The following is a 144,179-nucleotide window of genomic DNA, read 5'->3' on the forward strand; positions in this document are numbered from 1 at the left end:
GCCAACCACGACCCTACCACCAAAATTACCCCTGCACTCCATATAGCCCTCCACGACATTATTACTCACTGCCAGATCCCCATTTTTCCGTTCATCATGCACAAACCTATACCCACTCTCCAGCACACGCACAATGGCGTGCACCGGCTCCCCAAAATACATACCCACCTCCACCAAACATATATCCACTTCCGAGGGCCTATAGAAATCCTCCAGGGTCAGGTTTCCGGGGGAATCAAGCTTTTAAGAATGAGAGGAAGCAGAAATATACTCCGCTGGGAGAATCCTATACTACCGTGTTCCACAAATTGAGGCAGTTAGGCCTATTGAATCCTATTGAGCCCAAATTACCAAATCCCCTTCCTGAAAATCTTGACCCTTTAGCAAGTTGTGAATATTGTTCAGGGGCTCCCGGACACGATACCGAGAGATGTTGGAAGTTGAAGAATGTCGTACAAGAACTAATCAACACAAATAGGATCGAGGTTCAGGTTCCAGAGCCGCCAAACATTAATGACGATCCGTGCCGGTGAAAATAAATGAAAAATTGGACGGTCAACAATTGGACGGCTACTCCTCGTCCTATCCGAAGGGAGTCTTGGTAGTGGGCTCTGATTTTTCTTTCTTGTTTTGGATTATTGCAGAGTTGTAATCCAGTTTTGTTTTAGTGTGAAACTCTGTTATCCCGTATTTCTATAAAGCGAAAGCTTTTCTCTTCTTATTTTGTTTTAAGTCTGTTTTCTTCCTTTTCTCTTTCTAAACAAAGCTCTTTATACTGATTCCAATGATGTGGCATGCATAACGGATCTTCAACTTAGTCTAAAAATCAATCTGATTCCGAACTGATTATACAAAAGGTCAATCACGATGACGAATCGGGATACGATGATAATAAAGCCTTCAAAGAGACAAACAGAGAGTTAAGCTAGTTGGAAGAAAAATCCAAGCCCAACTTAAATAACGCATAAGATATCAATTTAGGGGATGCAGACGATATCAGGAAATTTGAAGAGGGACAGCAAGTGTTGAAACGGATCCTCCCACATCAGGCCAAAGCAAAAATGGCAAATTTGTCCCGAATTGGCAGTGGCCATCTATTGTGATCAAGATGTTATCCAGTTGCGCTTTATGTCAGACAAATGTCGAGGGAAGATGCATCGACATTGCTATTAATTGTTGTTTGTTTGTTTATACTTGGCATTCATCGGAGAATGAAATGACGGAGGCAATTTTTTCTTCTATCCAAACATTTTAACCTTTGCTTCCCCTTTTGAGCCTTATCTATTCTTTCATACCCCTCTTTTGGAATCAGTAATGAAAATAAGAAAAAAAAGAGAGAGAAGAAAAATATAATAAAAACAAAAGAAAAAAAGAAAGAAAAAAAAAGAGAAAAAAGAAAAAAAGGAGTTGTGAACTACGTTTGACCTGATTCTTCAAAGAAGGATACGTAGGCGCCTCACGGATCGGTCATAGTGTAACCAAAAAATAAGAATCCCCAAGCAAGAAATTGGGGCAGAAGTTATGTTTGTAATGTTGGGAAAGAAGTTCGATTCCAAGAGTTGTAATGGTTTTTACCCATCAGAATTATTTTGAACCCTTTTTGATGCCCTCTTTTTCTTTTAGCCATAAACAAAAAAAAAACCATGTTGATGTCCAAAAAAGACCTCCCGATCAGAATCCGAGGAAAGCCAAGTTAAGCAAATAAAAGCAGAGAAAGTCGGCAACGAATTGATAACCTAAAGAATCCCCAGCAAAGAGTCATATCGGCACCATAAGGCGACGAGAATTGAGAGAAATGAGAGAGTCTCATCAGTGAAAACCCCTCGAAGGGCACTATGAGGCGACAAGGATATAAAGGGGGCTAGCAAGATAAGATTGGCAAAAAATGGGCCGCATCCGGCGAAAGTTGGGCTTCTGCACATCCCCAGCAAAGAGTCATGTCGGTAACACTCCAATCTCCAGCTTAGAAAATAAAATGAGAAGAGTCTTATCGGTGAAAACCTTCACAGGCACCATAAGGCGACGAGAATTGAGAGAAATGAGAGAGCCTCATCAGTGAAAACCCCTCGAAGGGCACTATGAGGCGACAAGGATATAAAGGGGGCTAGCAAGATAAGATCCGCATCCGGCGAAAGTTGGGCTTCTGCACATCCCCAGCAAAGTAAGGCCGTCAGAAAAATTGATCGATATGAATAGACTGAGTTGGTTAATCCAGAAATGCATGACATGATCATTGGGATTGATTGTACCATTCGGATAAGTTCTTTTTTTTTTTCTCTCTTTCCACAACATTTGTTCAGAAAGACTTTTTCTTTCATCTTTTTAAAGTCATCACTTTTTATTTTGGGTTTATAGTGTTTTTCTCTAGTAGTTTGTTTTTAGAAGGATTTTGTTTTTAGAGTTTACTACTAATTGCCAAAATGCTGCGAAGCAAAAGGCGAATATGACATGCCAAAGATAATACAATGAAACGGAAAAGACATTTGTTGCAAGACCGAATGATGAGTTGGCCTAAATGTCAAGGGGGTATAGTGAAAAAGGGGTCGAGGTGCAAGAGCATCCTTGGCCGATCATCGACCAAAATCCAAAAAGGTCGGACAATGTGGAGCAAGGAAAGAAGAGGAAAACCACCCCCAACGGGAATGTGTTCACCAGCAGGGACATGATCCCCAACAGTAATATCATCCCCAATAAATAGTATCATCCCCAGCAAGTTCTGATAGTGTAATGGAACACCGAAAAAAAAAGAAAAAAAAGAAAAAAAAAGGGAAAGCAACCATGTTTTTTTCTTTTAAAACTAACAAAATCTTTCTTTGATTTGAAGCAGGGAAAAGAAATGTTACAGATGGCGGAAGAACATGCCATAAAGAAGATCATCAAACCGGGGCAGAAAATTTTCTCATCGCGAAAATTTTCTCAAAAAACAGGCGCCCATCTGAATAACGAGAGAAATACTTTTTTGTCTGTTCATTTCAGGCACCCACCTGTATAACAAGGGAATACATTCCATGCCTTTACCGATAGGAGATACACTTCCTAGGTCTAGTTTTGCCAATAGGAGACGCACTTCCTAAGTTTTAACCGTAGGAGATGCATTTCCTCCTAAGTTTAGTTTTACCTATAGGAGACGCATTTCCTCCTAAGTTTACTTTTACCCATAGGAGACGCATTTCCTTCTAAGTCTAGTTTTACCCGTAGGAGATGCATTTCCTCCTAAGTTTAGTTTTACCCATAGGAGACGCATTTCCTCCTAAGTTTACTTTTACCCATAGGAGACGCATTTCCTCCTAAGTCTAGTTTTACCCGTAGGAGATGCATTTCCTCCTAAGTTTAGTTTTACCTATAGGAAACGCATTTCCTCCTAAGTTTACTTTTACCCATAGGAGACGCATTTCCTCCTAAGTTTAGTTTTACCCATAGGAGACGCATTTCCTCCTAAGTTTAGTTTTACCCAATCCTAAGTTGTTGTTGAAATCAGGAGCCCGCCTGAAGAGAGGAATGGCGTTTATTTTAAAAGTTGAAGTTGGGAGCCCGCCCAGATAACAGAGGCATACATTTCAGTCTTTTCATTTCAGGTGTTGAAATTGGGAGCCCGCCCATAATAACAGAGGAATACATTCAGTCTTTTCATTTCAGGTGTTGAAATTGGGAGCCCGCCCAGATAACAGAGGCATACATTTCAGTCTTTATATTTCCAGAGTTGAAGTTGGGAGCCCGCCCATAATAACAGAGGAATACATTTCAGTCTTTACTTTCAAGCGTTGAAGTTGGGAGCCCGCCCAGATAACAGAGGCATACATTTCAGTCTTTATATTTCCAGAGTTGAAGTTGGGAGCCCGCCCAGATAACAGAGGCATACATTTCAGTCTTTATATTTCCAGAGTTGAAGTTGGGAGCCCGCCCATAATAACAGAGGAATACATTCAGTCTTTACTTTTCAAGCGTTGAAGTTGGGAGCCCGCCCATAATAACAGAGGAATACATTCAGCCTTTATTTTCAAGAGTTGAAGTTGGGAGCCCGCCCATAATAACAGAGGAATACATTTAGTCTTTATATTTCCAGAGTTGAAGTTGGGAGCCCGCCCATAATAACAGAGGAATACATTCAGTCTTTATATTTCAAGCGTTGAAATTGGGAGCCCGCCCATAATAACAGAGGAATACATTCAGTCTTTACTTTTCAAGTGTTGAAGTTGGGAGCCCGCCCAGATAACAGAGGCATACATTCAGTCTTTACATTTCAAGCGTTGAAGTTGGGAGCCCGCCCATAATAACAGAGGAATACATTCAGTCTTTATATCTCCAGAGTTGAAGTTGGGAGCCCGCCCAGATAACAGAGGCATACATTTCAGCCTTTTCATTTCAAGCGTTGAAGTTGGGAGCCCGCCCAGATAATAGAGGCATACATTTCAGTCTTTATATTTCGAGCGTTGAAGTTGGGAGCCCGCCCAGATAACAGAGGAATACATTCAGCATTAATTTTCAAGTATTGAAGTTGGGAGCCCGCCCATACAACAGAGGCATAGGTTACAAGATCAAGTCAGAGGACAATAAAACAGAGGGTTACAACAGGAATCCCCAACAGGAAACAATAAAAAATCCCAGCACCGGGAAGCAAAAGGTTGCAACAAGAGGTCCCAGCACATACTCAAGAGCATGGGTCAAAAGGAAGAAAAGCATCGGAAGAAAAGCACCGGAGGAAACACAAGCCGACGAGAAAGCCAGGCAACAAGAACAAATTTCAGTCTAGCCTAGCTTCTTGTTTTTATTTTAAGTACGGTGTAATAAGGAGATCGGTAAGCAGTGATAACAACATGCAACAGCAGTAACATTGCAATCCCACGGTAGTCCCAGCTACCAAAATTTCCCGAACTACATTAACCTGATTCCCCTTTAGCCAGGGATATGTAGGAAACCTTTGAAGCAAAGGTTCGGTTAAATCTTTTTCAAAAAATGCTTCACCCGGAGTACTCGGATGGGCAAAAATCGCTCGCTTTATCTTTGCACGAAAACCCTTCGTGTCTCCGGGCAAAGAGGGGCAGCTGTAAGCACGTGATTTTTGCCCTATATGAGAAATACTCCCAAAAAATGCAAAATAAAATGATTTTCCTTGGTGTGCAATTTTGAGTATTTTGTGACATTTTTGGATTATTATTTGTATTTGTCTGTGTTTGTTTATTTGCTAAATTAATAAAAAATACAAAAATATATCGCATTGGCATGTAGGATTTAATTCTATAATTGTTAGTAATTAAATTAGTTTTATCAAAATTAAAAAATTTACAAAAAATATGCATCTTTTGCATTTTTAGCATTTAATGTCCAAATGAACAATTTTATGCTTAATTATTACTTAATTGTGCGTTAATTGTTATTGGTAGTTAATTTGCGCTTTTATAACTTAATTTAGTTCTTAATAATAATTTAAGTATTCTTATAATTTAGTTTTAGAAAATAAAAGAAGAAAAGATAACAAAAATACAAATAAAAATCGGATTGGGCCACTTCTTCAATTTTCAACCCTAGGCCCAAACAATTGTCCACGACCCAGTCCACTTCACACGGGTCGACCCGGTCCGCCCCATTAACCCATTAACCCAAAACCCACTTTTCATTTTTGTCCTAACACAAAACAAAACAAAACACAAACAAAAAACCCTAAAAACCTAAACTAAACTATCCGCCCCCCACCCTCTCTTCTTCTTCTCCAAGATACCAAACACACCAAGCATCCATGGCAGCACTTCCGTCTCCTCCGGCTCACAACCACCACCATCGTCCAGCCCCGTCACTACTGCCCCATCTTCTTCGCGACGTCCTTCACCTCCGGCGACCATGGTTGCCCGTTCCGTGCTTTGCTTTCGTCGGAATACCCTCTTCTGTTTCACGTCCAAACATACGCCATTGTTACTGCGCTGCTTTCTGCTTCATCGTCCCTCTGTCCCAGCCACCAGCCTCGTCGTCCCGTCGTCACTGCCCAAACGATCCTCCATTAAATCCGACGAACGCTGCTGCTTAGCCTTCGTCGTCACTGTCACACCTCCTTTTTCCGCACCCGCAGGGGCGCAGGGGAGTTTTTTCCAATTAAAGGACAATCGAAACGGGATTCGTTTATTTATTTCAGAGTCGCCACTTGGGAGGTTTAGGGTGTCCCAAGTCACCAATTTTAATCCCGAATCGAGGAAAATAATGACTCTATATTACAGTCTGCGTACCAGAAATCCGGATAAGGAATTCTGTTAACCCGGGAGAAGGTGTTAGGCATTCCCGAGTTCCGTGGTTCTAGCACGGTCGCTCAACTGTTATATTTGGCTTATTTATCTGATTTTAAATACAATATGAACTTATGTGCAAATTTTAACTGTTAACCGCTTTATTATTATTGTTTTTACAAGAATGTGAACATCGCTTAAAACACGTCTTTGGACTGCGTCACATGAAATGCACCCACAATCCGGAACGCATTTTATTTGATGTTTTGAGATTTGGATTTGGGTCGCATGAAATGCACACCCGAGTTTAAGAAAGTAAATTATTAAACGCGCGCCTAAAGAGACTATCGCGTTATTATTTTGCGGAGGCCGTGAAATTCGCTAAACGACCCTCCCGAATTCTAAGTAATTTTAAACAAGTATTTACTGAGGGCCCCGCAATTTGTGTTTTTTATTCGGCGAGGCTCATCTCATTCTTATTTTTTAAAAGGAATTTGCAACGTCATGGAAATGCATCTCGTACCACGTCACAGTCAATGTACCCGTGATTAAAGACACATTTCGATTTCGTTGAGATTTGGATTTGGGTCACATAAATGTGCACCCGAAGTTTAGGGAGTTAACATTATTAAAGGCGCGCCTAAAGCAACTAGCGCATTATTATTTTTTGGTAGGGCCGCGAAATTTGCTAAACGGCCCGTCCCAGAATCTAAGTATTTAATACACATATTTTGTGAAGGCTTCGCAAGGTGTACATTTTTATTTGGCGAAGCTAGTCTCGTTTTTTTTATTTATTTATTTATTATTATTTTTTTATTTATTTATTATTTTTTAAAAGGATGCCATTTTTACGCCTTTAACAATACTAAACCTTACGGCTTCTTTACAACTACAATCTCATAACTTGTCAAAAAATTAATAAACTGAGTTTAGCGTATGAGTGCTTCGGGAGTAGTAACAACAAGTACTAATGTTAATTTTGTCCGAACGAACTAAGCAAAGGACCACGAACAAATTAACGTCAAACTCGTGTCATAGAACAACTAGCCTAACTTAACTAAATGACATCAAATAAACAAGAATAACATAACATGAAAATGAACCAAAATGCATACGGTAAAACATAAGCAGAAAATTATCATATCAATTGATATATTGCAACTTCAAACATTGAACGTAAAATTTCTTTAAACCAATACATCGAGGCTTACTAACCTGCATAAACAGAAACGCGTAGAGCCATGGACCGAACCCCTACAACGACCTCAATGAACAAACTCGACGCGCCGGACCTCGACGAACAAAACAACCTCACCGGACTGAAGCAACGGCTGAGCTACTCAGCAACGCAGCGACGCAGCAATAGCTGCTGTATTTTTTCGACGCAACAACTGTTGCGTGAAGCTGCGACAAAGGGGTCGTTGGAGGTGATGAAAGGAGCAGCTATGGAGGGTCGTTCGTGTAGTGACGACGCAGCAGCAACTGGGCGTCGTCAGTGGTGGCGTTCGGACGTAAGGTCAAAGAGCTGGGGTCCGACGTGAGAGAGGGTGGTATTTGGACTGTGTCGCTGGTGGTTTTGGGTTAGGTTTGAGGGTGGTTTTCGGATATGGTGTTTGGACAGTGACGACGTTGTTGCTGCTCGTCGGGCTGGGTTATGGATGGAGGTTTGACGGACTGGTTTTTGAGACGACGAGGGAGATGGTGTCGTCGGAGCCGGTGGTCGTTTGGACGTGGTTTTGCTGGTTTTCGTTGTGAGGGTGACGGAGGGAATGGTGGTTTGTTGATGGGCAGCTGGGAGGTTGACGTCGTCTGGTTATTGATGATGGTGGAAGGGGCTAGGAGGAGGAGCAATGGTGGTCTGTCGATGGTGGTGATGGAGGAGGAGGGTGGTCCGTTGCTGGGGGAGTAGGGAAATGGAGGGGAAGGTGACGGGGTCTCCTCTCTCTTTGTAGGGTTTTTCTTCTTTTTCTTCTTTATGAAGAAGAAGATGATGAACAGTCCCCTTTCAAAATTCCAAAAGTCCCCCTTAAAAATGTGTTTGTCCGTGTTTTTGTAATACAATGCCCATGAAAATGAGCCCCACGCGTGGTGGGGTTCCCCACGTGTCCTGGACACGGTTTATTATGGGCTAGGTCCGAAAATTAGGCCTAAAACCGGGTAGTTTAAACCCGAATATTATTCTTTTGCCCGGACCCGAGAAATAGGAACACGTTGCTTAACTAGTCCTATGTAAGCAAAATAACTACCAAAAATAAGACTAGTATTTAAACAAAACTATATCTTTTTTAAATATTTTTCAAGGTTTAAAATAGCTACAAAATATTAATGAAACTATTTTTTTTGTAATTTTCATTTTAAATATTAAGATAAAATATGAGGTAATATTTTTTGTATTTTTCAAAGTTAAAATGACTATAGGATATTAATAAAACTACTTTTTTTTGTAATTTTCGTTCTTTAATAAAGGCAAAAATATGAAGTAATATTTTTGTATTTTTTCAAAATTATAATGACTGCAAACATTAATAGAACTATATTTTTTTTGTAATTTTCGAATTTATATAAAGTACCAAAATAAAGTACAATTTTTGTATTTTTCAAGTTTATGAGAGATACATAAACTAAAATTTATATATATATTTTTGAAATTTTCTTTTGCAACGAAATAAAGTAAAAATAGTTAAAATAGCTATATTGGACCCAATTTCACATATTCATGCTAAAAATGTGAAAATTCTCGGGGAGGGTCAAAAATCACGTGCTTACAGCTGCCCCTCTTTGACTGGAAACACGAAGAGTTTTCCGACAAAGAACGACTAGACGTGTTTTTGACCCGACCATTACTTGGACGGACTACACTTAAGGAAAGGGAGGGAATGTGACCGAGCCCTGGTATCTGAGCTGCCTACATATCCTTGGTTATACAGGAATCAGGCCACGTGTAGTTCGGGAATGAGAGAGATAGTGAAGTGTACCGAGGTGGAGAGCCGATCGAGGTGCCGTTCCGTCGAGGTTCCGGTCCGCGATCCTGTCATTACAACAAAAATGAAAACTGAAAAAGACTAACTAAGCCTATCAGCTACTAGTTACAAGGATTCCTATCTCTTAAGTCTCCTGAAACTTGGTCTTGAGTCTTGAATGGTGCTTCATACAGACTTTGGATCTGAACCTTGATACTTGCTAGTTGTAGGTGCTAGTTCTTGAGCAGACCACATTTGTTCTCCACTTCCGTAATTTGGGTTCTTTTTCTTTTTTTCTTTTTTTCTCTTTTTTTCTTGTTTTTTTTTGTTTTTTGGTGACCAGCTTCTGTTGATCATCCCAGACTGTGGACTTGCATTCTTGGGGCGAGCTTCTTGTTGCTTCTGTCTTGGATTGAGTGCTGGGGATTTTTGTTGTAACCTTCTGCTTTCCAGTGGGTCACTGCTTGATCTTGAAAAATGTTTCCCCGTTCTACAAGCGGACTCCTGACTTCTTCTATCTTCGACACGCAACAACCTCCGTTCTACAGGCGGGTCCCTGACAATCAAAACAAACAAAACAAACAAAATTTCCTAACCCAGTTTGTACTGGGAAGATTTGTGAGTCGTTAGCAAGATCGTAACTCACTTGCACTACTGATGCAATGATGAGAGTAAACTAAAGACTAGGCTAGGATGTGCATCTCCTATGAGTAAAACCAAAACTCTTGCTAGCAAATGTGTCTGCTAAAATAAAAACCTCAATGACTCAAACTAGAAAGTGTGTCTTCTATGGTTGAATCGGAATGAGCTAAACTAGGAAGTGCGTCTCCTAAGGGTGAAAACTTCAGTGACTAGAACTAGGAAGTGTGTCCCTATGAATAAAATCTCGATTAGGAAGTGCGTCTCCTACGGGTAAACTTCAAAAAAACTGGACTAGGAATTGTGTCTCCTATGGTCGAACTTAAAATGAATCAAACTAGGAAGTGCATCTCCTAGGGGTGAAATATTTTTAGGAAGTGCGTCTCCTATTGGTGAAACTGAACTTAGGAAGTGCGTCTCCTATGGTAAAACTGGACTTAGGAAGTGTGTCTCCTATCGGTGAAATATTTTTTAGGAAGTGCGTCTCCTATTGGTGAAACTGAACTTAGGAAGTGCGTCTCCTACTGGTGAAACTTATCTTAGGAAGTGCGTCTCCTATCGGTGAAATATTTTTAGGAAGTGCGTCTCCTATTGGTGAAATCAACTTAGGAAGTGCGTCTCCTACTGGTAAAACTTGTCTTAGGAAGTGCGTCTCCTACTGGTGAACTATTCTTAGGAAGTGCGTCTCCTACTGGTAAAACTTGCCTGGGAAGTGCGTCTCCTATTGGGTGCAATAAACTTAGGAAGTGCGTCTCCTACTGGTGAAACTTTTTAGGAAGTGCGTCTCCTACTGGTACAATGGATTTAGGAAGTGCGTCTCCTACTGGTGAAACTTGCTTAGGAAGTGCGTCTCCTACTGGTGAAACTTGCTTAGGAAGTGCGTCTCCTACTGGTGAAATATTTTTAGGAAGGTGCGTCTCCTATTGGTGAAACTGAACTTAGGAAGTGCGTCTCCTATGGTAAAACTGAACTTAGGAAGTGCGTCTCCTATCGGTGAAATATTTTTAGGAAGTGCGTCTCCTATTGGTGAAACTGAGCTTAGGAAGTGCGTCTCCTACTGGTGAAACTTATCTTAGGAAGTGCATCTCCTACTGATAAAACTTGCTTTAGGAAGTGCGTCTCCTATGGTGAAACTGAACTTTAGGAAGTGCGTCTCCTATGGTGAAACATATCTTAGGAAGTGCGTCTCCTATGGGTGAAATGAACTTAGGAAGTGCGTCTCCTATGGTGAAACTGAACTTTAGGAAGTGCGTCTCCTATGGTGAAACTGACTTAGGAAGTGCGTCTCCTATGGGTGAAATGAACTTAGGAAGTGCGTCTCCTATGGTGAAACTGACTTAGGAAGTGCGTCTCCTATTGATGAAACTTGCTTAGGAAGTGCGTCTCCTATTGGTGAAACTTGCTTTAGGAAGTGCGTCTCCTATGGTGAAACTGACTTAGGAAGTGCGTCTCCTATTGATGAAACTTGCTTAGGAAGTGCGTCTCCTATTGGTGAAACTTGCTTTAGGAAGTGCGTCTCCTATGGTGAAACTTGAACTTTAGGAAGTGCGTCTCCTATGGTGAAACTGACTTAGGAAGTGCGTCTCCTATTGATGAAACTTGCTTAGGAAGTGCGTCTCCTATTGGGTGAAATAAACTTAGGAAGTGCGTCTCCTACTGGTGAAACTTTTTAGGAAGTGCGTCTCCTACTGGTACAATGGATTTAGGAAGTGCGTCTCCTACTGGCGAAACTTGCTTAGGAAGTGCGTCTCCTATGGTGAAACTTGCTTTAGGAAGTGCGTCTCCTATGGTGAAACTTATCTTAGGAAGTGCGTCTCCTACTGATAAAACTTGCTTAGGAAGTGCGTCTCCTATTGGGTGCAATAAACTTAGGAAATGTGTCTCCTATGGGTACAATAAACTTAGGAAGTGCGTCTCCCATGGTAAAACTGAACTTAGGAGGAAATGCATCTCCTATGGGTGAAACTGAAACAAACCTAGGAGGAAATGCGTCTCCTATGGGTGAAACTAAACAAACCTAGGAGGAAATGCATCTCCTATGGGTAAAACTAAAACTTAGGAGGAAATGCATCTCCTATGGGTAAAGACGTGGAATGTATGCCTCTATTATCTGGGCGGGCTCCCAATTTCAACACTTGAAATAAAAGACTGAATGTATGCCTCTGTTATCTGGGCGGGCTCCCAATTTCAACACTTAAAATAAAAGACTGAAATGTATTCCTCTCGTTATTCAGGTGGGCGCCTGGTTGTAAAGATATGAAAAATGATATGCCCGCGTTATACTGGTGGGTGACCTAGAACAAAAAAAATAAAAAGACAGAAAAGTATTCCCGCATTATACTGGTGGGTGACCTAGAACAAAAAATAAAAAGACAGAAATGTATTCCTCTCGTTATTCAGGTGGGCGCCTGTTGGTAAAGATATGAAAAATGATATGCCCGCGTTATACTGGTGGGTGACCTAGAACAAAAATGAAAAGACAGAAAAGTATTCCCGCATTATACTGGTGGGTGACCTAGAACAAAAAATAAAAAGACAGAAATGTATTCCTCTCGTTATTCAGGTGGGCGCCTGTCTTTAACAATAACTTTGAAAATAAGATCCTATTTGAGGGCGGATGAACCCGACATGTCCTATTTGAGGGCGGATGAACCCAACATATCCTATTTGAGGGCGGATGAACCCAACATATCCTATTTGAGGGCGGATGAACCCAACATATCCTATTTGAGGGCGGATGAACCCGACATATCCTATTTGAGGGCGGATGAACCCGACATATCCTATTTGAGGGCGGATGAACCCATCATATCCTATTTGAGGGCGGATGAACCCAACAGATCCTATTTGAGGGCGGATGAACCTGAAATATCCTATTCGAGGGCGGATGAACCCAACAGATCCTATTTGAGGGCGGATTAACCCAACAGATCCTATTTGAGGGCGGATGAACCCAACATATCCTATTTGAGGGCGGATGGACCCAACAGATCCTTAAGACTTGAAAATGTCTTGCCTCGAATACTTGCTGGGGATTGGGATGAATTTTCCTTTTCTACCTTCCCCATTTTTATTATTATTCTTTTTTTTTATTACCTTTTTGTTTTTGTTTGTTTTTGCATAGCTTCTTCCTTCAAAGACTACCTCCCTTGATTTACTTACCCGTTGGGGGGTAAAATGTTATCAGCTGGGGGTACCTGACTTCCAGAAAATTTTCTAAATGGAAGGAAAATTTTCTGCCCCAGTTTGATAATATCCCTTGTGGCACGCAGTTCTGGCATCAATGCCATTTCCTTTACCTGTTTCAAATCAAACAAAATTGTTAGTTTAAAACATGGTGGTTGGTTGTGATACTCCTACTGGGATGACTTTCCCTTTCTCCTTCCTTGCTCTGCGTTCAACAACTTGTTGGGGATGATTTTATTTGCTGGGTACAATCCCTTTCTGCTGGGGATATCCCTCTTCTTTTGTGGCATAGCTCGGAAACTGGCATTTCCCCGACCTTTTAGTCTAGTATGGATTTCGCCAAATCATGCTCACTGCTTTCCTTGCTTTGTCCATGGGCCTTGGCCTTGAGGTTTATAACTTTTGATAAAGGCAACGGTATCCCTCTTCACTGCTTTACTAGTCAGATCTCATTTTGGAAAGCTGATGGCCTATTTGAAGTCATTTCGTACTTGTTCTGACCAGACAGACTTTATTGGGGATTTTTCTATGAAAGGAAAAAGATAAACATGACTTTTTAACAAAAGAAACTATAAATAAAAACCCTATCAAATGCAGACACCGACTCTAATGGACATGACATGCGTATGTGGCCTATCCTCTACCGTCAATCATCTTTTAAGATCTTCAATTGGCGATTCCCCCTCTGACTCTCAATCTTATTCGACTTGTAGTGCCCGAAGGGTTTTCACTATCAAGTCTCTCTCATTTTTGGGTTCTTCTCTCAGCTTTCATCGCCTTATGGTGCCTGTGAAGGTTTTCACCGATAAGACTCTCTCATTTGTATCACTTTCCAGCTGGGGATTTGGAGTGTCGCCGGTATGACTCTTTCTGCTGGAGATTAGAGTCCCTTTTGCTGTGGAACAGAATGTTATGCTCGCCGGCAAGACTCTTCATTAGTCTGACTTGACATCTTTTGAAGACTGATCGGAAGGTCTTTCTTTGGACCGTAATGTGGGTTTTGGATAGGGCTAGAAAGAAAGGGTATTAAAGGCTCAAAAGTGCATCGATTCTGGGTTATTAATTACAACTTTCGGAACCAGATTTATTTACAACGAACGCAACCTCTGCCCCAGTTTCTTGCTTGGGGATATCTTAATTGATTTTTTTTTCATTTGTCAAAACTATGACCGAGCCGTGAAGCACCTACGTATCCTCTTTGAGGAATCAGGTCAAACGTAGTTCCCAATTCCTCTTTTTCATTTGATTTTCTTTTTTTTCTCTGTTATCAATTTTCTTTTCTTTTCTTTTCTTTTCTTTTTTTTTTCTCTTTTTTTCGTTGTTGTTTTCTTTCTTTCTCTCTTTTTTTCGTTGTTACTGATTCCGAACGAGGGGTATGAAAGAAAAATAAATAAGGCTCAAAAGGGGTAACAAAGGATAAAGTGTTTAGGTAGCAGAACAAAATGCCTTCGTCATTCCAGTCTTCAAAATATGCCAAGTGCAAACAACACGATTTAAATTTGTAGTCTCTTCTGATGGTGCTGGACTTGACAATTATATTCAACATTTGTTTGTTCATTTGTCACTTCTAACGCACCGTTGGGCGACACTCTAACTCTCATTGTCTTGAACAACCCTCATGCCAGCTTGGCGAATCTTGCTTTTAACGGTTTTCTTTGTGCTTAACTTGCCCCTAGTTCCACATGACTCGGGCTCTGAATAATCTCAAACCGTTCTTATTTTCTTTAAATGGTCTGATCGCCTTTACAGGGTTTTATGATTAACTTTAAAGACTAGGCCCAAAGTGTGTGCGCATGTCATGTCACTAGAATCGGTGCTGAATAAAAATGACATAAGGACTAAACAAAAGATGACTGGATATAATATAAGACTGAATTTTTTGCATTGGATTGAACAAATGGAAAAACAAAGCAAACCGGAATAAAATCCTAAACAACTTGGACAAAACTTAAACAAACCGCTATGACAAAACGGAAAGATAAGCGGAAAGATATTGACACAAAACAAATCCGAATTACAATCCTAATAATCCGAACAACGGAAATGACAACAAAATAGACCATCAAAGATCCTCTCCGGTTGACCCAAAATGGAGTGTCTTTCCAACTATCCAAGCACGGCATCTCCGGCTGACCCAAAATGGAGTATCTTCCAACTGCAAAGCATGACATTTTAGCCATTGAGCTCTATATCAACATTGCCAAGACCATCCCCAACTTCAGTATTATCAACATCAATCAACAAGTTCTCAAGATGATTCGCCTGCTCCCTGTCACTGTCGTCGATCACAATTGCCCCTTCCTGAATCATTCTTTCGATTTCCTTTTTCAAAGAACGACAGTCTTCAATGCTATGTCCTTGGACATTAGAGTGGTACATGCATCGTACAGCAGGATTGAACCCTTTTGCATATGGATCTGGAGTATAGCCAAGGAGCGGCTCAATCAGTCCTGAAAGCTTTAGCTTTTCAAACAAACTTGCGTAGGACTCCCCAATTGGCGTGAAATTGTTTCCTTGCCTTTGTTTTCCCCCATGCCCCTGTTTTCTAGGGTCGTTGGGTGCTTGGAAACGATGTGAAGGCAAGAATGCATTATGTGGTGTTGGCTCTCGCCAGCGGGGGTGACCTGATGGTTGACCCTGCGACCGGACCTTGTTCGAAGGATAATACTGAGGCGGATTATGTGGAGCTCGGGGGCAGGCTTGGGCATGATGGTCTGAAAAGAGTGGCTCTGATGGTGGGTAGTAGGGTTGTGGAAGGTTGTATGGAGTGTGTGGATAATTTGTATGACTGGGCCTGGGCTGGTAGTGAGGGGAAGGACCTCTGAATTTGGACCCAGTACCTGCTTCGACTGATGCGACCTCGAGCACACCTCCCGCGCCGCTCTGAATAGCTTGGGTCGTTGCCTTGAGCGCTGAGTAATTTAGGATTTTGTTAGACCTTAGGCCCTCCTCTATCATGACCCCTATCTTTACCACTTCATTGAAGGATTTCCCAACCGTTGTCACCAAGTGACCAAAGTAAGTTGGATCAAGTGTTTGCAAGAAGTAGTCCACCATTTCTCCCTCTTTCATGGGAGGATCAACTCTGGCCGCTTGTTCTCTCCAGCGGAAACCAAACTCACGAAAACTTTCCCCAGGCTTCTTTCCAGTCCTCAGCAATGTGAGACGGTCAGGGACTATCTCGAGATTGTACTGGAAATGACCTGCGAAAGCCTGCGCCAGATCATCCCAAGTATACCACCTACTGGAATCCTGCCTGGTATACCATTCTAGTGCAGATCCGCTCAGACTCTGGCCGAAATAAGCTATTAGCAGCTCATCCTTGCCGCCTGCCCCTCTCATTTTGCTACAGAATCCCCGCAAATGTGCCATGGGATCACCGTGCCCTTCATATAAATCAAACTTAGGCATCTTGAACCCAGCCGGGAGTTGGACATCGGGGAAAGGGCATAGATCTTTGTAGGCCATGCTGACCTTGATGCCCAATCCGTGCAGGTTCCTGAAGGACTGCTCCAGGCTTTTGAATTTCCTCAATACTTCATTTTGTTCTGGGGCTTTAACCGGCTTTTCAATTTCTGCCGGTGCTTCCAAATGTGGATTGTAGGCATGTGGTTCGGGGGCATGGGATGTAGGCTCAGGGGGATAGTATTGCGTATCGGGAGCCTGAAGCAATGGCTCGCTGTTTGATCTTTGCAGGGTGGCTGATATGGGTCACATAAAAGTGGGAACATTTGGTATTGGGAGAGGTTGATGGGGCGGTGGAGCTTGGGAATCATGGGGGCTTCTCTCCTGATGATAACGGTGATTCGGGAGGCTTGTTGAAGGGCCGGAGTGAGGGTATTCCGGCATGTGCCCCAACGGTTCAGGGCTCTTTTGTGATTTGGCTAGAGCTAGCTGCATTGCATTCATCTCTAATCCCATCCTTCCTATCTTTTCCATTGCTTCCTTTAACAACTGGCTCACCGGCCTTTCTTCCTCGGTACTATTCTCTGAAGTAGCCATGCTTGTTGTTATCGGTCCTTTGGATATAGTTTGGTAAGGGTGTGTTGCCAGAATTCTTTAACAACTAACTGTTTGAGATTCGGAAAACAACAAACTTGTTAGCGTTTAGAGTTTAACAGATTTGACAACAACACATTGAGGATGCAATGCCCCTAGGCAATTAACCGTTTCTAACATGCTTTGCTTTAAACAACATGCGTCACCCCGACTTGCTTATTTGCCCCTTTGAAGCACTTTGGGAACCCCTGTATTTATTTTGTATTTCCTTTTTCTTTCGATCATTTTTTCCTTTTCTCTTTTTCGATTTTTTCATTTTTCCTTTTTTTTTTTGATTTTTCCATTTTCTTTTTGTTGTGGTCGAATCTTATGGAGATTGCCTACGTATCATGACCCCGCATGAATCAGACCTTGCGTAGTTCGGCCCAATAAGATAAACAACAGTAAACATTTTTCAATTTTCATATTAAAACAAACTGGGTTTCAAAGGTTTGAAGATGACCTACAAACTTGAAAATCAAACAACCCGCATGTTCTAATCAAAAGATTGGTAGACTTAAAAACAAAATTCCAGCTCCCTTTCTCTGTTCGACAAATGCAACCAAATGGTTATTTTTTGCAAATGTGGCCCCTTCCAATTTTCACATGAATTTTGAGGCCGGGGAGGATTATTTTGACACTTTAAAACTTGTCCATTCTTTTACGAAAATAACCTTTCGACAACTGAAAGATACTCTAAGGCTATTTCGGCAAGAACGGTTTAAGACGCGGCCGAAGCTGGCTCGGCTTATTATGACAAAAGACGGTATTCACATGACCGCTGACTCTTTGATTTTTTTTTCTTTTAAAAATTACAATAAAAGACTTGGCGTTGTAAACACGGCCATTCAGCGCCTCGGGGACGAAGATTTATAAGGCTGTGTGGGTCCATATCTCAAAATGACCCAAAGGTGGCTGTTTATGCAAAGTCAGCCTTCCGGCGTCCCTTTCGGGAACATTCGGCTATGTCTTGATAAAACAGCGTCACCTGACTCCTTTATGACAAAATTAAAATTTGACATATATTTTTTATTTATTTGTTTTTTGTTTTTTTGGCTTTTTAGCAAAGGTGGGTTGGACATCACCCGACTTATTTATGACAAGATTAAATTTTTTGATTTTTGGCTATTTTAGCAAAAGGTGGGGTTGGACCCGATGAGGGTTGCCTACGTATCTCACATCCGGTGAGAATCAAACTCGCGTAGTTCGGGCGAATAAACTATTTTTGAGAGGACCCTTTTCCATTTTCTATATTTTTTTTTGTTTTTATTATTTTTCCCACAACAATCAAATAGACTATTATTTTTCATTCATAACAAACAAAAAAATTAACGAAAAACATAAAACATTCCTTTTTTTTTTTTTTGAGAAGGTGGGGTTGGACCCGATGAGGGTTGCCTACGTATCTCACATCCGGTGAGAATCAAACCCGCGTAGTTCGGGTAGTCAAGAATAAGTAGATGAACTAATTTTTTCTGAATTCGTGAAAGAACTACTTTAAAAGAAGCAAGGAAATATTATGTTTTGATTGATTTTCTTTTTAAAAGAAAGACTAATATTTTTTGGAATTTTCGTTTTTTTTTTATTCTAAAGAAAAGAAGAAAATATTTTTCGGAATTTTACCTTTAATATAAGAAATGCTTCTAAAATGTTTTTTTTTTGAATTTTGAATTCTCTTTTCAATTTTTGAAAGAAGAATCAAAATATTTTCGGATTTGTTCTTTTTTTTTATATTATATATATTTTTTTATTTTTATTTTATTTTTTTAAAGAAACAACTAGAAAGACTTTCTAAAGAAGTTAATAATGGAAAATATTTTTGGATTATTTGGATTCTAAAAACTCTTGGTAAGACAAATGTTCTTGCAACAGATAAAGATATATATACATATAAAGAAAAACTTTTTGGATTTTATATATATATATATATATATATATATATATTTGCAACAAATAATAAAACTACTTTCAACGCCCAACTCTTTTTATTATTTTTATTTTGACATTTTCATAAACAGATAAATAAATAAAATCCCATTTTAAAACAAAACCTTTTTTTTTTATTTTCATTTTTATGGCAAAACAAACTATTTTCTTTTCTATATTTTTTTAAAAACAAGACAGAACAATGATGATTTTTTTTTTCCTTTGCTTTTAATATAACAAACTAACAAGACATTTTTTCATTTTCAAAATTTCGGCAGAGTTTCGACTCTACTCGGACTCCTATGCTGTTATTTTTTTCTTTTTTCACGATTTTCTTATATGTGGAAAATGATGACAACATACAAAATCTTTTTGAATTTTCATGCTTTGTTTTTATTTGTATTTTTATTTCTTTATATTTATTGTTTCTTTCAAAAATGTGGCATGGGAGACATAATGATTTCCAAGACTTCTTGGATTCCGCAAATGCTCCCCATGCGCTTTTCCCAACATATGAAGCGTGAGGGACATATGATAATTCCAAGACTTCTTGGATTCCACAAATGTTCCCTATGTGCTTTCCCAAAAAGCAAGCGTGGGGGACATAGGGAATTCCAAGGCTTCTTGGATTCCACAAGTGTTCCCCATGCTTTGATTAAAATAACATCATGTTGGAAATGACCAAATGACCCATACGCCTTTGACTAAATACAACATGTAGCACGTAGGATGCCGAAAGATTGTCTATTATTTTCAGGTTGCTTGTCCTAGACGGACTCAACCCCTATGTTGAGTCCCCTAAGTCAAATGCACATGATGCAAATAAACGTTCCTACTAGGGATCCGGCATGTGGCTTTGTTATACTAGGTTCAAAAACCTGGGTCGGTGTTCTAGACAGTGTACCCGAGCGGACAACTCGAGCTGAGGAAGGAGCTCCTTTCCGGGAACCAAAAGGCCAGCCGGCTTAGAAACTTTCCGAGCCTCTTTTATTTAGGGTATGACACTAACAGAATAGGGAGTCTCAACCAGTAAGCACATCCCCGGAGGTAAGAAGAGAAAGGTTTCGGCACAGTTTATATACAGTTCAAATAATATCAAAGCGGTAAAAGCAGCATTTAGCACATTAGGCTCAAAACATGTAATAATCAGATAATAAATAAAGCCAAATAATAACAATTATTCTAAGCTCGAATTCTTAACCCTGAACCAGTGGTTCTGGGTGTAAAATCCCCAGCAGAGTCGCCAGAGCCGTCACACCTCCTTTTTCCGCACCCGAGGGGGCGCATGGGAGTTTTTTCCAATTAAAGGACAATCGAAACGGGATTCGTTTATTTATTTCAGAGTCGCCACTTGGGAGGTTTAGGGTGTCCCAAGTCACCAATTTTAATCCCGAATCGAGGAAAATAATGACTCTATATTACAGTCTGCGTACCAGAAATCCGGATAAGGAATTCTGTTAACCCGGGAGAAGGTGTTAGGCATTCCCGAGTTCCGTGGTTCTAGCACGGTCGCTCAACTGTTATATTTGGCTTATTTATCTGATTTTAAATACAATATGAACTTATGTGCAAATTTTAACTGTTAACCGCTTTATTATTATTGTTTTTACAAGAATGTGAACATCGCTTAAAACACGTCTTTGGACTGCGTCACATGAAATGCACCCACAATCTGGAACGCATTTTATTTGATGTTTTGAGATTTGGATTTGGGTCGCATGAAATGCACACCCGAGTTTAAGAAAGTAAATTATTAAACGCGCGCCTAAAGAGACTATCGCGTTATTATTTTGCGGAGGCCGTGAAATTCGCTAAACGACCCTCCCGAATTCTAAGTAATTTTAAACAAGTATTTACTGAGGGCCCCGCAATTTGTGTTTTTTATTCGGCGAGGCTCATCTCATTCTTATTTTTTAAAAGGAATTTGCAACGTCATGGAAATGCATCTCGTACCACGTCACAGTCAATGTACCCGTGATTAAAGACACATTTCGATTTCGTTGAGATTTGGATTTGGGTCACATAAATGTGCACCCGAGTTTAGGGAGTTAACATTATTAAAGGCGCGCCTAAAGCAACTAGCGCATTATTATTTTTTGGTAGGGCCGCGAAATTTGCTAAACGGCCCGTCCCAGAATCTAAGTATTTAATACACATATTTTGTGAAGGCTTCGCAAGGTGTACATTTTTATTTGGCGAAGCTAGTCTCGTTTTATTTATTTATTATTATTTTTTATTTATTTATTATTTTTTAAAAGGATGCCATTTTTACGCCTTTAACAATACTAAACCTTACGGCTTCTTTACAACTACAATCGCATAACTTATCAAAAAATTAATAAACTGAGTTTAGCGTATGAGTGCTTCGGGAGTAGTAACAACAAGTACTAATGTTAATTTTGTCCGAACGAACTAAGCAAAGGACCACGAACAGATTAACGTCAAACTCGTGTCATAGAACAACTAGCCTAACTTAACTAAATGACATCAAATAAACAAGAATAACATAACATGAAAATGAACCAAAATGCATACGGTAAAACATAAGCAGAAAATTATCATATCAATTGATATATTGCAACTTCAAACATTGAACGTAAAATTTCTTTAAACCAATACATCGAGGCTTACTAACCTGCATAAACAAAAACGCGTAGAGCCATGGACCGAACCCCTACAGCGACTTCAACGAACAAACTCGACGCGCCGGACCTCGACGAACAAAACAACCTCACCGGACTGAAGCAACGGCTGAGCTACTCAGCAACGCAACGACGCAGCAACAACTGCTGTATTTTTTCGACGCAACAACTGTTGCGTGAAGCTGCGACAAAGGGGTCGTTGGAGGTGATGAAAGGAGCAGATATGGAGGGTCGTTCGTGTAGTGACGACGCAGCAGCAACTGGTCGTCGTCAGTGGTGGCGTTCGGACGTAAGGTCAAAGAGCTGGGGTCCGACGTGAGAGAGGGTGGTATTTGGACTGTGTCGCTGGTGGTTTTGGGTTAGGTTTGAGGGTGGTTTTCGGATATGGTGTTTGGACAGTGACGACGTTGTTGCTGCTCGTCGGGCTGGGTTATGGATGGAGGTTTGACGGACTGGTTTTTGAGACGACGAGGGAGATGGTATCGTCGGAGCCGGTGGTCGTTTGGACGTGGTTTTGCTGGTTTTCGTTGTGAGGGTGATGGAGGGAATGGTGGTTTGTTGATGGGCAGCTGGGAGGTTGACGTCGTCTGGTTATTGATGATGGTGGAGGGGCTAGGAGGAGGAGCAATGGTGGTCTGTCGATGGTGGTGATGGAGGAGGAGGGTGGTCCGTTGCTGGGGGAGTAGGGAAATGGAGGGGAAGGTGACGGGGTCTCCTCTCTCTTTGTAGGGTTTTTCTTCTTCTTCTTCTTTATGAAGAAGAAGATGATGAACAGTCCCCTTTCAAAATTCCAAAAGTCCCCCTTAAAAATGTGTTTGTCCGTGTTTTTGTAATACAATGCCCATGAAAATGAGCCCCACGCGTGGTGGGGTTCGAGGCATATGTCCCCCACGCGTGGTGGGATTCCCCACGTGTCCTGGACACGGTTTATTATGGGCTAGGTCCGAAAATTAGGCCTAAAACCGGGTAGTTTAAACCCGAATATTATTCTTTTGCCCGGACCCGAGAAATAGGAACACGTTGCTTAACTAGTCCTATGTAAGCAAAATAACTACCAAAAATAAGACTAGTATTTAAACAAAACTATATCTTTTAAAATATTTTTCAAGGTTTAAAATAGCTACAAAATATTAATGAAACTATTTTTTTTGTAATTTTCGTTTTAAATATTAAGATAAAATATGAGGTAATATTTTTTGTATTTTTCAAAGTTAAAATGACTATAGGATATTAATAAAACTACTTTTTTTTGTAATTTTCGTTCTTTAATAAAGGTAAAAATATGAAGTAATATTTTTGTATTTTTTCAAAATTATAATGACTGCAACATTAATAGAACTATATTTTTTTTGTAATTTTCGAATTTATATAAAGTACCAAAATAAAGTACAATTTTTGTATTTTTCAAGTTTATGAGAGATACATAAACTAAAATTTATATATATATTTTTGAAATTTTCTTTTGCAACGAAATAAAGTAAAAATAGTTAAAATAGCTATATTGGACCCAATTTCACATATTCATGCTAAAAATGTGAAAATTCTCGGGGAGGGTCAAAAATCACGTGCTTACAGTCACTGCCCGACGTCCAGTCCCCCCCAGCTGCTGCTTCTTCACCTCCAAACAGACCTCGTCGACCATTGTTGCTGCGTCGATTGCCTCCCCGTCATCACCACCGTTACGCCCAGTCGTTTCCATGGCCAAGCTCGTCAACCAGTCATTTTGGCTGTGTTGTTGCTGCCTCAACGAACAGCTGCTTCTCTCTCTAAGTTGCTGCCTCACTTTCACCATCTTCGTCGTCCGCTTCAAGCTCGCGCTGCTGCTTCATCGTCCACCATTTCGTTCAGTTGAGTTGCTGCCACCATTTCGTTCAGTTGAGTTTTAGTCGAGGTCGTCGAGCGTAGTTTTGAGTTCGCCAAGTTTACAAGGAAGTCGAGTTCGTCGTTGAGTTCGTCGTTGAGTCCGGGCAGATTTATTCCCATCTAAGGTTCGTCGAAACAGTTCATACAATCGAATCCGTCGTTTTTCATCTCCGGTTAGTAGTTTTTTTTGAGTTTTATTTTGTCCGCATTTTGTTTTGATATTTTCGAATCTAAAATCGGCAAATGTGTGTTTTGTTCATGTCTATGTTTAGATATTTGATTTTTTTTGGTTTTGTTCATGTTCATGTGTTGTTTGTTAAATTAATTTTTCAGATTTCAAGTGAAAGATTAATTAGTTATTTTTCATGTTTATTTCATGTTTGTATTGTTGTTTAAGTGAATATTTGTTAGTTTAATGTTTGTTAGATCCAAATTGAAATTTAATTGGTTATTTCTTCAATTTGTTTCATGTGTTATGTATTTTCCAGAAAATATTAATGTTGTTTGAATCGTTAGAATCCGTCATGTTTGTTGCTTAAAGATAGATTAAATTCATGTTCGTCTTGGTTTGAAGTTCATGTTTAAATCCAGTGATTTAATGTGAGTTTATGTTTGTCTTTGATTTGTTAGTTTAATTTGAATCATGCATATTGTTGTTTGTATTATTGTCTCTTTGTTCATCCATTAATGGTCTAAATTAACCAGGATTGGTTCCCGATATGGTTGATTTATTTCCATTAATTTGGAGTTTGTGTTGTTCATCATGTTCATGTAAATTGTTGTTGAAGATTGTTGAGAAATTGGTCATCTTGACTATATTTTGGTTGAGTTATGATTAATTGATTGTTTAGAGCAGAAGGGTAATTTGGTAAATTGCATTGCATTCGGGGGTAGATTTGTAATTGCAATAAGATCGGAGGGGTAGTTTGGTAATTGAACATTATTTTGATTCTTTATGTTAAGCATGTGAGAAAAATATAATGGGGTGGGGGTTTTTGATGTACTTGTTTAATATAATGGGGAACAAGACAAAACATAATGGGGAGGAATCTTGTACTTTTTTAATATAGGCATGGGGGACATATGGTAATGGGTTGGGAATGTGGTATTTATTTAATGTAGGCATGGGGGACAAAGTTTAAAATAAAGAAAACATTATGTAGTGGGACAAAGCATGCCATTGGGGGAATAATTTTGGGGTTGGGAATTGAAGACTTGTCTTGCTATATATAGAGGACTATTCTTGACATTAAGAGGAGAACTTGAACATGGAGAGGATTTTTAGAGAGAAGAAAAAAAGGTTGAACATTATTGAGAGATTATTGTTGAGAGACTTTTACACTTGAGAGTTGACATACTTTTATACTGGAGAGAGTTTGTGATAGTAAAAGAGAAAGACAATTTGAACTTTCACTCGAACAATTCTGTTTGCTTTTCTTCGAGTGTTATTCAAAAATCCGAAGCTGCTGCATCTCGTATCTTTTCTCTCTTCTGCTTTGACTGCGATTGTACTTTTGCACTGCTGAGTTTTCAATCTGTTACTGGGTCATTCTACTGGTTGTTACTGGTTTCGCGGTGTTGCTGAACCTGTTGTTGCTGTGTTATTACTGCTGCTGACTCCTACTTCTTTTGTTCTTGTACTGCTGTTTCCAGGTACACATTTGTACACTCTTGGTTCGAAGCAAAAATGAAATATTAATCAGGCTCTTGTTCCTGTTGAATTCTTTTGTTTGGATTTGTGTTTGAATATTAGTTTCCCTCTCCTGGTGTAAAAATGTAGTTGATTGATTAAATGAGCAATGCTGTCGCATATGTATAATTTCTTCATATAATAAATATTAGTTAATCAAAGAGTAGTTAATCTGTTTTGATATTATGGTATGTCCATCTCGCATTCTAGTATTATTGAATAATAGAATATAGAATGAAAGCAGTTTTTCTTTGTACCAACTCGATCGCAATTTTCCATTCGCATTAGCCGTGAACTAATAAATAAGTTACGTTTTTCAGCGTGTAAATAATTAAGAAATTTTCCTTTATTTTAGAGACGAACTTAATAGAGAAATATAGTCATTGTAGGTTTATCCTTAAGAATAAAATGAGGCGAGCCTCGCCAAATAAAAATGCAAATCGCGGGGCCCTCAATAATTAGTCATAATAATTACTTAGAACTCGGGATCGGCCGCTTAGCGAACTTCACGGCCTTTTCTCAAAATAACCCTGCGCTAGTCGCTTTAGGCGCGTATTTAATAATGTTATCTCCTTAAACTCGGGTGCACATTTATGTGACCCAAATCCAAATCTCAACGAAATCGAAATGTGTCTCTAATCACGGGTACATTGATTGTGACGTGGTCTGAGATGTATTTCCATGACATTGCAAATTCTTTTTAATAATGAATGAGACGAGCCTCGACAAACAAAAAATGCACAAGCTGCGGGGCCCTCTAAATGTATATATTAAAATACTTAGAATTCGAGGACAGGCCGTTTAGCGAATTTTACGGCCTTCCCCAAAATAACAAGACGCTAGTTGCTTTAGGCGCGCCTTTAATAATTTATTTTCCTTAACTCGGGTGCACATTTATGTGACCCAAATCCAAATCTCAACCGAGTCGAGATATGCCAAACAACTACGGGTGCATTGATGTAACGTGGTTCGAGATATGTTTCCACGACGTTGCAATTCTCGTAAAATAATAACAATAAGTAAGAAAGCGGTAAAAAGATAAAATTTTGCACATAAGTTCATATTTGTATAAAATCAGATAATCAAGCCGAATATAACAGTTGAGCGACCGTGCTAGAACCACGGAACTCGGGAATGCCTAACACCTTCTCCCGGGTTAACAGAATTCCTTATCCGGATTTCTGGTACGCAGACTGTAATATGGAGTCATTCTTTTCCTCGATTCGGGATTAAAATTGGTGACTTGGGACACCCTAAATCTCCCAAGTGGCGACTCTGAAATAAACAAATAAATCCCCTTTCGATTGTCCTTTAATTGGAAAAACTCTCTTGTCCCCTCGCGGGGCGGAAAAAGGAGGTGTGACAGGTAAAATACCCGGCATATCCGAAGGGAATACCTCAGGAAACTTACGAACAATGGGCACAGAGTCAATAGAAGGAACCTCAGCACTAGAATTACGAACATATGCCAAATAGGCCAAACACCCCTTCTCGACCATACGTCGATCCTTCACATAAGAAATAACACTACAGGTAGAATGACCAGGAGTCCCTCTCCACTCTAAATGAGGTAAACCCAGTAAGGCTAAGGTCATAGTCTTGGCATGACAGTCCAAGATAGCGTGGTAAGTTGATAACCAGTCATCCCTAATATGATATCAAAATCGACCATGTCCAAAAGAAGCAAATCTACACGAGTCTCAAGACCTCCAATCACAACTATACAAGAATGATGGACTCGATCTACCACAATAGAGTCACCCACCTATGTAGACACATAAATAGGAACACTCAAAGAATTACTAGGCATGACCAGATGCAGTGCAAAATAAGATGACACATACGAGTATGTAGACCCTGAATCAAATAACACTGAAGCATCTCTATCACAAACCAGAACCGTACCTGTAATAACTACATTAGAATCCACAGCCTCGGGCCTAGCTGGAAGATCATAACATCGGGGTTGGGCCCCACCACCCTGAACTACATCTCTGGGATGGCCTGCTGTTGACTGGCCTCCACCTCTAGCGGTCTGAGCTCCACCTCTAATACCTTTAGCTCCACCTCCAGCACCTCTACCATACGAATCCCTACCTCCAGATGAGGTACCACTGAATCGGCCTGAATGATGAAGCCTCTTGTCAGACCCCTAACCACCTCCATGCGATAGAACCATCTTAACTCTTCAGGCCACATTGGCCGCCTCCTGGAAGGAAATCTCACTCCCTGTCTCCCTAGCCATCTGAAGACGAATCGGCTGAATAAGTCCATCAATGAACCTCCCCACCCTCTCTCTCTTGGTGGGAAGTATGACAAGAACATGACGAGCTAGGTCGATAAATCTGGTCTCGTACTGGGTAACAATCATTGAACCCTGCTGGAGACGCTCAAACTGCCTCCGATAGGCCTCTCTCTGAGTGATGGGGAGAAACTTATCCAAAAATAGTTGAGTAAACTTCTCCCAAGTCAAAGCTGGCGATCCGGCTGGTCTAGCCAAACAGAAATCCCTCCACCAAGTCTTGGCGGATCCAGACAAGCGAAAAATGGCAAAATCGACCCCATTGGTCTAAACTATCCCCATGTTCCTGAGAACCTCATAACAACTGTCTAGATAATCCTAGGGATCCTCAGTAGATGTACCACTGAAAGTAGTAGTAAAGAGCTTGGTGAACCTATCCAGCCTCTAGAAAGCATCGACAAACATAGCTGCTCCATCATCGGTCTGAGCTACCATACCCGATTGAACTGATCCAACTGGATGAACCGCTGGAGTCTAAATCTGGGGAGCTACCTACTCCGGAGTGCGAGTAGCAGGAGTCTGGGCTCCTCCTCCAGCCTGAGAGCCGGCTAGTGATACAGGGAGCAAGCCTGCCCGGGTGACACTCTCCATAAGGCCCACTAGACAGACCAGAGCATCCTGGAGTACGGGGGTAGTAATAAACCCCTATGGGACCTGAGCTGGGCCCACTGGAACTGCCGGGGGCCGGAACCTCATCATCAAAGTCAACTTGAGGATACGCCGTTGGTGCTGCTGCTCTGGGCTGAGCTCTGCCCCTACCTCGGCCTCTAGCACGGCCTCGGCCTCGCACTTTGCCCCTCGTGGGAGCTGCTGCTGAGGGCTCAGGCTGCTGGTCAGTGAATGAAGAAGCGCGTGTTCTCGCCATCCGCGAAAGAACAGAGTAGATATTCAATTAGCTTTGAGAAACCAAATCGCACGACAGGAAATAATAAATGTGAGGTTTTTCCTAACTCTGTAGCCTCTGGGGATAAATACAGATGTCTTTGTATCGATACATCAAACTCTATTAAGCTTGTCTGTGAAATGTGAGACCCATGTAACCTAGAGCTCTGATACCAATTTGTCACAACCCGGATTTTCCAACCTCGGGAGCCGTGATGATGCCTATTAATGTGAGCTAGGCAAGCCAATCCTTTTAAACTAATTACTTCATTATCCAATTAATTCTTTTTAATAGATATAAAACGATAACGTATAAACAACGGAATATTTAATTAAGTGGAAGAAAAACAATAAAATCTCTGAATCTGTAGCTATTACAACCACTTAAGCCTTAATCACCCAAAACCTAATGTCACGGTGTCACAGACGGTCTAAGACTGCTAAATACAAGGTCCGAGAATGAAAGACACGTTGTTTCTGAAGCAAAAAGATAAAACAGGAAACAAAAGATAGAGGAGACGTTAGGGCATGCGGATGCCTGCGGGTCTACCTTGAATCTCCGCGTGGACTGAAGGTAGCCTCCAACTACGGTCCAAGAGCTACTTCGGGATCTGCACATAGTGCAGAGTGTAGTATCAGCACAACCGACCCCATGTGCTGGTAAGTGTCTAGCCTAACCTCGGCGAAGTAGTGACGAGGCTAGGACCAAACCACCAAATAAACCTGTGCAGTTATATAATATACAGCGGAAAGTAAAGCAGGAATACACAAGTAAAGATGGGAAGGAGAAACATGCTTCGGGGAATAACAAGTAAAAACAGAATATCAAGAGAATAAAGGAATCAAAATCCAACCACTAACAAGAATAAGGAAAACAAAGGCAGATTTCACTTTCTTTTTACATCTTGTTGCAAGCGTGCAACTCGATCCCATTCCCTGTATCTCGTGGCAGGCATGCCACCCGCTCCCATTTCATGTACCTCGTGGCAGGATTGTCACCCGCTCCCATTTCATTTATCTCGTGGTAGGCGTACCACCCGCTCCCATTTTATTATATCTTGTGGTAGGCATACCATCCGCTCCCATTTCATTATATCACATGGTAGGCGTACCACCCGCTCCCATTTCATTATATCTTGTGGTAGGCGTACCACCCGCTCCCAGTTACAATCCAACAGTAATCACAAGGAATCCCGTCAAAGGAATAAAAGCAATATAACAACCTCCCGACAAGAGAACAATGATATTTCAACAACATCCCGGCAAGGGAACAATAATATCAAAACAAACATCCCGACAAGGGAACAATACTATCAAAACAAATATCCCGGCAAGGGATCATTAATATCAAACAAACATCCCGGCAAGGGAAAAATGGTGATAATAACATATGAAGTGCAATAAACCACAATAGAGTCATAATAATTATAATACAAGACTCACGGGCATGCTTGACACCAACGTATAGATACTAGTCACCATGTCTATACGTCGTATTCCACAATTAACATGTAGCAAATAAGACATAACTCCTAATCCCTCAAGCTAAGGTTAGACCAAACACTTACCTCGATGCCACGAACACAATTCACGATTCAACTATAGCTTTACCCCTTGATTCCACCACCAATTCGCTCGTATCTAGTCAAAAGTTACTTAATTACATCAATAAACGCTAAATGAATCAACCCCAATGCATGAAAATGAGTTTCCTAAAGTTTTACCCAAAAAGTCAAAAATCGCCCCCGGGCCCACATGGTCAAAACCCAAGGTTCGAACCAAAACCCGATTACCTATTCCTCACGAACCCAAAATATAATTTGTTTTGAAATCGGACCTCAAATCGAGGTCTAAATCCCTAATTTTTGAAAAACCTAGGTTCTATCCAAAACACCCAATTTCCCCCATGAAAATCATTAATTTTAAGTTGAAATCATTTTAAAAGATGTTAATAATTGAAGAAAATGAGTTAAAAACGACTTACAATTGATTTGGAGAAGAAGAAACTTTTGAAAAATCGTCCTAGGGTGTTTATGTTTTGAGAGGATATGAAAAATGAGTTTAAATCGGTTAAGTATAAAAGTTGCAGGTCGCAGTTATGGAAAATGCGAACAGGGGTTCGCAATTGCGAATCCCGACCTCTGCTATGTTGGGAAATGCGAAACAGGGCTCGCATTTGCGAAACCTTCAGGAAAATAGAACCTTCGCATTTGTGAACAGCATGTCGCATTTGCGACTTGGGAATTGCGAAGAATGGGTCGCATTTGCGACCCGAGGCTGAACAGGGATTTTCGCATTTGCGAAAGAATACTTGCATTTGCGAGCAAGACAGGCCTGGGCTGTTTTCGCATTTACGATCCAGCCTTCGCATTTGCAAGCCAGGCTTCACAAATGCGAAGCCTGCAGGCCTGGGCACACCAGCTAAAATTCTACAATTTTTTAAGTTCAAAATGCACCCCGTGGCCTATCCAAAACTCACCCGAACCCTCGGGGCTCCAAGCCAAATATACACACAACCTTAAAAATATCTGACGGGCTTATTCGTGTACTCATATCACCAAAATAACATCAGAAACCTCGAATTAAATCTCAATATCAATGAAATTTCTCAAAACTTCTTTAAACACCAAACTTTCCAATTAAGGTCCGAATCACGTCAAACGGACTCCGTTTCTTACCAAACTTCACAGAATTATCTTAAATCATATATAAGACCTGTACCGGGTGCCTGAACCAAAATATGGGCCTGATACCAACATGTTCTAATCAAAATTCATTTCCAAATCCTTTAAACAATTTCAGAAAACAATTTTCTTTAAAAATTCATTTCTCGGGTTTGGGATCTCGGAATTCGATTCCGGGTATACGCCCAGGTCCCATATTTTCTTACAGACTCTCCGGGACCGTCAAATCACGGGTCCGGGTCCGTTTACCCAAAACGTTGACCGAAGTTAAATTAATTCATTTTATAGTCAAAATTTATCATTTTTTCACAGATTTTCACATATAGGCTTTCCGGCTACGCGCCCGAACTGCGCACGCAAATCGAGATAATGCTAAAAGAGGTTTTTAAAGCCTCAAAACGCAGAATTCCTTTTAAAAACAAGTGATGACCTCTTGGGTCATATTGAACTTCAAATTAAATGTAGAAGCGTTGATTTCAATATGTGACATTCATAGTTTCATATTTAAACAAAACTCAATATCCAAATACTCTTTTTAAATTTCAACTTCAACTATTTTATTTTTTCAACTTCAACGAAAAGTAATCAAACACCTATGAATCAAACTAAATATTAATTTCCATCAATCTTTATTTTTTTTATTTTTTTCAAAGCCAAGTTAAAGTTCAAACCCAATTTTAATAGATCAAAATGGGCTGCCCAGCCTAGCTCAGCCCAACCCATCCCTATATATATATATATATATATAATATGTATATATTTAATATGTGTATAATCATATATAATTAAATATATACTCTAGGTATATGACTAGAAAAAATAAATAATGAATATGACTGGCTACTTGTGTAAAGATTTCAAGTTTAAAACGCTACCGGGCCTACGCCGGTTAAGGACTAGACCATCTATCCATGAGCTACTCTCCTAAAGGTTTGATGTTAGGGATTTTTACACAAATATCCAGTCATATTTATTAGTATTTACTTTTTCTAGCCAGTGTACATGAATTATATATTGATTATATATAATTATACACATAATATACCTGAATTATTTATATGCTATACATTCATCGACTATTTCAAACTTAACGGTTGGGTGAATGACTATTTAGGTTAATTCTTCTCGATATTATCTCACTGGTTAATGGGCCAGTTGAATGACCCACTTATCTTAGTAAAAATAGCACGGTATAGCCAGTTTTTGGACTGGTCATTCAAAAATAACCAGCGTTTACGAAGTCAAGGAAAAATAGCCATTATTTTGCTGCAACAGAGACCGGTCCAGCATAATATACTGGAGTTCGATGCATCTGTGTATGAACTCCAGCATATTATGTTGGACCGGTATACTTTGCTGACTCCAGTATAATATACTGGAGACTGGAGCACCGGTGCACCAATCTCCAGTATATTATACTGGACAATTATACTTGTTGGAACTCTAGTATATTATGCTGGAGTTCTAGTGTACTTATGCTGGAACTCCATCATATTATGTTGGAGTTCCAGCATACTTATCCTGGAACTCCAGTATAATATATTGGCATATTTTTCGGGTTTTGAACAGTATTTTCGCTCAGATTTATCTTTACTGAAAAATGGCTAAATTTCGATTACTTTTAAAACTAGGCTATTTTTGAACGACCAATTTTAAATCTGACTATTTTTTAATTTCTCCCCTTATCTTATGACATATAATGGGCCCAATAAGATTAAGCGAAGGTTGAGAAGAAGGAGTAAAGTATACAAATAGTCCTCAAAGTGGATGACCTTGAATTGTTTGTCCCCGATTGATCCACGGGTAGAACTTTAAGTTTAATAAGTGTTACCACGCTTGTTCATGAGCAATACTTTTAATATTTGACCCTGAACTTCTGCCGATGAGGCAAGTGGCGGTGAAAAATTAAAAATCGGGAAATAGTTTTTTTTACACATTTTCCAATGTTTGTCACATGTTTTTGTGAACATGTCACGTGCAATTATAATGAAAATTTGTACTTTAAATCCACGTTAGAAGAATAAACAATTAAGTATTAAGAATTAAGTTCATTACTTAAGTTGCTTCTCTTCGAGTCATTTCCTCAAATTTTGGATATCGCTCTCAGCTTAGTCAGCAAGGTTATAATCATGTGCTAGGTGCATTTCTAAAAACATAGTTATATGCTTGTTAAAAAGCTAAAGACTTACGACTTATTTGATGTTTGTTTTGATTGTTACTTAAATTTTATTATATTGTATCGTTAAATTCGTTGTTACGTAAATACGAAATATGTCATTTTATGTAACGATTAATTTAGTGTGATTGCATCGTTACCTTACAATCTTTTTCTCTCATCTCAACCTTTTATTATCATTAAATAATTTTATTTTGTCATTTAAAATATATTTTATATAATAGTTTTACCCTATATTATATTTTTTCTTTATAATATTGCAAATTTATTCTTTATATTGTCCGTTGTGTGATATCATAAAACGACAGCAAACGATACAATCTATTCAAACATTGTATTAGTCAAACGATACAGTACAATACAATACGATATGATACAATACATTATGAAATGATATGTAACAACCATCCAAACAAGTTGTTAAGCTTTAATTTTAATTTCTTGATTGCATGATATATTAATTTTTTAAAGAAAAAAGGGAAAGAGGAAATGAAAAAGATAAGCATCTTGGTTTAAAATAAGGTGCTATCAAAGCGTTTTAATGGATTCAATCAGAACTGTAAATTAAAACCAAACTAGGATCCTAACATGAGAAAACATACTTACATTTAAAAGGAAACTATGTACAATTTCCTATATAAACTTTATGTTTTTTGTTTATCAAATTTTTTTAGTCCCATATTCAAATTGCAATAGGGTACGGATTGGTTCATCTTATATACTAACTAAAATCATTTGAGTACAAGATTGGAATCAAGTCAAGTTATTTTTTTTAGTTGGAGCAAACGAGAAGCGCAATTTACTCCTACTATATTATGTTTTTCGATGTTTCTCACAGACGCTTAGGGGAGTTCAAACCGAATTGGAAAATCGCACAAACCGAAAAGTCAAATCAAATCGTTAAAAAACCCGATTAGGTTTGGTATTTAGTAAAAAAAATCGAATCAACCCAACATATAAATATAGAATTTATATATATATATATATATATATTTTTAAGATTTTATATAGAATTTTCTTTACAAAATATCTAGAAATATTTAGGATTCTCTCATGGGATGTAATATTTAATAGAACTATAAAGTGAATCCATTTTTATTTTACGTTAAATAATGAGTTGTATCATCACTTTGTTATCAAATGTTATAGAAATGCGTCAATCTCTTTTTCATATTGATCATATGTCGAAATTTATTAAATTCTTATAACTTTTTCGAATTTGAAATGGTAGTTCGATAATTTTAAAGTTAAATAGAACATATCATTAGGTTTCATATTGATTTTATGCTTAATTTATTAAATTCGATTAAAAAGCGTACATCAACAAAAAATTATTGTTAGACGATTAAGAAAATAACTATAATGTATTAGTACAAAAATTCTCCCATAAGAATATTTTAATAGATCATATGTTTGTCAGTTTTTTCAATTTTTACTGAACATATATAAACTTATCAAAATTTTATCTATAACTTTAATAAATTAAGTAAGATTGAAATAATATTCATGTAACAAAAAACCGACAAAACCGAACCAATCTAAACCGATATAGTTGATTTGGTTCGATTTTGATAAAAAACAAACTAACCCGGTCCATGTACACCCTTATGATACACTTATGATAAATTACATTTGCTTCTAATTAAACTTCTACGAAACTTATATCCAAGTTGTAGATTAAGTAATCATAAGGTGTTATATTCATTTATTACAAGATGGCAATCACATGCAAAGAAAAACCATTTGAATATAAAAAGTACATGAGAAGTCTATAAATTACACCATTTGGCATCAAAACTTTCCCAAACCCTAAATTATTGTTCCTAATTAGCATGGCTTTGCTTAAGATGGGTTTTGTTTTCACTGTTCTTCTCATGGCAGCTACGAGTTAATATCTATCTTACATTAAATCTAGATTATGATTCTATCATATTACATATGTATGCATGTCTTTTCATGCATGATAATTTGAATGTGTGTTTTTGTGTATTACCATCAATATTTTAATTTTATACTAATTATAATGGTGAATTATTTCAGTTAATATGGCATATTGGTTCTCTGAGACGCATCTTGTGGTTGCAAGAAATGTTGCTCGTGATCTCTCAGGAGTTGAGAGAAGACTGCTCCCGCAACTTAATACTTGTTTTCGATCTTGTGAAATAAACTACGATTGTAATGATTGTTGGACGTGTTGTACTTGTGCAGGATACGTGGGATACAGGACATGTAGATTTTAAAAGTACATTGGTGTCCAATTGCAGTTTACATTGTTTCAAATCCCTATTATACAGGACAAGAGGGGTTGCTCTGATGGTAAGCAACCTCCACTTCCAACCAAGAGGTTGTGAGTTTGAATCTCCCCAAGAGCAAGGTGGGAAGTTCTTGGAAGGAAGGATGCCGGGGGTCTATTTGGAAATAGCCTCTCTACCTCAGGGTAGGGGTAAGGTCTGCGGACACACTACCCTCCCTAGACCCCACTAAGTGGGATTATACTGGGTTGTTGTTGTTGTTGTTGTTGTTGAGTCTAGTGTTCCTTGTTTTTTCTTTGTACTTTGTTATTGTTTCCTTTTCATGGTTTGTGCACTATTGTTTTCTTTTCAAAAAGAGCCGAGAGTCTATCGGAAATAGTCTATTTATCTTTACAAAGTAGGGATAAGGCTGCGTCCACATTACTCTTCCCAGATTCCAGAGATTACACGGAATTTTTTGTTATTGTTGTTGTTGTACTTTGTAAGAAAATAAAGAAAGTCAAACTAATGGCTTTCGATTTGCTGTTTCCAGTTTTCTCATTGTTCTTTTTATGAAAATTTAGAAAGTCTAAGATATATATTGGCTTTCAATTCATGAATAAAAAGGGATTTGAATCTCAGTGTTGTTAGGCTAATTGTAAAAGTTTGTATGATTCATTATATATTTACCATATTTATTAATGACATATTATTACTTATGTGATCTTATGCTACATTTCTTTTTCTTATTTCATAACTATATTTTGTTCATTAAATGTTTTAGTCCAATATTCAAATTGCAACACACTATAAATTACTGAGGCGGACCTATGTGTATGTAGTGTTTAGGCCGGCATCACCGAACCCGTAAACTTTGGCATAGATCATGTATATGTATATGTAGATATCTTGAAAATGATTATATAAATAACTTGGTACCAAAAAGCCATTAGGGGACGTTAGTTGAGTAAAATAGTGGTGGCCCCTCACGTTAAAATCCTGGGTCCATCCATAGCTATAAATCTGTTCATCATATATAGTATACTAATTTATATATCAAAGAGTACAAGAGATCTAAATAATTAAGTCAACACATTTTCTTATTTGATCAAACGAGAAGTGCAATTAATTACTACGTATAATACGTCTTTCAATGTTCCTCACATGCATTTCTAATTAAACTCTTATAACCTTTTACCATAGAGCGAATTAAGTAATTATTAGCATTATGTTCATTTAATGCAAGATGACAATCATGTAAATACTTATTATATGAATATAACAAGTACATACAAGGTCTATAAATTACAGCATTTGAATAGCATTAGAACACAACCATAAAAACTTTTCCAAAGCATAAACTGCTCTTCTCACCATGGCGTTGCTTAAGATGAGTTTCGTTTTCACTGTTCTTCTCATGGCTGCTTCGAGTTAGTTCTTATCTTATGTTAACTTTAGATTATGATTCTACATTTCCATGTCACTACATATGTAGGTAGATAATGTCAAGTATGTATATATAGAAAGAGAGTCAGACCTCTCTATAACAACATTCCTATATAATAATACTTCATTATAAAAGCCAAGCTTTTTTCGGAATCAATTTTTATATTATGTTATAATATATGTTCTCTATTATAGCATTTCGATATAACATTCAAAAAATATTCGGAACAAACGAGACTGTTATATATAGAGAGATTTGACTGTGTATGTATATATATATATATATGTGTGTGTGTGTGTGTATATGTGTGTGTGTGTTCTATTGATATTACTGATATATTGTCTCTCTTTTCGTCTTCTTGAGCCGAGGGTCTACCGGAAACAACATTTGTATCCCCTCGGGGTAAGGATAAGGTCTGCGTACACGCTACCCTCCCCAGACCCCACTTGTGAGATTTTACTGGGTTGTTGTTGTTGTTATATATACATATATATATAGAGAGAGAGAGTCATAGTTCTCTATAACAGTATCCCTATATAACAATACCTCACTATAAAAGTCAAGTTTTTTTCGGAACCAATTTTTATATTATGTTATAATATATATTTTTCACTATAACAACACTTCGCTATAACATCCAAAAATATTTGGAACAAACGAGGCTGTTATAAAGAGTTAGGTTACTCTCTCTATATATATATATGAATGTCTCTCCATACATGTTGATTGAAAGTGTGTTTTTGTGTTTATACCATTAATATTATGATTTTACTAATTATGATGGTGAAATATTTCAGTTAATATGGCATGGTTCTCTACGACATATTTTACGACTGCACGGAATGTTGATCATGATCTCGCAGGAGTTGAAAGGAGACTGCTCCCACAACTTAATACATGTTTTCGATCTTGTGGATCACAGGGTGAATGCAGTGATTGTTGGGTCTGTTGTGTCTGTCATGGATACCCAGGATCTTGGAAATGTAGCCTCTAAAAGTACGTACATTGATGTCCAATGTACTTTGATTCAAATCCCTGTTATGTATTTGTAATGTTCGTGTTTTCTCTTTGTATTTTGTATGAAAAGAAGGAAAGTCAAGAGAATGACTTTCTGTTCTTGAATAAAATAGGGATTTGGATGCAAGAATTGTCTAATTTTATAATGTTTGTATGATTCACTATACATTACCAGATTTGTTTATGATGTATTACATATGTAATCACCTAATGTTTTTCGTTTTCGCGAGGAATTGAACCTGAAATTAGGGGCGGATCAAAGCCAGCGTAGGACCTGCGGGGTTCGGCCGAACCCGGCAATGTTGGTTCAAACTCTATAATTGTCTTAAAAAATTCATTGAATATGTATAAATTGTTAATTTAGAACCCAGTAATATAAATGAACTAGAATCCCAAACCCACAAGGTCCACATTCTGGCTCCGCCTCTGCTGAAACCTCATGGTCGTAAATCCACTTCATTGAACACTAGACCACACCCTTGGTTCGAAACCTACTTTTTTTTTATTATTATTATTATTATTATTATTGTTATTTTTTTTTAAAAAGTCAAAAATATAATAAAAACATATTAAATGAAAGGGGGGGCGAAGTGCTACAAAACAACTTTGTTCTTATTTTTAGTCTGCATAATACCTTTCAAGGGTTCCAACTTGGGTTGCCGTTGAATACTTGATAGCATGTTTGGCTAAGCTTCTAAAATCAGCTTATTTTGAGAATTATTGTTTTTCTCAAAAATATTTTTAAAAAAAGTACTTTTGGTGAGAAGTAGTTTGTATTTGATTATTAATTTGAAAAGCACTTTTGAGCAATAATTAGTGTTTAGCCGAGCTTTTGAAAACTGCTTCTAAATGTATTTTTCTCAAAAAAAACTTGGCCAAACAGGCTATAGAGTGTTGTTTTAAAGTTAACAACTGATAGAATTCCTGATTTTGTATATCCATATGGCACACAACAGCAAACCTAATGGAAAAATACATGAATTCAATACTAAACACATTAAAGGTAAAATAATATTTCTTAAATCCTAAATCGGCCTCTGATTGTTATAGGCAATATTAGTACGTTGTCTTTAATACATAGTTTGAATTGCCCGCTAGTATTTTATATGGATAAAACCACTGATGTTATGAATAATTGAATGCCCTAAATACTAAGTAATGAAAAGCATTACTACAAATTTAAATGAAATTTAAATTGTAAGCTTAAGACCTGGTAATATAATACTAACATGAGAATACATATCATTATAATAAAACTATCTATAATTACTCTTTATAAGTTGACTTATGCCATGTTAAATAGATTATTTCAATAGGCCTATTCAAATTGCATGATGCTAAGGGGTCGTTTGTTATGCAGATTAAATTATGCAGAATTATATTCCTTGTTACTTGGCCCAATAACCCATTAGAAAATGGCCCATTTTTGAAGCCCTTACCCAATATAGTCCAAGTTGTACATAATCTGAAAATTAATTTTCACCAGTTAGCGCACCCCTTATTTCTTCATTCCCTTTTTTTCTTCGTTCTTCTTCTCCTTCCCGTGTCAGCCTTTGCACCACAAAATTTCTCTATTGTTGTTATTCTCCTTCAATTCTTTTCCGGATTTCAATGGTTAACTAAGGATTTGAAAAATAAAAGTCACCATTACAAGTGGTTCGAAGATTCAATTTCAGAAATTAAGTTTTCCGATTTGTTAGTTATTTGGAATGGGTGTTGTCTCAACTGATTGGAATCATCAAGATGAGTTCAAAACTCAAATTTCAAGTGATTTGGAGTAGATTTAGGCTATATTTGAGTTAAATTTCAGAAATTGAGTTTTCCGATTTGTTAGTTGTTTGGAATGGGTGTTGTCTCAATTGATTGGAATCATCAAGATGAGTTCAAAACTTAAATTTCAAGTGATTTGGAGTAGATTTAGGCTATATTTGAGTTAAATTTCAAAGGATGCCCAAGGAAGAAGAAGAAGAACACGTGAAGTTCCATTGATAGGATTCATTTGTATAATAATGTATATTATTGTATAAATAGTATATAATAGTGTATAAACACAACTTATATACTATTATATCAAGGTTGATACATTATTTACAGGCATTTGGTGAATTTCTCGAATTTTCTTCTTCTTCCTTTTCTTCTTTTTCTTCTTCTTCTTCTTCTTCTTCTTCTCGTTCTTCTTATACACTTGTATACATAGTGTATCAAGAATATTTTCACTCTGTGATTATACATCTTTATACACTTTTGTACAACTATATACATATTGTACCTCTTTGTATAAAAGTGTATAAGCATCGCTGACGAAATTTTTTAACGATTTTCACTTGCAATTCTTATATAAAACTAGTCCAAATCTCCAGCAAATAACTTCAAACTTTGTATACAACCAAATTAGACTATTTCTAATAAGTTCAAACAATACCCACTCCAAATTTCTCACAAAATCATAATCGAAATTTAACAAGATTAACATTAAAGGAAATGAGATTTTAGGTTTCTCGCGTCTGTTTTTGCATTTTGCAGTTGTGATAGGTATGTATAAACCTGAAGATATACAAATTTTTTATAAAAAAAAAACAGAGAAGTATTGGTTATGGAAGAAGGCATGAATGAGTGTTGACTGAATGGGGAACTGATTTTTCTTTTCAGTTTTGTTTGCAAATGATTCTTTTTCATTAATTAAATTAAATATTTATGGGTGAAATATGAGGAGAGAGCTACAATAGGGGTAGGTAGGAATAAATGAGGTTGTTATAATTAGAGGGAATGAGAAAAAAAAAAGATTTTATTGATATTTGGCTATACATTTGCAAACTTGTAACTGGACTAAAATAGTGCAAGGTCAACTTATGGAGTGCATTATTCTGTAATTTTGTCATTAAATTATCCTAGGATTATAGTTCTGAGATTATAATATTCGGACTAATCTATCCCACCTGCGAGGTGGATACATAATCAGTAGTTTGTCGGGGGTAAAGTGGAATAAGATGGGATATCCAGAATTAAGTTTGCGATTAAATTTATATCGTATATAAATTTATCTTGGTTGAAATAAATTTATATTGTCAATCAAAATACAGTATAAATTTAATCATACACCTTATCCCATCTTATCCCGCATACCAAAGAACCCCTAAGTATACATGAATCCATAAACAAGAGCTTGAAATCAGGTGAACGCTTTATCTTTAATTGGAGTAATTAGAAATTATAATTTTCTGCACATCTCTCCATGTTTTGTCACATGCAGTTTAAATGGAACTTCGTAAACCTTAAACCCAAGTTAGCAGAATAAACAAATATTAAGAATTAGGTTCATTAATTAGCAAAGGTATTAATCATGTGCAGGTGCGTTTTCTAAGAATAATAATAACATAGCTAGTTCAAAAAGCTTTATCTTCCTATATATTCGATACTCATTTTGAGACCCGATTAATCTAGAATTCGAATTTGCGCCAGAAAATTTTACTTTGGGTGGTATAATGTTCCTTTCCAAAGGCGAAACCACTTTCTTTCATGGTTATACTGACCCACACATATTATGGCAGTTACATTAGTTGTAGAGTCGTTAATATGAGCTTGACTCGCTGGATCAACCTAGCATGACTCGTGACTTAGTAGAATTGGGCTATGATTTCTAGAGCCTATTCAAGTACGAGGCTTTTTAGCCTGTCCAAGTAAGCCCGCGGTCTGTGAGGTTTGATTGAGGTTGGGCTGGGTCGGCCCGTGGATCTAAAATATTTAATTAGGAATATAAAAATAAAAGAAAATAAGGAATTAAAAATAATAAGAAGAGTAATTCTTCCTCAAAGTCCACTAAAACCATCATATTAAAAGATCAAAATCTTACATTTTAATTTAAACATAAAGTTAAGTTAAATAAAATTAAGAACTAAGCAACTAATAAAATCCTGAATTTTCTAAATCCTAAAAAGAAGTAGCGCTCTTTCCTTTCTTTCAAATTTACTTGATGAAGATGATGTGTTGGTATCGGATATGTCGTAAGTTTGTATAAGTTTTTTTGAGGTTTGGCTTCTAATGGATGAAATTTTATCCTCCCTTATTTGTTCTTTATTTTAATCTACTGGAGCAACGTCAAAAGTTATTAAGTTTTGCATAAACTTTGTGCTCAACAAGATATTTTTTGAACTATTTATGTTTTTGAATTTTGTAGGTTATACATTAAATTTAAAAAATATTTAAAATATTTTTAAAAAGTGATGGGTCAGCCTGTGTGGGGCCTGCGGCCCACGTAGGGCTAAGCTGTGTTGGGCCATCAAAATGGTGGGCCGGTCTAGGCCAGACCAGGCTATCAAATGTCAAGGCACGCGTGAGCTGGGCTAGACTGCGATTAGCCAGCTCGTATTGATAGCTCTAATTAGTTGAAACTTTACTAACTTAATTGTATAATTTTTTATAAATCTTTAGTGAATACCCTATGCATTAGTACAACTTATATATTAACTTACATCATTTTAGGTAAAAGATTTAAAATTAAGTCAACTTATTTTTTTAAATTGTAACAAATAAGAGGCGCAATTTACTGCATTACGTCTTTCAATATTCTTCACATGCACTTTTATGACAAGTCACATGCACTTCTAATTAACCTCTAATAAACTTGTATCTAAATTGCAGATTAATTAAACATGAGATGTAAGGTTCATTTATTAACATGACAAAAATCATGTGCAAAGCGAAATACTTAATATGAATATAATAAGTATATACAAGGTCTATAAATTACACCATCTTAAAAGCATTGAAACACTACCTTAAAAACTTTCCCAAAGCTTAAAGTTGTATTGTCCTCATTATGGCATTGTTTAAGATGTGTTTTGTTTTCATTGTTCTTCTCATGGCAGCTACGAGTTAGTATCTATCTTACATTAACTTTAGATTATGATCCTATTATATTTCATTTAGTATGCATGTCTTTCCGAACAATACTAGTGGTCTAGTGGTAGAATAGTACCCTGTCAGTTATAGACCCGGGTTCGATTCTCGGTTGGTGCACTTACGTACTTTGAAAGGGAGCCTTGACATAACTGGTACAGTTGTCTCTATGTGACCAGGAAGTCACAGGTTCGAGTTGTGAAAACAGTCTCTTGCAGAAATGCAGGGTAAGGCTGCGTATAATAGACCCTTGTGGTCCGGCCTTTTTCCAGACCCCGCGCATAGCGAGAGCTTAGTGCATCGAGTTGCCCTACTGCCATGCATGTCTTTCCAGGCATTATGATCTAATTGATTCCGAGTTGGTGCCCTTACTTTGAAGGAGAGCCTTGGCGTAACTGGTAAAGTTGCTACCATGTGACCAGGAGGTCACGGGTTCGGGCATGCATAGCGGAAGCTTAGTGCATCGAGCTATGCCCTACTGCCATGCATGTCTTTCCAAGCATTATGATCTGATCGATTCCCGGTTGGTGCACTTATTTTTAAGGGGATCAGAGCCTTAACGTAACTAATAAAGTTGTTGTCATGTGACCAAGAGGTCACGAGTTCGAGTCGCGGAAACAGCCTATTGCAGAAATGCAGGGTAAGGCTGCATACAATAGACCCTTGTGGTCCGGCCCTTCCTCGGACTCTGCATATAGCGGGAGCTTAGTGCACTGGGCTACTCTAGTGCCATGCATGTCTATGCTCTAACTGTGTATTTTTATATTCTACCATTTAACATTTTGATTTTACTAACTATGGTGTTGAATCATTTTCAGTTAACATGGCGTGGTTCTCCGAGACACATCTTGTGGTTGCACGGAATGTGAATCATGATCTCTCAGGAGTTGAAAAGAGACTGCTCCCGCAACTTAATAGTATTACATGTGGCCGACATTGCGAAATTTATACTGATTGCAACGATTGTTGGATGTGTTGTAGTTGTGGAGGATTACCAGGATACCAACAATGTCAAATCTAAAACTACATTGGTGTCCAATTTCAATGTACTTAGCTTCAAATCCCTATTGTCCATTTGTCTTGTTGTAAGTCTAGTGTTTCTTGTTTCCTCAGAAATGCCAAGTGTTTACCGGAAACAACCTCTCTATCTTTGTAAAGTAGAGGTAAAGTCTGCGTACACACTACTTTTCCCATACCACGTTTATGAAATTACCCTGAGTTTGTCGTCGTTGTTGTTGTGAAAACTTGTTCATGAATAAAAAGGGATTTGAATACAAGGGTTGTTTGTCTAATTTTATAGTATTTGTGTACGTAATACATTATATATTTTCCATATTTGTTTAGATATATTACAATATGTAATCTATGTTAGGTTTTTTTCCCCTTATTTCTTTATTTAAAATCTTGTATCCTTCATCTTTCTCTAAACAAACTTCTCTTTAAACTATCTATTCTTAGATTTCTATTAGTTAGCAGGTATCATGAGAAATTATTTGAGAAATTAATACAAAGTATTTACAAGAAGAGAATTTGGTACGTAACATAAATTTTTTAATCTATATTCTAAGACTATGAAATTATTTTGTGACTTCATAAAAATGCTACGTAACATAAATTTTTTAATCTATATATCTAGTTCAATGTTGATTGATAAATTCATAAATGGATAAACCGATCACTAATCTGTAGAAATATATATATTTTATTCATTTGAATTTATCTTTAAAATCAATAAAAAATAAAAATTGTAATATCTCATACCTAATTGGGCTCGTGAAAAATGGGTGCACTTCAGTTATATATCGTGACTTCCCAACTTCAGAAAAATTTGTAACTTAGATGCGAATTCGGCTACATATGTCTTAAGTTGTGTCTGAAGTGGGTAAATTATATTACAGAAATTATCTTAGGGTACAACTTAAATAATAATCCCAAAATAAGGTATTTGTGCACTTCCCCAATTAGAGAGGAAAGTGACGAAAGGTATAACATAAGTTCACATAGTATGCACATTTTTAGACTCAATAATGGCTAGCCCAAGCGATAAATACATAAGATCTATTGGATCAAAACAGACAAAACGTGTCATAGTCTTAGAATATATGTCACATACAATTTTCTACATTACATCTTTCAATATTTGTGACATGACTTGTTATGAAACTTTGCAAACTTCTATCCCAGATTGCAGATTGGCGGGCCGGGGGGGGGGAGGGGGATGAGAAAGGGTTTATGGAGCCGGCAAAATTAGAGAGAATTAATTTTGCAGTTAAAATATATTGGACCCCTTTCATAAAATCATGTGCCTTAAAATCGTGTGTCTCTTTTATCCGTGATGACTCAAACATGTACATCATTCAAACTTACTTATCTTTATATATTTTGTATCCTATTATCATATTCGATCTAGGGACTTTTTATGTTAATTATCTAATATATGGTATCAGAGCTAAGGCGATCAAAATATCATAAGTAGTAGAGATTAGGATTTTGTAATAGCAATATTTTCATGATAATGGAATAATTTCAATTCAATATTATTATCAGTAGAAAGTTCTCAAATATAGATATTATATGTATTAAGATAAGGCAACTAGTAGAAAGAAAATTTTAAAACATTGTGACAATTTCACTAACTTAACATTAAAAAATTTGGTGGACAATACGTCACACAGTGAAATTAGTTATCCTAAAATTATTTTGGTATGTTGTATTAATTCCGGGATTGTCAATTTTATTTTTTTATCCTAGGAAAACTTATCATTGGATTGTCATTCCATCGTCTGACAGGTGTAAGTTATTCATATACTATTTTTAATCCTAGGCGAACTTATCCCTTGATTAGTAATCAAACAAAGGATAATGTGGTACTAAATTTTTATATCAAGATTATTTTTGCTTATCCATCATACAACAACAACAACAACAACAACCCAGTATAATCCCACTTAGTGGGGTCTGGGGAGGGTAGTGTGTACGCAGACCTTACCCCTACTCTAGGGTAGAGAGACTGTTTCCAAATAGACCCCCGACATCCTTCCCTCCAAGAACTTCTCACCTTGCTCTTGGGGAGACTCGAACTCACAACCTCTCGGTTGGAAGTGGGGGTTGCTTACCATCAGAGCAACCCCTCTTGTCTTAAACGACCCCTAATATTACTGAGTTCAATTCCAGTGACCTCGATTGCGGCAAAAAGAATAACAACTTCAAAAGATATAGTAAAATTTAACATTGAAAAATAAAAAGACGACAACAAAAAATAGAGGAACAAAAATAGGAAAATGTGGCATAATTAACAATCCTTGCATATTAAACAACCATTATGTGTACTATATATTACAAAATTTCTCTGATAAAAAGCATATAGGGATGGTTACACTTCAAACTCCACGGTCAATTAGTTTATGAAGAATTGCCTGCAAATGAGGAAAATCAACATGCTAATTAGTACTGGTTGTCAAAAGCACCAAATAATTTGAAGGCTTATTTGAATAATAATAATAATAATAATAATAACTCGAAGAAACAAATAAGTAAAAGGGAGAAACAAATGACTTAAAAAAATGTTTTAATCAACAAGCCAAGACCAATTAAAAGTTGATTAAGATTTATGCGTTATTGGATATGAAGATGGATATTAAGGACAAATTCTCTACTTGTTGCAACTGCTTCGTTCCATCTATTTTCTGGCTCTTATTTCTACGGTTTCTTTCCATCTTTCTTGAGCCGAGGATTTATCGGAAACAACCTCTCTACCCTCCCAAGGTAGGGATAGGGTCATACACACTACCCTCCCCAGACCTCACTTGTGGGAATTCACTGGGTCTGTTGTTGTTGTTGTTTATACTGACAAGTGTGCTTGTTTCCATCATGAGAGTGACATCCGCAACCACCCTAGTATACTTCAGACTAAAAGGGTAGCCCGGTGCATCAAGCTCCTGCTATGCGCGGGGCCTGGGAAAGAGCCGAACCACAAGGGTATATTGTACGTAGCCTTACCCTGCATTTTTGCAAGAGGCTGTTTTTACGGCTCGAACCCGTGACCTCCTGGGTATACTTCAGACTAAAAGAATATAATTGTTCTTGAGAGTAACTTACCGGACATGAACGGTATGATTTTAGTCCCTGATGTAGTTCATATGATGAGATCAAAAGCCTCACTGGACGAAACTCAACAGATTGGCCATGCCCTCTATTGTCAACCAAAGAGATCAATTGGCGTTGTAAAAGATGTTCAAATGCCTGGAAAGAAAGCAAGTATTTGTCAGTATAACTTCAAAGATCCAAAGTTGAATGTTAGACAAAGATTATTTGTATTTAAGTCTTTGCTATACACACCCGGAGGCATACATTCCGTGCATAATAATCACTTGTTTGGAACGAATCATGTACGCTTTTGTACTCTGGAAGGCATGATAACATGGTCAGTCGCATAACATTCACATTATTAACATAAGAAGGGAGTAGTCAAACCTTTCATTAATGAATTGAAGTTGGTAGTCTCTTGCTCTTTGACTTCCAACCTCCTCAAGCAAACAAGAATATATAGTTCTAAAATGGAGCAATCTGCATCAACAAATTGAGAATCACGCTGTTTTCAGTTTGATTCGTCTTGGTGGTGGCCTAGCGGTGGAGAGGGTATTCATATTATAAAATGGTTTGCGAGTGACTCACACGATATACAAAATGGTTTGCTAGTGACTCATACCATATATAAAAAGGTCGATTTTTTTTTTTTAAAAAAAATATTAAATGAAAAGAGGGGTAAAGTGCTACGAAAATATTAAAATAACTCTGTTCTATCTTTTAGTCTATATATAAGAGGAGATACTATGTAACCGATTCTTTATGAGTGACTCACGCCATATCCCCAACAGTATGTACTATTGGGGCCTGATCAAATTTCCAAGCAATTTTACGACTCACAATGTCTGAGACTATTGTGTCGAGAGAAGATATGTGAATAGCTGAAGAGGTCGAGTGTCGAAGGAAATTTAAGAGGAATTGATGTGGAAAAGGTGAGGAGTCCGAACTATTTTAGCTCTACTCCCAAACTTTCAAGAAGAAGCTAGTCAACACTCAGCACAAAATACATAATGACATACCTTTCAAGGCTTCCAACTTGGGTTGCCGTTGAATACTTGAGAGTGCTGTCTTAAAGTTTTCAAGTGATAAAAAACCAGGTTTTGTATCCATATGGCACACAGCAGCAAACCTAATGAAAATTATCATACAATGAGTTTTCATTAAAAGAACAGATGTTTGATACAGCACTGTGAATGCAGCGAATAGGTAGTTCAATGATAGGTAGACTTACAGAAATCTCAATAGATGGTTCAACGTTGAATCACACTCACATAATGATGTAATGATGTCTTTGAATTTGTCATCCGACAAAGTATTCTAATAAATATTAAGGATAATTTAATATCTGCTAGCAAAAAACTGATTATAATTCGTCAAATTGTAGCAAATTTGATTCTTGTTTTTATGTCTAACCTAAAAGAGAGGTTTCCAAAACGAAACGAACTATTTTAAACCTTGAGTTACAAGAGAAGGACCAGCATTTCGAGTATCTCATTTAGGCTTAGCACAAATGAGTTATTACCACTGTTCTAAAGGATAACCCTATACTTAGCTGAGCATTTTTGAGCCTCACTCTTCTTACATCTTGTCGATTGCTCTCTCTCTCTCTTTTCAACTTTTCTGGTCTTTTGGTATCATCTCACTTTAATTCATTCGTTGACAATGAAAAGTGTAACGAGTGAAAGGATACAAGAAGCTTTGTGTTATAAGTAGCTACATATTGAGAAGGAAGTTCTGACTCTGTCGGCAGTAGTAAAGCGTGCTGCAAAATTCTGATATACAGACTGTCAGTATTGATAAAAATTCTTGCAGGCAGTAAATGAGGAACCAAGGTATGCAACGAGAAGTTACTTTTGCAAGTCTTCTTGCGAAGGGGGTAGAAACAACAGCTTTCTATGTGAGAAACGAGACCTTACTCTCTTCTCTAAGAGTTGATCGGCATCCTGCACAACACAAGTTGCACCACTCTTAATTTACTCATTACTTCAAAAAGTTATCCTATGGTAGCTATATGTATTAAATGACCCAAATGTGCATTAATGACAAGGCAACTATTTCAATCAAATTTGATCTTGCTCATCAGCAACTCAAAACAAGATACTCAATATTTTCACAAAAAAAAGGAAAAAGAAAAAATGAAATCGAGCATGCACATTTGATTTTTAAGTCCCAACAACAACAACAACATACCCAGTATTATCCCACACCGTAGGGTCTGAGGAGGGTAGTGTGTACGCAGACCTTACCCCTACGCAGACATAATGATGTTGAGGAATTTATGGTTCCTAGAGAAATAGAACGCGCGGAAAAATAATTAATCCTAAAACTAAGGAACATACCAATCTGCAACTCACACCAATGACAACAGCTTGCGACGTTACAGACTGCATTGCATCTAGCAAGCTATAGAGTAATCGCTGTTTACCCTGCAAATTGCAAAGACATCCAATCCTGAGAATTTGACATATTTTCTCATATTTTTCTTCACTACATGAGAATCTTACCTGTGTAAAAAGGTCAAACTCATCCAACACAAAGATAACGGTTTTATGTGCCAACCCGCACTCCCTGATAAGAAATTACAGTAGAATGAGCACATCCACCAGGAGAAGAAAAAACGAGTACACGTTTTATTTGAAGATTACCTAATTTAAACATTCATTTTTCAAAAGGAAAAGAACCAAGTTTAAACATTCTCAGGCACTTCGAAAAAAGCCTATTCTCTTTCGGCAATAAAGCAAAGAAGGAAATTACAGGCCATATAGACTCACCTTAACATGGATAATACAAACTGGGAGTTATCATCAAATGATGCCTGTTAAAGGAAATACACGATGACTGGTTGATGCTTTTGGTTAAAATATAAAATGGATATCATAACCAGAATGGACACAGTACCATTTTTGAGAACATCAAGTGATGCTCCATACATAATTGCCTTGCAATCTCCTGCAAGATGAAATAGAAGGATACAAATATCAACGACAACATTATGGACAAATATCTAACAAGGACAAAGATGTAACACTTTGTTCAAAGGGGTCAAAAAATTTTGGAAGATAAAATAGTTAAACCAGAAGTAGAAAAAGATGCAGGTGAACCCTGATATTACTTGTGTACTTCATATTTGAATATTCTGGTAATATTAAAAAAATAAAGAGAATTTTCTATGACACCCTACATATTCCATTTGAAACTAACTCTTGCTCAATCAATTTTTAGCTATCAATTTGTAAGGAATACAAATGAAGTATCAATTTAAGCACGAAAGTTTCAACTGATTATGGTTTCTCTTACTTAATAGTTGACCCTTTTATTGAACTTGATTATTCTCTTATAAACTCAGAAACTGCATTCTGCTCAACCATTCTGCTGCCATATAGTCTTCGCTTGTAACTGAGAATCAAGAAATTTTATTGTTCCCATATCTCCATTTGACAATAAAAATAATTCTGATCCCCATTAACCTTTATATATAAATGCACAATGACATATGAAATAAAGACAGTACAACAAGCATAACAGGTAACAATGTGCACTCGTTCTGAAAAAAATTCTAAAGAAGAAATTGGGGTGATTTGGCACTCTCTTCCTTTTTTTTGTCGAGATGGATGCACTTTCTCATCCTTTCTTCTTTCCAAACATAGAACTCATTGTTAAATTCATTAAGAAGCCTTTAGTTGCAGGTTTCCTTTAGAAAAATGATTTAGATTACTTTGATGGGTTAGTTTCAAACACAAAATTACCACTTGCTGCCAATGGAGTACGGTTACTGCTCCTAAGGAGTGAAAAAAGATCTCCATAGTCTTACTCTTGGTACACAATACTATCGTTATGAAGGAGGGAATAATATGATCAACCAAGACTTGTTAAGTTTTAATACCATCTTTGTTCAGAATGTAACTGTGCCTGACGAGTTGAGTCAAAATACAGTATGCTACTGTCTTGGGGGAAAAGCTTCAGAAAACAGACAAGTGCTGTTCCCTGCTATTGGGTGAAAGGAGGCTAGCTTGCTGAGCTTGAATAATTTCTTGCAGTTCCCTTTGATCCTGGAGGAGTTAGAACTTCTAGTCCATATTTCACCTTAACAAGGGTGATCTCAACCGGAAGGAACTGATACAGGTAAAAATTGGCAATAAACTCAAAGGATATATGAGCTGAAGGTTGGTTTAGAACAAGGCATGGAAGTAGCTGAGAATACGAACATGAGCTGCAAACTTAACATGATTTAGAAGTCAGAATGTAGCTGCAAGAAGCTAAGTTAGAAGTTAGTTACAACACCTGTTAGAGTCAATAAACAGTTCGATTAGTTATTTGAAGTCCAGAAAAGTCAGTAGGAGTTTTAGCTGCATTTGCACACATGTCAGCTCTCAAGGTTAACTTCCAATTTGTCCACTAATAGCATTGTATATTTTAATCAGATCAGTGAATGAAGAACTAAATTTCTTTTCTTAGTTACAATTCTATCCTCTAAGTTGGACTTCTAGTTTTAGACCGCTGAACCAACATTCCCCTTCTCGACCTGCCATAGCTCGTCTAGTCCTACCTGTATTTTTTATGTTCAAGCTTGTGCTTTGTAACACAACAACATAAACAAGACTTTTTGTTATACAACAACTATTACTACTATACCCCTCAACCCCAAACAAGTTGGGGTCAACTATATGAATCCTCACTGATCATATTTCCTATTTTAAATTTGTTATACAACTTATATTGAGCAGAAATCCAACCTGTACCAAAAAACAATTAGCTAAAAAAAGGGAATTTGTATACACACCTTCAAAGCACAATTGTCGTCACTGTGCAAGAGTCCATTCAATTTAACCTGTAATCAAAATAGCGATTAATTACAATAAAACCATAAGTCTAGTGAGACTTATTTTCCTATAGAAGTATGTCACTGCCAATTTTCACACAAGAATGCAAGATACAAAAATTGAAGATATAATACAGATAATTAATTAAATTAAATATATACCACACAGATCATATCAGGATATTCTTGCAGTAAATCCTTGATAACCAGCTCCAAAATCTGACATAAATAATAATCAAGAAAATTTAATATCAAATCAAGTTTACATTTTTATCAAATTTCACAGCACAAAAACTACACTTTGTACAAAAGATCAACCAAAAGAATAAAAAAAGTCTACTGACCGGAACTTTTCCACAACCACGAGGGCCAAGAAGAAGAACTGAGTTGTTACATGCTTCAGTTACTGAACTTGACATTATATACTTCAATTTGCTGAAACAAATAAGAGCTAAACGCAATTAAACACAAAGGGTCTTCAATAGATTATTATAAAACTACTTTGGCCAATTCTGATTTCAAGAAAATGAAATAATGTTCAATTTTGAGTGGGAAAAAAATTGAAAAATTAGAACAAAAATGGAAACTTTTAACCTGTAATTGCTATTTGGGGAATCAAAGAAAAAGGTGAAGAGCTAAATGCAACTACATATAAAAGGTATTCAATAAATTCTTGAAAAAACAAAAAATAACGAAAAAATTATATTCAATTTGGAGTAGAAATCTTGAAAAAATGAGAATAAAAATGAAAACTTTTTGTACCTGTAATTGCTACCAGGGGAATCAGAGAAAATGGTGAAGATGAAATTGGGATTGTAGAGTCTGGTTCTGAGCAGAACCTGAGCTTGCTCTGCTGGATTTTCAACGCCCATTTTGATGGAATTTTTACAAAGAGAATTTGGGAGAGAAAGTTGTGGAGAAGTAAACTTGGCGGGAATGAGGGTAGTGAGAGTGAAGGAAGCTGTGGGAGAGTTGGACTGGGCCTGGGCCTTTTGTCAAGAAAAGGGCCAAAATTAGTAAGAAATCTCGTAAAAATAGCCAGTTTTTGAACTGGTAATTGAAAAATAGCCAGTGTTTGCAAAGTTATTGAAAAATAGCACTATTTTGCTGCAACACGGAAAGTTCCAGCATAATATGTTGGAGATTGGTGCACTTGTGTATGAACTTCCAGCATATTATGCTGAAATTCCAACACGCAGAAAGTTCCAACATAATATACTGGAGATTGGAGCACCTGTGTACGAACTTCCAGCATATTATGTTGGACCGATATATTATACTGGAACTCCATTATATAATATTGGAACTCCAATATATTATGCTGGAAGTTCACATGTAAAAAATTCGATCTCCAGTATATTATGCTGGAATATTTACTGGATTTTGAACAATGTTTTCGTTCAGAATTATCTTTACATGAAAAGTGGCTAAATTTCGATTACTTTTGAAATTTTGACTATTTTTCCATTACCACTTGTAAATCAGACTATTTTTTGAATTTCACTCGTATAGCCGTATATATATATATATATATATATATATATATATATATAAGATCTAAATATATATTTTTTTAATATATTTGTCTAGCAAATATAATTACTTTATCCGATAAGCTAAAAATGTTAAAAACCTTTTTTTTTCAATCGAGTACCCCCCACTAGTTATGCATGAAAATAATTCAGGTGTTTTAATATAGAGATTAGTAATACAGGAATTGTAATATAGAAGTTAAAATGCATAATTGTAATATAGAGATTAAAAAGTATTTTGTAAACTTAAAAATTATTTAATACATAAGGATTGTTTTGGTTTGTAATATTTTCGAGACAAACTAAAATTTGACTCAGGCAGCTAGACTGCTAGAGGCAATTATCCTATATATTACTTTAATTTTTTATAAAAATAATTTAATTTTTAATTTTATTTTGGTGCAATTTTTTTTTTGGAGCAAATTAAAATGGATTCGAAGGAGTTTTATTAACTATAAATATGGGTTATTATCACCAAAAATATGAGTTATTATCACTTTTAACCCGCGCCAGAAATTATTTATATATGATAGCCAAAAAAGTATATAAAATTTGTATAATTTTTATATATAATATATATGATGATATACATATACAAAAAATATATAAATTTTATAATATATTTTTTCGGCTATTTTACGACTACATAGTGTTATTTTTCCTATAAATATTTAAAGAATACAGTGAAAATATTTGTGAATGTACCAAAACACGTGAACACTATTTTTCTTGAAATAAGAAAATACAATCCCCCTTTTGAAGCACATTTTCAGAATGCGCACGTTAGAGAATATACAAATCTACCACTAGAGTACGCCAGGATCTAAAGATATTCTTTTAGCAAAGACAAGTGAGAACCAATCATCCCCTCAGCTTATTCAAAGACCCTTTCCACCATTTTCTTCTGTACAAAACCACACGCAAAACAAAACCAAATCAGAAAATAAAAGATGGGAAGTTCAAGTGCTCTCATCTCAAATCTACACCTAACTCAAACTCACTGTTTCAAATGCATAAATTCAAGAACTGCTCTAAATATTAACTCCAAAAGACCAAAATTAAATCTTTCTAGCAGAAAAGACTTGAAGAAGTTCAGTAGACTTGTTTGCTCAGCTGTTGAAGATGCTAAAGAAAAGCAAAGAGAAATTAATGGTGCAAATACTAGTAATCTTGGTTCAGCTGTTGAAGATAGGCCTGGTAAGAAAAAGAAAAAAAAGAATTACCCAAATAATTATTTTATGTAAAAGATTGCATTTTTTTATTGTTTTCTTGAATTTTTGATATGGGTATTTTGTATAAAGGTGTAATTTTTAGTTGAGTTGGTTCTTTAGCTAAGTTATATTATTGGTGCAAATGCTAATAGTCTTGGTTCAGTTGTTGAAGTTAGACCTGGTAAGAAATACACATATAATTCTTGATCCTAAAAAAGAAAATACCCAGATGATTATTATGTAAAATATTGAACTATTAATAGTTTTCCTGAATTTCTGATATGGTATTTTATATAAAGGTGTAATCTTTAGCTAAATTATGTTATGTTTCTTTGTTGCTGGAAGTGATTTCTATAAGGGCTTGTTTTATGGATTTCTGTTGTTATGTTTAATTATTCTTATGTAGCATAGAGAGGATTGCTCTGATTGGTAAGACTATAACATGGTTATTTTGGAGAAATTTGGGTTCTGGGGTACTCTAAGCAAGAGTAGAATTTGGCATATGTTTGTATTTTTTTAGTTTATCCTGCCGATAATTTCACTAGTTATCTGTGATTGATAATTGTAACTTGTAAGTTGTACTAGAGGAGCTTTGAGGTAATTTGAGCTAGAGTTTTTGCATATAATATAACACCAAGATCTCGTTTGCTGATAGTATATGGAAATCTTCACGACTTCCCTGTTAACTTTATTAACCTTGAAACTTTTAATCCATTTCGCGTCTATGTAAAATTCAGCATCCTGCTTAATGTTTTCCATCACTATCAAGAATAGGAAAGGAGAAAGAGGATTTTTGGTCTCAAACCTCTAGAGGTTCTGAGAGTTACTTCAGCTATGTTTTTTTCCTTTTCTTTTCTTTCTTGATAAGAAAGATCGGCACTTTTAATATGTACTGCCCAGCATAAAGAAAGTGCTGGATGCGTAGTTACAGATTGCAAAAATTCGATTCATTACAGCGTTTGTAATGAGCTGAGGAAGCCTGACATGGTTTCTGCTGCATCATCAGTTATGTTAAATCAGAAGGCTAGAAAAGGCATTTGTAGTCTAATTAAGTTTTCCTTTTTCCCTTCAAATTGTTTCTTTCTACCCCACAGTCCACCGAATAGCTCCAGGGATAGTCGTCCATATATTGTAGTCCACGTGAGCACTTGAGGGGTCATTCCCCATATTAGGGTTAACTAGATTGCTGATAATAATACACACTTCTGTTTGTGATTGACTGCAACGCGATGCACCTTTTAAGTTACTGAAATTGCTCGCCCTTGCCCAAGGGTCAATAATTTGTGAGTATGCATATTTTTTATTTCTTTTCTAGAAAATGTGAGAAAAATGCACATGTTCTTTGTCATTTATATAAAAGATTATCTTTTTAATCGTTTTCGAGAAGTAAATTTCCTTAATATAGTAATATGCATATATGCATGTTATACATTTTGGAAAAGAGAAAAGTGTTATGATGTGCCAAAGTGATAATGGTGCATAGGAGGAAAAAGAGGATCAAATTGAACTGTCTAATGGTATTTGTTGAAAACAATATCTTACCCTTCTCCTTCTAATCTGCACAAAATTGTTCGCGTACTAGTTTATTTCCTTATACATACTTTGCCTATTTTGTGGTTGTACAATTGTTTTTGCAATATTCAACACCTCTATGATGCAACTCTCCAGAACAACACCCTTATTGTACATAAAATGGCTCCTTTCTTTCATTATATTTCTTCATTGTGCTGTGAGCCGGTGATTGTCCCATGAATGCAAAATAGTTTAAGTGTAATTTTATCGTAATAACGCATGCTATTTTTGAAATTCAGATGTTGCTGATGGCTCAAGCGAGAGTGTATTTAAGAATGGTGAATCAGATAGTGAAGGGAGTATTGTTTATGATTTCCTTTACCCTAGTAAAGAGCTCCTACCTGATGATAAAGAAATGACTCTATTCGATCATTTGGAGGAGTTGCGTCAGAGACTCTTTGTGTCTGTTTTGGCCGTCGGTGCTGCTATAGTGGGATGTTTTGCCTTCTCAAAAGAACTTATCTTGATTCTTGAAGCCCCTGTTCTAGCACAAGGTGTTCGATTTTTGCAACTAGGTCCAGGAGAGTTCTTTTTCACTACTTTAAAGGTTAGACTGCATCTTTAATTTAATCGTCTTTATCACTCATTCCAGTGACCATTTAATTACTACAGAAAAGTTGTTGAACTTTATTTCGTGAACTAGGTGGATCTTTCTTTTGTGCTCGAGTTCTTTTTAAGGGTTAAAAGTTTGTTCTTATGCCTGATATCTGGCTCATTATCGTGATTATATGCTGAAATATACATTCCTCTATGATTGAATGACATAATTTCTATTTAGGCCATTATAGAATAATTGTTTTTGAGAATGGTAACATATTATTTAATCGTAGCACAAAGGCTGTGCTAAGGCCATATATACATATATCAAAAAGAGCAAAAACCCTTCGATAACGAGTACCTTACCACTTATAGATTGTAAAAGTTCAATCGCCCTTGCTTGTTACACGCCTTAACATTTAAAGAAACCAGCAAGTAATCAAACCCACATCTGGAATTCTGGATCCACTTGCCTTAAACTAATCCTTGTCTTAAAGTTTCATCTTCAAAATCATGTATGAGTCAAACAAGTGGTTGGAGTATTAAGTTGGCATTCTGATTCTTAACTGTATAATGTGTTCATAATTGGCGTATCCTAAAAATGTGCTTATAATTGTTTGCGAGGGACTTGTCCTTGAATAATTGTTTACAAGCTATATTTGTTCATGCGACTTCTAGTATACAGCTGGTGATATAGTGCTAAATGCTTAACTAAAATAATTTAAAAAGTTCAAACATAAGATTAGAGGTGATCACGATGTCATGCTGTTCGTGTTGTTGGGATCAATTTGATATTGGCATTATACTAATTTGGCATGTTCAGTTTAGTAACTATACTGTTCTCACTTTTGATGTAGGTCTCAGGATATAGTGGCCTTCTGTTAGGAGCTCCCGTGATTCTCTACGAGATCATAGCCTTTGTTCTTCCTGGTTTAACAATGTCAGAAAGAAGATTCCTGGCACCAATTGTCCTTGGATCTTCAGTGCTTTTCTACGCCGGCATTGTTTTCTCACACTTGGTTCTCACTCCAGCAGCCTTGAATTTCTTTGTGAATTATGCAGAAGGGGCTGTGGAATCCTTTTGGTCCATTGATCAATACTTCGAATTTGTGCTCGTACTCATGTTCAGTACAGGATTGTCTTTCCAGGTAAATCTCTTGCTTGTGCATATTTTCTTTTCTGCACGAGTATATAAGAACACCCTGCATATTAAACAGTTTTTTTTGTTTTCCGGTCAAAAACATATTAAACAGTTTAGTTGAAGGAAATTAGTTGTTCAATCTAGAGCTTCTCAAACCTTCGGCCATACTTCACTACAACTAATGCTTGCATAAAACCAAGTTGGCCATAATTGAGCAATGTTTTTGGGTTGAAAATAGAAGGGAGTATTAGAATTTTTAAGGGTGTGGCTTACCAGTCAATGAAATGAGTGCAAACCACGTGAGATCGTGATTCAAATCACAGTAGACACAAAAAGCGCTAGACGTTTCTTCTCATCTACCTAAACCAGTGTTGTGAAGAGCGTGAAGCGAGGAAAAGCGACAACCCCAATTTCACGAAAAGCGAGAAGCGAAGTACTCGCTTTTTTTAAGTGAAGCGGAATTTAAAAAAAAATTAAAATAAATACTGCATAGACAACACATGTAATTGTAAGCAAATGTTCAATACTTCAATTTAAAAAACTAAAGAGTAGCATCAATTAAAGCACAAAACGAGCATCCTATTCTTCTACAAGATTGTCAAATTCTTGTATTCCACTATTATTATTATATTGCTCGTCATCTTCTTCATCAACTAGGGACAATGTAGCTGCCTCTTTTCCCTTCCTCTGAATAAAGGATATAAAAATTGGGCAATAAGAACTAAGAATTGGGGGCAGAAACTGGAAAAATTGGGCAGAAATTTTCTGAGAAAGAACCGAAGGTAAAAAAAAAAAAAATCGCCAGCATTTCGCCGCTTTTTGGACGTTTAGAAAGAAAAAGAAAAAGAAGAAGACTGAAAATCAAAAGTAGAAGAAGAAGAAGAAGAAGACAGAACATACCTGTACTGTTGAAGTCTTGAAGAAGAAGAAGAAGAACCCTTGATGTTTTGAGATAATTTTAGAAATCCAAAGTTGATGAAGAAGAGAAGAAGAAATCGCTGTTCTTGTGGAAGAAAAGCCCTAGTCTCGCTGCTGTTGAAGACTCCAGACAGTAGGCTTGGGTTAATTTTAAACACAGAAGCGTACGCTTCTTCTCGCTATTTACAGAGAAGCGGTCGCTTTTTCGTACCAGAGTCGCTTCAAAGAGCAGAAGCGCTGCCCTTCCCGCCTCGCTTCGCTTCTCGCTTAAAGCGATGAAGCGAGCCCTTTTTTAATCACTGACCTAAACCTTGGTGGGCAAAGTTCCCGATTCATGTGTTGGTAGGAGGTAGCAGGTAGCAAGTGAAATAGTCGAAGTGCGCCTAAATTGGCCCAAACACCACCATTATGAAAAAAAGATGAGCGAGGATATTTAATGGTTAAACAGTCGAAAAATGGCCATGGTCTCCGTCATAGGCTAGTTTTGAAAATATTTGTGAATTCACTCTGTAAATACTATTGTATGATGTTGATCAGCATCCTCATGATATCCAAGTTGCTTTAATCCAATAAGCAATTTTATAATGCATCTCCTCTACAGGTTCCTGTCATTCAACTGCTTCTGGGACAAACTGGTCTTGTGTCGGGAGATCAAATGCTGTCGATTTGGAGATACGTGGTTGTAGGTGCTGTGGTCGCTGCTGCAGTGCTCACACCATCAACTGATCCTCTTACCCAAATGCTTCTAGCTGGCCCCCTTTTGGGTCTTTACTTGGGTGGTGCATGGATGGTTAAGCTTTCTGGTCGATAGAGTGATTGTTGTTCTGTGGTCAAAGCTTATGTTCTTTTGCATCAACATACCAAGAAGTATTAGTAGAATGATCATGCATATGGGAACCCAAAATTCATGTAGCATAAAAAGGACATTTGAGTGGAGGATATATGATCTGTTTTTTGAATACCATTTACTATTGTCATAATCCATGTAAAATTATCCAATGTGTATAATTAGGAGCTTAGTTGACACTCCATTCCCAAGTCATTTTGATGGATCTTTTCACTAATATATGAATGAAAAAAGTCATGGGCTATCGTTTTCATGTTATATATTCTTTCTGGCCACAGAAATGATGCAAAGGGTAACAAAATAGAGTTAAAACAATTCGTGAATGTCATAATCTTGTTTAGAACTTCTCATTGGTGTAACTTATCATTCAACTCTGGACAAACAGTTACACAAAATTCAACTAAAATGAAATTGTCTTGATCGTCGAATATCATTGAGAAAGAAATAGAAAGAAGTAATCGAACAATTTCCTATAATTCTTCACAGTATGGAATGAGTAATCGATCTACAACTCTATATTCATTTGATGGTTTAATAACTCTATATTCATTTAATGGCAAAAAACCAAGAACACATCCAACTAACTGTTAAAACTTTTTACTCCATACTCATAGCTACAAACTAAGAATCTCATTGAGAAGCATCTATTTCTCCTCCCCTTTCTCTTTCCCTTTTTACTAACATTACTCGATAACAAGGTTTTCCATCTTAGACATTGTATCAGTTGCATCTGAGTGATCTAATTCAGCTTCCAGCCGTTTCAATGAACTCCGCAAACCTGTGCATGCTTTAACAAAATCTTCTGAACACCCTTTAAGTTTTTCCAACTCGACCTGTGTTTCATCGATACTACTTGAGATCTTCTCTGTAGCAGCCCTCAATGCAGAAATTTCTTGTGGAGGATAAAGAGAAGCTCCAAGTTCATCAACTTGCAATCCGATTTCCTGAGAAAGTTTTAATAGTCTCTCCAGAGAGGCTACAAAAGTAGCATTATCCATGGAACTTTCCTGCTTAAGCAAGCTAGTAATGGAGCGAATGAGTTCTTTAATGACCACAAGTGTTTCAGACACCACATCAGTAGTTAACCGTGCAATTTTCATTTCCTCCGGAGAAAGATCATTGCCTAGATCACCACCAAATGAATCATCACTATCATCGGATTTGCTTTCTCCTTCGGGAGAATCTTGAACAGAAGACTCGTCTACTACATCAGATGATGTTGGCTTCAGTTCATTCATTTCACGAAGTACATCCTTCATGGAAACGGCAAGTTGTGTCATTGCTCGACCTATAGCAGTAATATTGGTGGCTGGAGTCTTCTTAAGAGCAGAACAAGCTTCCCATACAGTGCCCACCAATTGTGGGATCGATAATTTCTGTTTTCTATTGTCAGATCCTGTACATACATTTTGGGCAGCAAATAATAATGGTCACAAAATTATACAGCTGTTAAGAAAATCAATATGCAAGAACTAGATGCAGAAGATATATGTGATGAATGAACCTGAAAGGCAATATGCCACAACTAGAAGCGGAAGATAAATGTGATGAATGAAATTGAACAGCAGGAACTACAGCAAAATGATTAACTGAATAGCACAGAGAAAACCATATCAACTGAATAGGGTCCACTTGGTATGAAGCAACAGTGTTCTCGCAAAAAAGGTTTTCACCAGAAGATGTTTTATAAAAGAAGACAATTGCAAAAAATTTCCTACAGTATCTGGGAGAGACAAAATGTTGGTGATAGGTGACAATGATGGAGAGTAGGAGACGGGGAAATGGGCGGGCGATGTAGCATTTCGTGATAATCATAAAATAGAGTGAAGGATACGTAAAGATAATTGAAGTGGAAAATAATGAATCCCTTTGAAATTCAGTTATTTTCACTCCTCCGTACAAAATATTCTCCGGAGAACATTTCCATCACTTTTAGCCAACCAAAGACCGACAAGTGATTTCATGAAGGAACATATTTTATGTCTTTACAATCAGGGCCGCAATCTTAAGTTTCTATGTCTCAAACTATACAATATCCTGGATGAAATCATCTTACGCTGACAAGAGTTAAATAACTTGCATCCTTAGAGCTGTAAATCTATGCTTAAGCCTATAGGGTAGCACTTAATACTGTTGTTTTACTACTGTGTTCTACACATGGCACATCATTAACTTTCCTCCCCACTGTTCCAAAGAGAGTTTTGTACAAAAAATTAATTTCATCAGGATGTTTTATACCCTAACAACTGAAATGCCATCCACCTCTTTTACACGGTTTTGTGCCACTAGAAAACTTCTCAGTCTCTTCCTTTATCTTATTTTGGGAGGGTGGTATCGGCAGAAAGAGGTTTTTTCTTCCCCTTCAGCCTTTCTGCCATTTTACTTTTGCAAGATATACCATTATCTGATCTTCCTTCTGCCTCCCTTCCCCTATTGAGGACAAGATGCGGGAAGCGCGCTTAGGTGGTTTGGTCATGTGAGGAGGAGGAGCATAGACACCCCGGTGAGGAGGTGTGAGAGGTTGACACTCCTACGAAGAGGTAGAGGTAGGCCTAAGAAGAGGTGGGGAGAGGTGATTAGGCAAGACATGACGCAACTTCAGCTGACCGAAGACATGACCCTTGATAGGAAGGTATGGAGATCGAGGATTAGGGTAGTAGAGTAGGTAGTCTAGAATGTTCATAACAGTAGTATTGACACGCAATCTCGCTTTCTGTTGGTAGTAAGTTTTTATGACTAACCGTTGTTTTCTTTCATTGTTGATCACTTTACTGTCTTGTTGTTTTTATTCTGCTTTTATATGGCTTTTTGGTACTGTCTCTTCTTGTCTATATTTTCATTATTGCGGTGCTTATGCTTTCCTGGGCCGAGGGTCTATTGGAAACAACCTCTCTATCCTCACAAGGTAGGGGTAAGGTCTGCGTACACACTACCCTCCCCAAACTCCACGGTGTGGGATAATACTGGGTATGTTATTGTTGTTAATAAATGTTGATGTGCCACATATGCATAAACTAAGAAAAGATAAGCACTTTCATAAAGCAATATAATGGTATAAGCACTTTCACAAAGCAATATAATGATATAAGCACTTTCACAAAGCAATATAATGACTTCACCTTTTATCCATTTCAGATATTAACACTTCATAATATAATGTACTTGTAAGATTTTCATATGTTCTGATGTTCATGGACTTTTACATATATATGTAAAGAGAGAGAAGGAGAGTACCATATGAGGACACAGACTCTTTCATCAACATGAAACTGCTATCAACAACTTGCTTAATGGATGCATGAATGCTAGAAGACAGGGTAGGTCCTGCGCCCACTGTACTTGAGTGGGAGAGCAGAAGAAGCCCTTGCAACATATTAAAATATGAAGCCATGTTCTCCTCGAGTGCTTTAACCTCTGGTGTCTCTCCAGTCCAAAGCATTCCAACTGCATCAAAAGAAAAATAATTGTCAACTACCAACATTATCTCCAATGTAAATGCCTGAAACTTACTATTATCCAGTTAGTCAAAATTGGACACCCCTCCCACCCCACCCCAACCTCCAAATCCTGTGAATGTATATCTATGAATTTCTATGGAAGAAAGACCACAGAAGCTATATACTTCAGTTTTTAGATTTAATCAGGCAAATTCACCAATTCTCAGCCAACCACAAGTCCAAGTTGCCAAAGAACTTTCATAGGATAGGGTACATGACAAAAAGTTGATGAACATTCTTTTAAACTGGGACAGTGCAAAGCTTGTATCGTGCCTCAATCCGAAAAGACCCTTCTCTATCATTAGCAGAACATATGACATTCATTTAAATGTATAAGTGAGACATGTAAGTGTCTCTCATCCCAGACAAAAGGTGACCTAAGCATTTAAAGATGATACTTTTGTTTAATCACATTTAAGCATTTAAATATCTAAGTCACACCATTCTTCTTGTAGTATAGGTTTCTGATAACCAAATCAATGTTTACTTCCTCTTTTATGGATAGTCTCTATTAGCTTAACTACAACATATAACTGCTGATGCTTCACTATCAAACATAAACACACAACATCGAATTAACAATGACTGTAGAAACAGATAATGTCCATGCCTAGCATTGTAAAACAAAGACTTATCCTTCTCTCTCTCTACATATATATATATATATATATATATATATATATATATATATATATATATCTTTCCTGCCATTAATACATTCTCTCAACCATCCTTTAATTCCTTTCGCATGCACCACATTCTCTCTTTTCTTTTTGCTCGCTGTTTTTTTTTCTAGTTCTACACTTTACTTCAAGCTCACGAAGTACTATCAGAACAAACTGCTTCCTGGTAGTTATTCAAGGCTTTAGAGAAATATGTAAGTGCTCTTATTGGATTGGCTCTGAAGTGAATTCTAGTGCTCGTACTGCATGATTAGAAGCTATGGTTATGAATGCTAAAGAAAATGATAACATGTAGAGACACCTGATCGAGAACTCAGTTTGCGGCGTATCTTATTGCAATGATATCTTTGCAGCCCTAAGTTCAGTGGATCTTTTTTTTTTTTTGGCTAACCAAGAAACCCAGAGGCCATTAGCACACGGTTCGAAACTTGGTGGATAATGGACCCGACCCTCTACCCTTCTCTCCACTTAAATACCAAGCTTTTGTCCGCGTCTCGTGCCGTGCACCTTGTCACACCTCCTTTTTCCGCCCCCGCGAGGGGTGAAGGACTTTTTCCAATTAAAGGACAATCGAAACGGAATTTGTTTGTTTATTTCAGAGTCGCCACTTGGGAGATTTAGGGTGTCCCAAGTCACCAATTTAATCCCGAATCGAGGAAAAGAATGACTCCGTATTACAGTCCGCGAACCAGAAATCCGGATAAGGAATTCTGTTAACCCGGGAGAAGGTGTTAGGCACTCCCGAGTTCCGTGGTTCTAGCACGGTCGTTCAACTGTCATATTCGGCTTGTTTATCTGATTTTATACAAATATGAACTTATGTGCAGATTTTAACTCTTTACCGCTTCCATTATTATTATTATTATTTTACAGGGAATTGCAACGTTGTGAAAATGTATCTCGAACCGCGTCACAATCAATGTACACGTGGTCGTCGACACACTTTGACTCTGTTGAGATTTGGATTTGGGTCACATAAATGTGCACCCGAGTTTAAGAAAATTAAATTATTAAAGGCGCGCCTAAAGCGACTAGTGTATCATTTACTTTGGGTAGGGCCGTGAAATTTTGCTAAACGGTCCATCCCGAAGTCTAAGCAATTTTAAAACAAATATTTACTGAGGGTCTCGCAATTTTGTATTTTTATTCGGCGAGGCTCGTCTCATTCTTATTTTTTTAAAAGGAATTTGCAACGTCATGGACACGCATCTCGAACCACGTCACAATCAATGTACCCGTGATTAGAGACACATTTCGATTCCGCTGAGATTTGGATTTGGGTCACATAAATGTGCACTCGAGTTTAAGAAAGTAATTTAATTAAATCGCGTCTAAAGAGGCTAACGCGTTATTATCTTTGGGGAAGGCAGTGAAATTCACTAAATAGTCCATCCCAAATTCTAAGTATTTATTATGACCAATTATTGAGGGCCCCGCAATTTACATTGTTTATTTGGCGAGGCTCGTCTCATTATTTTTAAAAGGATGATCTTAGCATGACTACATTTTCTATTTTTCGTTTTCTAAAATAAATGAAGAAAAGGTCCTACTTGATTTACATACTTTCGAGTTATTATAGTCGGGTTCCGAATATGATTTGCAAAAATCCGAAACATGAACGCGTATATGGGCCATTGCTTAGATATTACGGGCCCAGGCCCAATGTGCATAACGTGAAACTCGGCCTGAGCCTTCCTTATTCCAATTGGGTTTCCAATTGGGTCTGTTTAACTTATTTGGTATATGTTTGACATTTAGGGGGGGGGGAACTGAAATATAATGTGCTGCTTGTCTTAATCAAGCCATATTCCTACCAACTAAAAGACAGACCATTTATTTAAGGAAGTAACTATTGAGTACCTAACATGCTTCTTGACAAATAATAATGAACTAATAGAACATAGCTACTACAACATTAGTCCCTTTTAATTATAAGCAACTCGTAGAGTTTTTCAACTAAATGATATGTGTAAAGGTTCAGTTACATCACAGCTGACTACATAGTTCTATTAGAGAAAGCGAACTATCATACATACAACTAATGTTCAGTATATTTCTAAAGTGAATCCAAAATAACTTCAACTCTTCATTTCTTTGTATTCATGCTTCGAATTTCAGCCTACATTGATAAGTGTATCAGTGGGGTACCTGGTATTTGGGAAAGCAAAAGAATAAGAGGAATGACCAGTGCAGCAGTAGCACACACACACAGCAACACAGCAGAAAAGCAGCAACACAAAGACAGCAATCAGCAGCAACAAACCAGCAGGCAGACTTTGTTAAACCAAAACAAACCCAGCAGGCAAACCCAATAATGGCCAGTAAGAGGAACCAGCGACAGATTTAAACCAAAAAGGAGACCCGTGAACTTTCGAACCAACAGAAGAACCACAACACTCAACTGAAACAGTGTTCAACAAGTAAAGAAATCCAAGAAAACTAAACTGAAACCCAGCAGTATCCCAACACAGCAGACTGGTGCACGAAAACAGTAATTTTCTGATTTTTGTCAAAAAACCCAAGAAAAGCAGCTTCAAGCTCTTTAATGTAGAAGTTTTGTTTTAACACTCTACCTCTCTCAATTTCTGATGTCCAACCCCTTACTCTAACCTAAATGAGCCTATTTATAGGCAAAATATAGGCAAACCCCAGGCTGCCTTGATCCCTTCAGCCCTCAACTCTGCCCATACCCCTTTATTTCTCATTATCAGGTGTTTCGTGCCCCAAATGGTATGGGCAGCTGACAATCCCCAACTAATCCCCCATCAATTCATTTTATTATTACTCAAATGGTATGGGCCTATTATAATACTCAACCAACATCCCATGCTATCAAGTTTTGTTCCCCACTATTGTATTAATTTAATCACACTTCAGTACCCTACTGTCAGCCCACTTAAACTAACCATTTCTGATCTTTTCACACCCCCAAACTACCCCTGTTAACCCCTGGTTATTACTGTTTTACCCTGCTTCAACAGCCTGAAATTTTGAACTTCTGAAAGTTCAAACTCAAACTGCCCTAAACTGAGTTCTAGCTATTACACTGCAGCTACAAACCATTCATAGATAATGTCAAACAATCAGCTAAACGACAATGATTCGATCAATCATATGAAGCTATACGAATCAGAATATTTGAACATTCAGTCCTATAAAACTAATCGACGACATTTATCTAATCGACGACATTTATCTAATTATAACATAGAACAATCAGTCGATTAAACAAATAATACGAACAGGGTCCCAAATGGCTTCAGGCAGCTTGGCACAAAACAGGGGAACAACATGAATAAAACACTCGACGACACTAATCAAATCGAGTATGTATCCTACTACACGCATTTAATAATGGACAGAAGAATAATCGACCAAATAAAAGGTCTTACGAAGATGAAAAAAATTTGAAAGAAAACATCAGTAAAATCAACAACTAACTAAACATGCTAACAAACACAAACATCATTCAAACAGAAACAGAAAAGAAAAGGAAAACTCACTGTGGAAGCTCAACAATGAACGACCCAGGCCTGAACTGGATTTGACCATTTGAGGTCGAACAGACTTTAATCGAGGTGTTCTCAACCAAGAACACTTCGATTAAGGTCTATTAGACCCCAACCCTCCATTTAAACTGGCCGGATTCCCAAAGCTCTTGTGTTCTAGGGTTTGAACATTCCGATTCGGGGCTTGAGGGTTTGTGGGTAGATTCGGACCAAACCAAGCTTGGTTTGGTCATGAGTGAAGCCAGGGTAGTGACTGGTATGAAACTGGGGTGGGTTGGTGTAGATCAGGGTTTGGCTCGAATCTTCAGAAGAAGATTCGAGACGGTGTAGGTTGATTCGAACCCAACGGTTCGCAGATCCGTGTTTAGGGTGGTTGGGTGCATCAGGGGTGTTACTTTGGTGGTCACCGGCATCGTTGCAGCCAGGTTTACGGTGAGGGGATGAAAGGGCGGCGCTAGGGTTTGAATGGGGGATGATGGGTCGTGTCTGAGAGAGGACGTGATGAGGGGCTTATATACGGAACGTGGCAATTAATTTGAGCCGTTAGATCAAATGATCTCAACGGCTTGGATTAATTGGTGAGGGACAGGACGGGGTCGTTTGGTGTAGAAACGAGGTCGTTTGGTTTTTAATGAGGGGCTGGGTCGACTCGGGTAAGCAGGTCGGGTTACGGGCGCGATCGTGGACCGTTGGATGAGTATGGATGAATGGCTCAGATCAAACGCCCTATGCGGCGTCGTTTGGGGGCGTCCCTGGAACCCTGGTTTGGACTGGGTCGTTGCAAATTGGTTTGGGCCTGATTTTTTAGTTAAATATTGGCCCAAATCCGGTCTTTCCTTCTTATAATTAAACCAAAAATTCCTAAAACCCAAAATTAAACTACACAAATATTAATTAACACCTAACAACAATTATCCAACGAATTAAAACATTTAATAAAATTGCCATGACAACAGATAGAATAGAAATGCATATTTTTGTGATTTTCGCTTTTAAAAACCAAATAATGGTTAATTAATTCCTAAATGTGCCATTTTCTTAAATGCATGCAACATGTATTTTTGTATTTTTCTAACTATAGCAAGGCGAGCATTTACGGACAAAACAATTATCAAAAATGTCACACAAATCCTCAAAATTGTACCCGAAGGTAACTTGTTTTATTTCTTTTCCGATTTCTTTTGGAGTAGTTTCCGTGAAGCAAAAATCACGTGCTCACAGCTGCCCCTCTTTGTCCGAAAGCACAAAGAGCTTTCGTGCAAAGATAAAGTGAGCAGACACGAGCGACTTTGCTCGTTGGAAGACTCCGTGTGAAGCATTTTGTTTTGAAAAAGATTTTAACCGAACATTTGCTTCAAAGGTTTCCTACATATCCCTGGCTAGAAGGGAATCAGGTTAATGTAGTTCGGGAAGTGTTGGTAGCTGGGACTATCATGGGACTGCGATTTGTTGTTACTGCTGCTGCGTGCTGTTACTACTGCTTACCGATCTCCTTATTACATCGTGTTTAAAAGAAAAATCAAGAAGCTAGGCTAGATAACGGATTACAAGATCCCATCCATCTTCCATTTGTTCTGGACGCCTCGCTTTCTTGTCGACTTGCGTCTATTCCGGTGCTGCTTTCTTCCGAACACTGATGGGGTGACACCAACCTCTTGCTACTTTGAATACCAATTATCACTGTCTAGCTCGGTCCGCTGGGGATGGCTTCCTTCATTAAGCTTTGTTATGCCGGGGATTTTTGTTGTAACCTTCTGCCTTCCGGTGTGTTACTGATTCCAGGACCTGAAGTATAAGACTGAAAAATATTCCTCTCGTTATACAGGTGGGCGCCTGAATGCAAAAATATGAAATGTATTCCCTCGTTATACTGGTGGGCGCCTAGGACATGAAATGAAAAACAAAAATGTATTCCCGCATTATACTGGTGGGCGCCTAGGACATGAAATGAAAAACCGAAGTGTATGCCCTCATTATACTGGTGGGCGACCTAGGACATGAAATGAAAAACATAAATGTATACCCGCATTATACTGGTGGGCGACCTAGGACATGAAATGAAAAAACAGAAATGTATACCCGCATTATACTGGTGGGCGCCTAGGACATGAACTGAAAAACAGAAATGTATTCCCTCATTATACTGGTGGGCGCCTAGGACATGAAATGAAAACAGAAATGTATGCCCGCATTATACTGGTGGGCGACCTAGGACATGAAATGGAAAAACAGAAATGTATTCTCGCATTATACTGGTGGGCGCCTAGGACATGAAATGAAAAGACTGGAAAGTATTCCTCTCGTTATACAGGTGGACGCCTGATCAACTAAGACGTAAAAATATTTGAATTTGTTTCCTCGTTCCTCCGAGAAAATTTTTGGACAACGGCAGAAAATTTCCTGCCCTGGTTTTGGTGACCTTCCTTGTGGCGTGTCTTTCTGCCATCATCAACCTTTATTTTCCTGTAGAAATCAAAGGGAGTTTTGTTAGTTTTAACATGGTGAGTGATCGTGTCACTCCTGCTGGGGGATGATTTTCCTTTCCCTTTCCCTTACTCCGTGCTCCCAAAACTGGTTGGGGATAAAGTTGCTTGCTGGGGATGATATGTCTGCTGGGATGGTTTTCCATTTATCCCTTCCCTGCTCTTTTGTTTCAAAACATGTTGTGGGAGTCCTCTTCAACTTCAAAACTACTCTCTTAAAAGTTTATTTTCTCCCCAGCCCTGCAGGGCATAACATGTTATCACCTGGGATAACGTTATTGAGGATAGGACTGTTAGGGTTATTTTGCTGCGGATTAATTCTCTCTTCCTCCTTCCCCCTTTCTGTGGTGTCTGACCACCTTGGACCTTGGTCCGTGATCTATCGAAGTTCTTGCTGGGGATCTTCTTGGAACTTGGTCCATAAGTCCCTCAACCGTCATGTTCCCCTTAACTTTCTAGGCCAGTTTGTCATTTGGTTTTGCAACAAACACCTTTTGTCTTATTGCCCCGGCTTTGGCCTGTCCCATTCGCATTTTGCTTTGTACCATTTTGGCCCCTGGTAGTAAACTCTGAAAAATCCTTCTCAAAACAAATTTCTGGAAAAAGTCTTTTTAGACTAAGAAAATAAAAAAGATAGAAAAAGAGAAAAATTTCTAAACAAATGCTGGGGGAGAGGAAAAAGAAAGAACTTATCTGGACTGTATGAATGGTCCCAACGATCATGTCGTGCATTACGGATTAATCGACCCAGCCTATTTGTATCAATCAATCTTCCTGATGGCCTCACTTGCTGGGGATAAAAAGGTGCCCGCCTCTTTGTAAATGCGGATCCTTTTTGCCAATCTATCTCGTCGCCTTATAGTGCCGTTCGAGGGGTTTTCACTAATAAGACTCTCTCCTTTCTCTCAGCTCCCGTCGCCTTATGGTGTCTGTAAAGGTTCTCACCGATAAGACTCTCTCGTTTTATTTCTCTCATCTTTCGTCGGCTTATGGTGCCTGTGAAGGTTTTCATCGATAAGACTCTCTCATTTTATTTTTCAGCGGGGGATTGGAGTGTTGCCGATATGACTCTCTCTTTCGGAGATTCTTTTTGGCTATCAATTCATTTCCAGTTTATGATCCTCTTCTTTGCTGGGATCAGTGTATTATTCTCGGCTTTCATTTGCCTGACTTGGCACCTCTCGGATATTGATCGGGAGGTCTTTTTTGGACGTTGATGTTGGTCTTGTGTGGGTTTAAAGTAAGGCCAGCAAAAATTCAAAAATGACTTCGACGGGTGAAACGCTACAACTCTTGGAATCATCCCTTTTTGAAACTTCAACACATAAACCCTGCCCCAGTTTTCTTGCTTGGGGATTTTTATATTTACACTATGTGGAGCTATGCACACTATGACCGAGCCGTGAGGCGCCTACGTATCCTCTTTGAGGAATCAGGTCAAACGTAGTTCCTACGGTTCCTCTGTTTTTCTTATGACCTTTATCTTGTTTTCATTTTTTTTCTTTTTTTTCCATTAGTGATTCCAAAAGAGGGGTATGAAAGAATAAATAAGGCTCGAAGGGGGGAAACAAAGGTTAAAAGTGTTTGGATAGAAAAAAGAATTGCCTCCGTCATTTCATTATCCAATAAGTACCAAGTACAAACAAACGAACCAATAACTATCATAATCAAAGAAATTACGCATAATATCTTTTGACTGCATCAGAATTGATAGTCATGTCGACGCATCTTCCTTCGATATCTGTTAGACATAAAGCGCCGTTGGATAACACTCTGGTCACAACATAAGGCCCTTGCCAATTTGGGGCGAACTTGTCTTTTGCTTCGATCTGATGTGGGAGGATTCGTTTCAATACTTGTTGCCCTACTTCAAATTTTCTGGGGCGCACCTTCTTATTGTATGCCCTCGCCATTCTTTTCTAATACAACTGGCCATGACACACTGCTGCCAATCTTTTTTCATCTATTAAGTTCAGCTGCTCCAGTCGAGCTTTGACCCATTCATCGTCGTCAATCCCGGCTTCAGCGACAATTCGGAGGGACGGAATTTCGACCTCTGCTGGTATTACTGCTTCAGTTCCGTATACCAACAAATAAGGAGTTGCACCTATGGAAGTCCGGACTGTAGTGCGATAACCCAACAAGGCAAAGGGTAATTTCTCATGCCATTGTCTAGATCCTTCTACCATCTTCCTCAGTATCTTCTTGATGTTCTTATTGGCTGCTTCAACTGCTCCATTCGCCTTGGGACGATATGGGGTGGAATTGCGGTGTGTAATCTTAAACCGTTGGCATACCTCTCTCATCAAATTGCTGTTAAGATTTGCACCATTATCCGTGATGATCACTTTTGGGACCCCAAAACTGCAGATGATATGGGAGTGAACAAAATCCATCACTGCCTTCTTGGTTACCGACTTGAAAGTTTTAGCTTCCACCCACTTGGTGAAGTAATCGATGGTCGCCAGAATGAACCTATGGTCGTTGGTCGCCGCCGGCTCAATAGGCCCAATGACATCCATGCCCCATGCAACAAATGGCCATGGCGCTGACATTGTATGCAATTCTGTCGGCAGAGAATGAATCAGATCTCCGTGTATCTGACATTGATGGCATTTCCTCACGAAATTGATACAATCATGCTCCATAGTGAGCCAATAGTACCCTGCTCGAAGAATCTTCTTTGCCAATACATATCCGCTCATATGTGGCCCACAGACTCCAGCATGCACCTCTGCCATAACTGTCGTGGCTTGATGCTAAGGTGGCCAATACATCGGCAACCTCATTATGAACTCTCGGAATGTGTCTGAATTTCACTGATCGAAATCGCTTGCTCAGATCGTGCAAACATTGTTGATATGGTATGAGTTTCAAATCCCGTGTTTCCCACTCACCCTGAATCTGATGCACCAGGAGGTCCGAGTCTCCCAAGACCGAAACGTCCTGGACATCCATGTCTGCTAGTCGCAAACCCAAAATGCATGCTTCATACTCGGCCATGTTGTTGGTACAATAGAAATGTAGCTGAGCTGTAACAGGATAGTGACGTCCTGTTTCCGAAATGAGTACCGCCCCTATTCCAACCCCCTTCGCGTTTGCGGCTCCATCAAATAAAAGCTTCCAGCTTGGTTCCTCGGGTAATTCCAGCTCACCTGTATGCATTACTTCCTCGTTTGTAAAATACGTCCTCAAAGGCTCGTATTCTTAATCAACGGGATTCTCAGCCAAGTGGTCGGCCAGCGCTTGGGCTTTCATGGCCGTCCTCGTCACATAGACGATATCAAACTCTGTGAGCAAAATTTGCCATTTTGCTAACCTCCCTGTAGGCATAGGTTTCTGGAAAATGTACTTTAATGGATCCAAACGGGAAATGAGATAAGTAGTATACGAGGACAAGTAGTGCTTCAACTTCTGAGCCACCCAAGTTAGGGCGCAACATGTCCTCTCGAGTTGAGTGTACTTGACCTCATATACTGTAAACTTCTTGCTAAGATAATAAATGGCCTGCTCCTTCCTTCCTGTAATGTCGTGTTGCCCCAACACGCAGCCAAACGAATTCTCCAGGACCGTCAGATAAAGAATTAATTGTCTCCTCGGCTCAGGTGGAACCAACACAGGTGGATTGGACAGATACCCTTTGATCTGGTCGAAAGCCTTTTGACACTCTGTCGTCCAGTCTACCGCAACATCTTTCTTCAGCAGCCGAAATATGGGTTCACAAGTCGCCGTGAGTTGAGCGATGAACCTGCTGATATAATTTAGTCTTCCCAATAGACTCATTACCTCCGTTTTGTTCTTTGGCGATGGCAAATCTTGGATGGATTTGATCTTGGACGGGTCCAACTCAATACCCCGTCGACTGACGATGAATCCTAACAACTTTCCTGATGGAACCCCGAAGGCACATTTGGCCGGGTTGAGCTTAATATCATACTTTCGAAGTCTTTGAAAGAACTTTCTTAAGTCTGCTACATGGTCTTCCTGACGCCAAGACTTTATGATCACATCATCTACGTACACTTCAATTTCTTTGTGTATCATGTCGTGAAACACAGTAGTCATTGCTCGCATGTACGTTGCCCCAGCATTCTTCAATCCGAAAGGCATCACCCGGTAGCAGTAAGTTCCCCATGGCGTAATGAAAGCCGTCTTTTCCGCATCTTCTTCGTCCATTAAGATCTGATGATATCCTGCATAGCAATCCACAAAGGATCCGATCTCGCGCCCAGCGCAATTATCGATCAGGATATGGATGTTGGGCAATGGAAAATTATCCTTAGGACTTGCCTTGTTAGGATTGCGGTAGTCGACACATACCCTGATTTTCCCATCCTTCTTCGGCACTGGTACTACATTGGCCAACCAATCGGGATATCGAGTGACCCGAATAACTTTTGCCTGCAGCTGCTTGGTCACTTCTTCTTTGATCTTCACACTCATATCCGTCTTAAACTTCCTCAGTTTTTGCTTGACCGGAGGGCATGCCGGGTCAGTGGGCAACTTGTGTACCACTAGATCGGTGCTTAATCCCGGCATATCATCATATGACCATGCAAAAATATCTTTGAACTCGATGAGGGCTTTGATCAATTCCTCCCTGATGTTTGGCTCAATGTGGATGCTGATTTTGGTTTCTCTGACATTATCTGCATCCCCTAGATTTACAGCCTCGGTGTCATTCAGATTAGGCTTGGGTTTCTCTTCGAACTGGCGCAATTCTCGGTTTACTTCTTCGAAGGCTTCATCCTCGTCATATTCGGACTCATCATCATAACCGATCTCTTGTATAATTAAGTCGGAGTCAGATTGATTTATTAGACTAGGTCGAAGATCCGTTGTGCATGTCATGTCATTAGAACCAGTAAAAAGAGAACTGTTCAGAAAGAGAAAAGAACAAAACAAAATTAAAATGAGACAAGAAAAGAGAATTTTATTAAAAATGCGGGATAACAGGGTTAACACTTTACAAAATATAATGGGATTTGGATTACACCCTGGAATAATCCGAAAAACAAGAAAGAAAAATCAAAGCCTACTACCAGGACTCCTCCCGGGTAGGAAGAGGAGCTACCGTCCAATTGTTGGTATTGGCCTTAGGCCCCACAAACTGTATGCCTGCTTTGCTGGAACCCTCTCCAACTTCTATTACATGGACATCAGCGAACAGCCTTTCGAAGCTCTGATTCAAATCCCCGTCCATCCCAATCAACGGTCCGAGAATTTTCGGGACCGGTGACCCCTTGGCACTTGCCCTAATAAAGGATCTGGAGAGATGCGGAATTGGTTTGGGAAGAACCCAAACTTTCTTCTTCATCTTCCGTGCTCGCTTTACATCTGCCGCAGTCGGTTTGAACCCCAATCCAAAGGTCTCTAAATTCTTGGGCAAGGAGACAGGTTGAACAATCCCCTGAAGCTCAGCCCCAGGCCTTTTCCTGGCACAAACCCATTACCCAACATTTCTGAAACCATCATGACGGTTGCGGGAGCTACCCTGGGGTGTGGAATACTTTCACCCTCGGTAATCTTGTTTGCTGATACTGCATCAAAAATCTGGTAAACCCAGGGACCTTTGTCACCGTTGGTTTCTATGAAGGGCACAATGGCGCCTCCCATGGTGCACGCAGTGTCCTCCCCATGCAGCACGACATCTTGTCTGTCCCATTCGAACTTGACCATTTGATGCAGGGTGGATGGCACCGCTTTGGCCGCGTGGATCCACGGTCGTCGCAACAAAAGGTTATAAGATAACGCGACATCCAATACCTGGAACTCCATGGTAAACTGGACCGGGCCGATGGTCAACTCGAGTATAATATCCCCCACGGTGTCTGTTCCACTTTCATCAAATCCTCGGACGCAAATGTTGTTCTTGCGGATTCTACCATGGTCAATCTTCAACTGGTTCAGGGTGGATAACGGACAAATATTGGCACTTGAGCCGTTATCCACCAACGCCCGAGTAACTGCCGAATCTCCACATTTGACAGTCAAGTAGAGAGCTTTATTATGTTCTGTGCCCTCCACTGGCAGATCATCATCAGAGAACGTTACCTTGTTTACCTCAAAAATTTTGTTGGCAATCGTTTCAAGGTGGTTTACTGAAATTTCAATGGGCACATGAGCTTCATTCAGTATCTTCATCAGGGCCCGGCGATGTTCATCCAAATGGATCAATAGTGATAACAACGAGATCTGGGCCGGTGTTTTCTTCAATTGTTCGACCACGGAGTAATCCTGCACTTTCATCTTTTTCAAGAATTCCTCCGCCTCTTCTTCTGACACAGGTTTCTTTGTTACTGCCGGGTTGGACCTTCTCAACTCCACGGGAGCAAAACACCGTCCCGACCGAGTCAGCCCCTGTGCCTCACAACTATCCTCCTCCACTTGCTTTCCCATGTACATTACCACTGCCTTTTCATACTTCCAAGGCACGGCATTGCTATCAATCACTGGCAATTGGACTACCGGCTTTATGATGGCTGGTTCCCTGTAGACCCCTTTCACAACAACTACTGGCGTGGATGACGTTCCCGATACCACAAATTTGGTTGGCTCTGGTTTCCTTGTTGCGGTGGATGGACTTTTCCCTAATATCAACACTGGCTTGGCATCTTTCCCCTTCAACTGTACCCCTGCTTCCCTACCGATCGATTCTTCTTTCGGAGTGGGCATGGATCATCATCACCGTCGGTGAGGGTTTCCTCGGCTCTCCTCCCTTGTACACCAACTCGATCATGTGAACTTCGTGGTGTACTGGCAATGGGTTCTGGTTGATGTTGGGTGCCTCCGGCGTCTGGACCTCGATCTTGTTGGCATCAATAAGATCTTGTATTGCATGCCTCAACCTCCAACATTTTTCGGTATCATGCCCAAGCAGTACTCACAGCTTATCGATCGGTCCAAATTTTGGGGTGGGGGGTTTGTCCCCCTAGGCTCGACAGGACTCACCAAACCTAGCTGCCTCAATTTGTGGAACAAGGCGGTATAGGTCTCTCCCAACTCAGTAAAAGCTCTCTGTCTCTGTAGCCTGTCATTTTTAGCCGCTTGATTTCCTCGAAAGCCCGCCCCTGGAGGGTTCCTGTATGCCTTTGGTGGAGGATAGGCGTTTTGTGGTGGAGGGTATGTGTTCTGTGGAGGTGCATATGTGTTTTGGGGAGCCGGCGCGCGCCATTGCGGGCGAACCGGAGGCTGAGTGTATGTTTGGACTTGGTGCACGGAGAAGTGTGGTTCTTGAGGTGGATAGTAATGTTGTGGCGGGCTGTATGGATAATTTGGCCTGTGGGGTCTGGGTTGGCTGTAGTATGGTTTGCCGGACCTGGACCAACCGCCTGTCTCAACCGTGGCGACTTCTTCTTTCTTCCCAGCGCACCTCCCGTGCCGCTCTGAATAGCCTGGGTCGTTGCCTTGAGCGCGGAGTAATTCAGGATTTTATCGGACCTCAGTCCCTCCTCTATCATAACCCCTATCTTTACTACTTCATTGAAGGACTTTCCAACCGTCGTCACCATGTGACCAAAGTAAGTTGGATCCAGTGTTTGCAGGAAGTAGTCCACCATTTCTCCCTCTCTCATGGGAGGATCAACCCTGGCTGCCTGTTCTCTCCAGCGGAAACCAAACTCGCGAAAGCTTTCCCCAGGCTTCTTTCCGGTCCTCAGTAATGTGAGACGGTCAGGGACTATCTCGAGATTGTATTGAAAGTGACCCGTGAAAGCCTGCGCTAGATCATCCCAAGTGTACCATCTGCTGGGATATTGCCTGGTATACCATTCCAATGTCGATCCACTCAAGCTTTGAATAAAATAAGCTATCAGTAGCTCATCTTTGCCGCCTGCGCCTCTCATTTTGCTGCAAAAACCCCGTAAGTGTGCCATAGGATCACCGTGCCCTTCGTATAAGTCAAACTTGGGCATTTTGAACCCTGTCGGGAGTTGAACGTCCGGGAAAGGGCATAGATCCTTGTAGGCCACGCTGACCTGGTTGCCCAATCCATGCATGCTCCTGAAGGATTGCTCCAGGCTCTTGAACTTCCTCATTACCTCGTCCTGCTCTGGAACCTTAACCGGCTTTTCAATCTCCGCCGGGACTTCTAAGTGTGGATTATAGGTATGGGGTTCTGGTGCATTGAATGTGGGTTCAGGGGGATAGTACTGCGCATCGTGAGCTTGAAACAACGGCTCACTGGTTGATCTTTGCAGTGTGGGTCCCATAAAAGTGAGAACATTTGGTGGTGGGAAAGGTTGATGGGGTGGTAGAGCTTGGGAATCATAGGGGCTTCTCTCCTGATAATAGCGGTGATTCAGGAGGCTTGTTGAAGGGCCAGAGTGAGGGTAGTCCGGCACATGCCCTAGTGGTTCAGGGCTCTTTTGTACTTTAGCCAAGGCTAACTGCATCGCATTCATCTCCAATCCCATTCTTTCTATCTTCTCCATTGCCTCTTTCAGCAACTGGCTTACTGGCCTTTCTTCCTCGACACTGTTTTCTGAAGTAGTCATAATTATTGGCACATGTCCCTTGGATCTGGTTTGATAAGGATGTGTTGCCAGAACGCTTTAACAACTAATTGTCTGGTATTTGTGGAAAACAACAAACTTGTTAGCGTTAGAGTTTAACAGATTTGGTAATAGCACATTGGGGATGCAATGCTCCTAAGCAGTTAACCATTTCTAACATGTTTTTGCTTCAACCGCATGAAGCAAAAACGCCTATCCTCCACCAAAGGCATACAGGAACCCTCCAGGGGCGGGCTTTCGAGGAAATCAACCATTTCTAACATGTTTTTGCTTCAACCAGAAAATGCTTGCTTGAAAATGTTTGATTGTTTGGTCCCCCTCGAGGGTTCCTGTAATCAGCATCTTTGTAATGATCTCCCCCTCGACACCGCATCTTTGTAATCAGCATTTTCAGTCATCAATAAAATCATCATCATCATTCAAAACCCAATTCTCTCTCAGCTTCCGCAATTGCTCATGACATTGGTTTTCCCGCACGGCACTGACAATCTAGTCTAGCGTGCGAAGGGGACCTCATTGGCGGACAACAACCGCACTGACATCGGTTGCTTAGCCTTACGTTGCCCTTCCAAAGAACATCAGGAAGGCGTTGCGTAACAGTTGGTATCAGAGCCAGGTTTCGATCCTGGGACCTGTTGGTATAAAGGCTTTGGTTACATTTTGGGACCCGACCCACAATGTATTCCACTTCTCGGATTTTGAACTCACCCCAACCTTAGAAGAGGTAGCAGGCTACATGGACGTTACAGAGGAGTTAAGGCACAAATATCTGATCGCTCCGAGAGCCGTAAATTCGCACAAGTTCATGGACCTACTGAAGATAAGCAAGGGAGTCCCGTACTCTGAATTGGATAGGGGTTTTTCTACTTTGCAATTCACATACCAGAGGTATGGGCATATAGGAGGGTTCGATGATCCGGAAAGCGGTGTTTGCAGCAGAGGGAATCGGACAAAGTGGGATGAACATAGGCGGTTCGCCTTCATGGTAGCATTCTTGGGCATTGTGGTGTTTCCTCGGAAAGATAGAAATATTGATTTAAAGGTGGCTGGAATCGTCAAGGTCCTGATTACCAACAACAAAAGCACGCTTGCTCCTATGATAGTGTCTGAGATATACCGAGCTCTCACAGCCTGTAAAGCCGGGACAGATTTCTTCAAAGGATGTAATTTGTTACTGCAGATGTGGATGATCGAGCACTTATGTCATCATCCTCAGTGTATGCGCTATATGTCTACGAACGAAGGCTGCATCGAAGGATATAACCTGAGGGTTTCAGGGCTCAGATTACCGGAAGGGTTTGAAGACTGGGTATCCTATCTACGTGCCATCATCGCAGTACAAATAGATTGGACATTGGGTTGGCTTCCTGTTGAAGGAATTGTGTATATGCCCGCCGTTGGTCCTTACTTCCTCTTAATGGGACTCAGAGGTGTTCAACCTTATGCTCCTTACCGGGTGATGAGACAATTGGGAAAATGTCAGGTGGTACACCCAGACGAAGATCTCAGTATTTATGCAGTCGAGGTCAGCAACGACGGCCAATTTCATGAAAAGACAGTTCGTTATATATGGAGCGAATGCCAGTATTTGCCGGCGAATACTCGAGTGTGTGACCTATCCAGAGGCGAAGTCTCACCTGCCTATCTCGCTTGGCATAGAAAGAAGAGCACTGCGAGAGACGAACCAGAACGGCCAACCAAAAGACCTCACCTCCAAGATTTTGTTGAGTCATCGCAAGAACAATGGGGCTGGCTTGCAAAAGAAGAAAACTACAGGGCAGAAATAGGCAAGCTAAAGCAACAGATTAGGGACCTGGAATTTGAAAACGATGTGCAAGTTGCTGCCGACAAAGGGGAAAAGAACAAGTTGGCCCAAGAAAACAAGGCCCTGAGAGCCCGAATCCGCCAAGACAGAAAGAATGTCGGTGACCAACAGAAAAATCGGTCCAATGAGAGATTGATAGCAGAGCTGAGGAGCCAGATTAGCAAAAGCCGAGAGGACTTGGAAAAATCTGAAGCTTGCATAGCGAGAATGCGGGTCAGATGGGCAAAAGGTACAATGGCCCGGAGAAAGCATCTGCAACAGGTCATAAGGGATTCTGAAATAAGCATCGGACTATTAAGAGAAACAAACTCCACTCTTCAGGAGCGGATCTTTAAACAAGCCCGAGATGCCCAAACTGACAGAAGACGCTGTTATGACATGATGGCCAGAATGGAAAAACAAATGGAGAGATTCCAGGATCGACTCGCCGATAATGCTCAAGCACTGGGACTGAAAAACCGGCAAATAGAGCAGTTATTCAGGGAAAGGGACAACATCCGAAGTAGGATTGACGAGATTGGGCACTACATTTACATGAGATGCTTGGCATGTGAGCAAATGCCTCGTGATGCCCTACTCACCTCCGTCATGGGCTACGTTCACCGGGTCATGAATGAGTTGAAAAGCTTACAAAGGGGTCTCACACCAAAGCCCGCGGAAAGGCCGAACGATGCCTCGCGAGCACCTGAGTTGAAATCCTTAATATATCCCTAGTTCGAGTCTTGTTTGTTGACTTTATGGGTCCGTTATGTTGTTTTTTTTTCTTTTCATCGAGTCAGGTTAAGAATTTTGGAATCTGTACTATTGTTGTTCTTTGTTTAAAATAAGTAGTTTGTAATAGCAAATTTTGGGTGATGAATTGAATGATTCCAAAAGAGTTTTGTGTCTTTACTTTGTGGCAGAACTACGCCCGGTCTGATTCACGCGGGAACGTGATACGTAGGCAATCCACATAAGATTCGACCGCCACTAAAAGAAAAAAGAAAAAAAGGAAGAAAGAAAAGAATAATAGAGAGAAAAATAGGGGGTTCCCAAAACACTTTAAAGGCACAAATAAAGCAAGTCGGGATGACGCATGCGGTTGAAGCAAAAACATGTTAGAAATGGTTAACTGCTTAGGAGCATTGCATCCCCAATGTGCTATTACCAAATCTGTTAAACTCTAACGCTAACAAGTTTGTTGTTTTCCACAAATACCAGACAGTTAGTTGTTAAAGCGTTCTGGCAACACATCCTTATCAAACCAGATCCAAGGGACATGTGCCAATAATTATGACTACTTCAGAAAACAGTGTCGAGGAAGAAAGGCCAGTAAGCCAGTTGCTGAAAGAGGCAATGGAGAAGATAGAAAGAATGGGATTGGAGATGAATGCGATGCAGTTAGCCTTGGCTAAAGTACAAAAGAGCCCTGAACCACTAGGGCATGTGCCGGACTACCCTCACTCTGGCCCTTCAACAAGCCTCCTGAATCACCGCTATTATCAGGAGAGAAGCCCCTATGATTCCCAAGTTCCACCACCCCATCAACCTTTCCCACCACCAAATGTTCCCACTTTTATGGGACCCACACTGCAAAGATCAACCAGTGAGCCGTTGTTTCAAGCTCACGATGCGCAGTACTATCCCCCTGAACCCACATTCAATGCACCAGAACCCCATACCTATAATCCACACTTAGAAGTCCCGGCGGAGATTGAAAAGCCGGTTAAGGTTCCAGAGCAGGACGAGGTAATGAGGAAGTTCAAGAGCCTGGTCCAATCCTTCAGGAGCATGCATGGATTGGGCAACCAGGTCAGCGTGGCCTACAAGGATCTATGCCCTTTCCCGGACGTCCAACTCCCGGCAGGGTTCAAAATGCCCAAGTTTGACTTATACGAAGGGCACGGTGATCCTATGGCACACTTACGGGGTTTTTGCAGCAAAATGAGAGGCGCAGGCGGCAAAGATGAGCTACTGATAGCTTATTTTGGTCAAAGCTTGAGTGGATCGACATTGGAATGGTATACCAGGCAATATCCCAGCAGATGGTACACTTGGGATGATCTAGCGTAGGCTTTCGCGGGTCACTTTCAATACAATCTCGAGATAGTCCCTGACCGTCTCACATTACTGAGGACCGGAAAGAAGCCTGGGGAAAGCTTTCGCGAGTTTGGTTTCCGCTGGAGAGAACAGGCAGCCAGGGTTGATCCTCCCATGAGAGAGGGAGAAATGGTGGACTACTTCCTGCAAACACTGGATCCAACTTACTTTGGTCACCTGGTGACGACGGTTGGAAAGTCCTTCAATGAAGTAGTAAAGATAGGGGTTATGATAGAGGAGGGACTGAGGTCCGATAAAATCCTGAATTACTCCGCGCTCAAGGCAACGACCCAGGCTATTCAGAGCGGCACGGGAGGTGCGCTGGGAAGAAAGAAGAAGTCGCCACGGTTGAGACAGGCGGTTGGTCCAGGTCCGGCAAACCATACTACAGCCAACCCAGACCCCACAGGCCAAATTATCCATACAGCCCGCCACAACACTACTATCCACCTCAAGAACCACACTTCTCCGTGCACCAAGCCCAAACATACACTCAGCCTCCGGTTCGCCCGCAATGGCGCGCGCCGGCTCCCCAAAACACATATGCACCTCCACAGAACACATACCCTCCACCACAAAACGCCTATCCTCCACCAAGGGCATACAGGAACCCTCCAGGGGCGGGCTTTCGAGGAAATCAAACGGCTAGAAATGACAGGCTACAGAGACAGAGAGCTTTTACTGAGTTGGGAGAGACCTATACCGCCTTGTTCCACAAATTGAGGCAGCTAGGTTTGGTGAGTCCTGTCGAGCCTAGGGGCCAAACCCCCCACCCCAAAATTTGGACCGATCGATAAGCTGTGAGTACTGCTCGGGAATGCTTGGGCATGATACCGAAAAATGTTGGAGGTTGAGGCATGCAATACAAGATCTTATTGATGCCAACAAGATCGAGGTCCAGACGCCGGAGGCACCCAACATCAACCAGAACCCATTGCCAGTACACCACGAAGCTCACATGATCGAGTTGGTGTACAAGGGAGGAGAGCCGAGGAAATCCTCACCGACGGTGATGATGATCCATGCCACTCCGAAAGAAGAATCGATTGGTAGGGAAGCAGGGGTACAGTTGAAGGAGGAAGATGCCAAGCCAGTGGTGATATTAGGGAAAAGTCCATCCACCGCAACAAGGAAACCAGAGCCAACCAAATTGGTGGTATCGGGAACGTCATCCACGCCAGTAGTTGTTGTGAAAGGGGTCTGCAGGGAACCGGCCATCATAAAGTCGGTAGTCCAATTGCCAGTGATTGATAGCAAGGTCGTGCCTTGGAAGTATGAAAAGGCAGTGGTAATGTACAGGGGAAAGCAAGTGGAGGAGGATAGTTGTGAGGCACAGGGGCTGACTCGGTCGGGACGGTGTTTTGCTCCCGTGGAGTTGAGAAGGTCCAACCCGGCAGTAACAAAGAAACCCGTGTCAGAAGAAGAGGCGGAGGAATTCTTGAAAAAGATGAAAATGCAGGATTACTCCGTGGTCGAACAATTGAAGAAAACACCGGCCCAGATCTCGTTGTTATCACTATTGATCCATTCGGATGAACATCGCCGGGCCTTGATGAAGATACTGAATGAAGCTCATGTGCCCAATGAAATTTCAGTAAACCACCTTGAAACGATTGCCAACAAAATTTTTGAGGTAAACAAGGTAACGTTCTCTGATGATGATCTGCCAGTGGAGGGCACAGAACATAATAAAGCTCTCTACTTGACTGTCAAATGTGGAGATTCGGCAGTTACTCGGGCGTTGGTGGATAACGGCTCAAGTGCCAATATTTGTCTGTTATCCACCCTGAACCAGTTGAAGATTGACCATGGTAGAATCCGCAAGAACAACATTTGCGTCCGAGGATTTGATGGAAGTGGAACAGACACCGTGGGGGATATTATACTCGAGTTGACCATCGGCCCGGTCCAGTTTACCATGGAGTTCCAGGTATTGGATGTCGCGGTATCTTATAACCTTTTGTTGGGACGACCGTGGATCCACGCGGCCAAAGCGGTGCCATCCACCTTGCATCAAATGGTCAAGTTCGAATGGGACAGACAAGATGTCGTGATGCATGGGGAGGACACTGCGTGCACTATGGGAGGCGCCATTGTGCCCTTCATAGAAACCAACGGTGACAAAGGTCCCTGGGTTTACCAGATTTTTGATGCAGTATCAGCAAACAAGATTACCGAGGGTGAAAGTATTCCACACCCCAGGGTAGCTCCCGCAACCGTCATGATGGTTTCAGAAATGTTGGGTAATGGGTTTGTGCCAGGAAAAGGCCTGGGGGCTGAGCTTTAGGGGATTGTTCAACCTGTCTCCTTGCCCAAGAATTTAGAGACCTTTGGATTGGGGTTCAAACCGACTGCGGCAGATGTAAAGCGAGCACGGAAGATGAAGAAGAAAGTTTGGGTTCTTCCCAAACCAATTCCGCGTCTCTCCAGATCCTTTATTAGGGCAAGTGCCAAGGGGTCACCGGTCCCGAAAATTCTCGGACCGTTGATTGGGATGGACGGGGATTTGAATCAGAGCTTCGAAAGGCTGTTCGCTGATGTCCATGTAATAGAAGTTGGAGAGGGTTCCAGCAAAGCAGGCATACAGTTTGTGAGGCCTAAGGCCAATACCAACAATTGGACGGTTACTCCTCTTCCTACCCGGGGGGAGTCCTGGTAGTAGGCTTTGATTTTTCTTTCTTGTTATTCGAATTATTCCAGGGTGTAATCCAAATCCCATTTTATTTTGTAAAGTGTGAACCCTGTTATCCCGCGTTTTTAATAAAATTCTCTTTTCTTGTCTCATTTTAATTTTGTTTTGTTCTTTTCTCTTTCTGAACAGTTCTCTTTTTACTGGTTCTAATGACATGGCATGCACAACGGATCTTCGACCTAGTCTAATAAATCAATCTGACTCCGACTTAATTATACAAGAGATAGGTTATGATGATGAGTCCGAATTTGACGAGGATGAAGCCTTCGAAGAAATAAACCGAGAACTATGCCAATTTGAAGAGAAACCCAAGCCTAATCTGAATGACACCGAGGCTGTAAATCTAGGGGATGCAGATAATGTCAGAGAAACCAAAATCAGCATCCACATTGAGCCAAACATCAGGGAGGAATTGATCAAAGCCCTCATCGAGTTCAAAGATATTTTTGCATGGTCATATGATGATATACCGGGATTAAGCACCGATCTAGTGGTTCACAAGTTGCTCACTGACCCGGCATGCCCTCCGGTCAAGCAAAAACTGAGGAAGTTTAATACGGATATGAGTGTGAAGATCAAAGAAGTGACCAAGCAGCTGCAGGCAAAAGTTATTCGGGTCACTCGATATCCCGATTGGTTGGCCAATGTGGTACCAGTGCCGAAGAAGGATGGGAAAATCAGGGTATATGTCGACTACCGCAATCTCAACAAGGCAAGTCCTAAGGATAATTTTCCATTGCCCAACATCCATATCCTGATCGATAATTGCGCTGGGCGCGAGATCGGATCCTTTGTGGACTGCTATGCAGGATATCATCAGATCTTAATGGACGAAGAAGATGCGGAAAAGACGGCTTTCATTACGCCATGGGGAACTTACTGCTACCGGGTGATGCCTTTCGGATTGAAGAATGCTGGGGCAACGTACATGCGAGCAATGACTACTGTGTTTCACGACATGATACACAAAGAAATTGAAGTGTACGTAGATGATGTGATCATAAAGTCTTGGCGTCAGGAAGACCATGTAGCAGACTTAAGAAAGTTCTTTCAAAGACTTCGAAAGTATGATATTAAGCTCAACCCGGCCAAATGCGCCTTCGGGGTTCCATCAGGAAAGCTGTTAGGATTCATCGTCAGTCGATGGGGTATTGAGTTGGACCCGTCCAAGATCAAATCCATCCAAGATTTGCCACCGCCAAAGAACAAAACGGAGGTAATGAGTCTATTGGGAAGACTAAATTATATCAGCAGGTTCATCGCTCAACTCACGGCGACTTGTGAACCCATATTTCGGCTGCTGAAGAAAGATGCTGCGGTAGACTGGACGGCAGAGTGTCAAAAGGCTTTCGACCAGATCAAAGGGTATCTGTCCAATCCACTTGTGTTGGTTCCACCTGATCCGGGGAGACCATTAATTCTTTATCTGACGGTCCTGGAGAATTCGTTTGGCTGCGTGTTGGGGCAACACGACATTACAGGAAGGAAGGAGCAGGCCATTTATTATCTTAGCAAGAAGTTTACAGTATATGAGGTCAAGTACACTCAACTCGAGAGGACATGTTGCGCCCTAACTTGGGTGGCTCAGAAGTTGAAGCACTACTTGTCCTCGTATACTACTTATCTCATTTCCCGTTTGGATCCATTAAAGTACATTTTCCAGAAACCTATGCCTACAGGGAGGTTAGCAAAATGGCAAATTTTGCTCACAGAGTTTGATATCGTCTATGTGACGAGGACGGCCATGAAAGCCCAAGCGCTGGCCGACCACTTGGCTGAGAATCCCGTTGATGAAGAATACGAGCCTTTGAGGACGTATTTTCCAGACGAGGAAGTAATGCATACAGGTGAGCTGGAATTACCCGAGGAACCAAGCTGGAAGCTTTTCTTTGATGGAGCCGCAAACGCGAAGGGGGTTGGAATAGGGGCGGTACTTATTTCGGAAACAGGACGTCACTATCCTGTTACAGCTCAGCTACGTTTCTATTGTACCAACAACATGGCCGAGTATGAAGCATGCATTTTGGGTTTGCGACTAGCTGCAGACATGGATGTCCAGGACGTTTTGGTCTTGGGAGACTCGGACCTCCTGGTGCATCAGATTTAGGGTGAGTGGGAAACACGGGATTTGAAACTCATACCATATCGACAATGTTTGCACGATCTGAGCAAGCGATTTCGATCAGTGGAATTCAGACACATCCCGAGAGTTCATAATGAGGTTGCCGATGCATTGGCCACCTTAGCATCAATGTTACACCACCCCGACAGAATGTATGTTGACCCATTGCACATTCAGGTTCGTGATCAGCATGCTTATTGCAACATGGTAGAAGAGGAAGTGGATGGCGAGCCATGGTTTTATGACATAAAGGAGTACCTCAATATGGGGATATATCCGGAGCAGGCCACCGGAGACCAAAAAGAGCCATTCGGCGTTTGTCAAATGGATTCTTCCTCAGTGGAGGAGTGTTGTACAGAAGAACCCCAGACTTGGGATTGCTAAGGTGTATAGACGCCGATCAAGCCACGACAGTTATGGCAGAGGTGCATGCTGGAGTCTGTGGGCCACATATGAGCGGATATGTATTGGCAAAGAAGATTCTTCGAGCAGGGTACTATTGGCTCACTATGGAGCATGATTGTATCAATTTCGTGAGGAAATGCCATCAATGTCAGATACACGAAGATCTGATTCATTCTCCGCCGACAGAATTGCATACAATGTCAGCGCCATGGCCATTTGTTGCATGGGGCATGGATGTCATTGGGCCTATTGAGCCGGCGGCGACCAACGGCCATAGGTTCATTCTGGTGACCATCGATTACTTCACTAAGTGGGTGGAAGCTAAAACTTTCAAGTCGGTAACCAAAAAGGCAGTGGTGGATTTTGTTCACTCCCATATCATCTGCAGTTTTGGGGTCCCAAAAGTGATCATCACGGATAATGGTGCAAATCTTAACAGCAATTTGATGAGAGAGGTATGCCAACGGTTTAAGATTACACACCGCAATTCCACCCCATATCGTCCCAAGGCGAATGGAGCAGTTGAAGCAGCCAATAAGAACATCAAGAAGATACTGAGGAAGATGGTAGAAGGATCTAGACAATGGCACGAGAATTTACCCTTTGCCTTGTTGGGTTATCGCACTACAGTCCGGACTTCCATAGGTGCAACTCCTTATTTGTTGGTATACAGAACTGAAGCAGTAATACCAGCAGAGGTCGAAATTCCGTCCCTCCGAATTGTCGCTGAAGCCGGGATTGACGACGATGAATGGGTCAAAGCTCGACTGGAGCAGCTGAACTTAATAGATGAAAAAAGATTGGCAGCAGTGTGTCATGGCCAGTTGTATCAGAAAAGAATGGCGAGGGCATACAATAAGAAGGTGCGCCCCAGAAAATTTGAAGTAGGGCAACAAGTATTGAAACGGATCCTCCCACATCAGATCGAAGCAAAAGGCAAGTTCGCCCCAAATTGGCAAGGGCCTTATGTTGTGACCAGAGTGTTATCCAACGGCGCTTTATGTCTAACAGATATCGAAGGAAGATGCGTCGACATGGCTATCAATTCTGATGCAGTCAAAAGATATTATGCGTAATTTCTTTGATTATGATAGTTATTGGTTCGTTTGTTTGTACTTGGTACTTATTGGATAATGAAATGACGGAGGCAATTCTTTCTTCTATCCAAACACTTTTAACCTTTGTTTCCCCCTTCGAACCTTATTTATTCTTTCATACCCCTCTTTTGGAATCACTAATGAAAAAAAAATGAAAACCAGATAAAGGTCATAAGAAAAACAGAGGAACCGTAGGAACTACGTTTGACCTGATTCCTCAAAGAGGATACGTAGGCGTCTCACGGCTAGGTCATAGTGCACCATAGTGTGCATAGTGTGCATAGCTCCACATAGTGTAAATATAAAAATCCCCAAGCAAGAAAACTGGGGCAGGGTTTATGTGTTGAAGTTTCAAAAAGGGATGATTCCAAGAGTTGTAGCGTTTCACCCGTCGAAGTCATTTTTGAATTTTTGCTAGCCTTTCTTTAAACCCACACAAGACCAACATCAACGTCCAAAAAAAACCTCCCGATCAATATCCGAGAGGTGCCAAGTCAGGCAAATGAAAGCCGAGAATAATACACTGATCCCCAACAAAGAAGAGGATCATAAACTGGAAATGAATTGATAGACCCCAAATCCGGGGGCCTGATTTTTTAGTTAAATTTTGACCCAAATCCGGTCTTTCCTTTTTATAATTAAACCAAAAATTCCTAAAACCCAAAATTAAACTACACAAATATTAATTAACACCTAACAACAATTATCCAACGAATTAAAACATTTAATAAAATTGCCATGACAACATAGAAATGCATATTTTTGTGATTTTCGCTTTTAAAAACCAAATAATGGTTAATTAATTCCTAAATGTGCCATTTTCCTAAATGCATGCAACATGTATTTTTGTATTTTTCTAACTATAGCAAGGCGAGCATTTACGGACAAAACAATTATCAAAAATGTCACACAAATCCTCAAAATTGTACCCGAAGGTAACTTGTTTTATTTCTTTTCCGATTTCATTTGGATTAGTTTCCGTGAAGCAAAAATCACGTGCTCACACACCTAACCCATAAATCAGGAGTTGTATTCTAACCACTAGACCAAAGCTCTGGTGGCAACACTAACCTTTTCTTTTGGTCCACACGATAAATTGGAAACCACTCATTTATAACTACTTTGCATCTTGTTCTATTCATTTTCAATCGAAGTCCAGTCATTATGTCTAATGTGCTGAGCTTTCATATATCTATCTCTATTGTGTTGATGCCCGAATTTTTTAATAAGTATCAACCTTACTCTATAATATCATCTACAATGAAAAGGATATTCGGTAAAAATAAGCTCATCACAACATTACAAGACAGAAGAAATGGCTCAAGGAGGACTGAGAACTTTCAATATCAACCTTCATCTTACATTTATAATATTTAAGCATAAATTGCATTATTTAATTTAAAAGAAAACATAACTTGCATATAAACATAAATTTGGAGGTAACCTCGTTTCAGCAAAACCAAATATAACCACAAACATGGCATATATATATAAAGCATAAAAATTGGAACTTTTAGCAGCAAAAATTAAATACATAAAACAGAGAAAGAGAAGATTGACCCATAGTAGCTTGTTTATAAAGCTGTTCACCCAATTGAATTACTTCTTTCCAGCATACTCTTTCAAGTGATGATGATGGTGTTTGATTCAATACCTATAATAATAATAATAAAAAACTCTTTTTCGTAAATCACACTATACAAATATAATAAAAAATGCAAAAAAAAATAAAAAAATTAAAGGAGTTATAAAATTAAACCTGAAGAGTTTCATGAATGGTATTGAGATGTTCATTTAGAGCTCTATTCAATTGTTCTTTTGCTGTTTTCCCCATTTCTCTTTCTCTCCCCTAAAAGTTAAAAGGCAAAACCTTCTCCACTATTTGCAGAAGAGTTGAGGCGGAAGAACACGGTTGGGTTTTATTATCAATCGCTGGAAGAATAATACGACATCGTTAAAACGAATGCGTCTATAAATCGCATTCTGTCGATGCGTTTATAATTAGCATGTGTATTTAATAAATGCGATACAAAATAAAATATATTTTGGCGAACTTATAACATCAAAATTGTTTATAAATATAAGGGACTATTTTAAACTTATCTCAAATACAATGAACTATTTTTGTCATTTTCTCGTTTCTTGTCCTAATTGAAAAAATAAAATAAAAAAATTCCCCCCTTATTACTGGTGTACATTTTTTGAAAACTGTAAATTTATAATTGCACCATATTATGATAATTGCTATTCTAGCTGAAGTTTAAATTACTTCTTTTCTGTATGTTTCTATTTTGTCGTAAAATCCCACAATTATGAGTTATTGCTCCAAGTATTAGCTTTTTTTCCCTTCTAATTTTTATATAAAAAAACTCTTGTTCCATTAAAATATATCTCTATTATCTTTTAAATCTGAAACTGGTAGCTAATAACAAAATTTCACGTGTGCCTATGATCATCTTAATCAAGCTAATTAACAAATTTTTAGGAACAAAACATTTATAAGTCCCAAATAAAAAAGGTGAAAATAGCACGGGCTAGCCAGTTTTTGGACTGGTAATTGAAAAATAGTTAGCATTTGCAAAGTCATTCAAAAATAGCCATTTTTTTTGCTGCAACACGGAATGTTCCAGTATAATATACTGGAGATTGGTGCACCTGTATATGAATTTCCATCATATTATGCTAGAACTTCAATGCACGGAAAGTTCCAGCATAATATATTGGAGATTGAAGCACATGTGTATGAACTTCCAGCATAATATGCTAGACCAGTATATTATGCTGGAATATTTTCCGGATTTTGAACAGTGTTTTCGCTCAGATTTATCTTTACATGAAAAGTGACTAAATTAGATTACTTTTGAAACTGTGATTATTTTTCAATTATCACTTATAAATTTGGCTAATTTTTGAATTTCTCCCCAACTAAAGTGTAGCAATTGAAGGGAAACCTTGGAATAGCGATAAAATTATCTTTATGTGACCTACAGGTCAAGGTTCAAACCGTAGAAGCAACCATTAATTCTTGCTTTAGGATAAATTGTCTACAACGCAGTCCTTAGGGTGCGACGCTTCATCGAACCCCTGCATGAATGCAAGATACCTTGTGCCACGGGTTGTCCCTAACTAAAGTCTAGCAATTGTTTGATGCCTCATGTGACATTCATGCTTGACAATAAATTGCCCAAATTTACATCAACGTGATAAACAAGAACTACGCTTCAATACAAACAAGTTAAGATCAGCTATACAAATCCTCACTTCTTCGTTTAAGCTCAACTCCTATCAATCAATGTGACAAAAGAAGAAAAAGAACTCAACTTTGATTATGCAGATTTAGAGGACATACAAATTAAAGTACAAACTTTAGAGGATAGAAGGGAAAATTGGATCCTCTCTCTATTTTTCAGTAGTTCAGTATTCTGTAACTTGGCAAGAGGGGTTGCTCTGATGGTAAGCAACCTCCACTTCCAACCAAGAAGTTGTGAGTTCGAGTCTCCCCAAGATCAAGGTGGGAAGTTCTTGGAGGGAAGGATACCGGGTTGGGAAACAGCCTCTCTACCGGTAAGGGTAAGGTCTGCATACACTTGTTCTAGACTTCAATAAGAGAAGTTCAATTCATTTACATCAATCTGTTATCAATAGATGATTTTTCATCAGCATGAAGCCTCTCCCTTGCCATTGCAGCTTGTTTTTTCCAATTTGTGCAGCATGTTATCACAGATAGTAGAATAGATTGCACAACAGCACCAGAAAGTACGCCGATCCACAGGCCTTTTCCCCTAAAGTTAAGCCAAAAAGCTAATGAAGCAGCTATAGGAATTCCGCAAAGGTAAAATGAAGCAAGATTGACATAGGCTCCGATATGCTGCCAACCACATCCCCTCGCAACACCTACAATGTGCACAAAGCAGCAAATAGTCACACGCCCGTTCTTGTCATGTATATGTTAGTGGCGGATTTAACAATTTATACATATACATAAAGGGAAGCCCGTGTACGAAGCTCTCGCTATGCGCGGGGTCCGGGGAAGGGCCAGATCACAAGGGTCTATTATACGCAACCACTCTGCATTTCTGTAAGAGGTTGTTTCCACAGGTTGAACCCGTGACCTCCTGGTCATATGACAGTAACTTTACCAGTTACGCCAAGGCTTCCTTTCACTTTATACATATACATGTTTAAAAAAATTCACCTATATACATAGTACACCTTCCCGATAAAGGGAATTCAGTTGAACAACCCCCTTTTGGTAAATGTGGCTCCGCCACTGATATTTGTTAACTTTTCTTGTAGTAATTTGATGTGGAAAAAGTCTAACCTGAAAGAGTTCCTTGCAAGCTGTCAGTTATGACCGATATACATAGAAGAGGGGCCATGTTTGCGACATAGTCCACAACTTCCTTCTCGTTGCTGAAAATGTAGCCAAATACGTTTCGACAAGCAAAGACAGTTGTGCTTACGAGTATTGTCTCTGTGGCCGCGATGAGCATTGCAGAAAGCACAGATACGCGAGCTCCTTGAGGATTTCCAGCTCCTAATTGATTAGATACTCTAATGCTGAAAGTAAACAGGAAGTCAATGCTTAAGCAGATATTTGAGAAACAAACCACATGGAAGTGGAAAGTTGGATTAAACACTTAGACAAACCTTACAGCACCAGCGAGACCAAATGGTATTGCATAAAGCGTAGAAATGGTGTTCAGGCTGCATTATAAAAATTCCCAAAAGATTAGCAAAATCTTGGATTTCATGGATCATATTACTAACTGAGTTTACTCATTCGAGAGCGAGATGCAAAACATACCATATAGACAGAACTGAAGCTTCAAGTTGGGGATTTGGCAATAGGCCTGATAGCAAGATGAGCAGCTCAAATGACCACCACTCAAGACTACAAAAATACAACACGTAGCATAAATTTCGTAGAAAGACACACGACTGAAAAGTGTATTTAAATTCTTCAAGTGAGTGGAGGAAGGAGCTGAAGTACCAAATCATGATTGCAGAAGGGATAGCAAACTGAAAGAATTCTCTCATTCCCTTGACGATCTCCCAAGACATTGGTGCACGGGTTTTTGCACAAGCGGGAGACAACCTCATGTATGAAGCAAGGATTATGACATTCAACCACATCGATATACCAATAGCTATTGCCGCGCCAATATTACCTAAGCCAGAGCGAAACACTAGCACCCAAGACAGCGGTATGTGGAAGCATATTGTCATGCAGGAGCTTACGAGCATGGGAACAATCATACTTTGCATTTGATAGTACCGAATAAGCGGATGAAGATTTGCATAAGCAAAGAGAGCAGGAATCAGCCACTTAATGAACTTTCCAGCTTCATGAGAAATCTGAGGATCTTGGCCGATGAAGGTAAGCAATGTTCCCATATACATCCATAAGATTGTGAGGGGAATGCAAACAATGAAGAGAGAAAAAATGGCAGTGTATGTTTGAGTACCAAGTCTTTGGTATTGCTTAGCTCCAAAAGCCTGTCCGCAAAGAGTTTCTAGTGCACTGGCCATTCCTAACTACAAGGCATATTTAAATAGTTGTCAGCGGAGATGCCAAAAAAAGAAAAGAAAAAAAGAAAGGTTGTTCCTAAACAATTAGTCCATCTCTTCATATCTTTCGACAATCTATAACTCAACAACAACAACAAACCCAGTGTAATCCCACAACAAGCTATAACTCATAGTTTGCCAAACTAAGAACGTCTATCATGTGCATAGGATATTCATTATCATACAATAAAGTATGATAATGATCAAGTCATTCAAACCATTTCATCTTGATATGTTTGACCACTGGCCTAGCTGTTAACTTCAAATGATCAAAAGCAATGAAGGTTCAAGAATATTAATGTTTGCTTAATAGATAGTTGCAAAGATGAAATGTTTAAACAAGAAAGCGAAGAGCTTCTATACTAATAACTATGACATTCCATTTCTTCGCTATACTCTCAAGACAACAATACACTGTTTCTCCAAACATAATTTTCTGCTTAGCGCATTTCATCTCATATTTCTCAATATCTTTACTTCACAATATTCATAACTTTATCCTTTAGTTAAAAGAAGAGCTAGCAAGCGAAAGTTAGCACTGAATTAAGTTCGACAACAACAATTTCAGGCAGGACAATAAAGCACAAATCTTGGCACTACTGACATTAAAAGTTCCCAAAAGATTTTGATACTACTTGCTCTCTGTTGTTCTATGTTTGCCGAGGGTCTATCGGAAACAATCTTTCTGCCCCATCGTTGTAGGGGTAAGGTCTGCGTACACACCACCCTCTCCAGACCCCACTTGTGGGATTTTACTAGGTCGTTGTTGTTGTTGTTGTTGCTCTCTGTTGTTCTTTTCAATAAATAAATGTGCCATTTGGAAGATGTTCCACAACCCCACTTATGGAAACTGAAATTTTGTCTAACTCTAGAGAAGACAAAGGAAGAAAATAATTTGAAACTTTGTTTTGTGGAAAATCAGTATTTCTTAATCACTCTAGAACTAACTCTACCCTCTAAGCTGAAGATAGAAAAAAACAATAATTCTTTGTCTAATTCTACTTTGAACACATTGTTATTCTCCTATTGCTTACACAAAAATAGTGTCTTCTCTGGCCACAACCTCCCCCCCCCCAACACACACACACAAAAAAAAACTACACACATAGAAAGACCATTTCTTTTGCCGCCAAAACATTGAACTACAACCTCGTAGACATCAAAACATTATAAGTTCCCAAAATTGTAAACATAACACGTTACAAGTTGCATAAGGAAGAAAGAGTTTAACTTCTGGCCACACATAATGTATTGATTTTTTTACATCATTAGTCAGGTTTCTTTAGACCGTAATAGAAAGACCACTTCTTTTGCCGCAAAAAAATTGAACTACAACCTCGTAGACATCAAAACATTATAAGTTCCCAAAATTGTAAAAATAGCACATTACAAGTTACGTAAGGAAGACAGAGTTTAAGTTCTACCCACGGATAATGTATTGACTCTTTTACATTATTAGTCAGGTAAAACGGACCTACAACTATATTCATTAAGTATTATATGATAATCTGAAATATAGAGCAAGAACCTGCTATAACAGTTAAATTGCACTAATAGAAAGTTCATTAGACTGTCACAGAAAGATCATTTCTTTTGCCACAAAAACATTGAACTACAACCTCATAGACATCTAAACATTATAAGTTCCCGAACTTGTAAAAATAGCACATTACAAGTAACATATGTCATAAGGGAGAAAGAGTTTAAGTTCTAGCCACGGATAATGTATTGATTTTGTACATTTTTAGTCAGGTAAAACTGACCTACAGGCTACAACTATAGGCATTACGTATGATATGATAACCTAAAATCTAGAGCAGAACTTGCTATAACCAGTTAAATTGCACCAATAGAAAATTCTTTAGACTGTCATTGAAAGACCATTTCTTTTGCCGCAAAAACATTGAACTCCAACCTCATAGACATCCAAACATTATAAGTTCCCAAAATTATAAACATGACACATTACAAGTTACATAAGGAAGAAAGAGTTTAACTTCTGGCCACGGATAATGTGTTGATTTTTGGGATTGTTACACAAATAGCCTGCTAAATTCAATGTTTACTTTTCTTAACCGGTATACACAATTATACATATATTATACATCAGCCGCCTATTTTAAGTTTAAGCAATTAGGTGGGCGTCTATTTGGATTAATTCTTCTTGAAATTTTTACATTACTAGTCAGGTAAAACGGACCTACAACTATAGGTATTAAGTATGATATGATAACCTGAAATATAGAGTGAGAACCTGCTATAACCAGTTAAATTACACTAAAAGGGCTGTCGGTGCAGCTATGCGCGGGGTCCGAGGAAGGGCCAGACCACGAGAGTCTATTGTACGCAGCCTTATATGCATTTCTGCAAGAGGCTGTTTCAACTGCTCGAACCCGTGACCTCCTGTTCACAAGGCAGCCACTTTGTCAGTTACTCCAAGCCTCCCCTTCAACCAGCTAAATTACACTAATTGCGTGACAAAGAATCATAGGTATAGCCGTATAGGTACTTACAAGAAAGCTGAAACCAGTGACACCAGCAAGAGAAAGAGCAATAGCAGTACTTGAAAGAGAAAGTTCACCTAAATGACCAACCATCATCATTGATATTACTTGTAAAAAATACTGTGAAAGTGTTACTGCTATCATTGGTCCAGCCAAATAACCAAGTTCTTTCATTTCTTCCCAAATTACTTCCCATCTCAATTCAACTACACCCTTTTCTTCTTTTTCTTTCAATAACAATCCTTCTTCTATATTCTCCATTTTAAACCAAAAAAAAGGTTTTGAATTTGTTAAAAAAGAGACCCCTTTTGGGAAAAGATTGTGAAAATCTTGAATAAAAGTTGGATTGTGGCGGTGTGCGGAGAGAGAGAGACAAGAAAGTGTGAGAATTTGTCATGTAATGGTTTGTTTGAGTAGGTATTGGTTGTCTTCTGCTGACTGTTTCTTCGATTGTAGGTTGGCTAATAGTATTTGATTACTACTACTAATAAATTAAAACTAAGTGGCGTTTGGACGTAAGAATTGTAAAATTTCGATTCTTTTATAACCGAATTCACTGTTTATAACCGGTTACATAGATTATACATAGTTATATATATCCTATAATCAAGTGAAAATAGTATTTGAATAATTAGAGTAGTGTTTGGACATGGATATAATTTTAGGTTGATTTAATTTTTTGTGAGTATCTGAAGTGAAAATTTTGAAAAATAGTTTTTTGAAGTTTTTAAAAAATTTCAGAAAATTTTAAAAATTTATCTTTAGATGAAAATCGAAAATTTCATCGCCAAACACTGATTTTTAGAAAAAAAATCGGAAAAAGGAATCTTTTTTTGCCAAACGGGCCCTAACTAATCTCTCTTCCATGCTTCCCAATATGTTCATAAGATACTTTTATTTTTTTATAATGAATTTAAAATATATACTCTTGAATAATGTAAGATATTTTGTCATATTAGAATTTTTTTAATATACCGTAGTAAGATATTGTCTCACCTAAAAGAAATTTATACTATAATTAATGTATTTTGCTATATCACCCCTAGAGGGTGCAGCCCTTCTTAATTTTTATAATTAGTGTATTTTAAATAACATACTTAATTATTGTAGTATGATATATGTAACATCTTCTAAAAAGTTAATCCTATAAATAGTCATATTATAGATAGTCTTGCAGATATCTTTTAAATAACGTGATAATCAGAAGCGGATCTATGTGTTATAGTAAAGGGTCATCGGACTTCGTAAGTTTCGACAGAAATCACGTATATGTATATATATATATATATATATATATATATATATATATATATATATATATATATATGTATATATACCTTGAAAATGGTTAATTTAAATTATTTGTCATCCTATGTCATGTCCTTAGTTGTTAACTAAGTATACGTGCGGCACTTAACAATTCGCTCATGATCTTGCACAACTTGTTCAGGTTCTTGCTATGTCAAGTCAGCCTTACTACACTCAAGATCGCTAAGAGAATGAAAGAAAGAACACAAGAGAATTGTTAAAGAAAGCTTTGTATTAGAGAGAACTTGAATTGTTTGCTTGATGAATTACAAATGAGTGGCCCCCTTTATATACTAGTCTCCTAGGGGCTACTGTGTAAATATTAATTATTATACAAGTCCTTGATATTTACAAGATAAGGGCTTTCTCTAGAATTCTCTACAAGCCTAGAAGATTCCAAGGACTTTCTTAGCAAATCCATAAGGATCTAGGTTCTTCCTTAGGAAATGTCCATATCTCTCTAGAATCTTCTCACAAATGTTAACCTTCTTCTTATGTAAGCTTTCACATGGCATTAATATATGCCAAATGACGCCTGTGCGGCATGATGATGTGGCGGGTCATCACACTAAACATTAAAAGCCTTTAGGGACACTGGTTGAGCAGAATATTGTGCCTCCATCGCATAAAAATCTTAGGTCCGCCTCCGCTGATAATGTATAACTGCTTTTATGTTATTAGTATAGACGAGTTAAACTCTTTTTTGATATATTTATTATGTATAGAGATTTAATATAATTATGTATGGATTTTTTATTCACTCCGAATTGATAGACTTTTAAAATTAATCAAATCAATAGTTGTGTCTTTCTGAGTGAACGAGGTCGACTCGATGGCTGAGGGTTTGCGTGGAGACGACATTTCGACCACAAGCTTGAACGTCACTTTAATATTTCTCATTTTTTTTGGGCCCGAGTTAAGGCATATATGTCGAACAAATTAACAATAAACAAACGCGATTGAAAACCATAAAAGGGGAGGGGGCTTACTCTTAGTTCAAAAGGCAAATTTCACATCCATGAAAATGAAAAACACAATACCTCAAAAACAAAATCCATGACAATAAACAAACGCGATTGAAAAACTTAACAAGTATAAAATGGTTCAAAGTAGTGATAAAATTAGGATTTTCACTAAGGGGTATCAAATATAAAAAATTAAATATATCGAAAAGTCAATCTATAGTAAATATACCTAAAATATAAAAAATTATCCAACAAAATAATATAATTTTTTAAATTGACACCCCTTGGTTGGGTGAAAATAGCATGGGCTAGCCAATTTTCGGACTAGTAATTGAAAAATAGCCAGCGTTTGCAAAGTCATTGAAAAATAGCCACTATTTTGCTGCAACACGGAAAGTTCCAGCATAATATACTAGAGATTAGTGCACCTATGTATGAACTTCCAGCATATTATGTTGGAACTCCAGCACACGAAAAGTTCCAGCATAATATACTGGAGATTGGAGCATCTGTGTATGAACTTCTAGCATATTATACTGGAACTCCAGTATATTATGCTGAAACTCCAATATATTATGTTGTAAGTTCACATGTAAAAAATTCAAACTCCAATATATTATGCTGGAATATTTTTCGGATTTTAAATAGTGTTTTAGTTCAGATTTATTTTTACATGAAAAGCGGCTAAATTTCGATTACTTTTGAAATTGTGACTATTTTTCAATTATCATTTGTAAATTTGGCTATTTTTTAATTTCACCCCTTGGTTGGATGTGGCTCCGTCCCTCGTCCTAAGGAAAAAGAAAATAAAACCCAAAAAAAGGAAAGGTAAAAAGAAAAAAAAAATACAAATCTTACAAACAAACAAATACCGGGAAGCGGTTAAAAAACAAACGAAGAGGAAACCGTTTGTGACATTTTCCTGTAACTAGGCGCGGAATACCTCAGGAATTTACAGAAGAAATTACAGTCTATATTAAATTAAATTAAATCATGGAGAATAAGGTATTTATTTTTTTTATCATTCTAAATTTTATGTCAAAATTCAATTTTTTTTTTCTAGATTAAGTAAAAAATGAAGTGAAAAGCAAGCTTGGTTTTGTTCTAACATGATCGGGTTACATGCTTTCGTTTTTCCTGTTAATTTTTTTTTTTTTGGTTGTATTTATATTCGAAATTAAACTGATATGATTTTTGTTAAGTTTTCAAAAAATCTCTTGTATTTTTGTTTCTCTTGTTCCTGTTTTTTTCCCAATAATTCCTTTTAATTGTCTATTTTTATGTTGTATACTGTTGGCCTGAGATGTTGTTGACGGTTTAAAGAAAGGGTTCGATGGGTAAAAGATAATTAGTGGGATAGGAATTCAGTATAGTTGTGAAGAATTTTGTAATTAGGCACTTAAAAAGATGAACACAAGGTTGTTTTGGATCTCTAACAATGTGTTTAACCACGAATGTCACAAAGTTATGTGTGCCTTAATGTACTCATAAGCATCGATAAAAAAGTGAGATTAACATGTTAAAATGAACTGATACTGGTAAAATTAATGCCATGTGATCAGGAGGTTAAGCCGTGAAAATAGCCTCTTGCAGAAATGCAGGTCAGGCTGTGAACAATAGACCCTTGTGGTCCGACCCTTCCCCGGACTCCGCGCATAGCGAGAGCTTAGTGCACCGGGCCGCCCTTACAATATACATGTGTAGTTTTTTGTTCCCTCAGCCTGATTTCTACTGACTTTTCTTGTTTAAACCAGGAGATGGACCTCGATAATATAAAATCGAACCTTCTTGCTTTGAGGCAATTGTATGGTCTTTTGAGAAATGACAGAGATGGTCTTTCAAAGTTGACCTCTGATGGTGTAAGTTCCTCTTTGTTGACTTTTATGGTGAGGATTCATATTGTCAAACCCAACTTTGTTTGGGACTGAGGCGTAGTAGTTGTTGTTTAGTGGACATATTGTATTGCATGTAAAGGAAAAATGGCTTATAATGTTATGCATCTTTGAACTCTGCTAAGTTGAGTAGTTGAAAGGTTCAAATGTGGTGGAACTCAGCCCCATTTTGAGTTGATCAAAGAACTTTGAGATCCTACTTTGTAAGATCTGGATTTGGATTTAATTATTTGTTATTAGTTTTTAAATATTATAAGTTGCACATGAAAGTGACTTTCACACAGCATGATGGTAATTGTCTGCAAAATTATCTTCATGGAATTGCCACTATTGCCCGAGGTCGGCCGTGGCATGCCTATGTCAATGGCACGAGGTCGGCTGGGGCATGCCTATGTCAATGGCACAAGGTCGGCCGTGGCAGGCCACTATGGCACGAGGTTGGCCGCGGCATGCCTATGTCAATGGCACGAGGTCGGCCGCTGCATGACTATGTCAATGGCACGAGGTCGGTCATGGCATGCCTATGTCCGTAAAAAAGACATTGATTAATATCGTTTGTTCAACTGATAGCTTAAAAGCTATAAGCATTTTGATTACTAAGGAAAACTTATAAGTTGAAGTCTGCTGCATACCTTTAGTCCCCTATTGCTTCTCATATTAATAGATTTTTCATCTTATATATGACAGTCTAGACTCTTAAGGCCTATTTCTGACAGTATTTATTTTTCTTTCATCAAACAGTTGGATTATGAAGCACGAGTCATGTTAAAGAATTTACTCGATACTACAACCAATGATGTTCTTAAGGCTCATTCCGAGGTACCTGACTTGTTCTCCTTACACTTACAATATCCATTCATCTTTTTGTGCAAAAGAATTGGCCTTTTTGAGTAATATCAGTGGTGGAAAATTTCTCTGCGTACAGATCATAGCACGTCAGGCGCGTGTGCACAGCTTACCTCAGCCTCTGCACTTGGTTGACACAGCGAAGCAACGGTCCCTTGCTTTATCAGACCTATCAAAAACTTCAGCTGTTATTCAAAGTCGTGGAGAAGAGCCGGTTGTCATGGATTCTACTTTTCCAAAAGAGAAGCAGGAATGTATCATGCCGATTACTCAGACAGCTTACGCACAGCCTCCGCAATTTAGCTTCAGTGCAAGTGAATCTGGAAATAAAAGGAAATTTTGCAGAATTTGCAAGCGCCCCAAATTTGAAAAGCCGTTTATTCCTTGTATAAAGATCGAATCTTCTGAAAAAGAAGCTCCACATTCTACAAAGGTTGTGGCGTTGCAAGAACAGCAGAATAGTCTTTTCGCTAATTTTTCTTGGGATACTCAACAAGAAGCATTGCAATCAGGAAACGCTGAAAGTGCGAAGGCGAAAACAGTGGATGTTTCACAATCCATGCATGAGTTACCTGGTGTGGTAAGAAGTGTACCCGATGGGGACCATGATCTCTTCTCGACTGAAACTAATGATGTCATCAAACAACTCGAATCGCACATTTCAGCTTTGCAAATGGATGACGAGAACCTGGTCTTATCTGATAAACATGCAACTGAACATAAATTCAAACCGATAACTGTTTTCATGCCACAAGCAGAGTTAGCTACTCCTATCAAGAAGATAGAAGGAGACACTAGTTCATTGTGTTCAGGGTATGTTGTTCCGCCTACCAGAATGTCAAAATTTCCAGCAGATCAATTGCCCAAGCTTCTCGAGTCAAGTAGTTACCAGCCAAATCAGTTGAGACAACAAAAGATAGTAGCAAACACCTTCCCTTCTGAGGAACATGATACTTCTAAAATGCTAGACTTAGTTGAAGAGAATCAGTGGCAGATACAGAAAGAACACTCAATTAATGTTCAGTCAAAGAATCAAAATGGTACTTCAGTACAATATCCTTATGCTGACCATTATCGTTCCCAACAAGGCCAACAGAATATGGAAATTGGGGTCACTGCTTTGCCGGCAATGTTGGTCATCCCGAGCCAGAAACAAATGCCTTCAAATGAGAAAACAGGTCGGCTAGGAAAATCAAATGCAGCAGATATTTTCAGAAACAACATAGATACTCCAGGATTGATTGATTACGGGAGCAAGTTAACTTGGCCGGGGACATATGAGAGCAGAATGGATTCACCTTATTTACAGCAGGCAATAATGAGGCGATCAGTATTGAATCACAAGCAAGGTCAATTCGCACCATCCCAAAGCTCTTATGTAGACTTGGACAAAAATCCTAGTAAACATCTGAAAAATAATAATCACATGAAACGACTGAGGAGGAGGCATTTACATGGACATGAATCAGAGGTTTCACGCTCAAGCTCGCCATATTCTTCCAGCGGGACAGATTTGCATCAGACAAGCACTTACAGTAGCGAGAGAGATCATCCCTTGCCAAGGCAGATTCGAACCAAGATGCATTATTCAGACGAAACAAGTAGCTATGAAGGAAATGAATTATATAGTCGGAGAGACAGTAGTCAAACTGAGTACACGGTCAGCTCAAGCTGCAGTTCGACCGAGGGTTACTCGTCTCCAATTGGTAGTGAAAGGGCTCGTGAAATGATTTCTGCAAGTAAAAGTGAGAGAGAGATATCCTCATCATCACTTGATGGTTCAGGGTCTGACCATCTCGAAGAACCCTCTTACTACTCAGCAGATTCTTCGTCAAGGAAGTCAAGTCCTGTGCGCGTCTACAGGTCTACTAACTCAAGAAAATCAATGAAGACTAGTGGAAGGTGGAAGAAGTTGAAAGACAAGTTAGCGATAGTTTTTCACCATCATCATCACCACCACCATCACCATCACGGTAAGGATAGTAAAGGGGAGGAGAGAAAAACATCTTTGTTGAGGCAGAGAGGAAAAAGGTTCAATAGCCACTATTCTACAAGCAAGGATGAAACATTTGGAGAAAAGGCTTTGGAAAAGTTTGGGAAGTCAGCAATCGCTAAACAAGCTGGTAAAAAGCAGCAGGGAGGACAGTTTCAGACCCTTGCTCAGGGACTGATGCGACATATCCAGCATTCAAAGAAGACAAAGCACAGCAGCAGTAGACAAGTAGATAAAGGACAACATACCGATACGAAGGTGAATAACAAATTCCATTGGTGGCAACTACTACGGCATCACAGAGGTATGAATAAATCACCTGCAATGCTAGGAGCTGGCAATAAGAAAGGGCATTTAAAAGCTTTTTCCAAGATGAAATGAGGCACCTGAAATTGCACTCTGGTGATATTACTTGTGAATAAGAACACAAGTTCTTGACAACACAACAGGAGATGATGGAGATTTAAACTCCCGAAAACAAATATCACCATTTATGTTGTATTTGGGGGGGGGGGAGGGGGGTGCGGTTTAGAAGTGTTATATTGTAAAGATTAAGGATGGTTTCAACATTGTATTCTTTAAAATCTAAATAACTTTCTAAAGCCTTTCCACTTTGGTACTTATCTTTGTTTCTGCACAGCTTTTATATTTTTTAATGCTTTATAAATAATTAAACCATCCACCTCCCTAATTAGTTCTTTTGGTGTTTTAGTTCTACCGAAACCTCTCTTTCCTACTTATCACTATCTCTAGATCCAGGAGTAAAGGAATAATTTCCTTGGCATTTGAAGGTTGGAAGCTTTTGTTTCCCTTACAATTGACATTTATAATTCTCAGATGTTTATGCATTGGAGGTGTGGTCATGGAACCTAAACGACTTGAGTTTCGTCGTGACTTTAAGCAACTTCTTTGTCTGATGTTTGTAGAAGGTGAGTTTTGATTGTGTTTTGTGTCTGAATCTTATCAATCATGTGTTCTGGAAAATAACACAAGATGAGAAATGGAGTAATTGAGGATGTATAGATATAAACTAAAAGTTTCTTCTGCTTTATTGCCATTGTCATGGTTAAATCGTATTCTACACAAAATTTCTTTCCTTCATTGCTTTCTTTATGTGAGAAATTTAAGGCGTTGAAGTTCCTATTTTGGAAGAAATCTTCAGACAAACGCTTTAGCTACCAGAAATACAGTGTCCTTTTTTCTTTTCTTTTCCTTGTCTTTCTTCAGTTTGTCTTCTTTATCTTTCATATACCTAGCCTTTTGGATAGGTCATTATGGATTACACCTTGTAAAATGTAAATGATTACAAAACTCATTCAACCTATTTAAATTTGGACGAGTTGAACAGAATATTTAAGGGTCAAAATTGATGACCCTTGTTTCACCCCTCCAAAGCATACATTTTCTCAGCAAAATGCTGACAAAATATTATAAGTTGAACCATGGATATATTCATATTTGCCAATTTACAGCCAAATCTCACCACTAAGGCAAGGCAAAAAGCACAACACTGGAATTCGAGAACTAGATAAGAGACTGAAAAGGTGGCTGGTATAATAATCAGAGATAAAAACATTTGCAAATACCATATGTAATTCAATTCTGGACTGTAACCAAGCATTTAATTTAAGAATGATTTGTCTCAGCTACAACTCCAGCAGATACAACATTTCATGTGTACATTTCAAGGCATAAGTTAAAAAATACCATTCAGGCAGTGTGGATTTGAGACCATAACAAATTGGTACAAGACATCATTAAAATATCAAACTCTGAAGGAAAACTTTTGACACCAAAGCAACGGTCTTGCTTCTTGTTTCCCAGGCTTGAGGACACTGCCCATTACATTTATTGGGTGAAGCATTTGGTTCTTCTCCTTGCAAATTGACTTCTGCGGCATGGTCAGGAGAGGCAGGAGCCTGTTCTCCATTGTCATGGTCAGGAGAGGTAGGTTGTCCATTGTCATTGTTTTCTGGATGGAAATTAATGGGGAATTTCGTGACTCGGGGTTTATCAGCCAAAATATTCCTCTGGACCCTATCAAGCAAAACTTTCTGAGGTGGTTCCTCTTTTAATTGTTCATCATCGTAATCATTGTTCACATAATATCCTACTCGAATAAATTCTTGCCCCGCATAAGGCATGTTAATAGCAATACTGTGACACCAATAATATCTTCTTCACGAATTTTGGATGGTTCAGGAGGATCAGCCTGCAAAGTGGTTTCAGCATAAGTCTCAATTCCTCCAGCATAATAGTCAAGTGAGATTGCAAGGTTAAAGCGAGTAATAGTTACCTGAAGCACAAAACGATATTTCCCAACATTTACAGGTCCAACAAATACACTTTCTAGGAGTTGGTCATAAGTCTCATCCTCAGCAGATCCCACATAAGTTATCTTCCATTCTAAATCTAAAAAAAATTGAAATGGTCAACATTGGTGAAATAAGGTGATCCCTACTTATAACAATTAGAAGACTAGCGAAATCTGTCAGCAACGAACAACATTGTAATCTGAAGATCCAGAAAGAGAAAATCATTAAAGTTAAACTGAAATCTCCAGCTGCAAACAAGTAATATCCATTTTCCTTCCCCGATATACTAATGAACAAAGTTCAACAACAAAATGAATTTCACAGGATGAAGACAGTAGTACCTTAGTTAAACTATTTAAAGTCCCAAGGTCACAACTTCTTTTAGAGCTTCATCAATCACCACAAGCATTTCTTAGATCATTATCTGATTCATGATCTGAAATTGTCTTCTTATAGTATCCCTGCTTATAGTATAAAAGAAAAACGAATCCCTGTTTATAGTATGTCATGCTTAGTCAAAATGCTTTACCCCATATTTACTGTTCTCATGCAAGCAGTCTCATTTTTCAGTACATTCCTTTGCCTTTAGTGCGTATACATGCAGAAGGCACCTAATATTTGTATAGAAAACTAACTTAGCTAGTAATCAGGGGAAAATCCTTACTCTCTGAAAGACCAAATTCAAAGGTTTCAGAGTACATTCTACAACTAGCAAAGCAAAAAAATGGAACTCATGTGATTCCACTGTTCAGTTCACTATTTTAAAGAACTCTTAAAATGGGTATTGCGTCAACTGCAGTTGTGTCCCAGGAACCACGTTCCACGGCATATGTCACATTTGGTCTTTTCTCACTCTAATTTTCTCTGATGAGAAAGAGATGCACCCAAATGAATAACTCAAATGGTACTATAGGTCAGAGGCTCAAATTTTTTAATCTCTGGTATAAATTCCTAGCTCTACCACTACCTATGGCACATAGGCTCTAATTTCAATAGCTCACCCAGCAATTATTTCGAATTTTAATTCTTCAAGCTATATATGTATGTGTGTGTGTGTCTAAATCACCCTTGTTAAATTAAATAAAAAACAACATAATATAAACATATAGAGGCAAATATTGACTATATTACCATTGTTACACTACATGCATAAACTTTTGCTTAAATTTACCCGAAAACACAACAATTTTGACATCAGAATGGAAATTTAAGCAATGAAAATGAATAATTTTACCATCTTTAAGGGCATCGAGGCACTCATAAGAGATCTCGAACTGGAAAGGACTGAGAAACGGTGCCGGATTATCCAATACAGCAACGTTTGTAATGTTGACAGCGCTCATTCTTCTAGAAAATTTCCCAAATCCGAAACCCTAGATTGCTGAAAATGCTTTACTCAATGCTTCGAACGAAACCCTAATCGCTGCTGCAAATGAAAATACGAGCTCGCGAAAATTTTATTAGAAAGTTGTATAAATAAAGAGCAATTCAAAATTGGCGGGAGCTTTTGTAATTTCATTTTGTACTATTTGATAATAGCCCGCGAAAAATACTACAATGACTTGGTGGCCAAATGGACATTGAGTAATTTCTTGGCTTTTTGTTAAGTACTTTATAGTACAATTTTGCATTTTTTTTCCCTAACCAAATTGCTCCAATTTCTTTTTCTTTATTGCTTTAGGCATTCCGTGTGATCCATAGGTTACGAATTTAAGCGATGAAATCAGTCATTGATATTTGCGTCAAGGTTAACTGTCTACATTATACCTCTTAGGGTACGGTCAGAGTGCGAACCAGAATTTGAATTTTATGGGTTCTGAATTTGCCACAAGGACCCATAACTCATCTTAATTACTGGGTTCGCAATTTAAAATTTATATATATTTAATGAATTTTCTAGTACAAATACAATGCTTAAACAAAAGTGACTTGGTTTGGCTAAACCCACACCTTATAGGTTAGCTCCGTCTCTAGGTATAGTTCTTACATAATGTTTTGTGCACCGGACTGGCCTTTTATTACTTTAGGTATTTGGTATTTCGAATCACTTTGAATAGACTCACCAAGAGAGTAACACATTTCTTATCAAAAGTTGTTTATTCATGGGACTTGAATCTAGTCTTATTAAGGGTTAATGAATGTCAATCAATCTTACCGTACTTCCTGATAATAATTATTAGTACCTGTATTAAAATATAGTTTCTTCATTATGCATATGGCCAATACAAGTGTTTTTTTAGTTATTTGACCTTTTTCACAATAAAAACTAACATTTGAGATTGATCAAGTGTTAATATTGATCATTGTCAAGTTGGACTAGCTAGGTTCTTTCATTCTAATGCTTTCCATGTTTGGTATAAGAAGAATGATATGACTAGCTTAAATTATGACGATGCTCTTAGTCCCATGTCTAGCTCAAATTCTTAATCACATGCACACTTTAGTCGATGTAATTTTCAATACAATAAGAGATTTTTGAAATATATTATTTCTAACAAAATTTCAAATTCATGGCATAGTTGATTATAAGTGCATGCAATAAAACATTATACTACTGATCTTTCGCTTGGCATCTTCACAACTAAGGGTATCAAATGAGTGGGTTAGGTAACATTTGGAAGAGTCAAATTAGAATTATGCCAATAGTACATGATTAATACTCCACCCCGCTCCAAATTTGTTTGTGTCAAGATGAACTAAATTACGGGTCATACATGTTTGACCAAAAAAGACGAAACTCTTTGTTAAACTAATTAAATAAAAAGATAGGAGATTAATCATAGTTAAAGATAATATCCCTAGATCTAAAATCAGTTTATATGGATAACATGGGACCTCATAGAAGTGAATTTAATGCAATACATAATAAATATTGTTGTTATTAATATGGTGAGAGCAAGTAATAAATAACAATAATTGACACTAAATGTAAATAAGGAAGAAGATTCACCCAATAATGAAAAAGGTGAATGATTCTTTCTTCTGACAATGATAAATGACAAGAATATGAGAGAATATTATACACTTTCTCGGATCTGCTGGAAATGACAATAGATTGAACGTAAGGATCGAATCTCTCTCAGAAAGTAGTTCTTTGTATTTATCTAGAGAGCTTACTTTTCAAGAGTATTCTTATCAAATGGAATATTACCTGCCTTTTGCCTTATCTCTCCTACTATATATATGGAATATTCTCAAAGAACCCTAAAAGGTACAACAGAAGGAATATTTAATGGAATATTCCCTTTGAAAGTTCCAAAGCTATACTGGCCGCTATTTTTGTTCCTGCTACTCGACCTCGGCCTTGATGAGCCACTCAACGGCTTGTTCTTGTTAACCACTGATTGACCTCGGTCAAGCTTCCTATAATGAGTTACAATTCTCACGACAATCACCTTTTTGCACCGAATTTCCTCAGTCGGATTTTGACCCATACAGTTAGTCCATCCATTTATTGAGGTCGTCTTTTGGTCGACTTCAATGAGCGGACCTCATTAGTCGCAGTTTTGAGAAATTCGGATGGGGAGGTCGAGTAGTGATAATCCTGGCCGAGATGGTGATGTAGCGCTTTGAGAGCCACACTTAATGACGCTGGTTCAGAATGACATCACAGCCTCACGCGCCATCATTATGCATCTTCTCGATGCGTTACATCGTTCCCTGTGTCCTTTTCGTTTTGATCCTAATGCACTTGATGGTTATTTTTCTCGATCCGTGCGACAGTGTTCTCTATAAATAAAGGGAGGAAACCCTTTGAATGAAACTTTACACTTTCCAATCTTTTGAACCTGCATATCTTCTTCTTTTTCTTTCTGTATTCCTATTTTTAGCAACCTTTGCCAACATCACTTCTGCACTTTCAATTCCTTCACAAATACACACAACAAAATATGGCTAGTGCATCTTCCAACCCTAAGGGGACCTCTTATCCGATTCCGTTGTCAGTGGCCATGCCCTCTTATGATGAAGGGGAAGCCATTGTTGTAGAGGATGAAAGCTTCCCCGCCATAGAGGAAATCATTCCTCGTAATGATAGGGCTAGGTCGGACTTCTCGAAGTCGCATGCGGATGAGCCTGAGCCTGCGAAATCCGAGATGGAAGCAGCCCATCTTGCCGTGCTTAGGACCAAGTACAACATTCGCGCTCACTCGATCTGGTCCTAACTGGGAACGACGTGATCCAGATTTATCATCCTGGGTATTGCACATTTTACGCGTACCCATTCCAAGTGAGTTATTCTCTCCCTCTTCCCCCGTTGGCGGAGAAATTCTGTCGCTATTATGGCATCTGCCCGATCCATCTCTCCCTCTATATTTACAAACTCTTTCTTATGTTGATAAAGTACGCAGAGCTGGCCGACCGTGGGATTTCCATCCTCCATCTGCTGCATCTTTTTGTGCCAAGCTTCCACAAGGGTACGATGATATATCTCCGCCACCATGGGACTAGGGGACTGGTGGTAAAAATGGATGATAAGATGAATCGCCGATTTTGGGTCAACTTTTTCCACATCAAAATCGAGCACGTGGTGGCGAACCATAGTGGATTCCCTAACGAGTGGAACTTCGCCCATAAGTGTTTTTGCTAACTGATGGTTTGTTCTCTCTTCGGTGACTTGATCGTTCTTCTTTCTTTTTGTGTAGCCGAGAAGGATCCTTCTATGTTGGTCGCCAATATTCGCGACTGGGTGGCTCAAATTTTGCCCCACACGGTGAGAATCCGTGAATGGTCGTTGTCCAACAAGAAGTTTGGACGTAAACCTTCTTCGACCGGTAAGTCAAGTTTCGATCTTCAGTCACTTCGACCCTAATACCTTCTTCTTTTTCACTTACATAGTTTTTCTTTGTTGTTAGGTCGGAGGGTTCCGAGGAAAGAGAAGGTTCCCATCCCCGCTTTTCATCAATCGAGTACCTCGACAGGGTCTCTTCTCGCTGTGACCGTAGGCGAGTCTGCACAGACTGTTGCTTCTTCTTAGGCCCCGGCCCTGCATAGGCCTGGTCATCGAGTGGCTGCCCCATCAGCGGAGACTATGACTTCTCCTATATTGTATTTGGTGGATGAGTCATTGTTGAGCAAAGGGGAAGCAGTTCTGCTAAAAAGGCGGAGAGTAGAGGTCGACGGCGAGGCAGTAGGGCACGAAGAGCCAACGAGGGGCAATCCCGAGCCGACCGCGATCACGCCCAAGGGTGGTATGTTTTTGGACGCAGAGACTGCGTCCCTTTCAAATGTGGAGATTGCTCCCTTGTCAGAGGTCGTCGTCGAAGGAGGAGGGCAATCAGAGGCAACAGAGGTCATTCTGAGGAGTGATCCGTCGACATCAGAGCGAACTAACGTTCCTTCCTCTGCCGATGAGAGGGAGAAAGGTGTGGTTGTAGATGACTATGAGTCTGATTCCGACATCAAACCCGAAAAGGAAAGGATGTTCAATAAGGGGTTTACCCGGGTCGAGGTGAGAACGGATGGATCTACTCGTTCTATAGGCATTCCCTTGGACTGCGACCTATTGATGAACATAGAGAGTGTGTCCCTTCTTTGGTCCTTCTTTGCTCTGGCACCGAGAACAAAACTCTATAGTCATTTAAGGATGCCGATCTGTCGTTGGGCATATCCGGAATAGCTTTGAGGGTGAGTTTGTATTTTTGTTTTTGTTGTTCTTGTACCTTGCATCTTTTCTCCTTTTTATTTTTACTGACTCTTTTCGGCTCTTCCTTTTTCCCTTAGACTCTCATTTTGGATATCGAGAGTGCCCGTTGAGAGGAGAAGCGGAAAATTGTTTTCAAGAAAATGGTTTTGAAGTATCGCAAGCATCATGACAAGTATCGTGATATGTGTGCCCGGTTTAGCGAGGACGGTAATTTCCAGTCCCTTAGAGATGAGTTGGAGCAGAAGGACGATGAGATCGTGAGGGTCATCGGCAGATACAGTGAGCTCGAAGGAGCGCTTAGAGCCAAGGAGGACGAGCTCGAAGTGAGCAAGGGGGTCATGGATGAGTGTGTCAACCTTCAAGCTCAAGTGGAATCCCTACGGGGCCTATCTTGAGCAGAGCTCGATCAGAGCTAACAGCTTAAGTGATGAGTTGATCGAAAAAATGGCAGAGTAGGAGAGGGCCGAGGAGGCCAGAGCGGCAGCTTTCGCGAAGGTGGCACATTAGAGGATACCATCTATGTCCTTAGATCTAAGGGGAAAATGATGCGGAGACGGCCGCACTCAGGGAGGTGAGGTTTGACAAAGGGATTGGTGGTATTGAGAAAGATATTTCGGACCTAAATGATCATATCGCCACTCTTGAGGCCGAAAAGGCACAGATACTGTCTCAACCGTCTTCATCTCATGCTTCCACTTATCCTGATGCTCCACGAGATTTGTATGAGAAGTGGATTCATGTTGAGGCTCAACTAGACATATTCAGGGGCTTGCCGACGACGGGGAGGGTTTCTGAGGCTGAGTTTGAAGATGTTCGTGCTAAGGCGCGCACAGCTCAGGTCACCTGTGATTATGATCCTGCTACGCTGGGGCCGGTGATGGTGAAGATGACTTGGACGGGCTTGAGCCAGATGCCTGGTATGATGACGAATATTCTGATGGCAAGGACGATGGTAGAGGTGATGGTTGGGGCGATGCTGCTGATAATGCTTTGTTATCTTTTGCTTTTATTTTTGTGGGCATCTTTTCGGCCCTTGTAAGATACCCTTTGATTTGGAATGCTACTTTTGCTATTTATTTCCGAGTCTCCTATTTTTTTTCTTGAATATTTTCCTCAACTGATTGCCTTGATTAAAAGAATAGTGTTGGTAGGCGTTAGCTCAAACGTGATCGAGTGTCTTTGATTACTTCGAGCGAAGTCCAACGTTGCTATAATTAACTCAAACGAGGTTATTCTATGAGTCAAGTTTGAGTTAGGCCGAATGTAAGTTGAATTCGAGCGAGGTCGAACATCACTCAACTAATTCGAACTAGGCCGAATGTGAGTGTCTTAATTAATTCAAATGAGGTCGAATGTGAGTTGATTCGAGCGAGGTCGAACATCACTCAACTAATTCGAACTAGGCCGAATGTGAGTGTCTTAATTAATTCAAATGAGGTCGAATGTGAGTTGATTCGAGCGAGGTCGAATGTTACTCTGGATTAATTCGAGAGAGGTTGAATGTGAGTTGATTCGAGAGAGGTCGAATATTACTCTTAATTAATTCAAATGAGGTCGAATGTGAGTTGATTCAAGAGAGGTCGAATATTACTCTTAATTGATTTGAGCAAGGTCGAATGTGAGTTGATTCGAGCGAGGTCGAATGTTACACTTGATTGATTCGAGTGAGGTCGAATGTGAGTCGATTCGAGCAAGGTCGAATGTTGACTCATAGTTAATTCGAACGAGGTCAAATATGAGTCGGTTCGAGTGAGGTCGAATGTTGACTCATAGTTGATTCGAACGAGGTAGAATGTGAGTCGATTCGAGCGAGGTCAAATGTTGACTTGTAGCTGATTCGAATGAGGTCAAATGTGAGTCAATTCGAGTGAGGTCAAATGTTGACTCGTAGTTGATTCGAGCGAGGTCAAATGTGAGTTGATTCGAGCAAGGTCGAATGTTGACTCGTAGTTGATTTGAATGGGGTTGAATGTGAGTGCATTGATTGGTGCGGAGTTAAAACTTGGTGGAGACATAGGCAAACATCATGTGTTTGTATGCTTTTCTTACATATATACATTGGAGAAGTTTACACGTTTTTCGGGCTGGTATTCCAGTCCCAGTCCCAATCTATCTAGTCCTTTTATTGTTCAGCCTGGAGAAGTATTCGAGGAGTCGAGCAATAAACTTGCCAACTTGTAATCTCACCTTCTCGTGCCTTTAACTTCGAAATTTCCTCCTTGTCGCCTCATTAAAAAACTCCTTGAGAAAATCCAATTGGGACAAAACTCAAGTGAGGGAAAAAGTGTACGGCTTAGAGAACATCTTTCCTTAGAAATTAAAGTACTTGAGGTGGGAGATGTTCCAGTTGTTTGGTAATAGTTTCCCCTCCATTGTTTCTAGTTAGAACGACACTTTGCTTGCTGTCATCGTGATTTTGTACGAGCCGTCCCAATTAGTTCCTAGCTTTCCTTATTGTGGGTCTTTGCTTGCCAGTGTTTTCGCTTTGAGTACGTAGTTTCCTACTTTGAGCGGTCTAATCTTGGCCTTTTTGTTGTAATATCGCTCTGCCTGTTGTTTCTGAGCAACCATTCTTATGTAAGCTATATCTCTTCGTTCTTCAGCCTAGTTGAGGTCTTGCCTCTTACTTTCATCGTTTCTTGGCATGCTCTCGTGTGAGTACCTTAGACTTGGTTCTCCGACCTCGACCGATATTACGACATCAGTCCCATAGACCAGTGAGTATGGTGTTTCTCCTGTGCTTGTTTTTGGCGTTGTGCGGTATGCCCATAGCACTTCCGGCAACAACTCCGGCCACAGTCCCTTGGCGTTCTCGAGCTTTTTTTCATGATTTTCAATATTGATTTGTTGGAGGACTCTGCTTGCCCATTGCCCGCAGGATGATATGGTGTGGAAAGTATTCTTTTGATATGCTATTTCTCGAAGAATTCGACAATCTTTTTTTCAGTGAATTGGGGCCCATTATCACAACTGATTTCTTTGGGGAGGCCAAAATGGCACACGATATTCCTCCATATGAAGGTAATCACTTCTTGCTCACATACTTGGGCGAATGCACCTGCTTCTATCGACGAATGGAGGAGAGTGACCATATTCCCTTCTCTGGTTATGCTTTTAGCAGTCGTTGCTAGTTTGGCAAGGCCGTCTGCTTCGATATTTTGTGCTTGAGGAATTTGGTCGAGCTAGCATTCATCCAACTCGGGTAACAACTTGCAAATCTCAGCTTGGTATTTTTGTAGTCATTGTTCCTTGATCTGGAAAGTCCTTGTAACTTGATTGACGACGAGTTGAGAGTCGCACCGTAGGACGACGAGTTGAGAGTCGCACTGTAAGACGACTCGCTTTGCTCCATACTTGAGTGCTAACTTTAGCCCTGCAATCACGGCCTCGTACTCGGCTTCGTTGTTAGTCATATCTAGGCATCTTATGGACTGACGAATTACTTCGCCTATTGGGACATCGAGCACGAGTCTCAGTCTTGATCCCGACGCGTTAGAGGCGCCATCTGTATACAACACCCATAGGTCGTGTATTTTGGGGGAAGTATAGCTTCTTTTTCGACTTTAGGCATTATTCTTGTTCTGAAGTCGGCGAGCACTTGCGACTTTATCGCCGTTCGCAGCTGATAGGTTATATCGTGCTTGCTCATTTCTATGGCCCATTTGGCTAATCTGCCCGACGACTCAGGTCTGTGTAGATTACTCCTCAGGGGTGTCGCGCCCCCTTTTCCTTCCGTAGAAATCAGGTTTATGACATTTTGGTGTAGGACAACTCTTTCCTTTAGGGAAAGGGGTTTGCATTTTTTAAGAGTCGTCACCTAATGATTTAAGGTGCATTAGGACACCTATGGGGGTTCATTTATAACTACGTTTGATAACCAGAGACGAGGTAAGGGCTTGAAATTATCCTAAGGGGAAGGTGTTAGGCACCCCTCAGGATCCACTAGTATGGTTCCCGACCAAACAGTTTTTTGTGAATTTGTACAATTAGCAAATAGACAAGTAGGGCTCATATAATAGGGGATTTAAGTTTTGATACAAAGGTGTTTGAGAAACAATTAATGAAAAGCAAGACTTTTTGAAAAGAATTACAATCTAAGCATAAAGGGGGGGGGGTCCTAGGTTTTTTTATAATATGGATCACATCAATGCAATACCCGGTATGACACTCCTAAAAAACGGGCTACACGTGGCATTAATGCATCGGTCATCATATCTATATCTACTCTTTCCTGCCCCGTGAAGGTAATTAAAGCGAGGGTTGGTCTCGACCCCCTATTGCATGTTGTTACCCGTCCCTTCCTATAAGTCCCGGAGGAATTTAGGACTTCTATCATATGAGGGAGGTTCTAGGCAGACCCTTAGGTTTAAAGGCAAAATGCTAGGCGACAAATAAGAACACATAGGACTGCATTTAGAGGGGGAAACACAGAGAAGCGGATAGAAGGCTCAGGTATAGCTCCACAAGTAATGCACGTAGACAGCACGGCTCATACACAGATAAGGTCCACATTTTAACTCAGAATACTAAAGCATGGTATCTAAGTGACAACAACAGAATTAGATTTATCACATGACTCAGATAAGAAGTCTGAATCCGGCTTGCCTACTGATTTTAATAGTTGATAGTTAAACACTAATCACAGAGACCGTTCTGGTTTTATTTAAGTGACTGCCTAAGTAATATGCAGCAGTTACTCAGAATTATTAAAACATTTTGAAGATTATTTTTTTAACCTAAAACGTGTTGTTCTAAATATTGCAAAGACATGCAGGGATTATTACCATTTTGCTTAAAGCGGGATGAGACCGTTGATACTCCTTTTCATTCATTAGTAGTTTAACTAAGCATAGCCGAGTGAGTATGAACGAGAACCTAATCATGGTATCTAATGATTTATATGCAGGATTCCTAAAGCAGGATTTCTAAATGCACAGTATGATTGCAGAATTTCCTAAGAGCAGGATTTCTAAATGCACGGCATGGTTGCAGAATTTCCTAAGAGCAGGATTTCTAAATGCACAACATGATTGTAGAATTTCCTAAGAGCGGGATTTCTAAATGCATGTATGAATCCTAAGCATGGTTTCTATTGCGCAATTAGAAATATAAACTTAATAACATGTTTTCTACCCTTAATAACAATAGCATGCATATTTACCCCATCCCTTTTCACTAGCCACCCCAATACTTGTTTACAATAGATTATTATAGACCAACATTGACATGAAATACATAAGTAGAAATGAAAAATAGGAAGTTACACCATAGAGAGCCTGATTAGGGCTTCATCCCTGAGTTATGTAATAAATCACCTCAAGTGCCAAGATTGTTCCATAGCCTTCTCATATCTGGATGTGTCAGAGTTCCCTAAGGACCTCAAAAGATCCCGAGCAGTGCTCATACCCAGATTTCATAGCTAAGACATAGTAAGTGCAGTGTGGAAAGGCCAAATTTTATGTGTCCAAGTTCAGAAGGAACTCAAGGGTCCCAAGGCAAGGCTCACACAAAAGGGGCAGAACCTAGTGGTCTAAGAGTATAGTGAAAGTGCAGGACACATGTTTGAAAGGAGTTTTGTTTAAAAGCTGGATTGAAAGGTCCATTTTGAAAGCAATTAGTAACAGAGATGGTTGAAAGAAGTTGTATCAGTAAGACAGGGTTCAAACACTTCAGGGTAAGACCACACACATCAAGTGAATGAATTCAGTAATCACACATGGGGTAAAAAGGGGTTTGGGGATACATATATATTGACTACAGACACATGACCCCAATAAGAGTATTAGGACTAGTTGGGACATTGCTCAGAGATGGTTGGACACTGGCATAATCACAAACCAGTCATGAACACATAGAGGAGGGATAGGGGATTTGGGATTCACAAGATGGTAAGAGCACAGAATACAATCATCCAGGCATGCTTAAGTCACATGACTTTAAAGGGGAGGGGGGATCATATCAGCATGCTTGGATACAAATTTCACAACAAAAACCACAAGTAAAAGCAAGCCATTAATAAAAGAAACCGAAACAGGAATAGAAACATGTTGTTGTTGAGGCTTTAACTTAAACTAGAACATACCAGTTAAGGAAGTAAAGTGCAGAAAGTAAAGCAAGTAGAGTTCCACAGTCTAGCCTTGGCTTTCAGCCGGCTAGACAAGCAGTTAGCACAAGTAGCAGAGAGAGAGGAGAGAGTTTTTATGTGTGTGTGTGTGTTTTTGAACTAATTGTTCGTGTGTTAAGATTGTAGAAGAGAGTCGTTTATATAATAGTTTGAATACTGCTTAAAATAAGGCAAGAATCAATTCTTCAGTAATTATAGAACTAAATATAAGGAATTGGTTCGAATCTCCTTTTGATTAAGGGAGTTAGTGGGAATGGTAAAGAGTTGGTGACAAATAAGGAAAGAAATCATACACGGCTGGAGTATAACAGATAAGGAAAGATTTCAAAAATAGTACCAGTATAGAACAAGTAATTAAGGCTAGGTTCAGAAAGTTTTCAAACTAAGGAGACAATCAATAGCAATGCAGACAAGGCAAGGAGAATTAGTTAAGATAAGCAACTAATCAAATTAAGTAGAAAGTTAGGGGCCGAGATTCAGTAGCATAGAGTAGGGCCAAATTCATAAAGCCCTGATTAATGCCACAACTTAGTAGAAAAAATAAGTATCATAGCAAAATAGGGTAAGGAAATCAGTCAGCTTAACAGACGGGGCAAAACCTTTAGGGGTTTTGAAAGAAAATTTTGAATCACCATCGATTAAGGAAACCAGACTTGATCAAAAGGGAGTCATGACTCTATACTTTCAACATATAAATAGAGGAGGTCCACAAATATAGCAAGAAAAACATATTTGAAGCATAGTCACAGAAAGAAACGAAAGATGAACAAACAAAGTGAGCATAGTCATACAAAATCGATATAAGTAGGCTAGGGATTCCGGAACACATATTCGAAGCAGAGTAATCACAGGATTCAAGTAAGCAGGCTAACACACAGACATGAAGTAGAGAAAGCATGCTAACACTCAAAGAAGCAAAGTAAGGAAAATTATAGAAACAAAGTAAAGAAAATCTTTAAAAAAAAGTTTTTTAACAGAGTCAAGTTAAAAGCAGTAAGAGCACAAAATCGGTCAAAACAAACAAGGGAAAGGGTTTAATCATACGATATCAGTCAGAACATGCGTAAAACAACACTGAGAAACCCTAGTTTTAGAAAAAGAATGATTAAAATCGAAATAGTTAGGGTTTGAGAAGAATCGAGCAGTAGTAAACTAGGGTTTCAAAAAAAATAGTACAGATAAAGAGAATCGGTTAAAAACTCATGGATCTACCTAGATCTAAGACAGATCTAAAGAAAAGTGAAAAATCTCAAGAGTTAGGGTTTCAGAGAACCCAGAGAAGATGAGAAAACCTTAGAACGTTACCGGTTTTAGCTAGAAAAGTCATGGATCTCACTCGAATAGCCATGGATGGCCGGAAAATGGCATGAAAGACCATGATAGACTCTTGAAGGGTTTTGAACAAGATCTGGACTAGATATCTTCGAGATACCTCCACGAAATCACAAAAACAAGCAACCAGAAGACGTAGGAGACAAGTATATATCTCGAACAACCATGGGAATCCATGGATCGATGAGGATCGAAGGGATTAGGGCTAGTTTTGGGTGGCGACGGCTAGGGTTAGGACTAGGTCTCTGAGAGTCGGAGAGATTTGGGGATTCTAGGGTGGTTGTTTGGTAAAAATGAATTAGGTTAGGGGGTCGTTCAAGTTAAAAATGGTAAGAAGTAACGTGGACCATTGATATGGGAGATCAACAATCAAGATTAGAAAGGGTAGGTGGGGTTACGGGTTTGGGTATGGGTTAAAAGGGTGTTGGTTGGGTTTTAATTGTAAAATTGGGCTGGGGATTGAGGTCCTGATTTGGCTATAACTGAAAGCCAATTTGGCTATAATTTAAATAGTCAGTTTTCCCTATTTAATTTATAAAAATAGTAAATAATTTCTGGAAAATATTTTAAAATGCTAAAATGATTTACAATACATATTTGGCAATTTAAAAATACAGGATCCAATTTTTATGCATATAAAACATAATTAAACCTTAAAAGGGCTAATATTGTGATTATGTGCAATTTAGTTTTAAAAATACTAAATGTAATTATAAAAATATGTAAAAATTACCTTAGCCATATTTTGGCATAAATATAGAAATACAATGGATGAATCATAAAAATACTAATTTTGGAAATAATTATTGGGGATTTTATAGATAAAAAGGGGGAAAATAAATCAATTTATAACCTTAAAATTATGGAAAAAATAATAAAAACCTTGGACATGCTTATATATGCATATATATGCTATTTTGAAGGTATTTTGCATATAGAAAATATATAGGAAAAAATTGGGTATCAACAGCTGCCCCTCTTTACCTGGGAAGGATGAAAGATTTTTCGGGTAAAGAAATGATGGCCAATTTTGATCGAACGAAAAGGTTTGAAGAGGTTAGGCCGCACCATGGCTTCTGAGCTACCTACATATCCCTGGTTACACATGAATCAGGTCGTATGTAGTTCATGATTCACCCGTGGAGTATTCCGATGAAGACATTTCAAGAACGGACGCAATATCCAGGGCCGGGTGAGTGAAAGGTTTACGGGAATGGTTAGGTTGATATGGTTGCGGGAACTAAAGCGGGATCGCTCCTGCCGGGATGGCCGTTGCTCGCCAGTTTACCTGCAATTAGAAATAATACAAGCGTATACTATGCATAAATTTAAACATGATGCAAATTCCCGTTGGACAATGAATATTGTCTTCGGATGGTGGGAATGATGTCCTTAGACCATGATGTCCTGGGCCATGAAGCGTATAATAAGGGATTCGCAGGCCATGAAATGATGTTCTCGGGCTATGAGGATGGTGCCTCCGAACCATGACACCCTTGAATAATGATATGTAAAAAATTGAAAGAGATCCTCAAGATATGACATGGTGTTCTCGGGCTATGAAGATGGTGCCTCCGAACGATGACGCCTGTCACACCTCCTTTTTTACACCTACACCCGCAAGGGCGTAAAGGAGTTTTTCCATTTAAAGGACAATCGGAACGAGATTTAATTATTAATTATTCAGAGTCGCCACTTTGGAGATTAATGGTGCCCCAAGTCACCGGTTGAATCCCGAACCGAGGAAATTTATGACTCTGTTAACAGTCCGCGAACCAAAAATCCGAGTAAGGAATTCTGTTAACCCGGGAGAAGGTGTTAGGCATTCCCGGGCTCCGTGGTTCTAGCACGGTCGCTTAACTGTTGTATTTGATTTTTATCTGATTTTAATACCTGTTAGCTTATGTGCCTTTTATTCGCAAACCGCTTTTTATCATTATTTATTTTAAAAGAATTGCAACGTCGTGAAAACGCGTTTCGAACCACGTTGCAATCAATGCACCCGTGGTTGTCAACACATTTCGACTTCGTCGAGATTTGGATTTGGGTCGCATCAATGCGCACCCGAGTTTAAGAAGGTACTTTAATTAAAATCGCGCCTAAATATTCTAACGTAATATTATTTTGGGGAAGACCGTGGAGTTCGCTAAATGGCCATCCCAAATTCTAATCATTTTTAATAACCATTTATTGAGGGCCCCACAATTTTGTAGTTTCATTTGGCGAGGCTCGTCTCTTTATTTTATTGAAAGGCCAACCTAAAAGCGACTATATTTTTTATTTTTTGTTTTTGTTTCTAAAAGGAAAAGGAAAGGTCCTAATTGGTTAACATCAAAGTCCGGGTCACAAGTTCAAGTCCGGGTCCAAACAAAAGGACACACCTTTTAGCTTGAACCAGCTACCTAACTCCAAACCCATATTTTATCATTCGAATCTTGAATTGTTGTTTTTGCAACAGGCTCAAATTGATAAACCCCATGGGCCAAAGGTTGGCCCAAACGGAAAACGTCCACTTAAGTGGAACCACGAGCCTGCTTTTAATCAGGGACTTAGGTTCGAGTTCCCAGCCGGCGTAGATAGCCCATGCCATTGTGATGCTCAGAATAACGTCGAATCCCGGACAACGCCTGCAGGGCGTCCCATTTGAATTTAACATAGACAGATTATCAAAGACATTTCCTTCAGGTTGCTCAACATGATCGCAGTAGAGCATTGACCACTCAACCTCCAATTTGATACTAAATTATCTTACTAAATTCATTGAGTAATTGAAAGCACTGAATTTCTTATGTAAAAAAAAAACAATTGAACTAAGTTTTCTATAACACTACGATAACAAAAAGGTGACAGTCATAAGTATGAGTGAATTGAGAAAGTTTAAACTAATACCCATGACTCGAACATTCATACAGTCCAACCACTAATTCATCTATAATTAACAGAACATGTGTACAGTCCAACTAGGCATAATGAACACACCCAAAGCAAAATCAAATGATATTAAACAATTATTGACCACTTTGGCTAAAATAATCGAGCATATAAACTTCTGATGGCAAATGGAAGGCCAATTCTATTTCAATATCTCAATTTCCAAGCTGGGCCAATACAATGATCGAGTGTGTACCTGAGAATGGAGTTTCAACAGAGGAAATGAAGGTTAGCAGCAGCAGTGACAATACCAAACCAACAAATATGCAATGCACAACCCCAGAGATGTAAGTTTCAACCCAGAGTAGTTTGAAATCAAACAAAAAATGAAAGAGCAATACTCATATCAATATCAAAACCAGACCAAAATCTCTAACAATTAACCAGCAGATGTCTACCAATTTTCAGTCAACATTCGAAATCCAATCTAACTGGATAAAACCATTCAAATCAGTAGTGGTAGCCAACAGAATTGGAACTTAAGAATTACTGGAAATAGGCTAGTGGTAGGGAACTGTTTTTGAGTCCAAGAATGGCTGAGAAGAGAAGACCCTTCCTCAAGGCACTTGATGCCCTTCTTATAGGTGACACCAGGAGGGGAATCAGATTTTAGGTTTCTCTTTTAGTCCCTCCCTTATTTTCAGTTTGATCCCTTTATTTGTGACTTGCCAAACAAGCAAGTCCCTCTATTATGCCAGCATCTGCACTAACGTACCATTCTAGAAGGCCCTAGGATGCTCTTCTACCCACCAAATACCTATACTACCTTTACCCTTACTTTGAAATTACTATTCCTAAAGAAACTACCCTTCTCTATCCCTAAAATGCCCTTCTACTAGTTTGGAATTTACATCCCAATGCTAACTGATCCCAATCCCTTTAACCCCAGCTAAAATCTAACTAAAGTTAACTAAAACAAAAGATTTGCTCAGCTATAACCAACCAGGTCCAACTCTAAGGCAGAATATCAAAATTGAATCAAAATACAACTTATCCTACTGCATATTCTAACAATCCATTAATCAAACGAGAGTAATCGTCAACATTAAACTAACATCTAAACTCAGACTCATTAAACAAACAGAAAGAGACAAATAGGGCAATCAAAACAGTGTATCAGCATGAACTAACGTTAATACTAGCTAATTAAACTAACAACTATTATTATCTATGAACAACATTAAAATGTGATCGATAAACAAACAATCCAACTAACCAAATAAGGGAGTATGAGACTATTAAAAAACGACTTAGAGAGTTAAAGAAAACCTACCCACAGAGCTAAATCTCCGGCTAAGCATTACCTTTCGAATCTCTCGAGATTTTTGACATGCAACATCCCTAACCACGTGTTCTTACAAGAGAACACATGGTTAAGGATATTACGGTTCGAAATCATAAAGATTTTGGTTTAGGGTTTTGGCCAGAAATTTTAGATCTGAAATTCGAGCCACTTCTCAGAGATTTGAAGGAAGATGGTCATGGATTTAGGTTGAGGGAAGTCTGGGGATTGTGTGGTATGATTTTGGGCTGGTTTGGATAAACTTGCGACCTGGCCGGAAACTTCAATCGAAGATTCGACGAGTTCCGGCAACATTCGAGGGAAACCAATAACGGGAATGGAAAGAGGGATTCATGGGGGATCTATGGTATTAATTTGGGTTTGAACGGTATAAGTGACGTTCACCGCCGGCGAGGGATTTAGGGGCGGCGCGGATTAGGGTTCATGAAGATGAGAAGTAGGGTGAGGAAGGTGAGAGACCGGGGTGGGGGGGGGGTAATGTTTCGGACATATATATATTAAGGTGTGAGGCTTCCTGGCCGTTAGATCATGGGACCTCTACGGCTTGGATTAATCGACGCCAAACGACGTCGTTTTGAATCTAATGCCTTGGACCGGAGGGTTCTGGGCTGCTTGGGCGTGATTGGATGGGGTTTTGCACGAGAGTGGCCCAAAATTGGCCAGCCCTTTGCTTTTCATTTTAATTTCCTTTTTATTTCATTTAATCTATTTTGTTTTCCACTTTGTAATTTTGTAATTATTTTTCTGATTTTATAGAATTGCAACAATTAAAATAAAGTCCTAATATATTTCAAAACTAAAACTAATTAATGCCTAAAATTGTTTAAAAACTATTTCATGACAAACTCATAATAAAAATCATTAAAATGCAAAAGTGAACTAATTTTTGTGATTTTCATGTTTTGTTCTAAACAAATTAACCCTTAATTAATACTAAAGCCTAAATGCAACATGCATATTTTTGTATTTTATATAAATTAACATGCGCAAATAAAATGCGACAATTATCAAAAAATGACACCGAAATGCACAAAAATTGTAAAAATAAAGAAAAATTATTTTGCTGGAATTTTGTGGGAATTATTCATATATAAGGCAAAAATCACGTGCTCACAACGCCTTTGGATGAGTTGGCGATATTTCAGCCCACGAAGGATGCAGTAGTATGATGCGAACAAGACAGAGCTTAGTCTTGCGAATTGAAGGGCAGAGCTTAGCCCGTAAGAAAAGCAAGATAAATAGTGCTTGGGATAACGCTTAGGTTCGAAGAAAATGGGAGGCAGCGCTTAGCCTCGAAAGGCAGAATTATAGCCTTATGCAAAGATGCGAATGCAGATGGAGGTAGAGCTTAACCTCAGAAGGCAGAATGGTAGCCTTATGCAATGCAGATGCAGATGGAGGTAGTGCTTAACCTCGGAAGGCAGAATGGTAGCCTTATGTAAGTTGGAAGGCAGAATGGTAGTCTTATGCAATGCGAATGCAGATGGAGATATCGTTTAGTCTCAGAAGGCAGAATGGTAGCTTTATGCAAATTGGAAGGCAGAATAGTAGCCTTATGCAATGCAGATATAGATGGAGGTAGAGCTTAACCTCGGAAGGCATAATGGTAGCCTTATGCAAGTTGGAAGGCAGAATAGCAGCCTTATGCAATGCAGATGCAGATGGAGACAACGTTTAGTCTCGGAAGGCAGAATGGTAGCCTTATGCAGATTGGAAGGCAGAATAGTAGCCTTATCCAATGCGGATGTAGATGGAGGTAGAGCTTAACCTCGAAAGGCAGAATGGTAGCCTTATGCAGATTGGAAGGCAAAATAGTAGCCTTATGCAATGCAGATGCAGGTGGAGGTAGAGCTTAATCTCAGAAGGCATAATGGTAGCCTTATGCAAGAATGCAGATGGAGACGACATTTAGTCTCGGAAGGCAAAATAGTAGCCTTATGCAATGCAGATGCAGGTGGAGGTAGAGCTTAACCTCGAAAGGCAGAATGGTAGCATTGTGCAAGAATACAGATGGAGACAGCGTTTAGTCTCAGAAGGCAGAATAGTAGCCTTATACAAGAAATAAAATAACAAATGATAGTAGAGTTTTCTTAGCTGATAGCAGATTGCGGCGTTGTGATTACTGGGAGCATTGTGACATATGGGGCATCACTGGTGTGTGCAGATAGCAAATGTTGGCAAGTGCAACGGTTCGTAGAGTTGTATTCTTGAACAATGTTTGTTCCATGGGCGTACATTATATTTAATGATTTTGCAATCCTAGTGCCTGCATTCAAAGAAAAATCGTGAGTTTTGCAAGGGGGAAGGTCCCCGCTGGCTTTGCTTGACTCGTTCGGCTCTGATCTGGTGATACCATCTGTATCATTGAGGTAGCGCTTCTAAACAAATCCGTTTCAATAATACTCATGCATGATTTGGTAAAAGTATGACATAAATGTATAATTAAAAATAGCTTTTAGATGAACCGCCGACTGTGACATAGCTCGGGACATTGCAACCTCTCCTGCTGTGGAATTTTGAGAGTCCTCAAAATTCTGCCCCAGTTTCCAATTGCGGGGGAAAATAAAAATTTTATTGAATTGTGACCGAACCCATAGGGCTGCCTATGTATCTCCTCTTAAACGAGAATCAGGTCAGGCGTAGTTCAATTTACATCATATAAGGAAAGCATAAAGATTGCACATAGTAACGCTTGACTGCATCTGAATTGATCGGCTTTGGCCAGACTTCTCCGTCCATTTCTACAAGTATGAGGGCTCCTCCTGTCAAAACCCGGTAAACCATGTATGGACCCTGCCAGTTGGGAGAGAACTTCCCTTTGGCTTCATCTTGATGCAGAAAATTTTTCTTTAACACCAACTATCCCGGTGCGAACTGTCTTGGCTTGACTCTTTTGTTGAAAGCTCTGGACATTCTATTATGATAGAGTTGACTATGGCAGATTGCATTCATTCTCTTTCCGTCTATAAGGGCTAGTTGCTCATAACGACTTTTTACCCACTCCGCGTCGTCGAGCTCAGCTTCTTGTATGATTCTTAGGGAAGGAATTTCTACCTCAGCGGGGATGACAACCTTTGTACCGTAAACCAACATATAGGGGGTTGCCCCAGTTGATGTGTGGACTATGGTACGATACCCTAGTAGAGCAAATGATAACTTCTCATGCCATTGTCTGTGATTCTTTATCATTTTCCTCAATATCTTCTTGATATTCTTGTTGGCGGCTTCTACAGCTCCATTCATCTGAGGTTTGTTGGTTGTGGAATTCTTGCGTTTAATATTGAAAGTTTCGCACATAGCTTTCATCAAGTCGCTATTGAGGTTGGAGCCATTATCGGTAATGATTGACTCTGGGATTCCGTATCGACAAACGATGCGGTCGCAAACAAAATCTGCCACGACTTTCTTAGTCACTGCTTTATAAGATGTTGCTTCGACCCATTTGGTGAAATAGTCTATGGATACTAGGATAAACTTGTGTCCATTGGAAGCAGCAGGCTCGATTGGTCCAATAACATCCATCCCACAGGCGGCGAACGCCCATGGTGAGCTTATTGTGTTGAGCTCGCTTGGAGGTACCTTTATCATGTCTGCATGTATCTGACAATGGTGGTATTTCCAGACATACTGGATTCAGTCTGTTTCCATAGTCATCCAAAAGTAACCAGCCCGGAGTATCTTCTTTGCTAAGACAAAACCATTCATATGTGGGCCGCAGGTCCCTGCATGGATTTCATCTAGTAGCCTGGATGCTTCCTTTGCGTCGACATATCTTAATAATCCTAAATCGGGTCCTCCTATACAGGATTCCTCTAATGTGAAAGAAGTTGTTGGACAATCTCCGAAGTGTGCGTTTCTGAGTAGGATTTGCAAGCTCTGGGTACTCTCCTTTTGCCAAATATTCCTTGATATCACGAAACCAAGGCTTTCCATCTTCTCCCTCTTCAACATGGGCATAGTAAGCTGGCTGATTATGGATTTTCATCGGAATAGGATCAATGAAATTCTTATCGGGATGCTGTATCATGGATGATAGGGTAGCCAATGCATCGGCGAACTCATTTTGGACTCTGGGAACATGCTGGAATTCCGTCTTCGTGAACCTCTTTCTCAATTCCTGTACGTGATGCAGATACGGGAGTATCTTGGAGTTCTTAGTTGTCCATTCTCCTCGTACCTGATGTATAAGTAAGTCTGAATCTCCAATCACTAGCAGCTCTTGAACGTTCATGTTAATGGCCATTTTGAGTCCTAAAATGCAGGCTTCATACTCGGCCATATTGTTGGTGCAGGGGAACCTGAGTTTGGCAGACACCAGATAATGCTGACCAGTTTATGATATTAGGAATGCTCCTATGCCAACTACTTTGAAGTTTGATGCTCCATCGAAGAACATTCTCCAACCGTCATAAGATTCTACAATGTCTTCTCCTATGAATGATACCTCTTTATAGGGAAAATATGTTTTCAGGGGTTCGTATCCTCCATCCACGGGGTTTTCAGCAAGGTGGTCTGCCAGTGCATGTCCCTTGACCGCTTTATGAGTTACGTAAACAATGTCGAACTCACTCGATAGGATTTGCCACTTGGCTAGCTTGCTGGTGGGCATGGGCTTCTGAAAGATGTACTTCAAGGGATCCATTCTCGATATGAGATATGTAGTATAGGCGCAGAAGTAATGTCTCAGCTTCTGAGCTACCCAAGTCAAAGCACAATAGGTGCGCTCCAATAGAGAATATCGGGCCTCGTACGGGGTGAACTTCTTACTGAGATAATAAATGGCTTGTTCCTTTCTCCCTGTTTCATCATGCTACCCCAGAACGCAGCCGAAAGCTCCATCAAACACTGCAAGGTAGAGTAATAAGGGTCTACCTGGCTCGGGCGGGACTAGGACTGGTGGTGTTGACAAGTACTCTTTGATTTTATCGAAGACCTTTTGGCAGTCATCAGTCCATTTGGTGGTGGCGTCCTTCTTTAACATCTTAAAGATTGGCTCACAGATGACTGTAGACTGTGATATGAATCGGCTGATGTAGTTAAGCCTTCCCAAGAAACTCATCATATCCTTCTTGTTCTTTGGTGGTGGTAGTTCTTGAATGGCTTTGATTTTCGATGGATCCAGTTCTATTCCTCGGCGGCTCACAATAAACCCAAGCAACTTCCCAGCAGGAACCCCAAATGCGCACTTTGTTGGGTTTAACTTCAGGTTGTATCTTCGCAGTCTATTGAAGAACTTTCTCAGATCTTCTATGTGGCCAGTGGCCTTCTTGGATTTGATAATAACATCATCCACATATACCTCTATCTCATTGTGTATCATATAAAGATGGTATTCATGGCCCTCATGTAGGTAGCCCCTGCATTCTTCAGGCCGAATAACATTATATTGTAACAGTACACTCCCCACGGCGTAATGAAAGTCATTTTTTCAGCATCTTCCTCGTCCATCCAAATCTGATGATAACCTGTGTAGCAATCGACGAATGACTGTAGCTCATGCTTGGTGCAATTGTCAATCAGAATGCATATATTTGCCAAAGGGAAGTCATTTTTTGGACTGGCCCGGTTGAGATCTCGGTAGTCGACACAAACTCTGACCTTCCCATCCTTCTTTGGAACTAGCACAATGTTGGCTAACCATGTCGGGTATTCTACTACCCTGAGAACCTTAGCTTTGATCTGCTTGTTGACTTCTTCCTTGATTTTCAAACTCATATCAGGATTGAACTTTCTGAGCTTTTGCTTTACTGGTGGACACATTGGATTGGTTGGCAGTTTGTGAGCCACAATGGACGTACTTAGACCAGTCATGTCATCATATGACCAGGCGAATATGTCCTCATACTCCTTTAGAAATTCTGTGTATTCTTTCTTTTCTTATGGCGATAGGTGAATGCTGATTCAGTTTCCTTGACTTTTTCGGCATCCCCCAGATTGACAATTTCGGTCTTATCCAGGTTGGACTTAGGTCTGTTCTCAAAGTTCTCAACTTCTTTGACAATATCGTCAGGTATGTCATCTTCCTCTGAATCAATGTCCGTTTGTTGTGTTGTCTCATTGCATGTCACAATCATTGGTTCATCAAGACAAGTAATAGTAATGTTGTATAGGTAAAGTAATAAGAGAAAACGATAGCAATAAGTATTAATTCATAAGAAAATGCTTTTGATAAGTTGAATAACTATTTTGAACATTGGAGATCTTATTGCAAGAATTGAAAAATACGAAAAGGAAACAGTGAATAATGCTTGTTTTAGCCTTGCTACCTCGAGGCTCGTCGGGCTTTGGTTGTCCTGATGGTCCAATTCTTGAGATGTGCCCCTCTGCTCACAGCCTGTATGGAAGGGCCTTCCTCTCCCTCCTCCTTGAGAATAACGCAACAGTCCATATCATTGTCCTCTAGAAACAAGTTTTTCACTACTGCAAGTGCCTCTTCTTTATCTAACCCATAAATAATGTCAGCCTATTAGAAAGTCTGCTCCAGATGTGGTATTGGCTGCTTTAGTGGGTAGTAAGGACCGCGCCATAGTGGCGACCAGTTATTGAATTCTTCCCAGGTGTATTCATATCCCAAACCAAAGGTAGTGCCATGTTTCTTGAGTTTTATGAGTTTAGATATTCCTTGGAGGTTCTTGCCGAGCCCTTTGCCAGGTTCGTACCCACTCCAACTCAGTATACTCTCGATTTTGTTATCCTACTATTTGTCTTTGTCGATAGCATTGACCCGCTCAATGTGGTGGTAAGTTTCTCCACCCAGCTTTCTTCTTCCCTCGATTGCCGGAATAGAATGGCGACTGTATATAGGGTTGCTACAGTCGCCGTGAATGATCACTTCCTGGTGATTCCATTCGAACTTTACTGCCTGATGTAGCGTTGATGTTACGGCCCCAGCAGCATGAATCCACGATCGTCCTAACAGCAAGTTGTAAGACGCTGGTACATCTATCACCTGGAAGTCAACCTCGAACCAGGTTGGTCTTATCTGCAGGCATAGACTAATCTCTCCAATGGTGGACCTCTGAGAACCATCGAAGGCTTTCACATTGATCGCTTCATCCTTTATCTCATGCAACCCTTTACCCAACTTTTTGAGTGCTACCAGCGGACAAATGTTAAGATTGGAACCTCCATCGATTAGGATTCTAGTAATGAAATAATCTTCGTATTGCACGGTGATGTGCAGTGCTTTGTTGTGCCACAGTCCTTCAGGTGGCAGGCTTGTCCTCATGAAAGGTGATCTTATTGTTTTCCAACACTTGTCCTACCATATTAGCCATTTCCCCGCTAGTGATGTTACTTGGTACGTATGCTTCATTTAGCACCTTTAACAAAACCTTTTTGTGCGTCTCAGAATTTTGCAGCAAGGAGAGAATGGATATTTGTGCTGGCATCTTGTTCAACTGGTCGATAACCGAATATTCCTTGGCCTGTATTTTCCTCCAAAGGTCGTCCGGACCTGTCTCAATGAGGGGCGGCCGATTGGAGGCCTGCTTACTTGACTCAGCCAGATGTTCAGGAGTATAGACTCTACTAGTTCTTGTCATACCCTATGCTTCGACAGTTTCTTCAACACTGACCTTACCCTTCCTTTTCGCCTCGACTGTATAGTCCCGGGGTATAGCATTTGTATAGAATGGTGTCATGGTTGACATTGCCACTCGGATCGGTGCGGCTATCCTCACTTCAAATGGAACATGTGCCTTGGGTGGCAAGACTGCAACCTCAAATGGTGCGGGTGCATTTGCTGGAGACACGAATTCAACCTCAATTGGTGCTTGTGTCTTTGCAGGTGGCGCTGCTTCAAACTCAAGAGGTATATACATATTCACCTCAGCGTCCTCGAATGGTTAGATCTGGACTATGATTGGATTGAGAGCAATTGTTGGTTTGTTTGGGTCATCACCTTCTGCGATCAAACCGATTGATCCATCGGGATCCCAGTCATCTTCTATTTCAATCATGTGGATACCTCCACCCTTATGGTTTGGCAGAGGGTTGTTGCGAACATTTGGAGCGGGTTCCTTTGCTACAATGATCTTGTTATCAATCAAAGATTATATCTTATCTTTCAAGGAGCGGCATTAATCAATGGTGTGCCCTTTCATGTCGGAGTGGTATGTACATGACTTGTTTAGGTTAACCCACTGAGAAGGATTCTCCGGGGTTGCCGCAGGGATAGGGGTGACATAAACAACAGCTTTGAGCTGCTCATACAGCTGGTCGATGGGTTTAGCAATGGCGGTATATTGTTTTGGAAGTTTGCGATCAAAATTAGGTCGGGGTCTAGGGAAATTTTGGCGTGCAGGGGGTGATTGATCATGGGATGGTTGAGCATTATACGTTTGGTAGACATGAGCGGGTTGGGAGTATCTGGGTGAGGTAGGTTGGTATGTAGGAGGTGGAGGTGACTGATAAGTTGGTGGCGGATCTTGGTACGAGGGTGAGGGTGCTTGGTAATTTGGGGTTGGTTAGTATGTGAGTGAAAGTGTTGGTTAAGATTGGTGTTTGAGGGTAGACATGGTCCTTTGTGCAACCATCACGGCTCCTACGTCCCTTTTCTTGGACACATCACCGGACTGTAAAGCCTTATTTGTAGCTTGCAAGGCCTCGAAATTTGTAACCATACCACTTTTAATACCTTCTTTAATTCTTTCACCCAACTTGATAATGTTAGAGAACTTGTGGTTCTCAATCATCATCAGTCGTTCATAATACAGCGGGTCCTGAGCCCGGACAAAGAACTTGTTCATTTGCTCCTCTTCTAAGGAAGGTCTGACCTTAGCAGCTTCAGACCTCCAACGAGTAGCATACTCGCGAAACATCTCTGTGGGCTTCTTTTTCAAATTCTGGATATAGAACACGTATGGTGTGTTCTCTATATTAAACCTGAATCTGTCCATAAAGTCAGACGCCATGCCTACTTAGCTTGACCACTTCTTGGGATCCTGGCTGATGTACCAAGACAATGCATCTCCTTTTAAACTCCTTATGAACAGCTTCATGCGGATCCTTTCATCCTTCCCTTCTCCAACCAGCTTGTCGCAATATGTTTTCAGATGGACCCTTGGATCACCCGTACCATCAAACATTTCGAACTTAGGAGGTTTGTACCCCTCAGGCAGTTCGACATCAGGCTATGTGCAAAGATCATCATAGTTCAGCCCCTCGATTCCTTTGATTCCTTCAACGCCCTGAATCCGGCTGGTCAGTTTCTTAAGTTCCTCGGCCAAGTTCCTGATAAGCACATCCTTTTTATTAGACTTAGGTGTTCATGAGATATGTTGGGTGGAGTGTGGCATGGTCTCCACGTAGATAGGAGTGTTATGGTGGCCTGGTGTATGGGTGTGGAAATGGTCGTTTGTGGAGTTCTGAGGTTCTGGGATGAGTAGTGGAGTGTTGTTTGGGGTATGACAGGTCTTACATTGGTTTTTTGGTGGAGCATTGTGATGGTAAGGCGCAGGATGATTCTGTTGTTTTGGGATATTTTGAGGAGGTGTAGGGTTTTGAGCGTTGGGAAGTTGATATTTGGGGTGCTGAGGGAAAATGACAGGTTTGCCAGATTCCGGACCTGATCAAGCTCTTCCTGGAATTTCAACAGTTTTTGTTCAAGTTGTGACACATTCTCGTTAGGAACCCGAATACCCTGGCCATCAGTGGCCTATACCCGTTCAGTTGTGTTCTCCTTCCTGATTTTTTTTAAATCTTCCATTTTGTCTTTGTTCTTGCCTTTAATGAGACTAAGAGGAGGACTGGGTGGAGGGCCCCTGGATCTTGTGAAGTAAGATGATGATGCCAGAGTGCACGAACTAACCTTTGGGGAGGGGAATAATAAAAACAAAAATAAAAACAAAAGGTAACTAAGTCAGTAAGGATTATAAAAAGTATTGCAATATTTAAACACATAGTGTGGGAATGTAAAGCGTTTCCTAATTTGGGAACCTCTTTTGTGCTCGAGGTAGGCCTAGAGACAAATATATTTGGAGAACTTTTAATGTTAAATGCCTCATTTTATTGATAAAAATAGGCGAATCCCAAAACGATACTAAATAGACAAGAAATAAAAGTCACTAATGGCGATTGGCCTTAAAGCGAAAAAGGTAAACTCCTATCTACTTGGTCCTAGAAGGACCTTCCCCAGACTCGGCATCTCTGGCTCCTTCGAACAGCTTCCCCAATTCATGAATTCCCAGCAACAGCTATGCTCTGTCTAGATGTCCGCCTTCGGTCCCTTCAGCCTTTTGACAGTCTTCAATCCTCTTGAGAAATTTCCCTTCCAGTTCTACTATTCCTCGCTCCAAGTATCCTAGCTTTTTGTTGGCACTGATATCCATGTCTTTTCATTCCTCAATTAGCTTCTGGTTGGACTCTTGTATCTCGCGGTGTTCGCTCTCGCATTCACAGATCCTTTTGCGTAGCTGGTTGTACTTGACTTGCGCCTCGGACTTTTCATCTATAATTCTGTGACCTCGAACGAACCCTGGCTGGCCCAGACCATCCCAATTGTCTTCCAACCAACCCGAATAGAAAGGGGTACAACCGACATGATATCTGTCTGGCTCGATGACGTCTTTACCCATTACGATCTTGTAGTGACACATGTGCTGGGCTTGGCACTTGTGGGGACTATCATCATTTTGGAAGTCAGCTCGAAAATGGCTCATCTTGTCGACCCTGGGTATGACTTGCTTCCTACCTGCTTACCTCACAACTCGAAGAGGCAAGTAAGGGTATGTTCCTCTTAGACCAATCAATATCAGGAAAGGTGCATCTCTAGATCGGGTGATGAACTCTTCTGTTGGAAACCACTCGAACATCCACTGAACCTGTTCTTCAATCAGGTTATCAAAGAGCTCAACCCATCATTTGGCATTCTCAGGCTGAGCGAACATGCCGGGGATGTAATTCATTCGCTTTAGATGGTGGAAAGCGATGTGGTCATCCCAGGCTATTCTCTGAATTTCTTGTCGGTATTTGCCCTTTTGTAGATGTTCCATGAGCCAAAGCTGAAGTAGTAGATTGCAGCCTTCGAAGTGTTTCGCTCCTTGTTGACACTTCTCTAAGGCTCGGTATATGTCTGTGATGATCATGGGTACAATTCTAAATGTCTGCCCACTAATCCCCTCCATTAGGGTCTTGGTTACCATAGCCAGCCTAGTATGGATTATCCCTTTCTTCATTGGAAACATGATTAGACCCAGGAAGCAAAACATGACTACAGACACCTGACCCTAATAGAAGTATTAGGACTAGTAGGGACATGCTCAGAGATGGTTGGACACTGGCATAATCACAAACCAGTAATGAACACATAGAGGAGGGATAGGGGATTTGGGATTCACAAGATGGTAAGAGCACAAAATACAATCGTCCAGGCATGCTTAAGTCACATGACTTTAAAGGGGAGGGGGATCATATCAGCATGCTTGGATACAAACTTCACAATAAAAACCACAAGTAAAAGCAGGCCATTAATAAAAGAAACCGAAACAGGAATAGAAACATGTTGTTGTTGAGGCTTTAACTTAAACTAGGACATACCAGTTAAGGAAGCAAAGTGCAGAAAGTAAAGCAAGTAGAGTTCCACAGTCTAGCCTTAGCTTTCAGCCGGCTAGACAAAGAGTTAGCATGAGTAACAGAGAGAGAGAGGAGAGAGTTTTTATGTATGTGTGTGTGTTTTGAACTAATTGTTCGTGTGTTAAGACTGTAGAAGAGAGTCGTTTATATAGTAATTTGAAAACTGGTTAAAATAAGGCAAGAATCAATTCTTCAGTAATTATAGAACTCGGTATAAAGAATTGGTTCAAATCTCCCTTTGATTAAGGGAGTCAGTGGGAATGGTAAAGAGCAGGTGACAAATAAGGAAAGAAATCAAACACGGCCGGAGTATAAAAAATAAGGAAAGATTTCAAAAATAGTACCAGTATAGAACATGTAATTAAGACTAGGTTCAGAAAGTTGTCAAACTAAAGAGGCAGTCAGTAGCAATGCAGATAAGGCAAGGAGAATTAATTAAGGTAAAAAACTAATCAAATTAAGTGGAAAGGTAAGGATCGAGATTCAGTAGCATAGAGTAGGGCCAAATTCATAAAACCCTGATTAACGCCACAACTTAGTAGAAAAAATAAGTATCTTAGCAAAATAGGGTAAGGAAATCAGTCAGTTTAACAGACGGGGCAAAGCTTTTAGGGTTTTTGAGAGAAAATTTTCAATCACCATCGATTAAGGAAACCAGAATTGATCAAAAATGGAGTCATGACTCTATACTTTCAACATATAAATAGAGGAGGTCCATAGACGTAGCAAGAAAAATATATTTGAAGCATAGTCACAGAAAGAAACGAATGATGAACAAACAAAGTGAGCATAGTCATACAAAAGCGACATAAGTAGGCTAGGGATTCCGGAAAACATATTTGAAGCAGAGTAATCACAGGATTCAAGTAAGCAGGTAACACACAGAACGAAGTAGAGAAAGCATGCTAACACTCAGAGAAGCAAAATAAGGAAAATTATAGAAACAAAGTAAAGAAAATCTTAAAAAAGGCTTTTTAACAGAGTCAAGTTAAAAGCAGTAAGAGCACAATATCAGTCAAAACAAACAAGAGAAAGGGTTTAATCATAATGAAATCAGTCAGAACATGCGTAAAAGAACTCCGAGAAACCCTAGTTTTAGAAAAAGAATGAATAAAATCGAAATAGTTTAGTTAAAACCGGAGATTTTTAGAGGAAAACACTTAATAATGCTTGAATCATCTCAGATCTATAAAGATCTGAGAAGAATCGAGTAGTAGAAAACTAGGGTTTCAAAAAATAAATAGTAGAGATAAAGAGAATCGGTTAAAAACTCATGGATATACCTAGATCTAAGACAGATCTAAAGAAAAAGTGAAAAATCTCAAGAGTTAGGGTTTCAGAGAACCCAGAGAAGATGAGAAAACCTTAGAACGTTATTGGTTTTAGCCGGAAAAGTCATAGATCTGACTTGAACAACCATGGATGGCTGGAAAATGGCATGAAAGACCATGGATAGACTCTTGGAGGGTTTTGAACAAGATCTGGACTAGATCTCTTCGAGATCCCTCCATGAAATCACAAAAACAAGTAACCAGGAGACGTAAGAGACAAGTATATGTCTCGAACAGCCATGGGAATCCATGGATCGAGTGAGGATCGAAGGGATTAAGGCTAGTTTTGGGTGGCAGCGGCTAGGGTTAGGACTAGGTCTCAGAGAGAAAGAGAGGATTTGGGAATTCTAGGGCGGCTATTTGGTAAGAATGAATTAGGTTAGGGGGCCGTTCAGGTTAAAAATGGTAAGAAGTAACGTGGATCGTTGATCTGGGAGATCAACGGTCGAGATTAGAAAGGGTAGGTGGGGTTCCGGGTTTGGGTATAGGTTAAAAAGGTGTGGGTCAGGTTTTAATTGTAAAATTGGGCTGGGGATTGGGGTCCTGATTTGGCTATAATTGAAAGCCAATTTGGCTATGATTTAAATAGCCAGTTTTACCTATTTAATTTATAAAAATAGTAAATAATTTTTGAAAAATATTTTAAAATGCTAAAATGATTTACAATACATAGTTGGCAATTTAAAAATATATGATCTAATTTTTATGCATATAAAACACAATTAAACCTTAAAAGGGCTAATATTGCGATTATGTGCAATTTAGCTTTAAAAATACTAAATATAATTATAAAAATATGTAAAAATTATCTTAGCCATATTTTGGCATAAATATAGAAATTCAATAGATGAATCATCAAAATAATAATTTTGGAAATAATTATTCGGGATTTTATGGATAAAAAGGGAGAAAATAAATCAATTTAAAACCTTAAATTATGGAAAAAATAATAAAAACATTGGACATGCTTATATATGCATATATATGCTATTTTGTATATTGAAAATATATAGGAAAAAATTGTGTATCAACAAGGGGAAAGGTCATTACTACCTAGATGGGTGGCACTGGAAATAGGGTCTAATCTTTCGTGAAGCTACGACCAAAGCCAGGGCCAGATTCTCGAGGTGTGGATACCTCGTTTCGGCATCAACCAGAGTTTTACTAATATAGTAAATGAGAGATTGCATACCTTTGTTTTCTCGGACCAGGACTGCACTCACGGCCACATCAGACACGACCAAATAGACGAGGAGACGCTCACCAAGTTCCGCCTTGGCGAGTAGTGGGGGAGAGGATAGGTACGCCTTTAATTCTTTCAAGGCTTCGATGCACTCGGAGTTCCATTGGAGTCCATTGTCTTTGTTGAGTACACCAAAAAATTTATGGCATCTATCGGAGGATCGTGAGATGAACCTCGATAGGGCGGCTATGCAGCCGGTCAAACTTTTATACTTGTTTCTTACTAGTCAGGTTCTTCGGCATTACTTTTATAGCTTTGATTTGGTCGGCGTTGACCTCGATGCCTCGTTATGATACCAAGAAATCGAGGAACTTTCCCGAGGTTACTCCGAAGGCACACTTTTCGGGGTTCAATTTCATACTGTATCGTCTGAGTATGTATGGCCTCTTTCAAGTGGTTGATGTGATTCTCTTTCCTTTTCGACTTGACCAACATGTCGTCGATGTAGACTTACATTGTTTTGCTGAGCTGGTCTTTGAACATTCTTGTCACCAACCTCTAGTACGTCGCCCCCACATTTTTCAGTCCGAAAGGCATCACCTTGTAGCTGTACGTTCCTTGATAAGTGATGAAGGTGGTCTTCTCCTGGTCTTCCTCTTCCATAAGGATCTGGTTATAGCCCAAGTATGTGTCTAGAAAGCTAAGCAGCTCGTGCCCGGCCGTTGCGTCAATGAGTTGGTCGATTTGAGGAAGTGGAAACGAATCTTTCGGGCAGACTTTGTTTAGATATGTGAAGTCCCCACACATCCGCCACTTTTCGTTCTTCTTTTTCACCATGACCACATTGGCAACCCATTGAGGATATCTTGACTCCCTGATGGAGCCGTTTTCCAACAACTTCTCTACCTCTTCGTGGATTGCGTCATTTGTGGCGGCATTAAATTTTCGCCTGTTTGTCTCACCGGGTAAGGGGTGGAATGGGTCGATGTTCATCTTGTGTGTTGCTATCTCCTTTGGGATACCTGGCATGTCTGCATGAGAAAAAGCAAATAGGTCTACGTTACTTTTTAAGAATCGACGCAATTTACCTGGTTCTTAGAGCTTGTGGCCGATGAAAGCTTTCTTGTTGTGGTTGTTATCATCGAGTTGGACGCGGTTGAGGTCTTCTATGATAGATCATGTATCTTCTATGACTTCGAGATATTTGATCACATCTTTCTCGTCCTCGCTCGGCCTCAACCCTGTTGATTGGAATGCTTTTTTAGCCTTACCCGTCAATTGTTGGGTGTGTGTGCAGTCTTGGGCGATGCAGTGGGTTGTTCTCCTCGAATGTTGAATACCCCCCATGGGGTGGGAAATTTGATGACTTGATATAAGTCGGAGGGGATGGCTTTCATGGCGTGTATCCAAGGTCGACATATGATGGCATTATACGCCATATCCTGGTCCATGATATGGAGCGTGGTCTCCAAAGTGACGCTGCTGGCCAGGATGGGTAGCGTGATTTTTCCAGATGTCCGCTCAACTGCATTGTTAAGACCCGTCAGTGTTATACAGCGTGGCACTATTCTATCCTTGAGCTTCATTTGTGCGAGAACTCGAGGGTGCATGATGCATGCGCCGCTCCCATCATCAATCATAATACGTTTTACATCAGTATCTAAGATGCGTAAAGTAATGAAAAGGGCATCATAGTGAGGAAAAACCAAACCGTGGGTATCTGACTACTTTCTTCGAGTTCATCGTACCGTTCATGAGTGATCAACCGTTTGAGTTTGTGGGTGGTAGTGAACTTCACACTGTTGATTGATGCACCATCGCCCCCTCCGATGATCATTTGAATGGTTCGAGTTGGGGAAGGTGGTTTAGGTGGTCCCTGATGCTGTTCACGTCCTCGGGCGAAGTTGGCTCTCCCTCGGTCGCTTACCAATTCTTTCAAATTCCCTTGGTGAAGCATGTTCACGACCTCTTATTTCAGGCGATGTAGTCCTCGGTTTTGTGACCCCACTACTGGTGGAATTCGCAGAGGGCATTTGACTTTCTGGTGATTGGGTCGAACCTCATCTTCTGCGGCAACTTCACTTTTGGGCCGAGTTTCTCCAGCGCATAGACTATTTATGAGGGGGAAACACAGAAATAGTGAGCAGATAATAAGGGGGGCATACATCTCTCATTTCGGTGAGTTCCTGTTCGTGGCCTGGATGGGCCTTCGTTATGGCGAGGTGGCGGCATGAGAGTGCCTCTGACATAAGGTTGATGTCCTTTTCCGATTAGGTTGGGGTCCTGCTAGATCTCTCCTGTTGTCATTTTTCCGGTCCTTTCTGGACTCAGCTTGTACCGAAGTTAGCCGTTGGGTTGGCCCATTCAGATCATCTTCGTCGGCTCGAACTTCGGCGCAATAGGCATTGTGTATTTCATCCCAAGTGGTTGGGGGATATTTCATGAGGCAACTTAGCAGCTTTCAGGTCGCCCTCGAACCACCTCTATTCAACCCGTTTTGAAAGGTTTCCACGGCCATTCCTTCTGATATGTTTGGTAAGGTCATCCTTACTCGGTTAAATCGAGCAAGGAAGTCCCTTAGTCCCTCTCCACGTGATTGTTTGATGGCAAATATATCATTTACTCTTGCCTCTGCCTTTTTTGCTCCGGCATGGGCTGTTACAAACTTGGCGGCCATGTCCTCGAATGTTTCAATCGAGTGTGTGGTCAGCTATGAACTAAGTTGCTCGGACTCGGGTATGGGTATCCGATACGGGGACAAATTCGAGTATCGGATTCAGCAAAATTTAAATTTTAAGACTCGGAGGTGCGGATCCAGATATTAATACGGGTGCGAGGATTCGACTAAGAAAATTCAAAATAAAAAAATAGCTATATGTTTAGTAGTTTTAAATTTTTATTTACCACATAATTACTACAGTATAAAATTAATATAATTTGTTGCAAATACTATGTGAAGTAAAAAAAATTCTTCTAAAAAATTACTCATTGATGTTAACAACTATTTTGTTCATCATAATAAAGTACCGTCATTTTCCAATAAGCTGGTCAAACTGGCTTATAAGCACTTTTTGGCTTATCTACACGTTTGGTAAAATTAAAAGTGTTTATAAGTTAAGTGCTTATAAGCCAAAAGCCATAAGTTGGTCTCCCCCAACTTATCAAATTTCAGCTTATAAGTACTTTAAATTTGACCAAAATATTTACTATTCTATCCCTAAAATACTTCTTTTTAAAACAAAACTCTTCATATACCCAGTTCTTCAGCTGCATATTATTAATTTCAGCACATTTATCCAAACACGTAACTGTTTATTTTTTAAATTAGTTTCAGCACTTAAAAGTGCTTTTCAACACCTAATGCTTATCAACTACTCTGACTCAGCTAAGTCAAATGGGCTCATAGTCGATGGTATTTACTATTTTATTCTAAAATATATGGGTATCTAATTAAAAACAAATCTTCGATTAAATGTTTTTAACGAATTATCTTGCCATTTTGAAATGAAAAGTTTTCAAGTTATTACTTCTATATGACTTTTGAATATCTAATTTTATTTCAGAATGTAACTTAATATATCTTATATTTAAGGCCAAAAGTTGGGCCAATGAAGTCATCCAAAAGGCCAAAAAAAAAAAACTAATAAGAAAAATAATAATAAGATCAGATAGTTAATTACTGAATACAAATTTACTGCGCATAACTTCTTGGTCAAAATGTCTCAATCTTACTTTTTGAATCAAGTCACATTGACAATATTCTATTAAGGTCAATGAATTTCTCTATTAATTCCATTACTTGTTGTTATCCATGATGTTTCAATATTTTATCCTAAATTGACCTAAGAGTTATTTTCGGGCATCTTCAATTATTCTTTTTTGGGATATGTAGTAAGAAAAGAATTCAAAATTACAAATTGTATTATTTAAAAACGTTGGCCAACCTAGGCTAGACGTAATATTTAATAATTATTTAGATTTATTACTTGTATTAAAATATACTTTCTTCATTATGCATATGCCCAATACAAATATATTTTTTAGTTATTTGGCCTTTTTCACATTAAAAACTAACATTCGACTTTTGAGATTGTTCAAGTGTTAATATTGATCATTGTCAAGTTGGACTAGGTTCTATCATTCTAATGCTTTCCATGTTTGGTATAAGAAGAATGATATGACTAACTTAAATTATGACTATGATCTTAATCCCATGTCTAGCTCAAATTCTTAATCCCATGAACATTTTAGTCGATATAACAAAACTACTAATTTTCAATACAATAAGAGATTTTAATTGAAATGTATTATTTCTAACTAAATTTCAAATTCATGGCATAGTTGATTACCAGTGTTAAAAATTGCGTGGACGTAAGGCGAGGCGTTTTACTTTTACATATGGTTCAGCGAGGCGTAAGTATTTAATTTTTAATATTTTTATAAAATAATATAATTACAATAAATACTTTTAAATAGGTAAGATTGATAAAAATTAAAGAAAGATATAAATAATTGAAATATATATAGAGATGTGTTTCATCCCCACAAAAACTTAGTCAAAATAATCTATTATATGCTACTTACAATTACAAATAATTTGAGTGAAAAAGAATAAAGTTTTATACATGGAAGAACAAAAAGATGACTAACCTATAATTTGAACTCTGAACTTGCTGCTTTGGAAGAGAATGGAGCGTTCTTTGTGTTTGTGATTTTTTTTTTATATTTTTTTTTTTTACTTTTTGTTGCTTTTGGGAGATAGTAACAGACTAGCGGACAAGATAAAAAGTCCGAAAAACCACAAATTTGGACTTCTAGCAATAAAAAAGGTCTTGAGTTTTAAATTTAATGCTTTAATTCTCTTTTAAAACTTTTGAATAATTACAAGTTAACTTTTGAGATTTGGGTATTATATTAAGGACTTATTCAACAAGTTTTATTTTAATTTGAAAAAGCCTCTTGAGCTTACACCTTATTGCAAAAACTTGCCTCAACACTCGGGTGTACACCCCGAATTGCTGGACGTACGCCTCTTGAGACTTTCGTCCCCCCACCATCGCCTCGGGGAAATTTTGGTACACCTCGCCCCAGGACTCGGCCAAAAAAAGTCTTTTAAAACAATGTTGATTACAAATGCATGCGATAAAACATTATACTATTGATCTCTCATATGACATGTTTAGAGCTAAGGGTGTCAAATGAGTGAGCTAGGTAATATTTGGACGAGTTAAATCGAGTTATGTCCGTAGACATGATTAACATTTTGGATGGATTGGTGGCTTATACATTTATGAGTTAAATTTGACACCACTACTCAACAAATAGTCGGCGGCACATTTATGGAATAGTTTTTTTTTTGTTTTTTTCAAATTTTTCACCCGGTGTTGGTTACTTACATTAAGAATGAAGGAATATTTACTATTCCACCACAATTCTGGTTGGGATTTTTATTCATGAAATAGTTGATTATTAGTGCATGTGACAAACTAGCAAGATCCACCGTTCATGGCATAGTCGATGGTATTTACAATTTTATTCTAAAATATATGTGTTTCTAATGTGCATATACACACTCCACAATCAAGAAATAATAGTCTTGATTAAATGTTTTTAACGAACTATCTTGCCATTTTGAAATGAAAAAGTTTTTGAAGTTAATTTAAAAAAAGTTTTTGAAAAAGTTATTTCAAAATGTAACTTAATAATAGTTTAAATTTAAGGCCAAATGTTGGCCAATGAAAAGAGTAACGCAAAAAATAAAAAAACAATATGATCAGACAATTAGTTTAATGAATACCAAACGTGCAAAAAAAAACTAATACATATGATTTTAGTTGAAATTTACTGCACATAACTTCTTGGTCAAAATGTCTCAATCTTGCTTCTTGAATAAAGTCAAATTGAAAATATTCTATTTAGGTCAATGAATTTCTATTAATTCCAGTAACTTGTAGTTAGCCTATACCAGTCATCTATTTCGTATTTCGTATTTCGTATTCTGTATTTCATATTTCATATCTCTTATATATTGTTGTTATTTTTATTACGCATTTTTATGGTACTAATATATCATCTCCTATTGCTTTTTTGAGCCGAGGGTCTCCTGGAAACAACCTCTCTATCCTTCAGGGTAGAGGTAAGGTCTACGTACATATTACCCTCCCCAGACCCCATTTGTGGGATTATACTGAATCGTTGTTGTTGTTGTAGTTAGCCGTAAAGTTTCAATATTTTATCCTTAATTGACCTAAGAGTTGTTTTCGGGCATCTTCAACTATTCTGTTTTGGGGAAATGCAGAAAGAAAAGAATTAAAATTGCAAATAGCATTATTTAAAAAGGTTGGCCAGCCTAGGCTAAACGTAATATTAAAGTTAAATAAATTATAAAGTAAACAAAAAGAAATTAATATAATACATGTTGTAGATCCAGTTCTTTCGTAGAGAAGCTTATAAATTACGACCCTTGAAAATCAATAAGATGCCCACACACAAAAAATTTAGCGAAAGCACGAAATCTACTCTCTATTATGGCGTTGCTTAAGATTAATTACTTTTTCGTTTTTCTTCTCATGGCAGCAATTAGTTAGTATTCATCTCTTTCCTCCTCTATCTCTATCTCACACGTAGCTACATATTGTGACTACATGCATATTTCATTTATCGTTAAATATCTCTATAACAACTTCGTTTGTTGCGAAATTTTTCGGCTGCTATAGTAAAATACCGTTATAAAGGACATATATTTTAACATAATATAATATTCGGTTCCAAGAAAAACTCGGCTTTTATACAACAATAACAACAACAACCCAGTATAATCCCACTAGTGGGGTCTGGGGAGGTTAGTATGTACGCAGACCTTACCCCTACCCTGGGGTAGAGAGGCTGTTTCCGATAGACCCTTGGCATCCCTCCCTCCAATAACTTCCCACCTTGCTCTTGGGGTGACTCGAACTCACAACCTCTTGGTTGGAAGTGGAGGGTGATTTTATAATGAATGACTA

At 39.1% G+C, this 144,179-nt stretch overlaps 5 protein-coding genes, 1 long non-coding RNA gene and 1 pseudogene across 10 annotated transcripts in view; 3 read left to right on the top strand and 4 right to left on the bottom strand.

Moving 5' to 3' along the window:
* Nucleotides 1-46,051: 46,051 nt before the first annotated feature.
* Nucleotides 46,052-52,645, bottom strand: LOC104217632 (origin of replication complex subunit 4). Its single transcript, XM_070160488.1, has 16 exons — nt 52,459-52,645; nt 52,041-52,131; nt 51,859-51,915; nt 51,658-51,705; nt 49,776-49,826; nt 49,649-49,692; nt 49,382-49,445; nt 49,217-49,303; nt 48,729-48,820; nt 48,568-48,649; nt 48,109-48,194; nt 47,897-48,006; nt 47,265-47,357; nt 47,130-47,194; nt 46,890-47,033; nt 46,052-46,207 (listed from the first exon to the last, which is right to left on the bottom strand). Exons 1-16 carry the CDS (start codon nt 52,566-52,568, stop codon nt 46,172-46,174), a joined length of 1,260 nt encoding a protein of 419 aa, XP_070016589.1. The 5' UTR covers nt 52,569-52,645; the 3' UTR covers nt 46,052-46,171.
* A 1,442-nt stretch (nt 52,646-54,087) lies between these two features.
* On the top strand, nt 54,088-59,712 carry LOC104217630 (sec-independent protein translocase protein TATC, chloroplastic). Its single transcript, XM_009767925.2, has 4 exons — nt 54,088-54,425; nt 56,251-56,558; nt 57,406-57,696; nt 59,209-59,712. The coding sequence occupies exons 1-4, from the start codon at nt 54,179-54,181 to the stop codon at nt 59,416-59,418; spliced, it is 1,056 nt and encodes a 351-aa protein (XP_009766227.1). The 5' UTR covers nt 54,088-54,178; the 3' UTR covers nt 59,419-59,712.
* A 143-nt stretch (nt 59,713-59,855) lies between these two features.
* On the bottom strand, nt 59,856-90,275 carry LOC104217631 (uncharacterized). Its single transcript, XM_070160686.1, has 4 exons — nt 90,119-90,275; nt 89,920-90,013; nt 62,689-62,898; nt 59,856-60,850 (listed from the first exon to the last, which is right to left on the bottom strand). Exons 1-4 carry the CDS (start codon nt 90,191-90,193, stop codon nt 60,138-60,140), a joined length of 1,092 nt encoding a protein of 363 aa, XP_070016787.1. The 5' UTR covers nt 90,194-90,275; the 3' UTR covers nt 59,856-60,137.
* A 1,391-nt stretch (nt 90,276-91,666) lies between these two features.
* LOC104216130 (protein DETOXIFICATION 12-like) lies at nt 91,667-96,887 on the bottom strand. 4 transcript variants are annotated; one of them, XM_009766132.2, is made up of 7 exons: nt 96,444-96,580; nt 96,185-96,333; nt 93,353-93,897; nt 93,167-93,253; nt 93,010-93,066; nt 92,681-92,919; nt 91,667-92,253 (listed from the first exon to the last, which is right to left on the bottom strand). In XM_009766132.2, the coding sequence occupies exons 3-7, from the start codon at nt 93,889-93,891 to the stop codon at nt 91,982-91,984; spliced, it is 1,194 nt and encodes a 397-aa protein (XP_009764434.1). In that variant the 5' UTR covers nt 93,892-93,897; nt 96,185-96,333; nt 96,444-96,580; the 3' UTR covers nt 91,667-91,981. The 4 variants fall into 4 exon arrangements, with proteins under 4 accessions (XP_009764434.1, XP_070016685.1, XP_009764428.1 ...); XM_070160584.1 differs by having other exon boundaries at nt 96,165-96,333; XM_009766126.2 differs by lacking the exon at nt 96,185-96,333 and having other exon boundaries at nt 96,444-96,887.
* Nucleotides 96,888-99,640: 2,753 nt separating this feature from the next.
* Nucleotides 99,641-103,920, top strand: LOC104216146 (uncharacterized). 2 transcript variants are annotated; one of them, XM_009766149.2, is made up of 4 exons: nt 99,641-99,712; nt 100,462-100,566; nt 101,341-101,418; nt 101,525-103,920. In XM_009766149.2, exons 1-4 carry the CDS (start codon nt 99,701-99,703, stop codon nt 103,817-103,819), a joined length of 2,490 nt encoding a protein of 829 aa, XP_009764451.2. In that variant the 5' UTR covers nt 99,641-99,700; the 3' UTR covers nt 103,820-103,920. The 2 variants fall into 2 exon arrangements, with proteins under 2 accessions (XP_009764451.2, XP_009764460.2); XM_009766158.2 differs by lacking the exon at nt 99,641-99,712 and adding an exon at nt 99,925-100,125.
* Nucleotides 103,921-105,030: 1,110 nt separating this feature from the next.
* On the bottom strand, nt 105,031-107,263 carry LOC104216168 (probable histone chaperone ASF1A; annotated as a pseudogene).
* Nucleotides 107,264-143,662: 36,399 nt separating this feature from the next.
* The window catches only part of LOC104216176 (uncharacterized), a 1,027-nt gene continuing 510 nt past the window's right edge, over nt 143,663-144,179 (top strand). Inside the window, exon 1 of the long non-coding RNA XR_011403193.1 lies at nt 143,663-143,757. This is a non-coding gene — a long non-coding RNA (uncharacterized lncRNA). The remainder of the gene's footprint in view (nt 143,758-144,179) is intronic.

The sequence above is a fragment of the Nicotiana sylvestris genome, chromosome 10, assembly GCF_000393655.2.
Source record: "Nicotiana sylvestris chromosome 10, ASM39365v2, whole genome shotgun sequence".
In the NCBI taxonomy this organism is placed as follows: Eukaryota; Viridiplantae; Streptophyta; class Magnoliopsida; order Solanales; family Solanaceae; genus Nicotiana; species Nicotiana sylvestris.

Bases quoted from the DNA above. Each gene is read 5' to 3' on its own strand.
- LOC104217632 (XM_070160488.1), bottom strand. From the start codon at position 52,568: ATGGGCGTTGAAAATCCAGCAGAGCAAGCTCAGGTTCTGCTCAGAACC. The intron at 48,195-48,567 runs GTATCCTTTCAC...AATATTTATTAG, and splicing joins CTTATAACACAAAGCTTCTT to AATACTTTGTCGGATGACAA. The intron at 47,195-47,264 runs GTTTGACTACTC...CATGCCTTCCAG, and splicing joins CTTCAATTCATTAATGAAAG to AGTACAAAAGCGTACATGAT.
- LOC104217630 (XM_009767925.2), top strand. From the start codon at position 54,179: ATGGGAAGTTCAAGTGCTCTCATCTCAAATCTACACCTAACTCAAACT. The intron at 54,426-56,250 runs GTAAGAAAAAGA...TTTGAAATTCAG, and splicing joins AGCTGTTGAAGATAGGCCTG to ATGTTGCTGATGGCTCAAGC. The intron at 56,559-57,405 runs GTTAGACTGCAT...CTTTTGATGTAG, and splicing joins TCTTTTTCACTACTTTAAAG to GTCTCAGGATATAGTGGCCT.
- LOC104217631 (XM_070160686.1), bottom strand. From the start codon at position 90,193: ATGGGGAAAACAGCAAAAGAACAATTGAATAGAGCTCTAAATGAACAT. The intron at 90,014-90,118 runs GTTTAATTTTAT...TTATTATTATAG, and splicing joins CCATTCATGAAACTCTTCAG to GTATTGAATCAAACACCATC. The intron at 60,851-62,688 runs GTACTCTCCTTC...ATGTATGTACAG, and splicing joins AGAGTCTGTGTCCTCATATG to GATCTGACAATAGAAAACAG.
- LOC104216130 (XM_009766126.2), bottom strand. From the start codon at position 96,695: ATGGAGAATATAGAAGAAGGATTGTTATTGAAAGAAAAAGAAGAAAAG. The intron at 93,898-96,443 runs GTAAGTACCTAT...TATGCCTTGTAG, and splicing joins TCACTGGTTTCAGCTTTCTT to TTAGGAATGGCCAGTGCACT. The intron at 93,254-93,352 runs GTACTTCAGCTC...GTATTTTTGTAG, and splicing joins CCTTCTGCAATCATGATTTG to TCTTGAGTGGTGGTCATTTG.
- LOC104216146 (XM_009766149.2), top strand. The intron at 100,567-101,340 runs GTAAGTTCCTCT...TTCATCAAACAG, and splicing joins CAAAGTTGACCTCTGATGGT to TTGGATTATGAAGCACGAGT. The intron at 101,419-101,524 runs GTACCTGACTTG...CTCTGCGTACAG, and splicing joins TTCTTAAGGCTCATTCCGAG to ATCATAGCACGTCAGGCGCG.